This window comes from Myotis yumanensis, unplaced genomic scaffold (genome assembly GCF_028538775.1).
Source record: "Myotis yumanensis isolate MYYU_CA2020_CCGP unplaced genomic scaffold, mMyoYum1.0.hap1 SCAF_3, whole genome shotgun sequence".
NCBI lineage: Eukaryota > Metazoa > Chordata > Mammalia > Chiroptera > Vespertilionidae > Myotis > Myotis yumanensis.
In genome coordinates, this window is record NW_027223754.1 from 76,361,645 (window position 1) to 76,505,823 (window position 144,179).

A 144,179-nucleotide genomic window follows, 5' to 3' on the forward strand; every position below is an offset into this window, starting at 1 on the left:
TTGTCATGGCAACATAAGGTCAATTTCTATTTTAATGTAATGTATATCACCTAGGCACAAACTATAAGTACTCTGAGGGTAAAATGCAATTGGTGTAGTTCTTTGTACCTCAGGGTCCCTGTGAAGCACTTGATACCTAAGTGATGCTCAATGAAAAAGAAACAGAGAGGTCGACAAATAAAATGAGCAAAAGACTGAGTAGATAAGCCATGGAGTCTATCCCAATAACTGTAAAACTTAAACATCTTCTTCGGTATGAAAAAGCAATGCAGTTTTCTTGATATAAGTTATGCCCTCACAAGAAAATTAAAATTAAAAGAAAATCTAAATGGGCAGACTATTATGTTGATTTGTAATTTAGGAGATGCCCCTCACTGAGAGTCAGATTGTGGAGTAACTGAGGAAAATGCAAACAATTAAATCCAATTTATAAACAGTCATGTGTATTAGAACTTACCTATTTGTTTCTCTCACCAGGTTGTGACCCAAGCATCAATCCTTGTTTACTGTTTACTCCTAGAGCATAACAGCCCACGGCAAACACACAACAGAAATTCAGTAGACGTTTGTTGAGTGAGTAGAAAGAGAAGCTTATTATTTTAAGTTGCTAAGATGAACATGTATTTACTTTAAAATGTCATTTATAAATATGTACTCTCTTCAATGATGTAAGATTATGAGAGGGCTTATTTCTAAAATCCTGGAGTAGTAGGATCTTATACCAAATTACCCTCAAACCAGTTTTAAATATTAAAAACCACAAGTTTCCTTATAGTATGAATCCCTGGAAATTGACTAGTCAACTTATCTAAACAATCTGGATGACTGTTAACCCATTTCTGAGAGAACTTAGTGACATTATTGTTACATAAAATTTTTTAAAATCTTATTTTACTGGCAAACAAATAACTAGCATAAACAATTGTGCTGCCACAGTTGCTTTCCAAATTAATTATGACCAGGGTCCCTGGGGCATGCGGTGTGTAACACATCACTTGTGTGTTAATGAATCCAAGGGAATGCAATGCCACTATTAGTAATAGCTTTTTATTTGGAGTCCTCATTTTCCAGATAGGTCACATAAACACAGCCATTAAATAATAGCATTGAGATAAATCCATAAAATGTATGCTGCTTTTGTTGTTGTCTTTGTTCACCAATCACTTGGTGCAGCTAAGAACCTTATGGTGTGATGGAGTTGATATATGGAAATAGCCAACCTGCAAAACACTGGGGCCAGGAAAGTCAGCCTTTAATCAGGTCTCATTCAATTATATTTCAAAACACATCTTTATAGCCAAAACTCTCATTTGAATTAATGCTCTAATAAATGCTGTCTGTTGTCAAAATAATATAATATAATTAGACAATGATGAGTGGGCATGTATTATGCCAGACCTCAGTTTCCCAGTTGACCTCAGCAACTTCTACTCCATTAGGCAATGAACAGTTTTTAACCTGGTTCTAATAAAGCATACTGTTCTCTTACTACATGACCATATTTTTATGGTGTCATTTTTTAAATCGAGCAGTGCCTAGATCTTTTACAGGGAAGTCATATTTTACAAGATCTCTGCTAATTTAGGAAAACAAAACAAGTCAATTTCCAAATCAGGAATTCAATTAATTAATAGAGCAGTGAGCCAATCTTTGTATATTGCCTGCAATTGGATGTCAGGTTAAGAAATAATATGAAAGCATTGTTTGAAATTGTGTGAAATGTCTCTTTAATGTTTACTTTGGTATAGATATAACTAACACTGATTCTTACTTCTTTTAACTTTGATGAAAAGATCTTTCATCATTAGCATGTTATGGAAAGGTTTTGTTACTGATTTTTTTAGTTCATCAGTAAACAATTTTTAAAACTTTGACTTTCTTATGAAAATTCATATAAATTACTATTCTGTGCTTGACATCAGTTATTTAAGAACCTAAAAGAAAAAGTATCATCAAAGTATTCATTTTGAATGTGTGGAGTTTTTCTGAGGGTTAGTAAATGGAGATGTGAATTAATTTTATATATTCTGAATGATGCTGAAACCCCTTGAAACAGCGATGTTGGATTGTCTATCACCTCTTAGAGCAAGTTGCTCCCCAAAAGGGTGATTTTGGCATCTCGTAGACTTCCTTGGAAGTCAAGCACCAGAGGTCTGTGATAAAGGTAGTTGCCAGCATGAAGAAGAGCAAGATTCCCTCAATTCAGTTAAAAAGCTTAGAGTCCTGACTGCTGAATTACCACCAACTTGCAAATAAATAACCACTACTAAATGCAGATAACGTGTTAAACAGCTAACACTAGTAAATCACTGGTGACAGAGAGCCGAAAGCGAAACCCCTCACTCATTGGCACACCAATTCTTAAAGTCTTATAGCATTGTAATGTCTTCAGACACATATACTAAATTGAACAACTGGTTACTCAAAGTTAAGAATGTTTTAAAAATAAACCCTAATCTCTTTTTTATGTCAGTTACATACTGCCTTAGATTTTACTAAGTGGCTATCTGTCTAGTAAGAGAGAAGCAACACTTGGTCAGACTAAATGGAAATCCATCAAATGTCTGCTATCAAACTAAATCAACCCGTGGTCTCCCGGCAAAAAGTAACATCATATAACAGAGACAACACATTTCAGATACATAAATTGTCCAAAATATAGACAGTCAATTCGGTTTCACATGTACAAGATCCCTTCTTTTCTAATTTAAACATTTACAAATGATAAGAACCAATAATAGAGCTTTGGAAAGGCTGTTACTAGGAACCAAATACAGTTCTCCAGAGAATAAGGCTGACGGGAGTTGCTCCCTCTTCCTTTCAAAGCAATTTGCAAAGGAGGTACAGTCTAAAATCTTGACAGCATTTGAGGGAAATATTTTCAGTTGAATTCGTTGAGGTTTAAAATTACAAAACTTACTTCAGTTCAGTGTTTGTTTTCACTCTTGTTTTTGTTAATCTAGGAATTTTATGACATTTATGCTGTTTCTACACTGGCTTGGTGGCCAGAAAAGAAGGCACAGAATTCTCCACCAGTTTGCAAATAATGCATTTTTCTGCTCCAGTGCACAAACAGCCGTTATTTAACTCAGCACCACATTTTCTAAGGTATGGGCTGGAAGCTGTTTGTCATGAAGCCGTAAAATGCCAAAAAATTTTAACACTGAAGGAAAATGTCAATCAAGGCATTTTCCCATCTGCTGCTACTTCTGCAAGTGCTAATTTTATTTTTCCCAATTCCTGAAATTTGAGGTTTCCTAGCCTCACATGGAAGTAAGTTTGAAACTTGCTAAATGACACAAGAAAAAAAGTGCAAGCAAATGAAGGAATAGGAGGTGTATTTTTCTCAAAGGACACCAATAAAAAGAGGCAGAAGCACATTGAGAAAAATGGAAAACATTCTGTTAAGACCCAGGCCTCTTGAAAAACACTACACAATGCAATTAACCAGGGCTGGTATCACACATGCATTAAAGCATTTTTCATGGTTTTGAAATCAATGGGTACACACATCTTGAACCACATAAGATACTTTTAAAACCAATCAACAGTATGATATCTACAGAGGCAGAAACTGTATGTTATTGAGAAAACATGAAGAAATTTCAGGTATTGGTACAAATGCCATTCTTGTGATTTAGCATGACTTTAATAAAAGCTTCTACAAGGACTTGCACATAACCATGACTGACAGATGTATTTTTTGACCTTTCAGATAGCTCCATCGGCTCACTCAAACACATTTTGAACAGATTATGTACTGTAGTACTTGGTAGACTATACATTAAACAAGAGACTTTGCTCTGAGGCACTGCTTCCCACACCCCATGGGGAAAAGGAAGCAGGAAAAAACAAAACTCATAGAGTTCGACAGCTACTGAGGCAACACTTGCCATTTACAATATAAGCCCAAATATTTTTGCAACACAACTATATATTAATTTAATAAAATACACAATATAGCTCTTATACACTCAACAATTTGGCTCATATGCACTGAATCTGCAATAAATCAATAAAAATATGTCATTTGATGTAAACACATTGAATCTTCTTACATTTGCACATATAAATGATCATGTGATTTGTGTATGTCTAAGACATTTTCCCTTTCCTAAGCTATTTTAGTGTCCACAAATAAGTAAAACACATTAATCATGTTAATTTTCTCTGAATAGTATTACTCAATGGTAACTATTTTTTTCAGAATCTTTCTAGGTCAAATTAAAAATAGATCTATCATTATTTATATATTTGTTGGACACTAAAATGCTAAAGAGAAATTTCAAAACGTCAAATTTTCTCCTCTTTTAATGAAGTGAATTAGTCTGTGTGTGTGCAGGACAAAATGGACTATATCTTTTTACACTTAACTTTTATACGACATGAGGTGTCTTACAAATGACCAAGTATTTTTAAATTTTTTTTTCAACTAATGATATGGAATGTTCTTTGTGTTGATATGTGTGGCAGGTAACTTTATACAGAAATGCTTACCACAAATATGTATTCATGTTTGGTGTAGCTTGGACTACTGCAAGGTCTTTGCGGGACTTTCAGTAGAAGCCTGTGATGACTGCTAAAAATCCACCACAGAGCACACATTATGACCCTGCTTTGTATGGGGTTTATAAGTAAACAGTGGAGTCAGCATAAGTCACGGAGGACAGTCTTACAGTGATCAAGAACACTTCACTTCTCCCAGGCATACCTCCTAACAGATGGTCAAAAGGTATCTTGCCTCCTCATCCTCCTTTTTCTTCTCTGTTTTTCTTTCCTCTTTGAGCATCATCAATTCTGTCCTAATATAAGTTTGGTCAAAACACAACCATTGTTATCTCTGAAAAAAAAAAATAGCAGTGAAAAGGACATACTTGTGGGCACTTCAGATGTTCACGGAAAGCCTTAAAGCAGCATTGGTCTCTTCATCGCCCTAAACCAGGTTGTCACCAGGAGGGATCATTTTTACATCAACAGAAGAGATCAGAAAATGCCAATGCTTTTTTGTTGTTGTTTTCCTCCTCTCACTTTCTCACAGCCACAGGGTCATTTCCCCGACAGTCCTGCAAAAGCTTATCAATTTCTCTCACGACTTCCTCCGCATCCACCGACTCTCTGCCCAGATCCCTGTTGGGGTGGTCAAGTTGCTCGAGAACGGCCCCCATCTCGCTGGAATCCCGGCTGGCTCTGGAGTGGACATCGGCGAAGACCCTTGCCATCTGATCGGAAGCCATGAAGGGAGGGTCTCTTGGTTGCTTACTGGGCGACAGATACTGACTGTCAGTGGGCAAATACTGGCTGCTTGCTTCGGCCAGGGCTCCCGGTTTCGCTTCGCAACCATCCTGGGAGCCTTTCGTTGAGGTGCAAGGCTCCATGCATGCCTTGGTGGGGCTGCTTGATGCTGAGGGGACCTCTTGGAGGAGAGGGCTCAGGGCACGTTTGGCTTTTAAATAAGGTTTAACATTGGCAATGAGAATAGTGTGCTCTCGCTTGTCTTTTCCAAATGTACAAAAGGTCTTTTTCCCAGTGGGATTCACAGTTTCGTAAGTCTCAGTCTCAACATTAGCTTCAACTGTGGGTACAAAGAGATTTGTGCGGTAATCTGCGTTTTCAGCCTGATTGGCTGCAGGGAACTGTGGCATCCAACACCTGTCAGAATGACCAAGCACTCGGCATTCATCTGTGCAATTAATGCACTCTTCTGGTTCTGCAAGACAAAAAACAGCAAGTCCCATCGTTAGAGTGGCCTTTACATTTCTACCAAGGCTCCGCTCAGCTCTCAGTGGGCCTGCTTGACCTCTGGTCTCTTAATTAAAAAGGAAAAGAAAACAATAATTAAAACATTTCAGGATGGTTGCATAAACCTGCTGGTTGAGACAATGGTTTTATTTAAGTCTAGTCTCTAGATATTAATGAATTCCCATAGCCTGGGAAGAAGAAACAGTGGCCATTGGAGAATCATTCTCAGTAGAATAGAACAACACTGAAAACTAATGTCCTTGGGATATCAGTTAGTCTTTGTTCTGTATAACCCATCCTGGAAACAGTGAGCTTCAAAGAGGATTACTCGGATTAATTTTTCAAACCAGATAACAGGGCAAAAACTGGATTGCAGACTTCCATAACAAGTCCTAAGCTTATTTTTAAATGTTTTATCCCTATTTTGCTTGTAATTGTTATTTTGGTGACAGCATAAAATAAAAGGTTTCCTTTAAAAGCCTATTTTTCCTGCTGAGAGTAGAAAATGAAATTTTTATCAGAATGTGTTATGAATAAGCTTGTCAAAAAGTGCACATTTCAATTTTATTAGATATGGGTATGGATCATATAATCAGTTTTTTTCACTTTAGATTTTTGTTTTTGGTGTAAATAGGTGAAAATGGATTTAGTCAACAGATATAGTTCAGAGTGAATGACAAATCATGATTTCCTATTTTGAATGATAGTGCTTTCTGTGAGAATTTTTGCTTCTCTCTTTTGCCCATAGAAATATAGGTAATCTAAATAAAGCTTTTTTAATGACCTTTATTTCAAAGATGTTGAACAAGAAAACACGAAAGAAAATTTCTTCATTATGAGAACAGCTGCATACTTCCATGACCCCAATATTTTAAACTATAACTTTGAACTTCGTCTTCCTAGTTGTCCTTTTCATCTAAAATAGCTATTCCCCTTAATGTTTAATGATCCTTTAAATCAGAAACTTTTTTTAGGAGAGGATATTTACAATTTACCTCTGTGTGATGGGAATAGAATTCCCTACACATTTAAGAACCCTTGGGATTGTCACTAAATTGACGCGTGAGGATTTCGACAAATTTATAGTGTCATGTGCAAGGAGAAAAATATTCACATGAAAGATATTTAAAATAGGGAGAAGCAAATTTAATAGCATTGATAAATTTATACAGTTACTTTTCAAAGCCATAAATAAAATCTGAGTTCATATTTAAAACATATAAGTAATTCCCTCTCCAAAAAAGAAAAAATATATATACAATATAACTTGATTTATCTCAGAAGATTTTAAGATGAAATAATTTCCTATGACATTAACATTTTTTAAATTTATCTAAATACTATCATGACAGAACAAAATACTGTGGCATTATTTAGCATGTATCATTAACATGTGAAACATTTTAAACATATTTAGGTATGTCGTGTTTTGTCATGTTTTTTTTAAAATATATTTACCTGTGAGCAAATAAAATATGTTGAGTTTAGTATGTAATGCAGGTAAGTATGTTGAAATGCAGTTTCCAACTGATCTTTCACCCAGAGACTCAAATGTTATCTGACATGAAATTGTTGGACAGATGAACACAAAGAGAAGCAGAAGGATCCAGAAACAACATTTTCTAAAATGCCTTCCTGTATAGATTTAAAGTACAATAGAAATTTTATAGAAAAAAATATCCTGAAAAGTTTAATATCTGGTATCTATTTTCTTTACCTATTCTGAATGGGAATCATAAATAATACTTCCATATATGTGCCAGTAAGTATTAGGAAAAAAAGCTATTATTTCATTCAACCAATTTTGTCCTCCAAAAATACAGTAGAACACTTTACTACCTATTTCACTTGGTGATACTTTTGAATCTTTTAGAGTCAAATTTTTTTAAAAATTCATTTGCAATCCATACACTCTCTTTAAAACATAATAACATAGTTTTATATTCCAATTGTGACTGGCCTTCAATTTCAGCTATTTGGATAGCCTAACACTGAATAAATTCAATATGAATTTAAAAAGAGAGTGAAAGTGATAGAATAATGCAGATATATGAAAGTGAAAATCGACCTTGATTTTCAACATAAAATGATTGTTTGCACTTTACTGCTGAAAATCTGCAGCTTTTTACTTGACTCCTTCATGTCACATCCTAGGGAGCAAATTTTGAGTGTTGATTGTGATACATTATAAGCTGTTCACCTTGTGATTAGGCTGCAATTTTGATGGCAGCAGTTCACAGACAGTGAAGAAAATAGAACGGACACTTTTGCACTAGCAGCAGAAACTATGAGCATAAAGTAAACAATAACTGCAGGGGTCAAATAAGAATTTATGATAGTAAAATTATTTTTGAAGTAACATCAATAAAAAGATAAATAGGTTGGTACAGAAAAGAGACACATAATGTATGATTAGCTAGACCAAAAAGAAAAAAAAAACGAAAGAAAGAGGGAAGAAGAGAAGCTAGGTGAAGGGTGAGAGGCAGAGGAGGGAAGTAGAGAAGGAAGAAGAGGGGGAAACATTTTAAAGAAAGGGAGTTGCATTAGGAGGATTTCTGCCATGTGTATCTTCTGTTATATATTTGCAAAATCCCCTCAATAACCTGTGTATAATAAAGAATAATACTGTTGAGTGTTTTCTCAAGCCTTAGAACTATAAATGTAGGTAAACTTCTGCATCTTAGAGAAAATGGATCCCAGAATAGATATATTGAATTAGAAGCTACAGGATTTTTTTAAAGCAAATTATAAAAGACTGCCCCTATTTGCATAAATGAGTGTAACCAAAAACAAATATTTGTATCAGAAAACAATTTTAGAGACACTGGACAGAAGAAATCAAAGCAAAAATAATTGATCCAAGATTTACTTTTGTCTTCTGGAGCAATCTGAGATTATAAGGGAATTATTTACCTTTATTTTAATACTTTACTCAATATAACATGATTTCTCTTCAACGGAATTCACTCTCTACCAGAAAAATGGACTAATCCAAATGGTATGCAGATGAGAAAAATTGAGAAATAAGCATGTTTATATTGCAAAGACAAAGCAATTCTGAAGTCCAACAGCTAAAAATCTGGACAGTTCTGCCTATAGAAAAAGTTTCCAATTTCTAATTTTTTAAATGTATGATTGTCTGAAGAATCATGTGACCATCAGATAAATTAGAATACTTGTTTAGCATTAAATTTAGCATTAGGAATCATTTTCTGTAGTCATATTGCCTCATTTGACTATTGCACAAGCTCCCTTAGGGAGGGATCTAAATACTGTCATCCTAAATAGTTTAATTTTGCATCTTAATTTATAAGATATTTTTTCAAATGATATAAAGTCAATCAAATGACTACAGTATTGCAGTTCATTCTGTACCATAAATCACACACACACACATCTTTATTTGTATGTGTGTGTGAGAAAATTGAGCTTTTCCCAGGATATATAGTCCAGGTAAAATTTGAAAACTCAAATACATAACCAATGCATTTCTGAAAATTAATTATCAATAATTCCATAAGCAACGTACAGGTGAATTATTACAACATACAAAAATGTTTTATATTCATAATATGAGTGATAACATAAATATAGGGTTTCCCAAAAAATGTATATACACTTTAACAGCTGATAGCTCAATTTTGAAAATGAAATACATGTTAATAAACACTGCCCTTATAACTATTCAAAGTGTGTGTTTACATTTTTTGGATACTCTCTCTATATAAAATATAAATATTTATATATAAAGCGTCACATATATAATGAATGAATATATATGTATAACTCTTTTTATCTAAAATCTATCATTGGCCCAACAACTTGACTACCTCTGATTTTAGAATTTTATACAATGCAAATTGATTTAGACATAAAGATGTCTGAAATATGCATATTCACATTGGCTGACATATCTGAAAGCTCTCTTTTTTAAAAGTATGTTTTTATTGATTTTTTTTAGAGATAAAGAAAGGGAGAGGGCTAGAGAGATAGAAAAATCAATGAGAGAGAAACATCAACTGGCTGCCTCCTGAACACCTTCTACTGGGGATCGAGACTGCAACCCTGGCATGTGCCCTGACTAGGATCCGAACCAGTGACCTCTTGGCCCATGGGTCAATGCTCAGCCACTGAGCCACACCAGGAGGGCTGAAAGCACTCTCTTTTCAATGTAGATTAAGCAGTTTAATAACTTAATCTTAGAGATGGTAGGTAAGGAATCATGTTGTGCCAAATATATCTTCAAAATAACTGTCATTGAGGAAGTTATGTGTATGTAATGAAAAATATTTAGGCAATACATCAGATGATCTGCTCTTGAATTATTGGATTTTAGCAATCTTCCATAAAGGAAACCATGTTTAATGCTTATAGTGTGATTTTAACATTGTAAAATCACCGTATCTTTAGGAATGCATGGCCATTTTGACAACGGGTAATACTCCTTGCATGTTATGACTCAGTGGTGTTCATTGCAAAGGAGACATGTCCAGAAACCAGTCCATGAAATTTCTTACTTCAGAGTAAATCTACATCTTTATTCTAATCTGTCTCATTCTCAAGCGAGAATTTATCATAAATCAGAAGTTAAGTTTATTTTCCCAGTCTCGGAAACACTAAACCACACCACCCAAAGAGAGATACTTGGCAACTAATTTGTTACCACTTAGGGAAATATTAGAAAACATAAAAAGGATTTCCTCTGCTTAGTTTCAAATTCGCTTTCTGCCTCAGGAGCCCACACATTTGTACATCTGAAAACACACATATAGTTTCTATCATTAGAACTTCAGATATGCGTCTGATCTAATTTTTATAATGAGGAAATAATTGTGTCTTAGAAATGTGAAAACCAAAACCTATAAGTCAGGGCATGAATGAGCAAGTTCTAAAGTGCTGTGGCCAGGGGCAAAGGACATCTGAGAGTTTTCTCTGCTTAATTACTGATAACAAAATGGCTTTATTTCTGCTTTACATGGGAATTATGCTTCTCTATTAGTGTTGTTGTGGTTGTTAATGTTTCTAGCAGCATCATAAAATTACCATTGTTTCCAAGTAGACAACTCTATAAATGGAAGTCCGTTTTTTTATTTGTTCTCATTTTTCTTTTTTATTTCAAGTTTACCCTTTTTTCACTAACATAAGCTTTCATAACACCTAAGTAGCTGTCTAGAAAAGCAGGGAGCAGAAAACATCTCCACTTATGGCTGAAACAAGTGTTCTGGAGATTAACTCTACAGAATGTAAACGAGGCACCCATCGCAGATTATCTACCCACAGACAGATGAGCCCAGAACGCAGACCGGCAGTTCATTTATACTACTTTTCCTACTAAAAGGTTCTAATGGTGTAACAGCAGTTTGTTTTTACTGCCTTTTTCTTCTTCAGCGCACACACACACACACCACACACAACGTCACACATGCACACACACACTTCCCTATAAACACAACAAATTGTGATTTACCCAAATATATCCTAACATATCAGAGAGAAAACATCAATACTAAAATAGAGATCCCATCAGAATACAGTCCAACAAAGCTCTAATGAATGTCTCAGTAAGTTGATATAATTTGCAACATCCTGTGAACTGACACTTTTGCAACCAACAGTTCTTCCCTTTTCTGGTGATGCTGTTTATTATTTACTTACTACCCTTTACCTTCCTATGAGCCCCTCACCCTTGCTATAATAGGGCGAGTCATTCCATTAAAATAGCACCTTTCTAATCTAGACTCATTCAAATCGTTTCCATTTGTGACTTCTATGTCCCATTTACTAGCATATTAGTTAAAAATAAACCTGACTTCACTCCATTTGACTCAAAGAGGGGTAAAAATTTCACTTTCAATATCATTTCCAGAGACAGTGTCAGAAAGTTTCTCAAAACTTTTTCCCACTGTATCAGAAAAAAAGAAGTGAGTACCCCAAATTACAATTTTATCACACACCTTTTTTCCTGCTAGTGTTCACATGCCTGCCAGCCTTAATATTAGCACAATTTTAATAAGCTTGGTGTAGTACCTTATGAAGGGAAGGAATCATAAGGAAAAAAGTCACATCTGAGGACCAATCATGTTTTTTAGCTAAGTAGTATTTCATCTACTGCATTGTATTTCCTGTGTTTCTTACTTGTGCTCAGGGATCTATGTTGTTTTATTAATCAAGTAACTGGTACACAAATACACAGATGGGGGACGTCTTTTTGCTTCCTTTATTTCCTAATGTGAGGGGAATCGTGCATTTGTTGCAATATGCTCACTTGTCATTGTATGAGGATGCCTGTTCCCACCAGCAGTGATATAATGATGAAACACTAGGCATAGGTCTGCAGAAATATAATTTTCCCAATAACTGCCCATAAAAAATCAGAATTTAGACACAGAGTACACAACAAAAATGCTGTGAGACAAACATGTATTTTCAGGTGAATGCACTATAAATCTGGCTTCCGGATTTTACCTCGGTCGTGAAATGCCATTCTATCTGTTTTTGAAAGGTAGAGAGCCCATGTTGAAGAGGAAGTTATTATAACACTATCAATAGGCAAACAGCTCAGCTCTGAAGTGCTAATCCTCTAGCGTGCACCTGCATCGCACAATGCTTCTGAATGTATTGCCAGGGCTGCATTCAGACACCGGAAACCACTGGCCTGTGACATCTTCAACCGAATCCCACTGCAGCTGCCTATTTGGGGGATTGGCATGTTCGCACTCCCTATGCAGCCCAGCTGTACACCTTCAGGCGTGGTTTTCAGTGTTTGGAACTCTTTGGACGTAACAACATGTCTACCCGAGTGAACTTTTTGGCATTTGTATTGATATCATGAAGATAATACTCTGAGATAGAGAAAACTTAAGTTAAATGGAAACTTATGTTAAGGAATAAAAGCAAAATGATAAAAAGAAATTTGATGTGACAGCAACAGAAATATATATATATATATATATATATATATATACACACACACACACATATATATATATATACAAACTTTCTATATCTGTATATCTATATATAGATAGATATACAGATATGGATATAGATATAGATATAGATATAGATATAGATAGGCATTTATGAACAGGGAGAGAGAGAGAGAGAGAGAGAGAGAGAGAGAGAGAGAATGTAAACCATGCATAGGGAATCTATGGCACAAACTTAGTAAGTATGTCCCATAGCACACAGCTCTGAGATTAGCGTTCAAAACTCAGCTGCCTGCCTCCCCCATCTCATACTGTAGTTGCCGCCATCACCTGGGGCAGCAGCAGATGCTTGGAAGTCCAGGCCCAGATAAATGGGGCCATCTCTTTCTTAACAGGTACCCCGAGGAGAACTGGCTCTGAAGCTCAATATTATCCTCATGGAGCAAGTTTTTGTTTTTGTTTTGTTTTTGAGAAAAAAAGAAACTCTGAAAGAGCCTCTCCGGGGGGAAAAATACAGCTCAAATGCCTGCACAGAGTAAAGACAGCTCAAATTCAGTGGGGACATTAGATGTGTGTAGTTCAGCAGTTAGTTTAAAGAAGTTGTACTCAATCATCCATAATGCAGTTTTCAAGGAAAGGCATCGTGAACAGAATATAGTAGAATAGGTGTTATGTCAAATAAAGTTTTGCGGTAAATGAACCTAAGTCTATCCACCTCTAAAATCCTCCAGTCTTGCCCAGCCGGTATCGCTCAGTGGTTGAGTGTTAACCTATGAACCAGGAGGTATCAGTTTGATTTCGGTTGGGGCACCAGGTTGCAGGCTTGATCCCAGTGGGGGGCATGCAGGAGGCAGCCAATAAATGATTCCCTCTCATCATTGCTGTTGCTCTCTCTCTCTCTCCTTTTTTTTCTCTCTCTGAAATCAATATATATATATATATATATATATATATATATATATATATATAATAAAATCCTCCAGTCTCTGATTATATCTCTTCACCAAGAAGTTTACACTTTGATTGGAAACTAGAAAAAAAAGCTTTAAAACCATCATAGGGGAAATAACTCATGATAAATTACAATTGATCACAACAAAAACACAGATAAAAGTTACCTGTAATATTATGAAAGGCTTTGTACAAGAAGTGGTGTTTGATTGTAATTCAAAGAATGATCAGAGTTTCAACAGACAGTGGAGAGCAGGCAGAGGGTGATCCAGGTAAAAGGATTAGAAAGTGAAACACTTGCCACACAGAAGTATGCATCTCTCAGGGTAATAAGAAACCAGCTTTATAAGCCAAAGGACATACGTTGCAATGCCAAAAAATAAAATAGTAACATAGGGTAAACTGGCTAGCATTTACAAGAGAATGGAAAAACTCTAACTAAATGAACAAATTTAATGTAGCAGACAATGGAACACTAATATAGGTATTTGAGCAGTTTATTACATGCCTCAGAAAATTCTTGAAACATCTTGGTACTTGATTGCAAAGGTACTGGACATTTATGAACATACAAACCTGGGATGAGCCAAGGGCGAGTAGTATTCAAATCTGCATTATTTCTAAATAGAGATATCTAGAGTTTTGGTGCCAAACAAGGATATCCCCAACAGAGCACAGTAGGCCCTGGCATGATTCACTGGCTTAGTCATTCTTACCCCAATGCCACCCCATGCTGCTCGCATCTCATCAACTTTTCTTAAACTACAGAAAGCTTTAATGTATGTTCATTCAACTGGCATTTTATAGTAACAGTAAAAATGTTGCATTTTATAATTCTGTATTGGAAAAAAGATATCTTCTTCCTACATCTAATGTAGCCTTCCTGCCTCTTCCTCCAGTTTATTATTGTTAAACAAGCATAAGAATGATTATGATCACATGTCTTAAATATTAAAGAATTTCTTCAGAAACCCAGAAGAGGGAAAATCTGAGAAAGAAAATCCTTTTAGGTGTCTAGGAGAGAGAGATAATAAATACCCTTAAAAGGCCCAGAGAATGACCACAAATAATGTAAATGTTGAATCTGTGAAACTCTTCAAAGTTGATTCTGGATAATTTTCCCATTGAGTTATATATTTTTGCATTCCTCCCTAACTCTTAGTATTTTTTAGTCTCTTTGCCCCTCACTGAGATCTTTATAACTCTTGAGGTTTAGACACTGACACCATGTATGCTATTTCATGTTCAATCCCTTGAGTACACAGAATGAAAAATTCACTTTTCTGAATTTGAACAAAGTACTGAAATTGATATAATAAAACACATTAATTTAAAAAGGTATAAAATATTATTGGTAATCTATAATAGAAGTGACTACCCTATGCAAGTGACTCATTTCAAATCCATTCATATGAGGTTGTAATGTCAGTTACAATTGACACATACAATTGACACATCAGATCTGTCTGTTAAATATCATGTTTATATAAAAATCCAAAATTCTTTATTTATTATTGAGGGTACCATTTTAAATACAATCAATCCTGCCTGTCATATATCCCCCTAAAACATGGAGGTCAGAGTATTTTCCCCTTAGGAAATTTCTTAAACCAATGACACTATTATTAAAATTAAAGCTAACATTTTAAAAATCACCTCTTTAAATTATGGAAACCAGTGAGTATTTTGAAAAACTACCTCAGCAGCTATAGGTGTGTTTCTTCTCTCCTAGATTTTTCTTTTTATCCTATTTTGATTCTACTGCATTGTCATGTCAAATTTGTCATTTTATCTCTTGTTTTAGTTAGCTGCCTTCGTATCTTATACTTTATCTGGCAGCTATCATCAACATATGAATTAATTTAAAAATCTTGTAATTTTAAAGTCTTGAAAGGGTTAATGCAGCTTCCAAAAGAACCTGATTTAGATGCAGTGAGAAACCTATGCTCTGGCATGAAATAGTTAGTAAAAGCTGTTTGGTTTACAAGGACAAATTTAAAATTCTAGCAACTTCACACTGTGAATTTCAGATCCAAGACTATTTAAGTATGCCACTATTCTTCATCTTCAGAGAGGACATTTTCCTTATGCTTTTATTGTCTGTGAAAGCTAACCCTATCTCTGATAATGACACCATTTTTGATGACATGGATGAATATATCTAAAATTCAAGTTATCATCCTAGCAAAGTGGTAATCCTGTAAGGAAGGTCAATGAAAACATGCCTATTAAGCCAAAGTCTGTGTAAGAAGCAAGGAAGGTAGTCCTAGTGATTTTCTCTCAAACCTGCTTTCTGATTTCTACTAGAATGTACATCTGTTTACCAGGTTAAATCCCCTTGTTCATCTTGTTTCTAGCACTTGTTTGTTTTCAATTGCTAGAGACAAGTAAACAGAATCAGGTATCATTTTTGGTATTCTCAGAAAAAAGTTCATTCAGATGCAACTAATCCTTCCCTGCTTATTATTTAGTAACCAATAGGATTTGGGAATCCCAGAAAATAGATTTTTTTTAAAAGATTCTAACATTTTTATAGTTTAATGACATTCTGATCTCTAAAAGTTATTCATTAAATTTATATAACTCCACTCTAGAAACAGACTTATAGTTTCAATGAAGTTATCTTATGGACATGGTTCCAAATTAACAGATGGGTGTGTTTTTTCAGATCAATTATATACACATATATAACATATTTAAAGAGAGAAATAATACAGAATACATTTTATTTTAAGAGTTAAAGAAGTGGGAAACATATATGAAACTATGCCTCTCCATAAATGATTCCTATAAAAATTACTTATATTACAATAAAAAATAAACTGAAGTTAAATGTCCTGAATGTGAATGCATACACACACACTGATGGGTAATATGTATTTTCACAAAAAAATGCCTCTTGTGAAATGAACTTTTTTCCTATAGAACTATTAAAATCGATAGTGTCCCAAAAATAACTTTAGGATAAAATACAGGCAATTCGGCCCTGATTTTACTAAAACAACTCCTACCACTAAGCTGCTAATACTGCCACTATTATTGCTATTATTATTATTATAGATAATTTTAAAATATATAAAGAGTAGGAAAGATAACTGACATTTTAAATAAGCCTGCTCTGGAAATTACTTCTCTAAAACCATTATGGCATTACCTTTAGTGTGCTGTAAGTTTATTGAAAGCTGTTTTTTATCCTGTATGATTGGGTCATCCCAATAATGAAAATTTGAGCAAAATCAATACACTCAATATCCATGTTCTAGAGTAAATACACAGAAGTGTTTCTTGTAATGGGTTTTACTGGCAATGGCGAACCGTTTTTCTAGTAACAGCTTTAATAATTTGTAATCATTAAAACACACAGAAGCAATGAAGAAATGGGGAAAAGAGGTCAGGAAACACATATAGAAAAATAGGAGATTGGCCCTCTGGATCACCCTGGTCTGTAATCAAACCAAGGGTTGCAAAGCAATTGGACAAGGCCACCCTTAAAGCAGAGCAAATATAAAAATGTGTTTTTAAAGGATATGAAAGCCCACCCATACATAATGCAGCATGAAGATCAAAGGGTGTCTACAGTGGTGCTTTGAATACTTTCTAACTTTAGAGTGTACTTTCGTGACTGAATTGATCATCAACCACTCCCAGAAAATGAGCAGACAATACAAGTGAAATGTATTGCTCATGAGTAATAACAGGGGGGAAATATAAGCATAGAAGAACTAATTTTATTTTCTCACTGATAATCTAAATCTAATCTGGAGGAAATTCATATTGACACGCCAGGGAGAATTCATTGAGACAGCCTTTTTAAACTCTGGCATGGTATAGTTGAGTACTTCCATTTAAAAATTTGCATGCTCAGTCTCAGAAAGAAGTGATGCTCTGTGCTGCCAAACTTATTTTTGAGTAGCTGCTTAACAATTTCCTTTGCCATTGCTGAAAAGGGTTATAATCTGAACTGCTCAGTTTGGTGTACGAAGCCCTCCATAATCTGGTCCAAATAAATTCTTCAGGCAATTCTACCATATAAGAAAAATAAATAAATTTAAATTCTAACAAGTCAAATTTGTACACTTTCCTTTACAGCAAATCTCTTTGTAATCTTTAGGAAAATGGCAGTGCTTTTCTGACTGAACTCTCTCATGCCTTTAGAATATTGAAGGATTTAAGTCAATTGGAGAATGTGTAACCTTTTACATAGTTGGAATCACAGTGTCTGCACAAAGGGGAAAACAATTTAAATTTGAGCAAGTCTCACTCTAACCTTCAATTATAAGTGATTTATTTTAATTTTTCAGGTTCACATGAGTGTATGCCTTGATCTAAAATTATCTACTATTAAAACCAGGGTCTACCTAGAAATAGAATAAAAATTTACTATGTGATTTGACAAATTAAAATATATACACATATTTTGCCCTAGCTGGTTTTACTCAGCGGATAGAGCATCAGCCCGCGGACTAAAGGATACCGAGTTCGAGTGTTGTCAAGGGCACATGCCTTGGTTGCAGGCTCTATCCCCTGCCCTAGTCATGCAGGAGGCAACCAATCAATGTGTCTCTCTCTCTTATTCTCTCCCCTTCCCTTCCACTCTCTCTAAAAATTAATGGGAAAATATCCTCAGGTGACGATTAACAAATGTATTTACTTGTTAATGTTTATTTGCTTAATGTTTTTTTCACTGAATAAATAAAAAAGTACATAATCACAACAGAAAATTATCTAACTAATTATTATTGTAAACATGGTCATTTTGGTAAGCATTATTACAAAATGGAAGAATCATTAATATAGAACTACTTAGAAAATAGAAACTTCCAATATATTGGGTATAGTTGTTTTATTATTAAAAACACATATATCTGCACATCATTTTGTATAAAAAATTACAATTATAAATTATGTGTTATAAGATTGGTTATTTATTTTAAAAGTATACTATTTAACATATTTAACTCATTGACCTACATATTATCCATAAGCATAGGATTGTATCCATATGAACCATATGTTTGGGAGATAGTAGTGATTTAAACAAAAAGATATAGTTATTTTGATTAGTTTATAACATACATATAAAATTATTATATTACATATAATAATTCTAGTATAATAATCAAATACATATACATACAAAAATTACATTGAGAAAGCTCTGATAATTGAGTTCTAAATTCAAGAGTTTCATCATAGCATATAAGTTAATGAAAAATATTCACAAGATTCACTATCTTGATACTTTGAAAATAAATATAACTTCTAATATGTTAGTTAACTATCAACAAAGACATGCAACTAAAAACAAAGGATGCATATCCTTATGTCCATAACCTCTATACACATGACGAAATACATCCCTATACTAGATGGAAATGAGTGGAAAGAGCTTTGCCTAAAAACAAAATTATTCTAGAACCATTTCGTAGATATAAAAATAAAGGCCTACACCTCTAACAATCGCTTCTAGTTTCCTGAGTTTCAGTTACAACTCTCAGCTAGCTTTGTGTTTTAGGTTGGTAGGTGGTCATGGGAAAGCAGAGGTGTGCACATGCACAGACATATACATGCACCAGGGAGTATACACATGTACATGATAAGAAAATGGATGTCAGAGAGAAAGATTTTCAGAAGCACATAAAATATTGAAAAGAAATGTTGCTCTAAAATGCTTTGTTGTTATCCCTGAATTAAATTTCTACAAAATTAGAAAATAACTCCTTTTCCCAACTGATTATAATTTAATGAAGGTGAACTCACAACTATTTAAGTCAGGTAGCAGGAATATTTTATGTCGTTGCATGTGTGTGTGTGTGTGTGCGCGCGCGCATACATGTTAAACTTTCCATATCACCTCCCAAAATATTAACAAGTATAACTGTTCTAACTCTAATATTATTTAAGAATTTTGCTTATATGTTCTCCTCAATTTTCATTCAGTTCCATACAGAAAATAAGGAGAGCTTTTCTCTTTATTCTGGCATGAGTAAAGCCACACAAATAATTATAACACTGATTGTCAGATTGCTATAACATACATGTATATATTTCAAGCACAGCAACAACCAGATATACTGGTTTTCTCAACAGTCTTGTTTCTCTGATGTAGGGATTAAACTACTGAGGAACCAAACGAATCTCTCTAAAGCATTCAAATGACCCCAAAGACTTGGACTATAGAGTCTCCAGATACAGAAAATCATGTGGTGAGCTAAAATTTCACCTGAGATAGATACTCCGTCCTCCCTTTCACTTAATCCATGCAGTTATTTCAAATTTCAATGTGTTTTCTCAGAGTGTCTGTCACATCCAGAGCATACTTAGAGATTAAAATATATTGGCAAAATGTATTGAGCTCGGGAATTTTTAATATTGAGCTTCATTAACTATTACAACTCATATGACTTTCGTTCTGCCCTGCCCTTAGGAATCTATATTAAGGTGGAGTGTAAGGACTTCACAAAGTAATGTGCAAAAAAGCCTTTAATATATTTCCACAAAACAACCCTTGTCTAATATGGAGTGGAATTGCCTATTCAAAAGAAAAGAAGAATTTGGGGACCCAGTTTGTCAGGTGAAACACAGTTCTTCAGGTTGTAACAGTGAAGCAGGCTGCTCTATACCCACAACTAACACCCCTCCGCCCCCCAAAAATCAAAACCCTTTCCTGTACCAGCCAACTTTTCATTCCATCAATTTTTCTTTAGCATTTCCTGCACTGTTTCCAAAGTGAAACTGCTATGAGTGAAAGATTTTTCATATTGAATAATTGAGAATTGAACCACTTAAAACTCCTTTAAGAGTAATAAACTTGAAAAGCCTCTATGTAAATGTTTAGATTCTCTTTTCAACTCCTAACACTACACAGCTCTTCCTGAAATATTAATAGTACCAAAACAGGTATAGTAGAATAAATTTCTTAATGATATTTTCCTTTAAAAAATAAAGTCTACGAGTTCTGCATGGCTATATAGAGAGAAAGCCATTTTTTGTGTGCACATACTCTTATGAGTGCCATCATCTAACAAGTAAAATTCAGATCACAGAGAAGAAAGCTAACAGATGAAGAAATTGCTCACCTGTAGGAAGCAGATCAACAGACTGAAGTCTACTTGTGATGGTGTGTAGGGTGAGGATAGCAAAGGAAAGCAAAGTCGGGAATGCTTGAAAAATAAAATATTTTTAGTTAACAAATAGAAAAACCAAGTGGGAAAAAAGGGCCAATTGAATCATGAATATTTTATTGATTTCCAATTATCTTTTAAAATTCTTTAGATTGACTAATTCCTAAAAAAAATAAGGTCATTTGGCATTTCCCCAAATAGATGACTTATTCTTATTGGAAGAAAATTACTGTTTTGGATAATTTCAGTTTAGATGAGATAGAAACAGTACAAAGTAACATTAATGCATAGGTTGATGGGAGATATACTTTAGTGATGATGATGGATGCATTTATCCCAAATAAAATAAAAACTTTTCAGCAATAATGGGTAGATGTAAACAAGCAGGCCAGCAATATTAAAGTTGTAAACTGCCTATTTTTTAATTTCCCTAGAAAGCAAGGCTTTAATAAAAACATTTACTACATCTTAATTTACTTACAAAATGTATATTGTCTGGAACTTGAAACAACAGACTATTTATACTTTAATTCTTTAGTCAATCACATTGAAACCTTCAATTTTTAAAAATGTATTGACTTTAGTAATGAGAAAATATGTATTTTGTAACAATTTCTACTCTATCTTTAAAAACAAAAACATTTATACAATATAAAAGTAAGGAAATATTACATTTTTTGTTTTGCTTTTTATGACCATGTAACTTAGGTCATTATAGATATGTATAATTGATCAATTCCTTAGACTTAGAAAAAGAGAACGTTTTGTTTGCATTAATCTTATTTATATGTGTAGCGAATATATGAAATTGATTACCGTCTAAAAGGCTTCCAAAAAATGTCTGTCAGTGAGCAAAAGTAGCTCTTTATTTTAAATATTCTCACTTTCTTATTTTCAACCTTATTCAACATCTGTTGTTTGCCCCTCCCCTGAAATGTAATTATGCAGGATTCCAATGTAAAACAGGTTGAATAGTTAATAACAGGAGCTCAAACATTTTTTCCACATTGTTGGCCTACAGATGTTTCTTTCATTATTTTTCTGTTATCCCCTGGCTTCTTGTTTAATTTGTGTACGTTTATCGCCTGTTCTTAAAGTATATTCCCACAACAGATGGAAACACCTGAAAATAAGTCTGCCTCATGCACATGTTTAAATGATGCCTGTTGTGATATTTAACATTGTAAAGGGAGTAGAGGATATCCAGAATATTTGTTTAGGGGAAAAGAAATAACTAATATGTAAATTACCTTGTTACTATGCTTAATTCAAAATTCAGTGGAGATAATTTAGTTCTTGCCAAAGACATATGAGGAATACTTTATAGTCTACAACCTGCTTTTTTTTTTTACCAGACTCACTTGTCTTTTTTTGCAGTTGACACAATACTCTTAAATTTTCAGTCCTACCAGAAATTGAATATTTTCTATCCACTGACCATTTTACAATGCAAAGGCACTTTACATTCTCTTGATAATAATCCAAATCTAGAAATCAATATCTAAAATATTTTAGATATATTCAAAATATGCCATATATATGTACACACACACACACACACACATACACACACACACACACACACATATTAGGTAATATAACCAGAGTCACATAAGGCATAGAACCACTTTATTCAGAAAAAATATATCCCATCCAAGTTATAGAATAAATAGAAAAACGGTGTAGGCTGAACACTGGGTTGTATATTATTTCCCCCAGTAGTCACATCCCCTGTAACAAAAGAATATGATCTTATTTGAAAAGAGGGTCCTTGCAGATGTAATTACTTAAGATGATGTCATATTGGATTAGAATGGGTCCTGATCCAAAAGCTGGTGTCATTACAAAAAAAGTAAACTGGGAGAAAGAGTTCCACCGGGAGCATGCCACATGGTGATAAAAGTAGAGATTGGAGCCTTTGTCTAGACTTGCTGGCTGGGGACAAGGGAGAATTCTCCCCTGGAGCCATCAGAGACCATGGCCCTGCTGATACCTTGATCTTGTATTTCTGGTCTTCAGAACTGGGAGAGAATAAATTTCTATTCCTTTAAGCCACCATCCCAGTATATGGTTTGCTTTTGTTGTTGTTTTTTTACTCTGGCAGTCCTAGGAAACCAATACTGATTTTGGTACCTGGAAGGGAAGTGAGGTTCTATGACAACAAACACCTAAGACTATGGCAGTGACTTTTGAATTGGCTAATGGGAATAAGCTGGAAGAGTTTTGAAATGCATGATTTTTAAAAGCCTTGATTGCCTTGAGTAGACTATTAAAAATATGGACATTCAAGGTGATTCGGCTGGTATTTCAGAAAGAATAATAGCTGTAGAGAAAAGTGTCTATAGTCTTAGAGAATAAATTTATGGCTGTATTATCATGAACAGAAAGTAGATAGAAATGTGAATGTTAAAGGTGATTCTCCTGAGGTCACAGACGGAAATGCTAATGGACACTGAAAGGCAATCCTTGTTATAAAGTGGCAGGAAACCTGGCCAAATGAATTGTTGGACAGGAAGTTGAACTTATCAGGAATGAACTTGACTATTTAGCTGAAGAAATTTCCAAGAAAAGAATGATATTTGCTGCTGGGTTTCTCTTTGTTGGTTACAGTAAAATGTGAGATAAAAGAGATTAATTGAGGAATGAACTGTTAAGCAAAAAGAAAACAGTACTTAGTTGGGAAATTTTTCTGTCTATTCAGGAATCATGCTCTGGAAACAAGGACAAAGATGTGGCTGGACAGTCATTTGCTATAATGATTAGACATGCGACTTAGGGCCCAATCACCAGCTCAGGAAAAGTCAGGATTACAAATGGGGTTATTGAGGAAAAATCTGGGGAGGATACTCTTGACTAATGGTGTGGATTCCCTGAATGTCCACAGAAGACAAAGTTACTAAGAATTTTACACTAACAGAAACACTGCTAACATGGACTGAGAGGGATAGAGATGGGACAAAATGAAAGAAAATGACTCCAAGAATACTGATGTAGAAACCAGGAAAGGCAGGTTACTGCCCCAGAGTGTCAAAAGATAGAGAAAGGTAAAACATAAAGAATTACTCTCAGGTCCTGGTCAGTGTTGCTCAGTGGGTTGGGCATAGTCCCCAGCACAGAGGGGTTGCCATTTTGATTGCCAGTCTGGTAATATGCCTGAATTGTGGGCTCAATCTCAGGTGGGGGCGATCAGTGTGTCACTCTCACATCAATGCTTCTCTCTACCTCTCTCTCTCTCTCTCTCTCTCTCTCTCTCTCCAAAAATCAACAAAAATATATATTTTAAATATTAGCATTACTCTCAGGCCTTGAAGTCTCATGAAATTTGCCCAGCTGCATTGCCACCTTCCTTTGGACTAGTAACCCCTGGATTCTTTCCATTTTCTCCCTTTCAAAAAGAGAATTATCTATCCTATACCTGTTGCACTATTGTATTTTGGAAACAGGTAACTTGCTTTGTAGTTTGATAGGTCTAGGGAAGGAGCAGAATGTTGTCCCAGGAGGGACCCATACCATACCTGATTTAGGTGGTGAAATTTGGGACTTTTTAAGTTAATATTTAGATGAAATTTTGGACTTAAGATTTCATGCTGCAAAGGGTTAAGATATTTGGACGATGTTGGGAGGGGGTGAGTGGATTTTGTAAGTGGGATGGACATAAGTTTGGGGGTCCAGAGGGTAGACTGGGTTGAATAGTACTCCCTCACAATTTATGTCCAACCTAGAAGATAAGACTGTGATCTTATTTGAAAATAGGTTCTTTACACATATAATTACTTAAGGTAAAGTTATTTAAATTAATAGTTGGGTGTATCCTAATCCAATGAAGCTGTCCTTAAAAGAGGGTAAACAAGAAACACAGAGACAGCCCCGCAAGAACACAGAGTTTGATGCGGAGCAGCCACCAGAAGCTAGGAAGGGCCATGAAGGATCCATTCCTGGAGCTGTGAGAGGTCATGGCCCTGCTGATACCTTGAATTTGGATTTTAGTTTCCATAACTGTGAGGGAATAAATTTCTGTTATTTTAAGCCCACACACTTAGTAGTATTTTGTGACATCAGCCCTAGGAATCTAATACAGACTGTCAAAAAAGAAACTTCAAAACAGAAAATATCCAGAGAGCAAAGCATGACTGTCATGAGTGAAAATGGGACAAATGAAAAAGTAAGTTCTAGGAAAGTAAAGCGAGATTAATGTGACTAAATTAAAATGTTGTCTTCTATATTCTGACTCATAAATAAACTAAATTTGGCATAAGAGATAAGTACACATGCCAGTAAAATTGATGCTTCTGCCACTGAGCGTAAAACTCAACTGATCTCTTTGTGTGTGTGTGTGTGTGTGTGTGTGTGTGTGTGTGTGTGTGTGTGTGGTGCCTTCAAGGCTGTAGGCCAAGCATGTCAAACTTGTGGCCGGCAGGTCACATGCCTTGAGTTTGACATGCTGGCTGTAGGCTGCTTCAGGATGAAGCTGAACATCTCTTTCCCAACCACTGGTTGCCAGAAACTCATTGGAATGGACGATGAATGCAACCTTTGTAACTTTGTTTGAGAAGCATATGGCCGTAGAAGTTGCTGCTGACATTCTGGGAGAATAGAAAAGTTATGTGGTTCTAATCAGTGGTGGGAAGAACAAACACGGTTTCCCCATAAAGCAGGATGCCTTGACCCATGCCATGTCTGTCTGCTGTTGAATAAGGGGCAGTTCTGTTATGGATCACAGAGGACTGGAGAGAGAAAGTGCAAATCTATTCAGGCTTGCATTGTGGATGTCAATCTCAGTGTTCTCAACTTGGTCATTGTAAAAAATGGGGGAGAAAGATATTCCTGGTCTCACTGATACTACTGTGCTTCGTCCCCTGGGGCCCAAAAATGCTAGCAGAATCCATAAACTTTTTAATCATTCTAAAGAAGATGATGTCTGCCTCTAAACAAAGAAGATAAGAGACAAAGAACCAAAGCATCCAAGATACAGCGTCTCATTACTTGCTCCACATGTCCTGCAACACAAATGTTGGTATATTGCTCTGAAGAAACAATGGACTGATAAAATTAAGGCCCTAACTTGTTTGGCTTAGTGGATAGAGCATCTACCTTCGGACTGAGGGGTCCCGGGTTCAATTCCGGTCAAGGGCATATTCCTAGGTTGCAGGCTCAATCTTTGCAGGCTCAATCCCCCGCTAGGTAACCAATTGATGCGTCTCTCTCATATTAACCTCTCTCTCTCTCTCTCTCTCTCTCTCTCTCTCTCTCTCTCCCTATTCCTCTCTCTCTCTGTTCATTCTCTCTAAAAATCAATGGAAAAATACCCCCAGGTGAGGATTCACCAAAAAAAGAAATAAAGAAAAGAAAAATAAGGAAGAGGCAACAGAATATTCTAAACTTGTGGCTAAGAGTATGAAGAAGGCCAAAGAAAAATTGCAGAAACACATTGCCCAGAGATGTAGGCCGAAGTCTCTCAGAGCTTCTACTTCTATGGTATGTCTGAGTCTAGTAAAAAATGTGATTTTCTAAATTTAACAAATAAATCAGAACAAACAAACAAAAAACTAAAATCACCTACAAAAATTGTGTTTATAAGATTGTTCCAAATCTTACCAAATACTTAGAGACTGTTTTCTTAAAATACCTACAAATTAGTTGCTCTTTGTGCTTATTTTATGATAGTTGACTTCTCTTTTCAGTTTGTATTACATTTTATTTTATGTATATTAATCACATTTTAGTGCTATCTGCATAGCAACCTTACCTAAAATTTTCATGTATAGCCTGGCTGGGTGGCTAAATTGGTTGGAGTGTCATCCCATACAGCAAAAGGTTGCAGGTTTGATTCCCAGTCAGGACACATACCTAGGTTGTGGGTTCAATCCCAGATTGGGGCAACTGATCAATGTTTCTCTCTCTCTCTCTCTCTCTCTCTCTCTCTCTCTCTCTCTTTCTCTCACTCTCCCTATTGCTCTTTCTCTCAAATCAATAAAAATATATTCTCAGGTAAGGATTAAGAGAAAAATTTCATATATACTAGTGGGCTATTAAAGAAAATGTGTGTCTGTAGATATGTGTACATACGTGCATGAGTAATTGGATTAACAATAAAATAGTATCTTATAAAGAGAAAACATATCTCCATTTTTGTAAATATGACTTCATATTACATGCATGTTTTTAGCCAGAAACTTACTATGGATAAAATGGAGAGATGATTCAAATGCTCAGAAATTCAACGTTATCGAAAGGCATATATTAATGCATTTTTCCATTGTTGAGGGGAATAAATGCACAAACATTAAAATACTCATTTCTTTATACATTTAGTAGGAGACATTTGGCTACATTTTTAATTTACATAAAAAATAAGGCAAAATATATTTCCCTTAAGAAGTATGATAATAAATTTCACTAAAATATATTGCACATCAGCAATAGTTATATGCACAATTACCAAAGGCATTTTCTTTTTACATTAATTTAGTACATACACACATACACGAATACACTGTGTTTGTTTTGGCCTTTATAGTAATATTAAATCATCTTTTTCTGTGAGACACTTGTCTTGCTCCACTGGGCTGCTATAACAAACTACCATAGATTGGGTGCTTCTAAACAACGGAACTTTATTTCTCACCATTCTGAAGGCTGAGAACATGTCCAAGGTCAAGGCCCTACAGATTCTGTGTCTGGAAAGGACCCATTTCCTGGTTCACAAAGGCTGTCCTTTCCCTGTATCTTCACATGGTGAAAGGGAGCCACTTTTATAAGGGCACTAATCCTGTTCATGAGGCTCCACTTCCATGATATACAATAATCACCTCCCTCAGGCCCCACCTCCTAACACTGTCAAAATGGGGATTACCTTTGAACATATGAATTTCAGAGAGGTACAAGCATTCAGTTAATAAAAACACTCTACTTAATAAAAGAAAATAAATGCCATGGGAAGGGAGAAGATTAAATGTCAAGTAGTTCTAAGAAGAAATAGAGTCAAATTCACAACTGGCCTGTTATGTAACTGCCTAAGAATAAAATAAATAAATAAATACCCCCCCCCCCCCCCAAATCGGATATCCTATATAATAAAAGGCTAATATGCAAATTGTTCTCCCTCGGGAGTTTGTGAGACTGGGAGTTCAATTGCTTGCTATGATGTGCACTGACCACCAGGGGGTGGTGTGGAACATGGTGGGGACTAGCTGTGGCAGTGGGCAGCTGAGGGAGTGAAGGGAAGGAGGAGTCAGGGAGGCGGGGAGGCAGGGAACCTGATCGGCCCTAATCTCCTGCCAGGCCTAGGAACCCTACCTGTGCACGAATTTCATGCACCGGGCTTCTAGTATATTATATATGCATGCATCTGTGTCTGTGTGGATATACATGTACACATTTACATGTTATTTATTGAGTATTCATGTGTCCTTTGCAAGTGTAAAATCTAAGAATCAATCCCTCTAATTTACACACTAAATTTGTATGTAAAATCTGACAGGATCTTATACACAAATGCAAGAAAATATTTCTTATTGTTTTGTTACACTGTTCACAGTAGACTCTGTCAAGTAATTTCAGTTTCTTTAAATGAAAAAAAAAATCAATTCAAGCTTTATTGTAGCATAGCAAATTACCCCCTGTCACTTTGTTTCAAATAATATCTTCAAAGTGCCATGTCTACATCTTGGGTTTCAGTGGGTTCTTGGTAGGGATTTGAGTCACTGAGCCAGGCTTTACAATAGGAAACAGCTATTAAATTATTTTTTCTTGATATTTAGCTCTCAGTCATTATGCTGACCCAGAAAAATAATGCAAAGTTAGATTCTAAAAACTGACTTATATTATCACAACTATAATCAAAGTGGAAATCGCTCAATACACTTTGGGTTTTATACAAAAGTTTCTGCCGACTACTAGACTGCTTTAGTGAGCAGATTTTGTAATCTGTAATGCTTACCAAAAAGGCAGAGAGACATAATAAGCCATATCATCATCATTATCCTTGACAATGGCTACAGAGAAGAGGGAAATCATTTAATCCACATTACTTTGATGTCAAAACAAAATGGCAAACTGACAGGTACAGGCTGGGTTTTTATTAAATTTCTAGAGATTACAAACCTATATAGCTGAATTCTCCTTCATTTTAGTCTTGAAGTCAGAAGATAGGTACCTAAGAATATTAAAACAAACTAATTCAGAAATAATTTTTTCTGAAAAATTTTCTGTGAATGCCCTAACTCAGCACAGTAACAATAACAGTAAAAGAGAAAGCTAAGTCAGTATTCTTTTGACAGACAGCAAACATCACTAGTGGTCTATGCAATCAAAAGCACCAAACTTATATATTCCACAATAAACAATGAGTTACGTCCTGTAAGTATATTCATTATTCTGACTGAAAATTCAAAATGTATCTTATTACTTTTAAAGTCATAGTGCCCTGGCTGCTGTGGCTCAGTTAGTTGGAGTATTGTACCGTGTACTGGAAGGTCATGGGTTAAATTCCCGGCTGGGGCACATACCTAGATTTCTGGTTCAATCCCCAGTCAAGGTACTTGCAGGAGGCAATGGATTGATGTATCTCTCTCACAGCTCGGTCTCTCTCTCTCTCTCTCTCTCTCTCTCCCTCCCTCCCTCCCTAAAAAATCAATTTAAAAAATCATAGTAAAATAGATTCTTAGTTTAATTTAGATAAACCTGCTAAACTCATAGGGTGTCTGAATATAGTACTAAGAATACTAACGCTGGCTTTAATTTGAAGTCCTACTAACAGGGAACAATAAAACAGTGGAAGTGCTCCCTCCTTCCTGGACACAGAGGGATTCTATGGATATATGAAATAAGAGTTTGTTTGACTACATCTCCTTTGCTCTCCCTTCCTTATATTTCCTGCACTTAACACTCTCCTGTCCCTGCATAGTTCATTATGCTCCCAAATCACCTTAGGACTTTTCCTCCCTCAAGAAAACAAGCAGATCTTATCAGGTGTGTGTTATGCATATCGCATGGATGCAAAATGATGAAATCATATCCACATTCATGTAACTTAATAAACCCCAAATTTTCTCAAAATTCAGAGAAAAATAAGGCATCTTTTATGGAATCTTTAATGAATTTCTTGGCCAAAGAGTTCACATCTTTATAAAATGGAGACATTTACAAAATGAGTTGACTGCTTCATTTGTGACATTTTAATAAAAGTAACCTGTTAATGGGAAAACACAATTAAGGCAGGACACACACATGCACATATGCACCTGCGCGCGCGCGCACACACACACACACACACACACTTCTGTGAAGAAAAAGAAAGGCCAGTGTCACGTGGAAGCTTGCCAGCACCCACCGCTGTGCCTGCTTCTACTAGCTCTTTCCTTTTCCCACGTTTTGAGGGCACGGTGAGCAGCAGGGGTTCAGAATGCGTCAGACAATGAGGAAGGGACAGTGTTCTTCTGTGTATGTGGGTCATTTATAAGTCAGACACTGCCTGTTTTGCTACATGCAGCTGCGTATTGTACTGCCAGGGAGCACATTGGAGGCAAAGAGGGGGCAGTCATAACATTTTGTTTTTACTCTAATTATCTGTTCTGTTTGGTGAGCTTAAAATTTCAATATATAAAGCTGGATTCCTACAAATATCAAAAATGTTGGGCAGTTAGAGTATTGCGGTAGCACAGAAACTGAATTTAGCAAACTCCATAGTTGGATCCAAAATATATATCACAAATGTGTTCTGGGTCAAATTGCTTAACTTCTATATATTTCACTTCTTTATCTTAAAAATGGGGATATCCTCATAGGGCTGTTGTGAGAACTAAATGAGCACAGACATGTAAATTAGCACTTAGAACAGTTTGTGAAAACCACTGAGTGAATGTTACCGTTAAGTTATGCTAGGACAGAAATGGCAAGTCAAGGAAGTACAATGCAGTTTGAACACCAACTCAGTTTGAATACAGAGCCCCTTGCAAGTGAAAGCCATTCATTTTGGAACTCTATGTTTTAGCATCAGAGAGCAAAACACAGTTATTGCCATTGCCCTTTTTAATATGCTCAATGTAATATTTCTCACCCCACATGTAAGCATATAGTGAGTACCATAATTTTGAGGGGTTGTATTGATTTATATTTTAGGTTAAAATGTCATAAATATAAATATACTATTCTTTCCACGTGGGGCATTTTTGTAGCAAATTGAATCAAAATTCCAGAGCTGTTGATGATGTATCTCTATGTCTCTCTTTCAGGAAAGTGTTAAAGATACACAAAACAAAGAGAAGACAAGACACATTTTCCTGAAGAAGAACATTTCTAAATGGAAAATAATTGAAATCATTCATTACCTGTTAAATCAAATACTACAGAATGGGTATTTTTAGCAGTTGTTAGAAGACTCATAAGTACCCATTTACTATTCTCTGTGTTCAGAGATCCCATCGGTGAAAATCTGAGCAATACCAGAAAGGCAAGGGAATCTGACTTGGCCCCCACACAAATCAGACATAGATTAGGGCCCTGGCCAGTGTGGCTCAGTTGGTTGGAGCATCCTCCCAGACACTGAAAGGTCGCGGGTTCCATTCCCGATCAGGGCACATACACAGGTTAGGGTTTAATCCGTGATCAGGGTGCGTATGGGAGGCAATTGATCATTGTTTCTCCCTCACATTCGATGTCTCTCTCTATCTCCCTGTCCCTGTCTCTAAAATCACTTTTTAAAAATAAAAAAGGAATGAAGTAGGATTAGAACACATTCCCATGTCTAACATACAAGTTCTTTTGCCACCCTCCAATTCCACAAATTATGTAACAAAAATCTCAGAGGCAAAGAATAAAGCAATATGGTGACAAGGTAATTTGATAAACTGAAAAGTGATGCAAGGTTTTGTCTTTATTTGATTTTTTAATAAACTAAATTCAATTTTTAAAATTTTTCCATCAGATCTTAATACTGGAAGAGAAGAATGATAAAGTTTATTTTTAGATTGGCCTTCTAAGTGTAATTTTCATATGGTTTACTCATATTCAAAGAAATGGTGGCACAAAAAAGTGCATCTGATTTAACTCTTAATTGATCACTGTAGAGAAAACCCTATTTTCAGAATTGTTTGGCCTGAAGTTTTCTTAAAGGTTCAGGTTTTCATACGTATGACTCACTGTTCACATAGAGAATAATAGTTTCATTAATTATCTTGTACTTTCTAAGAGTATTTTGACAATAGCAACATAACTCCAAACAGAAGAAAGCAAATATTCATTCAGATATCCAGGTCATCTCTTAAATCAAGTATATCCATCTAATCATCTTTACTTGCAAGTCTTGTTTATATGCATGCACAACCTTTCTGTAGTTTGAATCTCAAAAGAGATGCAACTATGTGTGACACTTTATATTTTGGGGATGAGAGAAAGTTTAAAGATCATGCAATACAAAGTCTATTTTTTAGGTAAGAAAATTGAGGTTCAGAATAGTGGCAAAAACAAAAATGATTCTCTTTATCCCAAGTATATCTATTTTCCCACACTGCATGTGTCTATATATTTCTCTTTTTATGTTGTTTTGTTGTATTCACCCATATCAGGATGACCATATAATGTATTGTCCAAACAAGGGTATTTTTTTTTAAAAATGATAGGGGCTACCTTTAATAATCATGCCTGGACAACAGGTAAGCAGAGAGTAGAAAACAACACATAAATATAAAAGAAGAATAAAAGACATTATATTCAGAATGAATATACAAGTATGCAAAGAGACAGTGTGAATTAATCATACAAAACAGAAAGGGGAACTACAATGCGTAAATTTAATAAAGGGATTCTGGTGGTGCTCACTTGAGTAATCAAAGAATGACAGATCAATAATTAAAATTAGATAGATAGCTGAGAGAATAGTTTGTTTAAAATTAGGAAACAGAAACGAACTTTCACCCTCTTTTTAATTTGGGGAAGAAAAAAACAGAGATATGAAATATTTCCCTCTCTCACACACACATATTTAAAAACACAAATCAATGAACTGTAACTAAATATAGACCTCCAAATACCTACTTTGACACAACATCAATGCCTACGAGGGAATGCACACATTATAATAACACTAGCAGAAACCACCCAGATTTACCATGGCTAGTAATTACCTAGGACACTGAAAGATACTGGCAAAAGTCAATCTAATAAATCTGCCATTATCTCTAATACTTCAAATCTGTGCCTTGAGCTAAGCAGTTGTCAAAATGGAGTTCTGTTTACATAGAATTGAATCTGAGTTGGGGGAGGGGGTAATATGTCAAAGCTTTCCTATTTTTTTCCTTTCAGTTGTTCACATAAAATGATTAGCTGGTATTTCCTGGTTTTCCACAAGGAGCCAAAGATTACTTCTTTTTTTCTCATAAATATTCACTACCTAACGTGAATGTAAAGGTGACTGTTTATTTGAGTTCTCTGGCTCTGAAAGCGGGCTCTGGCAGCGGGCAAGGCCATCCTGGAAAGCAATGCTTCTGAATATGATGTTTCTATCTCCTGAATAAAAGCTGAATAAGCTTCAGAATAAAAGACAATATTTTGGAATGTCTTTGGAGGGTTCACCTAATTCAATGATTTTTGTAAAGTAAGTAAATTCATTTTGCTAGATAATAATCACATTAGTAATTGAAATGGTGACACACAGTGTGCTGCTATTTGGCACTTTCGGTCACATGAACAGAAAAAATTGGCCGGATTCTATTATTGGCCTGTGTTTCTCAGGAAGATTAGAAGAAAAGCAGTGAGATCTTCATAATCTACTGAAGACCAGTATGTGAGCCCTGATTTCCCTCCAGAACTGGACACTATACAAGTATGCCTCAGTTTCTCCATCATGTCAACAAGTGAAGCTTCTTCCAATGAGTATCTCCCAGTAACAGTAATTAAAATGAACATACAAATAAAGAATCTTATGTTATTAAAATAGAAACCAAAGAAAATAAAAAACCTTCTCTTTTTATATACTTCTCTCTATACATTTTCCATATTCATATATACAATACAATCAATTCAATGAATGCAAAATATTTTATAGGCCTATGAAACTGCAAAATACACCACCTCGAGGTAAAATCTTAATTGATGAAATCTCTCTGTACACTCTTACAACAAAATATAATTTTATTACTCTATCGAGATTATGGGTTGTGACTCTCATTGAATTCAGACTCTCCATAGCTATGACTTAGCTACACATGGAAGACACTGAGGAGTATCTGGGATGCTGAAGTATATTTTAATATGTTAGGAAGAACAGTGGAAATCCTACATAGAATTTGATCTATTTGATTTCATATAATAAAGGTAATATAAATTTATTTAATATAAAGCATATCACACTTGGAGTTTTGGTTTTGTTTTGTTTCTGATCTCCTTTCAAACTCTCTTTGTGGCCTTAAAAAGAAATCACACTTTTTTTGAGCTGTACGATGAGGATGCTAAACATATAGACTCGGTGTTTTGTGTCATTGTTACTATTCTATAATCTTAAAAAAAAAGTTCTAGAATGTTTGACTTTGGATGCTATATACGAAGCATGTAGAGACAGGCATTCTTATCCAAGCAGAACGATTTGGTAGCAATAGGTGGTTCATAGTTCACTTTTGGTAGAAATGTGGCATCATAAAACCTAAATGGCAGAGCTATTCATGTTGGATACGAGAAACGGTTGACTTCTTAACATCATTTTCCCTATTTTGCTTATTTGGCAAGATCTTTGCATTCTTTTATTTTCAATGAGTTCTGTATAGTTAAACATATTAAATAAATTTAAAAAGATAGTTTAGAAAACTAGTACCTCTTCAAGAATAAAGATAGTCATAGACTTCTAGCACAAAACACTCAAGCAGAAATTTGCTAAGTCATTGTTATGCAACATGGCTAATAATCATTTTATTTTATGAATAAATAAGAACCATTCTGCATAGCCATGAAGGGCTAAAAAGAGTAAAAAGCCAGCCTGAATTCATGGGGTTTCCACTCAATGAAAACAAGAGCAAGCAGCTCAATGAAGAGAATGGCATCTGAAAATTTAAGCAGATTCCAAAATGAATGAAAGATTGTTTCCTTAAAAGCAGGACTCTTTACCATAAAAAAGCAAGTGGTGCCTCTGAAAAAGTAAACTTTCAATAATAAATAAATAAATAGATAAATAAATAAATAAATAAATGGTAAAAGACAAAAAAAAAAAAGAAAACCCAACAGATGATTCCACTTGATTCAAGTATTTACTAATAATTTCCTCAAATCTACTTTAAAAATCCCCAAATTTAACAATTATTTAAAGCAAATCAAGTGGGCAATTATCAGTTTGCTGAGAGTGTCAATCAACAGTAGATGTGGGAGGAATTTAAATAGAGGGAAGCTCTTCCAACCTTTACATTTGACTTCTTCTACTGACACTGATAAAACTTCAGCAGTTTCACTGCCATTTAGAAGCAAAAATGATTTATTCCTCATTGTGAATTTTAATTTATAATTATTTTTAAATTTCTATTTTTATTACTCAAACGGTGTGAAATTTCATACGTTGCTTGAAAAAACCACTAACTTCCTCTATTCAGTGTAAATGATAAAAATAAATTTTAATCTCACTATTATTTCTTTGAAATATGTAATATTTTGATGGATATAGGTTAAGATAGAGTACAAAGAATTAATTCTAAGGCATTTAAAAACAATTCATTATTTTCTTCAGTTTTTGTTTGCAAAAATTGTATATGTTTGTAGTTTTCTTCATTAAATTAATTTATTTGATGTAACTGATATTTTCTAGTGGTAACATATTTTAATAACTTTCTCTATTAATCTAATGTGTGTTTTTTCTTAACATGTTTGGGCTAAATACTGTTAGTTTATATGAAATTGTAAATCCACTTTTTGAAGATTTATAAAATAAGAAAAATTTGGCTGTCTAAAACTAATTTAAATAATTTTATATCATCTATAATTTTCTTTTTGTATTTTAGCCTCATAATATTGTCATAAAATATTGTCTGTTGAAAGTTAAAAGTAACTGGCTTTAACAATCAAAGTAATAGTTTAAAATGAATATAAAAATCACCCATCTATTCCTATTTCTTGTTCAGTACAACTGCTATAATAATATCATATACATTTAGACTTATGAAGTTTACACATTTTGCTCACATGTATCAATACACTTGAACTTTATTTCTAAAGAAGATGGAATTTACATGTAAATTGTTATCAGTTTTGGATTGTAAGAGTATACTAAAATACAGAGTTAAAGGGACAAGTGGCAAAAATAAACCAGAATCCCAGTTTTCTGCCTCATTGTCTACTTCTACATGAAACAAAATACATTGACTGGCTTAAAATACAAGAATAAATGCTGAGCAATAATTTAGCTTTTAGGAATGATTTTCTTTTAAGACACTGATGACAGCTGTAAAGAGTGGACACAAAGTTGGGACATGGTAAATGGCAGGTTGGTATTCCACCATACCAGTCCATGATCAAATGTGGCCCAATTTTCCTATCCGCAAAGAACTTACTTCAGAAAAGCTTAGATTTGGGAGGGAAATATGTCAATCATAAAACTCTAATTTAAAAATGAGCTTGTTTCCATTGAAATAAATGAATAAATACAATTTCTCCCGATGACATAATTTACCTTTAGAAACCATGTTCCTCTTCCTTCCCCTGCCTCCCTCCTTCCCACTTCCAGCTTTCCTAATTTGTAATGGCAATTTTATATTGTATGTTTTTATATGAAAGCCTTATTTCTGGCAGCACCTCAAAACCAAGGCTATTGCTAAATAAGCAGCAGTCATTTACAAGCAAACTAAATGTGATCATGTCCCTCCTTTTTGAAAAATACTTGATTTTTTTAAACATTTAAATTATCAATATACTTGGAGCCATTATTTTATGCCAGATACTCTACAACAGAGAAAATGCAACTCAACTTTCTCTTCTTCTCCATAGACCTCATTTTAATTTATTTGAAAAGGAAAAACATAGTTGATTTCATTTCTTGAGGCTGTGGGAAACTTTTCTCAAAATTATATTAAATTGGACAATGAGACTTTCACTTTCTGGAACAAAAGTGTGTCCTACTTATCAGATACACTGAGCAGCAATCAAGTAGTTAATAAAATACAAAACACTAAAATCTATATAGCACAAAAGGCCAATATCTTTCTATTCTTCATAAGGGAATTGTAGAAACATCCTGACCCAGCTCCTTGGACACACAGGAGTTGCCATCCTGATTCGGATCCTTGATTAATATACTCTAGAATGATACATCTGGCAATGGCCTACATAGGATCTCTCTGAGGACTGGGGAAAAAAATAGACACTGTGAAAATGGAACAATTATACACCTTATACTGCAACTGTATTTTTGGTTTTCAGCAAAACAAAACAAAACAAAACAAAACTTACAAATTTTAAAATAAATCAAATGCTGATCTCAAGGGAAGAGACTTCACTTTAGGATAGTGTTAAATAAGGACATTTTATCTTTTCATAGTTTATTTTAGAGACTGAAACTAGTATCAAATGTGTTTATCAATAATAAATGAACTCACACAGATTTCATTTTGAAGGTTAAAATGAAACTTCTGAATTAGCTAATGATTAATAACATTTTTCCTAATACTGTATGCACGCTTTTCACAGGCAAATCCCTGCATGTAAGATGAAGACTCAATACAGGACAGTCTTTCATTCTCACCAAAATCTTTCCCTATTTATTACTTATTGGATTTTAATAATTGCTTTCCATGATAAGAATGCAAGGTGTTGCTGACAAAATTTTACAGAAAAGATGGTAGCTATTATAATGTATCAACTTCATTGTGCCCCCAAAACTACTGCAGAGATGCCCCTCTTCACCTGCATTTTTAACGACAAACACCTCTGGCTGAGAAAACAGCATAAAATCTCATACAGGGGCTGGTTTAGTTCCTTCTAGCTTTCACATCTTAATAACTAAGTCAAGATCCAACTTTTGCTATATCAAGGTAGGATTGATTTAATTTTGCCTCTAACTTTATCCAGAAAGAAAATATAAAACGTGGCAATAAAATATCTGAGCTGTGTTGCTATCAATTATCTGGACCTCCCTATTATTCCATTTTTATGTAGATTGCCTTGAAAAATACTTCACTGAATGCTGCAATATGGCCTCTAAAATTTATATATCTACAGTTAATAAATTGGAAGTGGTCTTACAAATTACTTTGACTTTAATTGGTCTCTGAAGACATGGCTTGAATTGTTATAAATGTATATAGGATATAAAAAATCTGTAAAAACATAATCATTTGTTAGATATTCCTCTTAAATTGGCAATTTATAAAACTGTATTAGATTTTTTTCTGACAATATGTACACCCTCCAAAGACAATAGGAGATCATAAAATGTGAGAAAAAAACAGAAAAAGTTTTATATAATTAAGAATACTATTAGACTGATGAGCTGTACTGTGCAATAATTTAAGCCTTCATATAAAAGATATTTCTGTGTAACTGAACATTAAAAATTAAAGCCATGTTGAATTACTGTGTCCTGCACCACAATACATGATTTTAAGTAATTTGACTTCATTTACCATTTTCAAATAAAATATATAGGATCCACTTCCATTCTGACCTACCTGCAATTCCTCTAATGGTATTGCTGAAATTTAACATAATAAAATATTAAGGAATAATAAAAATATTAGTAGATATGAATCTCAAAACTTGAGCATTATTTCCAAAAATGTATTTTGTGTCCTAACCCCCTAATATGACTATGCAAGTACATAAACACATCAGGTTCCTTTTGTTCTTATGTTTCGTTTTTTTTAACTTCAAATTATATTTCAATTCACAATGAACTATAACACTGAAATAAAAAAAAATGTTGATCTGACTTCAACTGTTCACCTTCACTACTTCAAGAGCACTAGCTTCCCTGGTACTTGAAAATGTGTAAATAACTTAAAGAAAAAGTAGTGACAACAGGCACATCCCTTGAGAAGAGGAGTCAGGAATTACAACCTCCAGTCCAAGCTGTGTCATGGATTTCTTTACATTGAAAGAAAAGCTGAAAAATTCCAATGTCTTTATTTCTTTATTTGAAAAAAAAACTTAAATCTCTTAAAATTTTATTTATGAGAGAAATGGACATTTTAAAATTTGATTATAAAAGAAGTTCAAATGAATATAAAACCAAATGTTGTATCATACAGATATTACTGCCAAATAAGTTTAATATGTTTGCTTTTTAACTGATACGGTAAATTTGAAAATGAGATTTACTTTGATAAGCTGAGCTGGAAAAATTAAATAAGCAGTTTTCCCCCTCACCTTTGAAAGAGGCAACATGAAAAGAAAACTAAAAGAAAAGTGGAAAAAAGAAAACAATTTAGAGTAAGTGGATGTTAAATACAATTTGTGGTCTTCCCTTCTGTTCTAGATTATATTAGTACATCTAGCATTGTTTTATTTCACTGTAACTAAGATTGTCAAATATCAGCCTACTTAACCTCTGAATGTATTACAATATTAAAAAAGTAAAAATGTAAAGTAAATTAATTCAGATATAATTAACTGTTGATAGCTAAGAGAGCAACTAGCTAAAGTAACATTTATTTGATGTAGAAAAAATGAAACTGCCAGTATGCTTTCTGGGCACAGATGAGAAATGGAGAATCTCTCACTTATTTATCCATAAAATTTCAGATAACTTAGAAAAAAGTATAAAACTATTATTCATAACAAGAAAATGCTAAATATCAATGTCTGGATTCCAGAAAATAGAGAATAAAACAAAAAGTAATAGGAAAAAATTTTATCAGTCTGCACCATAAAACATTATCAAATTTAAATTATCTCCCTAAATTTTGTAAGCGTTTTAACTTTCTGTACTCACTGGCATTTATTAAACCACTAGAGGCCCGGTGCATGGATTCGTGCACTGGTGGAGTCCCTCGGCATGGCCTGCGGGGATTGGACTGAAACTGACTCTCTGACATCCCCTGAGGGGACCCAGATTGAAAGAGGGCAGTTCTCTGGTGATGCACCTCTGAATCGGGCTCCCTCCTTTCTGATTCCAGGTGTGTCAGCCAAGAACTACCGCTGCCAAGTGACTGCAGCTCAGCAGCTCCTGCATTGAGCATCTGCTTCCTGGTGGTCAGTGCACGTCATAGCTACTGGCCAGTAAGCCAGTCACTTAGGCTTTTATATATATAGATAAGTCACCTTAATTGGTTTACTTGTATTAAATTTGTATAAGCTCTAGCATACATTCAAAACAGAAACAGTCTGATATGTATTCAAAAATAGATTTTCTATTAATTCAAAAATAAATCACCTTTATTAATTGACATAATATTGCTAGGTTTATTGATTTAGACAAAGGCAAATATATAAAGACGTTATGCGGCAATCAAAATTATTCTAGATAGGCCGTTTTATCTGTGAATTAAATTAAATTTAAAAAAATTTTCTTTCTAAAGAATTCCATTTCAAGCAACCCATTTCAACTTCTAAATATACAAGGGAGATGTGTAAAGCTATCTGTAAAGCCATTAAACTTTGATTGTACACATACTCTATCTGTAACAAAAATAGCTTGCATTTTTTTAATTAAATTGTTTTAGACATTGTAATAATAAAGGATAATGGCAGAGGCACGCAAAAAAAATTAATTTTATTTTTCACTTTTTATCCCTCTATTGTACTTATATTTTGATTTTCTTGAAAAGTCACTGATGATTCCATTATTTTTAAAAACCCTATATCAGGTTGACCATAGGTTTAGATTTACCCTGAAAAATCTGACTCAGGGAAAGTATTACAAGTGTTTCACCCTAAAAACAAGCAACTTTGGTTAATAAATAATATATTCAACCCACTAAATTATGTCATTAAGTGCTGTTAAAATGGTTACCAGTTAAAGAAATTCATTTCAAATGACATAAAGTTTGTTTCATATTCTTTCTATAGATATATTTTCATTTAATAAAATATTAGCTGAAATCATTAAATGTTTTCCATCATTTCTTTATGTTCAACTTTGGAACACACTTTTGATTAATTAATTGGTAGTCCCCAAATAATTATTAATTTATTATACTTCCAATAGCAAGAGCAGATAAAAAAAAAAAGGATATTAGAGATATTTTTCAGAAAATGTAATTTTTAACTCAAATGCTTGTAGTAACTTAGATGCCTGCAAAATGATTCCACCAAAATGTTGATGCTGCATTTAAAAATCACAAAGGGCACTATTTTCAAAGGTTATATACTAGTAGTTATACTGTTCAATGAAGAGCATACAATATAGTTAATGTAATTAGCAAATACGCTGTGATTAGATTATTTTGAAAATTGTACCTGGCACAGATTCAGACTACACAGTTTACATATTATGCAACATCACATAAATGATACTATCAAGGATTGTATTATGGCTCATTCATTGAATCTTTTATTTTCTACCTATGAGAATTTTGGGTTTTATTCAGAAAGCATATGCTCTGATTATAGCTATATACTAAATAAACTATTTCACCTACTAAAAATTCATGATTTTGCTCATTTTCACTTTTTTTATTCAGTTTCAGTTGCATAATTTGATAAAACAAGGTATATTGCCTCATTAATATTATGGTCATAATTTTAGATTTTTTAACCTGCTGAATCTAAAACTTAACTCCCCTACATCTTGAAATGATCTTTTTACATTCTGACTTGATAAAGAATTTTAAACACAATTTCCTAAGCTCTATTACATTAAGTTTATATTATAGCATTCCCTAAAACTAATTTGTGAAAACAATTTTGCCTAAATAATGCCAACAATGTAATAAAAACCCAGCATGAATATGGTTAGGGTGCTGCTATAAAAATTAAAATAATTATTTTTATACATGATTTCTGAAAGCTAATTAAATATAAAATATAAAAAATATAATTTAATTTGCTTAAGAATATTTTCTTTATACATACTTGGCTGGTTTTGCATGTCAAAATTCTGAGGAATCTATAGCTTGTTAATTTTATTTTAAATTACTAAGAGGTTTTAGAGTCTCTCAAGAACCTTAAAAAACATTTGTACTCTTTGAAACTATCATTTTACTCCTACAATCACTTCCTAAAGAAATAATAAGACATTATTATAAATGCCATCTTTAACAGTTCATTATCTGTGAGAGTAATTAGAATAGCCAATTGTTTAGAAAAATAATTATAAAACGTGTATATGTGTATTATATGTAATTTTTCTAAAATAGAAGCATGCTTCAATAAAGAATTTCTCAATACTGAGTTTGAATATTGAGTTAAATAAGACTAATGCTTATGGAGATATTTAGAGATTAGGAACATGCTCAGCATTAAGGGAAATGTACAAATTACATATTTGGATTGAATCCAATTGTGGAATATATCCATTCACATACAAATACATTCAAGACAACTATTGATTAATCATGCAAAAGTGTTTACAAAGGTTATCTCTAAGCAAGTTTGATTACAATCTATAATTCCCACAAAGTTTGGTGTTTTACTCTAAGAAAATAGATGATTTTTTCAGTAAATAAATCAGAAAAAATCTTCAGTAAGATAATTAAGCAGGAATGGTGTCCTTTCCATTTTCTCTGACTATATGGTCCTATACTATTTATCTACTGCTTTCCCCCTTTCCTACATGACACTTTCTTCTCTCTCAAATTCACCTCTCTACTCCAGCCATGCTACACTTTGTGCTTTTTATTTAATACTAGAGGCCCAGTGCACAAAATTCGTGAACTCGGGGAGGGGGGTGTCCCTCAGCCTGGATTGTGACACCAGGGACCTCACCAGTGCACAATTGGGGCTGGGAAGGGAGACAGGAGGTTGGTCAGCCAGGGAGGGACCACAGGAGGGCTCTAGGGTGTGTCTGGCCCATCTCGCACTCCCGATTGGCCAGACTCCAGCAGCAACCTAACCTACCAGTTGGAGCATCTGCCCCCTGGTGGTCAGTGCACATCATAATGACTGGTCAATTGGTCAACTGTCTGCACCCTTGTGTTAAGTGCACATGATAGCAACTGGTCGATTGGTCAACTGTCTACCTCCTGGTGGTCAGTGCACGTCATAGTAAGCAGTTGAGCGACCTTACCATATCATTAGCATATTATACTTTGATTGGTTGAATGACCAACTGGCCGGTAGGACACTTAGCATATTAGGCTTTTATTATATAGGATGCCAGGCAAGCAGGGACTGCACTGGGAGAAAGAATCTACTTGGGACTCTCTCCACAGAAAGCTATCTGGTTGTACTTCCTCACTATTTTCATGGCTGTCCCTCTTCATTACTTTCATACATTAACTAGAATGCCATATTGTCCACGAGGAGTCCTGTCTACAATATATCTGGCTTGAAGTGAATGAACCTTACTGCTCAGAAATTGTTTCAATTATTAACATATCACATTCATCATCATCAACAGTAACAGCAGGATGGCTGAAAATTTGAAATAATACAAATAAATTCCCTCTCTAACAAATTCTTAGTTGTGGGTTTTACCTATGTAGAATGAATCATTTTCTATATTGAAAAAATAATTCATAGAATTTGAGTCGAGGTTGAAAATTAGTCTTACAATGGGAAAACTTTTCAATTTCCATATATCTGTGTATATATACAGCATGGTAAGGTGGTAAGACATTTTAGAGATAATGTAGTTGTGTCCTTTTGTTTATAGATAAGGCATTGAAGACTTAGAATGTTAAGGTCATAGCCAAAGACGTAGATATGTAGCTGGTATTAGTATTGGGCCAAAATTAGAACCATGTCTACTAATTCCTGATCTAACATTCATTACAGTGACATGGAAAGTATCAAGTCTCCTGTGTATATGACAATGTATTAAAGCAACTTTACATAACAGGTAGCATTTCTGAAAAGACTCATGCAACTGTAGTTCATACTTAAATTTCAGGAGGTACTTGTAAAAAAATGAAAAACAAATTTTGAATTAAAGGGAAAAAATCAATCTCAGATATAATAGTCTCTAAACTTGTTCTTTTCTGACCAAAACAAAAAATAAAAAGCATTAGTATGTGTTGATTAACATAAAAATTGAAATTTTATTATACTTGCTATATACAATCACAACTTTTACTAAATAATTTTTGAATATACTAAATGTCTAACTATACCAAGAGAAAAAGCGCATGATCATTAAAGATTTCAGGAAAAAAGTTGGGTGGGAGTAGTAGGATGGTTGGATTAATCTTTTTCAGCAGGGGACATAACTTTCAAAGATGTTTATATTTCACTGCACTATGACTGGTCTAGGTAAACAGTCCCTCTCTAACAGGTTATCCCAACCAAATACTCTTACAGGATCCCAACACCTGAAAATATTTTCCCTTGATGGGTGAACACAATCTGTCATGTTCCAGGACTTTGCTCCCCTCTGAGAGCTTCTCCACAGCTTCCGCCTCAGACTACACTGGTAGTGAGGCAGGAGAAAACTGTTCTTCACCCAGGAATATACTGTACACACTCTTGTGTGGACAAGAATTCCATTATTATTTTTAGGTATTCATGGTCAAATTTGTGGTCAAGTGTATATATCTTCTATCCATTTAAATCATAAAATTATGTCATGTGCTATTGAATCAAAATAAAAGCACTGTACACATGGGTTCCCCTACCCTACCCAGTGAACTACTTCATAGATATTCTTTTGATGATGCAATGTTAGATTTTTTTTTATGAAGAGCTAGTGTCTTTTTAAAAATGACCCCAAAGGGCCAGTCAAGTCTATAAAATGCAAACTTACATCCAGTTGAAATTGTGTTTAATTTAATAGTTATTTTTCATTTGAACTCTTCAAATCACCTACAACAACATTCTAGGGACCTCCATTGACATCAAGAGGACTGTTCTACACAATAAGAATCCTTTTCAGATCTCTCTCGCTCAAGTCATTACTGGTGTGTTGTGGATCACTTTCAAATTCGATAATTCCAGCCATTTACCCTTCTTTAAAAGTTTCAAAAGAAATTGACTTTTCACTTGTAAAATATGAGACATGAAGTTATTTTTAATAATCAAAAGTAGAAATGTAAATGATAACAAAATAGAAGTTAACTACCTAAATCGCATCTTATCAAATGAATGTGGGATTGTAGCAATGTGCAATTTTCAGACTTTTTTAACACCATTGATTATTATTGTGAACAAATATAAGAGATTACTGATTAAGTGATAGTCTGGAAGCTGGAAATTTTCTTACTTTACTCTTGTTTATGCTTTTAGAGGATGTGGCTTCAGTGTGCTTACGAAAAATGTTAAGGTTTCAAATAACACAATAACCATAACAAAATGATTGTGAAAGAGACTACAATGACATTTGAGGCTCAAATTCCCAAACATTCCTTATTTACTGGTCAAAAGGTTTCAAATTATTTAACCATGTGACATTCCTGGAGGATATGATTAAAATTTCATTTAGCCTTGGAAACTCAAAAATATCTTATTTACCTTGTCTATTTTCATCACCTGCAAGTCCAGTTTCTAAATCTAAAATTATATTATTTCCCCATTCTATATCCAGTTTATCATGTTGTAAATCTCTTTTCTAAACCACCCAGACTTTGTATCTCCAACAGACTAAACACTACATGAATCTCATCTTTCTCATTTTATGTGGAAGTTTATTAAATCATATTGCTCTCCTTGATGCCACCTTTCCCTTTTTACAATTTATCTGTGCAGTCATAGAAAAAGTTTCCTGAAATGGCTGCATTAATTATGTTATGCTCCTGCCCACACATTTTAAATGGCGTCTTCCTGATCATTAGAAATGCTCATATTTTTAAGTTAACATCCAAGATCCTGCACAATTTGGTCCGCTCAATTTTTTTTTCTGCTAAACTTTGTAATTTTAAAATAAACTTTAATATTTAAGTAGTTATAGATTCACACAAAAATTCAGAAGATACTACAGAGAAGTCCATGTACATTGCACCGAATTAGCTTATTGTTAGCATCTTATGTTCATACAGTATATTTGTCACAATTAATAAAACAACATTAATACATTGTTATTAACTAAAGTCAAATTTCCTTAGCTTTTTCTGTTCAGGGATTCCATGTAGAATATCATTCATTCTTTAATATTTATATCTAAATGGAGAAAAAAATCCATCCATAGCTAGAGATAAGGTAAATTTTACCCCAACCAATTTTTAAAGTTCACTCACATATTCATTCATTTTCATATGATAGATTTAAAGTGTGTGTTTTCAGACTGGTGGGTTTCACTGACAGAAAGTCAAATTAAATTTTTGTAATTTTGTATGGTAATGAATGGTAAGTAGACTTTGTTGTAGCATTTATTTTGCAATGTGCACAAATATCAAATTATGTATATGCTTGAAACTAATACAATGTTATATGTCAATCATAATTCAATTTAAAAAGTCAAAGTAGATGTTGATCTAAGAGCTTTGAATAACACAAGCCTCTACTGGAGTATAGTTACAAGAGATCAGGACTTTGGTTTGTTTTGTGCATAATTTCATTTCTTAGCACCTTATACAGTCAGTGTCTGGCACAAAGAAATGTTGAATCATTTAATACAAACTATACTTGTATACCACTTTGAAACATCAATAGTGTTTATACATCAGTATAATTATTACTGAGTAGATATTTTACCTTGTCCAATATTTAATAGACATTTCTCATTAAGAGCATGAACATAATTATAAAAGGATGTTTATAGTACTAGTAGAACAAACTACTTTTAGTCTTCCTCAAATCAATTAGAAACAAATTATAGATAACATACTAATTGCTATCTAACATATCTATTCATCTTTGAAGATTTTAATAAGAATTTATATGGCAACATACTATTGACTCTATTAGGATTTCATACATCTTTGAATCAAAGCAGAGATCTGACTATTTTTAAGTAATTCATAATGCAGATGGAATTAATGACTGTGTTATATATTAAAGTGAATTTGAGTCCTGCACTGATAACAGAGAAAAACTGTTTACATCTGAAGAAAATAGTAACAGATAAGTCAAACTGATGGTATTAACAAAGTACCCAGAGTGTTCAAATAAACTGATAATATGGAAGCAATAAATGTACTAATGTGAATGCACATATTTATATTTATAACACCACTAGAGGCTCGGTACACAAAATTCGTGCATGGGGGGGGTGGGGAGAGAGGGTCCCCTCAGCCCAGCCTGCACCCTCTCCAATCTGGGACATCCCTCTCACAATCCTAGACCGCTGCCTGCCTGCCTGGTTGTCCCTCACTAACCCCCTGCTGGCCTGGTCACCACACGCAGCCTGCTTGTTCAGTTATTTGGTCGTCTCTCACTAACCTCCCTGTCAGCCTGGTCATAGGCAGTCATCTTGTGAGGGCATGAGGGTTAATTTGCATATTATCTCTTTTTATATAGGATAGTTCCAAAAACTAATTAGGCTAAATATGAAACCTTTATCAATACATACATAACATTCATAACCTAGAAAAAATAAATAACTTACCTTATGGCTTTTTAAAAAGAAGTTTTATTGTCTTTGCCACCAAAAAAAAAAACACAAACTTTAGCCCTGGCAGGTTTCTCAGTAGTTAGAGCATCCTCCATGGACCAAAGGGTCACAGGTTCAATTCCCAGTCAAGGGCATATGCAGGCGGCAACCAACTGTGTCTCTCTCATGTTGATGTTTCTCTTTCATATGGATGTTTCTCTTCCTCCCCTCATCCCCTTCTCTCCCTTCCACTGTCTGAAAATCAATGGAAAAATATGCTAGGGTGAGGATTTTTTTAAAAAAGCTTTAAAAAGCTTTTTTTTTTTCATTCTTTTCAACATTCAAAAAAATTTTAATAATGGTTAATAAAATATTGTCATGTGAACACAGAAATAATTTGGTTGCTAATGGGATTTGAATAGTCTTGTGTGAATAAATATATATGTAAAATGCATTATTATATATTGTTTATACATTCTGTAATTTTAAGGACAAGTCTCTAGTAACCTGTTATAATTTCCAGGCATAATTACAGTTGAGAAGTTATTGATGTCCTGGTACATATAAGCTAAGTGTAACTTAAAAATAAAAAGGGCTTTTGCTGTTCAAATAGTGAAGGTAAATATATGTGTATACATAAACTCACATATGTTTTCATACATATATGTGTGGGTATATAGCAGAAAATAAGCTTAGTAATCAAAATATAGAAAGTCAGCTATAGCTCATAAAAATCAGTCTCATAGATGTGTTTTCTACCCTCTATAGTGTTACAAACCCTAGTTTTGTCTGGTGGTTTGTTTTATTAATCTCAATATTTTATAGAAGAAAAGAGGAACCAGAAACATGGCAATGCCATCCTCAGTAAAATGCAAGAAAGAAATCTGGGAAACTGCCTTCTAGAAAATTGTTTTTTTAATCTTTATTATTTTAAACGAGAGGCCTGGTGCATGAAATTTGTGCACTGGAGGGGGCTGTCCCTCAGCCCAGTCTGCACCCTCTCCAATCTGGGACCCCTCGGGGGATGTCCAATTAATTGCCTAAACCAGCATTCGAACATCCCTCTCACAATCCAGGACTGCTACCTCCCAACTGCTCGCCTGCCTGCCTGCCTGATCACCCCCTAACCACTCCCCTGCCAGCCTTATCGACACCTAACTGCTCCCCTGCCGGTCCAATTGCCCCCAACTGCCTTCTTCTGCTGGCCCAATCGCACCCAACTACCCTCCTCTGCAGGCCTGGTCCCCCCCAACTGCCCTCCCTCCCCTGCAGGCTCAGTCGCCCCCAACTGCCCTCCCCTGCTGGCCTGCTTGCCCTCAACTGCCCTCCTCTGCCAGCTTGGTCACCCTTAACTGCTCTCCCCTGCAGGCATGGTCCCCCCCAACTGCCCTCCCTCTCCTGCTTGCCTGATCATTCACAACTTCCCTCCCCTGCCAGCCATCTTGTGGTAGCCATCTTGTGCCAACATGGAGGCAGCCATCTTATGTAAGGGCATGACAGTCAATTTGCATATTGCCTCTTTATTATATAGGATACGTTTTCTTCTTAAAGTATCAACTCAAGGGGATCTCACATCATGCCCTGAAGAGGTACACTTACCCTTCTTTTTAGAAACTATTTAATATATGAGTACTTTCCTTCTAGTCATATCTATACTAATATATATATATATATTGATTTCAGAGAGCAAGGGAGAGAGAGAGAGAGATGGAAGCATCAATGATGAGAGAGAATCATTGATTGGCTGCTTCCTGCACACCCCACATTGCCTAAAACTGGGACATGTGCCCTGACATGGAATTGAACTGTGACCCCCTGGTTCATAGGCTTATGCTCAACCACTGAGCCAAGCCAGCCAGGCCTTTCCTTCTATTCTTGTACTTAATGTTGTCTATTGTCCATTTTGACAAAACTTTAATTTTCACTACACCTCTTTCACTTTAGATGAACTTATCTAAATTGATGATATTTAAAACGAGTACATATATATGGCAAACTGTATAAATAAACACTAATGTTTGGATATTCAAATCTAATTATTTTATTGTAAGCATGGATTCTGGGTCCAGTAATACGAAAGACCACTCCTGAGCCTATGTGGAATCTTCACCTGCCTTATCTAAGGTTCTTCATTGCATTTAATCGTAATATGGTTTCATTTTATTGAGTTGTCTTGTGTGTTTCACACTAGCAATGCTTTACTCTTTTCCTGAATGTGTCAGTTTATCTACTTGCTCTAAATTTTGTATATACTTTATATAACCCAAATTTATCAATTTTCCCTCATTATTACAATATATTCTGAGTGGGTGCAGTCACATATTTCAAGTGCAGCTGTCACATATTTCAAATAGACTGCACTCACGTTTGCTTTGTCCCCGTCTCTTCACCCTTCCCCATTACACCACATGCTTACTCTGCACTTCACTTTAACCAGCCAATACCATTCAATACCCCAACAATATTGGTAAGGCTTGAGAGAAGTTTTTAATATTAAAAAACTTTCTCTCTTAATATTAAAACTCTTTCTCTTTATCAAAATGTTAAGGTCTTTAATGCTCTAAATATAGTCATCCCAATGACTTTGCTAGAACTTTGTTATTTTTCATGTAACTATTGCCACTAAGAAACAATGGAAAGACCCATAAAATTAGACTCAGAAATTAGACTTAGATACCCCAGGTTAAAAGTTTGGATCAGCCACATAGAATATCAATGAACTTAGATTGCTCATTTTCTCTATTCAAAATGAAAATGTCAATGTCTATCTTATAAAATTATTCAAAATTGTACTTTAAGTGAGATAATCTAAGTAAATGTGCATAATTCAGCTCTTTGAAATTATTAAATGTTTGTTGGACCTGTTTCTAACTGCAACAGAACTGGTTTCCCTATAGATTAATATAATATGTTCTTTACCTGATCAAGATCCTTTAACATTTACCAGTGACTTCAAGTTCTCTAATATCTTCTTAATCTGTGCTTTTCATCCTTAATAACCCCCTTTTTAACTAAACATCAGGAATACACTAGAGAATAAGAGAAGCACAAGAGAAGCATCTCCTTTGCACATGCAGTGTGCAGACTACTGAGGGAGACAAGTTCGTGCAAAAGTGATCTCAACACTAGACACTCTGACTTGAAAAAGAAAAGAAGAAGCTGAAGGGAGACTTCCACAGCAGGAGCACAGTGAAACAAGAGCAGGGGGTATAGGGCAAGGTTAAAGGTTCAGATATTTTCCAAGTACTCTGTGGTTTTAATTGGAGGAAAATTATTGAATTTCCAATACAAACATGGCAACAAGAGAAGCAGGTGACTACCTACTTGGAAGGGTGTTGTGATGAAAAAAAGAGATAGCATGTAGGGTGGGTAACTATACTGGAGATAAGTGAACTGAAGAAATGTCAAGTAGAATTGTGGTGTTAACAACATGGTCTAATGACATATGCTGGGATAAGGAGGAAAATGGGAAAGAGGAGTCCTTTTGTTTTTAACTGGGGTGACCAGGTAGACAATGGTACCATTTACTGAGATTAGAAGGGAGCTGCTGTGGAGGGCTTGGGAAAGTGGAGAGAAAATGTTGAAAAGTTTGGGATGGAGAAATAAAATGAGATAAGTAAAATTTACTCAAATATTTTCACCATTTTTATTGTGCAAAACTTTGGTCAAACATATGTTGAACTGCGAAATATATGTGGACCGTAGTGTCTTGCAAATAAAATTAAATTTGTATATCAAAATTAGATATCTCTGAGTAGTCTGTCATAGTTCTAAAAGTAATACTAATGCTTAATATATGAATTATTTAAAAACAAAATTAATTTTATTTATTGCTTAAAAGTAACAGAAATACCATTTGTTATACTTAAGAGGCAATGATTGGGGAATAGAATATACAACTAGAACTCTTATATCCTACTTTTACCCATGATTACATATTAATAAGCTAAACAGGAATGACTTTTGGGTATATGGAAACTAAATTATTCTTTCAAATAGTATCAATGTATTAATATTGGAAGTTTTGTACTTTATGTCCATTTTTTAAAAGACAAGTTAGGGTTAACTGAAGAAGCTGTAGCAATGAAGTAAAGGTTATTCTGCTTAAAAGCAGCTAATCTACACGAATATGAAAAAAATAGTCTCTGTACTAAATGCTTCTGCACAGCAAGTCAAAATAATAATAAAATAAATGGCAATTAATTAGGTGACTACATGTACTGAAAAACCCTTCATAACCCTATACACTTAGGCATAAAAAATCAGATTCAACTCTACTTTCAAAAGTAAGATACCTATTTTCCACTTAGGAATGCTAGTTTATCTGCCTTGCAAACTCTCTGTTGAAGACTGTAAATAAGCAAAAGTGACTAGAGTGGAAAGAACACAGGCATGGCATCAGGCAGAAAATTGCTAAAGGCATCAACTGTGGGCAAGTTACTTCAGTTCTCTGATGTTCAGGTTTCTCATCTAATAAAAGAGATAACAGTCATCTCAGCAGCTTACCATGAGGACAAATTTGTTTAAAAGTGCTTGTTGCAGTGACTGACTTAAAATAGATGTTTAATAAATGCTATCTTCTTTTTAATTCCATATTACTACTAGCTGATCTTTTGTTATCTGATGGAATAACTTCACACAGTTTGTCATATATTTATAATCTTTCAAGGATTTCATTGGGATTTATACTTAAGGTAGGGTTGCTGGCTCTGCTTTAAAATAAAAATGAAAGGAAAAATCAACTGTGATCATTATCGACAAATATAAATAGATGGTGCTTTGAAGCATATGTGAACTTTCTTTTGAGTTATGTTTATTACTCATAATAATTTCAGTTGAAACTATGGGGCACAGCAATTAAATTACATGACATTATGATAGACAAAAAATAGAAAATATTAAACATACCTCTGCCCTTTTGAAACTGAATGAATGATCCAAATGACCATTGGGCTTCTCTAGTCCATTTAATTGATCATTCTAACAAACTCTGATCAGGTAACTCCAATCAAAATAAAGTTTTTAATTGCCTGTAGAATTATATTCAAACTTCTTAGTACGGCATTCAAGGTCTTTCATAATCTGACCCTAACCCATTTATTTGGTCCAATTTCTCTCCATTATAAATCTACACCTGATAGTCCAATAAGATTATTTCTATTATTTGCCATTCCTGGATTATATAATGATTGCCACATCTCTAAGTCTTTTTTGATCATGGCATTATCCCAGCTTCAAATAGTCAATTTACCCTGCATCTTGTAGTCAGGTTCTGCTTTCAAGGCCTTATTAAAAAGCACATTTCATTTGTGAAGCAATGCTTTATTTATTTCTATAGCTGAATTAATTGTACTTACGGTATACATATATCATAGTATTTAACTAACTGAATGAATTACAGCTAGATGGACAGAGGAGTGACACCCTCAAAGATAAATACCTTGAAGGCAGAGTGTTATCTACATGAGTGCTGAAACAATAGTTACTTAATTAATTTATTCATGTATTAATTAATGGTAATGATATCTGTCCCATGAGTTAAAAAATTATCAGATACTAGTATGTTTACTTAAGATTCATTCTATTGTCTATTGGTTTCCTGCAGTGTAGAGTAATTCTTGTAAACATCATAGTCATTCTGCACGTATTAAAATTTTCTAGAGTTTTATTACCATCTTTCCTTAAATACCTTAAAAATGTTAGTTTGTAGGGATCAAAGTCATATATCTATGTAAATCATCCTATATAATCAAAGCATGATGTGCAAGTTGTCCCCTCTACTGGGAGTTGTCTGGGAGTTTGACCAAGGGGTGGGGCCGGCCGGGGGAAGAGAGGGAGGTCCTGGCCAGCAGCCAGAGGCAGCTTGGGACCCTACCAGTGCACAAAGTTCGTTCACTAGGCCTCTAGTATTATATAACAAACAGTAATTAAAATTAAGCAGGAAATGATTTGAGACAAAAAAATAAATAAAAAACAATTTCATTCTTCAATATGAATTCTCAAAGCCTCAAAGAAAATAAAATCTAGGGCAGACAAATCAATCTTATGAAATATGTATTTTGTTTCAAAAATATACCCTGTATAAATTCAGGGGTACATTTGTTATCAGTCTGCAAATCTTAAAAATACTACTCAAAATGATCTTATGAACTGTTTAAACATTTAAATGTTCCCAGATTACTCTGGCTTCCCAAAGTAAATATTTATAATATTACAACTATTACAGAGCTAATGGACTATTTTTTCTGTATTTGGTCTGAGGCAAAAGACCAACTGCACATTTCTGATCTGATTTAATAGGAAACTGTATAAAATCACTTCTCTTGGTGGTACACAATTTTTTCATTATGTTGCTCTTTGAAACAGCATCAGTATAATGCATTGTCAAAGTTTTAAGGGACAATAAACCACAACATGCAAATTAAGTACAAGTCTACAATTCCTTGTCTATACTTTGAAACTCCCAAAATATTCAGATCTGGCAGTTATTTTGTTACTCATTTGATAGTAAAAACTGACTTGAATTGATACGGGCTGTTTAAATTATTCTTTATTCCATTTAGTATGAATATTCAGCTTTTCACTACTAAATATTGTGTTTGATTGTGAGTACTGCCACAGATCCCAATAGCAATATTACATACTAGATGGCACATGAATTATATCACTTTTGTAAAGTCTGAAAAATTATTAACTCTGGAAAACTTCTGGTTCTAATAATTATAGACCTGCATGTCAAAACATTAGCTTTCAAACGTTTATGTTAGTTATGGAATTGAAACATACAAGAGGAGTTAATTTGAATATGTTAAATGTTTGGTTTGATATATTATAAGTTCCTATATCTTGTGTCTTAATTATGAATGAAATGATGGTTAACTCTTTGTGACAGACATGCATCTTCTGCCTCCTGACTTCTCTGACTGCCAAACTGTAATAACCAGCTGCCCCTTCTGATACTCATTTAAATGTCTTCCTGAATGTTTCCCTTTGGTGACCTCACCCTGTCTTCACCACATCACAAAGCTGAACTCAGTTAGCCCAGTCATAATTCTAAGATTCATTATCACACAAGTTTAAACTACCTCACTGTGTTCTCAAAGTTCTCTCAAAGATCCGGTTAACTGAAGTGATTTTGTTTCTGTTTTCTCCTGGTGTCTTTGAATGGTAAATTTTCCTTAGTAGGATAAAACCAGTCTACAAATAAGCATTAGTCATTTAGAGAAAATGAAAATTTTCAAACATGTACGTGTTAATTGAATATGTGGTATATATGTACTACATAAAAACTTAAAGGCATTAAATAATTCAAGTGTTAGTCCATTTATTTGGATATAAAATGGCTTTTTCCTTTAGAAACCTTTATCTCAAAATCAATTTTAAATGAATACCAATCAAATCATTATCATTATAAAAGCAATGGCATATAGTAAAACAAGTTTTAATCTTTCACTTGGTTCTATTCTTATTACCTCTTTACTACATTGGGCCTTATTTTGTCTTGCCCTGAATTACTTCTCCAGCTTCCTAGTTGTATCCCTGTCTACCCAGGCATTGGCCTAAAAATTCATCTCTCTAAAATGAAACTTCGAACTATTACTTCCTGAACCTCCAATGGCTCCCTATCAGTCAATCCCTCACTGGGCTTCTCATACTCTCGCCAGTCCTATACCCACCAATCCTCGTCTCACCCATCACTATTTATCTGCACCTAATAGCAACTTGCCACTTTGCTTCCTTACATCTCTGCTTCTGAGAGTGCACTGTCCTCTTTCTCCCAACTTTATTCTGCCAAGTGAGCTAAACGTTTTTTGAAAGATGAGCTCAAATGCCTCCTCCTCCAGGAATTTTATTTGATTCCCCCAAATTGGGTCTGGGTGTTCATTCTCATGACATCATTAGTACTTGGGGCATACCTCCCACTGTGCAAACCTCATAGCTTATATGTCAAATTCTTTTAATACAGTCTGAGCTCCTTGAAGACCCAGTCTGTACCTTAGCTTATGTTTTTATATATGGCATTTCCTAATTGGAATATTTTAGCAAAAGTTATTGCTGTGCTTACTAAAAGCAAGAGAATCTCAAAATCACATCGAGTCTATAGTAAATCATGCAACACTTGTTAGGAAGGTTTTATGATGAGCAACAAATGTGAGGGTGATAAAATCTCTATTTTCATGATACCAGCTGCTGGCTTCTAGAAGCAGATGTTTGCACAGGAGAAAAAAAGATATCATTGAACCTTTTAAAGTTAGGTGAACTATGGGACAGTTGCAATGTTTGGTAAGCAAAAATAAACAGTGTGTGGACCATTTTATCCAGAAAAATTGAAAATTAGATGAATTCTAAAAGTACTAAAGACAGCACAGGAAGGAAGGAAAATGGATATTAAGATGCTCTTAGATAAGTGCAGTCCAATAAAAACTTACAGGGCTTGAAAATAATAGGAATTATTGGCAAATAACACAATTTCTTAAATGCCATGTATGTGAGTCTTAATGCATCCGTGCCTTTAAAAATTCATAAATGATTTCTTTCTGAAATTATGTATGCAACAGTTCCTTTCCCCTCCCATATATGGAAGTAATTTTCCACTTCCTTCCTAAGATATATTTACAATTAATAAATTTATAACAACATTTCCTTTAAAATTATTTTCAGCCATTGCTGGTGTTGCTTAATGATTAGAGCACTAATCCATTTACCAAAGGGTGTCGGGTTCAAGTCCCTGTCTAGGGCAAATACCTGGGTTGCAGGTTTGATCCATGGCGCCCAGATAAGGGAATGTGCAGAAGGCAATCAATCAATGTGTCTCCCTCACATCTCTCTCTCGCTCTCGCTCTCGCTCTCCCTCTCTCCTCTCCCTCCTCCCTTCTTTTCTTCCACCCTTTCTGAAAATCAATGGAAAAAATATCCTAGGGTGAGGCTTAGCTATATATATATATATATATATATGGAGAGAGAGGGAGGGAGAGAGAGAGAGAGAGAGATTGGCAGATGGCTGTTGAGAGGATAGATATAGTCATTACCTTCATGTTCTGGTTTATGTAGAGGTGGATTTGCTGCTGCTTGTTATGGGAAGGTCTGGGAAAAGACAGTGCTTGACTGAAAGGGTCAGAACTGCAGTAATCATAATGAAGAATGAAAAACAGATAAAAAAAAAACCTGAGAATAAAAAGGCCACTATCCTTGTAATTTTCTATTCAGTGTCAGTTCTAGGGGAAATGGCAAAGTAGGTCAAGTTTGTGTTCAGTGCCCCAACCCTCTGTCGCAATGACTTCCTCCCCAATCCGGAATGTGTGGCTCTCCTCTCGCTGAACAGGAACCTCAGGGGGATTTAAAGGAGTGGGGCTCAGAAACTTGTCAGACTCTGAAATCATATAACAAATCCTGCAGTCATTTAACCGATATAATCATCTGTTGAAAATGAAGCACACAAACAAAATTCAAGCCCTGACATAAAGAAAAAAACAAAACAAAACAAAAAAAACACAATCCATTAGCTTTAGTTCTCATAATTTTCTAAAATGTCCTCTGGGAAGACAAAAGGCAACCTTTAAGAATGTAATTTAGTTTTAAAATTGAAATTCATTGGAGCAAACCTGGCTCATTTGGAATTTCTATTCTTTCTCAACTTTCTATTGATTTATTTTTATTAGATTTTAATTAGGGATTCCATTGTGAAATGTTTTGAACCAGAATGTAATTTAAGGAGTCAGATTTTTCTAGCAGTAAAGAGAGAACAGTGGAAGCACAGAATTAAATGAGGAAAAAAAGGAAATTATTTGTCAATTAAATGAAATGAGAAAAAGAAAAAGAAAGAAAGAACATGAACAGAACAACACCTGAGATTCAGTAAAGTCCTGGAATCCAGAGGAGGGACTGACAGCTGGCAATGCAACACAGGAGTTAGATTCATGACCGTGACTCTTTCACTGCAATCCCTGGCATGAGTTGTCAGCAGTCATAATGTACAATGATATTCCACTGACTTCTGGCTTCAAGAATCCGGTTTCAGTCAATTACAAAGATATCAAGAAAACTGATTATCCCAGACTCATAGGGAATAGGTGGAAAGCTCTGGAGAGGGAGTGTTGGGGGGACGAGAAGGTAGTAGAAGGATGAACAAAAAAGAAAAAGAAAAAAGAAGTGATGGACGCGAACAACAGTATGGTGATTGTGGGAGATTGGTGGAGGGTACAGGGGAGATAAATGTGGTGGAAAATTAAATGAAGAAAAAAAAATGTTTTAAAAAAGGAAAACTGAGAGCAATCACTTGGTATTAATAAGAAGCCCAGATAAATCATCCATCAGCATTTATGAAAACTGCATAATTATTATTTTTGGAATCAACAGAAACTACTGAATTTTAGGGCAAGCTTATTAATTTTTTAAAAGAAGAAATGTTTATTGCTAGTAGTGAAAATAGTTTACAAGGTCAAGGGGAGAAATAAAAGGAGACATATATAATCTCTTTATAATACTTTAAGCAATAAAACAATTAAAAACATAGTTTACAGTGTTTTAGTAAATAGAAATTCAAAGGAGCAATATTTTCTTAAAGAAGTCAAAGATTTAATATTTTGAGGCATAAGAAGTAAATTAACTTAAAAATGTTTTGAGTTTTATTACTTATAATACTGTATGTGACTTATTTAAATAGATAACATTATATGTATTTTATTTTTAGTTCTTGCTATAAATTGGTTTTTCTTACTTGAAAAAAAAATTCAGCAAAATAATATCAAATGTTTTTTGTCAATTTTTTGTGTAAATTTCTAATACACAATGCTTATTAGATAGAAATATAAACATTTGCATCTCTAAGTAATGTCCTACTATGTACCACACAAATTCTAAAATATTTGGATCCTTTTATCTATCTTCCACCTACCTATAATACTTGGTGAAGTGAGTATAGAGAAAATCTAATTGGAAAAAAAAACACAAAAATGCAATTAAATAGAAAAATATAAATACTTTTTGAGAGTTTTTTTAATCACACTAAGAGAAACTAAAATAACCTCTTTCTATTAAATAGTTTATTAACATAAAATCCTTAAAGCTATCTTTAGCTGTTGTGTAATACAGTATACTTTCAATTAACTACTGATTCCTTTCAAATATTTTTACTAAAATAATGAACAACATATACTCCTGCTATATATTTGAGATGATTATACTGATGGTAGAAAAGATAAACAAATATCAGGAACAAAACAAATGGAAAAAATCTAACTGCACAAAAGAGGAGAAAAAGTAATATTTGAGCTAATAAATCAAAAGCTCAAAAAGGCTTAATCATAGGCAAAGGAAAACAATTATTAGCACAAAAGATTCCACTAAAAATGTGGAGATTATTTTTAATGTATTTGAATTTCTAAGTTAAAGAAATATTTCAATTTAGAAATAGAACACTATTTTTCTTATTTGAGATCATTTAAATAGTGATGGAAGCCAAAAAATATAAAATGTAATATGTACTGCTTTCTAATTGAAATCTGTTAAAGCACTACTACAAAATTTTAGTAAGAGAAAAAAAACCTGATAAACAGGTTTCTTTTGTATAGCTTTTAATTTCTTGCTCCTAAAAGGAAATATATTTTTGTTCCTTTTATATTAAAAATTTTAATAGATATTAATTAAATGAGTGCATTAGTGAATGCAATCATTCAATGAAAGATTATTTAAGCTAAACTTTCAAGTTCATGTTTCAAAGTAGAAGTCCATATCCTATATAATTCATTGATTACCTAAGTATAGTTTTCAGATTTATAATAATTTCCCCATATTTATTAATAAGGAGATCTGGAAACTATTTGTGTTACAGGAGATATTTCTACTGGCATTCTCACCCTTAGAGTAGCAATATTTGTGTATCATATTAATTAAAATATATGCCAAATATATTTTCTTTTAAGAACAGTAGTCACCTTTCTAAAACATTGTTTTTGATATCAATTTTTTAAAATCATGTTTTTACTATAATTTAAACCTTCAAACATACATAACTTTCTTTTTCTATAGAGGTCTTTTTCATGCTCATCAAATACACTGTTCAGTTAGTTCATGAAAAGGAATTAAAGTATTAATGTGAGCAGCAGTGTACTTGTTTATATTTTTGATTAAGAAAGGAAAATTGGAATCTCATGAAGATAGACAATAACTGCAAACTCTTTACTTACCATATGCAACTGTACAAATAGTAGTCAAAAAATCATCTGCTTAATTACTTTATTATACACATAAATGGGTCTGTCTTATGCTATTCATTCACGTATCAAGATTCAACAACCCATTATTTAAAATGTATCTAAAAGATTTACATAATATCGCATAGTCACAACCCATAAAGACATTTAAGTCACTTTCAAGTAAACATTCAAATTTGCAGGAACTGTGAATATTAAATAAGTATTTAAGTAGCTTTTGTTAGCCTTAGATGGTTTGACTCAGTTGATAGAGCTTTGGCCTGCGGACTGAAGGGTCCTGGGTTCTATTCCGGTCAAGGGCACATGTCCAGGTAGTGGGCTTGATCCCCAGTAGGGGCTGTGCAGGAGGCAGCTGATAAATAATTCTCTCTCATCATTGATGTTTCTATCTCCCTCTCCCTTTTTCTCTGAAATCAATATATATATGGCTTTTGTTAAAAAAATTTTAAAAAACAAGATTTCTGTTAACACAGAAAACTGTGATGGTAAAAGTTCAGAAGAAAGTTATCTATCTAGCACTTATTACTTAGAAAAGAAGGCCTTGGGGAGGTCAACCTTAAAATAAATCCAGCATAATAATATTCAGTGCAGAAATATTTATATCTATGTTTACTTATTTTGTATTAAATAGATGTTTATGTATGTATATTTGTATTAAAATTTGAATATTATTAGAAAAGTTAGTAAACATTATATCCGCTAAGCTATATGTGCTAGGACAGAATACACTACAGGCAAAAAATTACTTTCTATGAATCGTCAATTAATAAATGACTTAGCAGCTGTGTTTATATGTATAAATCAAGTTTCTCATTAAAAACTGAAATGATAAATATTAAATATTTAAATATCATGACTATTTTGAAAACTAATATTATATTAACTAATGTAAAATACATCTGAAATTCTGAAATACAATTTATAAAACAATTAATTTTTCATTTGTTATAACTGGACATTAGAAAAAAGCCTATGGTCTCTAGTTCTTACATATGAAAGTAGTTTAATTCTCTTTGGGTAAATCATCAGCAAATATTCCATTATGCTTGAAACAATGAAAACATAAAATTAATAAAAAGGCATATCAAATGAATAAATTAAAGGTGGACTTTTAGAATGTATGTATTTATTAAGAAATATATTTTCATCTCTGAGTAAACAAGTTCATTCTTATTTGATATCTATAAAGACTTCAATGTAAATCAAAACAAAAGGAGCAAAACTCTGACTTAGCTATTATTTGACTCTTTAAAAACTAAAATTCACTCTAAAAATACAACAACATGCTAGACCTATACAATTCCAATCAAGTTTTCATTTTACCTAAATGTGTTGAATTTACTATTTTAATCTTAAAAATGAGTATATTAAACTGTGCATATTTAGGTAATATATGCCATATTTTGCTTGTAAATAAAATGCAAAATAAGAAAAGTTAGGAAGCATTCATGAAGATAAGAACAAATCTAGTTGACTTAATCAAGTTCTCATTTTAAGAAGATTATAGACCACTCTCTATGGCCTTTCTTTCTCTCTTGTTTCTGAGGTATTTGAATAGTTGCTCTTTGTCTGGGACAAAGTTGGGATTTGCTGTTTCTTTTGATCCATTAATGGTCCATTCCACCATAATAAACAGCAACTCTAGTGCTAATTGGTTCATAATGATTGCTTAAGCTTTACACTTGGTAAGCATTGGAAGGCTTCACTCACCTTGTTCAAGTGGTTGGCTTTTAGTTGAAGTAGTTTTCATCTTGAGTGCCTCCCTAACAGACATGTCACAGCAGGAGCCTTTGTTAGTGTCTTGGTCACTGTCAGCCTGATCACTGTCCCCGTGCCCACTGTCTCTCAGGCTGGCTCTTTCTGGGTCCTTAAACGTGGAGCTACTGAAATACATATAAAGACAAAGAAGAGAAAGTGGTGTCTCTACGAGTTTGAGTCTGGTGTGGTTACTTGCAAAGCAATTTTGACACGAATGCAAATGGGGAAGCTGAGAAAGTTATTTAATAGGCCTTACCTTTGAACAAACTGCTGCCTGCTGCCCATGTAATTGGGCTCTGCGGGAAAATTGTCTGTCTGTGAAAGAGAAGGAAAAAAATACGTATAGTTGTACACTGGACAAATCTCCTGCAGAGCAACAAGATTTCCTAGTGGAAAAATGATTAATAATTCAAAAATTCCCTTAATCTTCAGATTTGTACATTTTAATTAAATTGGAAATTGCTGACATGTAATTATGTACTCAGAACAATTAAATGATTCCGGTCCACAAATTACCTGTTAAAGTAAACAATGAGCCTGTCATAACTGGCATTCTCTCTTAGCACCAGGATGGATAACACTGTGTTGTTTCATTATTTAGATATTAAGATTGAATATTTGTGGGAGGAGTAGAAAAATGACCTAATTTCTCCATAATAAAAGTGTGAATTATTTAATAATACTCATTTTTAACATAATTACATAATCTTCTGGGATTCTATGCCTTCTTTGATGTAATATCATTTTAAAGTCATCCACTCCTCAATTAAGAGATACTGATCCTTTCCTTCAAATTGCCAGAGTAAGGAGGGTGGGAGGAGGTAGGAGAAGGTAAAAAGGAGATAAATGGTGATGAAAGGAGACTCGAGTTAGGTGTAAACATAGAATGCAGTATACAGATGATGTACTATAGAATTGTACACCTGAAACATATAATTTTATTAATCACTGTTACCCCAATAAATTCAGTAAAAAATAAAATAAATAGATAAGCCGGGCCCATATAATTCATTCTCATCTACATCTCTACTATAAAAATTGTACTCACACCAGACAATGGAAAGATGTATTATTTCCTGGTTATTAAAAACAAAGTAAAAGAAAAATAAGAAATAAAATGTTACTTAAAACACCGAGAGTAAAGACAGTGAGAAACCAGGCTTGTTTTCTGTGGTTGTTGTTACTGCCTCCAAACTGACCTGGAGATCTGCCAAGAAGAACTGAATTCTCCTTGTATCATGGAACAGAGTCTTTTGGGAGAAAGAGACTAGATCTTTCATAGATCTCCCTATACTGTACATTCATACACGTTACTTCTTGCAGCTGACTCCAGGACAAAGGTTCTCCTGTTTTCTGCATCACTTCATATCACGTCATTAAGCAGCTATGGATTCCTACAAGATCATCCAGCATGCGAGTATCAGTGGCACAGGAGCATGCAATTCATGAAGCAGAGGGCCCAAGGTAAGGCTTAATGTAGTGCAATATGTGTTTTCCTTATAAATAAGCCTAATTTATGTTAACAGTACTCTTTTTCTCCCCGTGTAATAATTTAAGTTATTTGGCTTTTCAAAATATTCCTGGGGGGAAGGGAGGCATGCTAAGAGTAACACCTTAAAGCATTAAGTTGCAATGTCTGTTAGAAGTTTGGGGACAGAAGAAACTCCTTACAAATATCTTAGTTTGTAATCTTTTGTTGTTCAAATAAATTTTATTCCAAAAAAAAGTAAAAATGTGGGTAAACAAGGACGATTCATTTCTCACACCTAATCTGTTTAGCTAGTAGTTGATGGCATACATTTTTCATTGACATGTTTTATTTTTCCACAGGCTCTGTAAAGCACCCATTTTGTTTCAAAATAACAAACTATCAATTTTTAAGAATAACTTAAAGATCTAATAAAGATAATGGAAACCAGCATGAGGGGCAAAAATGTTTGCAAAAGCATTTTTCCAATTTTTGAAACTATAATTAGTTGAAATTCCACATTTTAATGTAATAAAATCTAGTTCATCTTTTTAAAATATATATTTTAATTTATTTTAGAGAAAGAGGGAGAGAAACATGGATGTAAGAGAGGAACGTTGATCAGCTGCCTCCTGCAAGCTCCCTACTGGACATTAAGCCTTCAACCTGGGCACATGCCCTGACCAGGAATCAAACTCATGACCTTTCGGTGCATGGAATGACACTCAACCAACTGAGCCACACTAGCCAGGGCTAGTTCACCTTTTGAATTGGTCAGAATATGTATACATATGCTTTCAGTTCAAAGTTCAGGATAAATGTCTTAGAACATTTCAGAAAATGAGAATCCTGGGTATTAAGGAGAGAGTAAAATGTAATCTGAAAAGCCAAAACTCTAATGAGAAAATAGAAGTGCTATTAAAAGTAATCTTGTGTTTTCGATGGCTTTAATTAAATGGAGTCTTATAAGAAATTGACACAGGAGACACATTGGGGAAACTTTTCTTCATCTGTTCTAATCAGGATAGTATTTAAAAATGTTTGCAAATTATTAAAGTTTTAAGGAGTTTAAGTAAAATAAGAGACAAGCAAAAATAAACATATTCTCATTGAGTGAAAAGCTGTTTTTAAATATGATTATGCAAAAGCATGTGTGTGTTTGTATGTTTTATGTTTGTATCAGTATCAGATGAACTGCTACCAAATACAGTTTTGGGGAAAACAGAAAAATAAGAGGAAGTTAGAAAAAAAGGGGGAATTTTGAGAAAAGAGAGGGAAGAAAAATAACAGAAGTGAGAAAAGCAAGAAAAAATAAAGAAAAATAATTAAAAGTAAAAATATATATATAAAGGAAGAAAAATGAGGGAGTTAAAAATACAGAAAATGTTAAAAGTAATTGGTTTACTATTGTAGAATTTCACAAAGAACATTTTTTCAAACATAAAATTTAATCAGTAGCACAATAACAGAAGTTACTAGTAATGACTGCATTCACCCATTAAAATGGGTAGGAATTTGAGAGATTTGTGTGTATTCATAATTATCATAATGAAACAGCCATTTTATCTTAACAAATATATAATAATTCACTATAAGAAAACCACACTGGCTTTATTATAGAAAATAACATTTTCATTATACAGACTCCAAGGATGTCAGAAAACTCATTTAAAATAACCTGAATATAAAATAACAGTATTTGCATAGAAAAATGAAAAATAGAGAAAAATAGCCATATTTATCACATCATTTAATTTAGAAGTAAAAGGGCTTTCAGATATTTTTCAATATTGTACTTAAAAATTGACTTCTACCAAAGGACTTGTATGCATGCATATGAGCATAACCAATGGACACAGACAGTAGGGGGGGAGGTGTGAGGGCATGTGCTGGGGGCGGGGGTGGCCAGGGAGAGGTCAATGGGGGAAAAGGGAGACTTATATAATACTTTAAACAAGAAGGAATTTTTTTAAAATTTACTTCTACCTGGTAAATTTATAAATTATCTTTTAAGTTTAGAAAGAAAGTAAAATTTGAGGTCACATACTTATAGTTTTCTAAGTCCCAGCAGAGTAATTAAGTGTGAATATTTATAACTCTAAAACCTTTATATTTTTCCACACAAACTATTCACTAGATTTTTCCCCTTCAAATTGAACACAGTTTAACTATTATTTTAAAAACACATAATATAGCATTGAAATATGTGTACCCTGAATTGGTGGGTAATTACAGAAAAGTTCTAAAGTTTTAGATACCTTTTTAATCTATTTCAAAGTCAGGAATTAAAAGACAGAAGTTTGTTTTTGTGATTATTTGCTCATAGCATAAAAGACCTGAACTTACTTATAAAACTGAATATGCTCTCTTATTTTGATTTTTTCTTTCTTGTTATTTTCTTTGATGAAGATTATAAAAAATTAGATATTCTTTGCTTTTGTTTGTACAGAAAGCAAAGAAATAAACAAGTTATCAAACAAACCCACAAAGTGGATATGAATGATTTCTTTAATTATTTGCCTCTATGCTTTTCTCTAGTAGTATTCAGCAAATTCTACTAAATTTATATTATATTCAAAATTTAAAAAATTATCAGCAGTAGTTAATATTAAAATATCTTCTAAAATTTGCTCATCCTTTTAGAACTATAAAGATCTCATCATAATTTGAAAAATTAGTTTCTTCGAGAAAGTGGAAGGAAGCACTTACTAAAACTGAACCAAGTTGGCTAAAATTGGGAAAGCTCTTCTTTTATGGAAGTTGATGAATTTGATACAGCTACTTACATGTGCTAAAGAAGTTGAACTGAAAATGGATAGTAAAAGGAATCAAAATAGTTTTTCTATACTAGTAAACTAGTAAAAATAGAAATATTAAAGACATATCAAGCATTTGACAAATTCAACATCTATTAATGATAAATTTCTCATCAAATAAGAATAAAAAACTTTCTCAATTATATTGAGGGCATCTATGAAAAAACAAAGGGTATAACTAATATAGTACTGGTGAAACACTGAAAAAATTTACCACTTCTATTAATCATTGCACTGAAAGTCCTAATTGTTCAATAAGGCAAGAAAAATAAAGGACGCACAGATTAGAAAGAAATGGGGAAAATATACAGACAATATCATTGTGTTCTTAGATAATATTATGTAGTTAGAAAGTAGGAAGGAATTAAAACAAAGAAAACTTCTTAGAACTAATAAGTAAGTTAAGCAATGTTGCCACATTCAAGGTCCCACAGAAAAATTAATTATATTTCTATATTCTAGAAATACACTATTGGAGATCAAAATTGCAAAAGCAATGCATTTCTCACACTCCCTAAAAATCAAATACTTAGCAAATTATGCTTTAAAAAACAAGTATAGAATCTGTATACTGAACTTTACAAAAACTGATTACATAAATCAAAAAAGCTTATGTAATGAAGACATTAATATGTTTATTATTAGAAGATACAACATGGTAAAGATGTCAATGCTTCTCAAATAATCCATACATGTAACATAATTCCACTCAAATTCCCAGCACGATTTCCTATAGATATAGACAAGAGGATTCTAAAACGTAGCAAGGAAACTGTAATAGCCAAAACACATTTTTTTTAAAAAGAACAAATTTGAAGGAGATACACTACCCTATTTTAAGACTTATTATGAAATGACCCTATCAAGATAATGCAGCATTGTTGATGAAAAAGACATATAGATCAATGAAACAGAAGAGACTTTCCAGAAATAGTTCACACAAATATGGTCAATTGATTTCTAACAAAGTTGCAAAAGGCAATTCAATAGGTAATTCAAAAGAAATGAATCTCAACCTTACACTTTACACTTTATATTAAAAAAAGAATAAAACAAAACATCCTCAAAATAGATCATAGTTCTGAATTTAAAATGTCAAACTAAAACTTTATAAGAAAACCTAGCAAAAAATATTTGTGACTTCGTGTTAGGCAGGATTCTCAGACGTGATACCAAAATCATCATCTATAGGAGGGAAAATAAGCCAAATTAAGCCAGTAATTTTGCATTTACCTTAGAGAAATGCAAACTATGCTCACATAAGAATTTGCCTATGAATATTTACAGAAACTCTCTTTCCCAAAATTGGAATCAGCCCAGATATCTTCTAACAAGTGAATAGATAGACTGTGGTACATACATACAATGGAAAACTATCCTATATTATAAAAGCATACTATGCAAATTGAGGTGCGGAATGACCGGTTGCTATGATGCGCACTGATCACCAGGGAGCAGACGCTCAATGCAGGAACTGCCCCCTGGTGGTCAATATGCTCCCACAGGGAGAGTGTCACTCAGCCAGAAACCGGCCCACGGCTGGCGAGCACAGCAGCAGTGGCAGGAGCCTCTCCCACCTCTGTGGCAGTGCTAAGGATGTCTGTCAGTCAGACATCCTCTAAGGGCTCCTGGACTGTGAGAGGGTGCAGGCCCAGCTGAGCCCTCTCCTCCCCGAGTGCATGAATTTTGTGCACTGGGCCTCTAGTTTAGCAATAAAACATAAACTATTGAAGAAACAACTTAGACTAATTTTAAAAGCATTATATTGAGTGAAAAAGAGCCAGTCTCCAAAAATTGCATACTATATGATTCTACTTATAAGACTTCTCAAATAAATAAAAAATAAAAGGCTATTATGAAAAAGAACAGATTAATGGTTGCCAGGGGTGAAAGTTGACTACAGAGATACAGCCTGAAGAAGCTTTTAGGGTAATAGAACTGTTTAGTAATCTGACTGGGATGCTGGTTTCATTTTGCCATATATGAATAAAAATACATAGAACTCCACACTCGATAAAAGATACATTACACTGATTGCTGATAAAAGATATTTCCAAAAATATATGTAAGATCATCATCTGCATCTCATATATGCTGAGGATCCATCTGCTTCCTAGAGAATTATAAAACTACTAGGTGCCCAAATTCGTGCACAGGTGGGTCCAGCTGGCCCGCCCCAATCAGGGCTGCTGGGCAGTTAGCTGGCCAGCCCCATGCCCGATGGGGGTGGGGACAGCCAGGAGGAGGAGCTGTAGGCAGTTCGCCAGCTGGCCCTGCCCCTTGGTAGAACTCCTGGTTGAACTCTGGGTCAAACTCCCAGTTGAGGGGATAATTTGCATATTAGCCTTTTATTATATAGGATAAGTTATTTTATTAAATAGTCTCAGTAAAGAGTGTTTCTGGACTTTTTCCTTTAAATTATACTGAGTCAACTTTTAAAACCCATGTAAAAATCCCATTTTCATTTGGACAGACTACAAATGGATTCAAGATATAAAGACCTACTTAGCCACACTAGCAAACACAAGCAACAGCTCTATAATACAGGCACCTTAAATATGAATTATTTAGCCCAATTTTCATTTTTTTCAAAGATTTTTTGTGTGTGTGCAGTTCCCATTTACCCAGCCAGAGTAAATACTTTAAATAAAGATTCCAGACTGCCTTTATTGCAAAGGCAATAACTTTTCCTTTCAGTGCAGGAAACAAACCTGGCTAGATCATGAAGCACTGAGAGCCATCCTGGGAAATGGCAAGTTTTTAAATTTAGAAATACTTTGTAAAATTGATTATACATTTGAAAGTAAGTGAATAGCATATCTTTGTAAAGCCTTTAAAACCTTTTAATATGAAATGATTAGCATTTAAGATGTAGCAAAGTATATGCAAAATATTGTCAAAATAATTTTACAACTTTGAGATAAAATTAGGATAATATTATCTAAAAATCTGTGGGTTGCCCTAATCAGTTTGGCTCAGTGGATAGAACGTTGGCCTGGGAACTGAAGGGTCCCAGCTTTGATACTGGTCCAGGGCATGTACCTTGGTTGTGGGCACATCCCCAGTAAAGGGTGTGCAGGAAGCAGCTGATCGATGTGTCTCTCTCATCGATATTTCTAGCTCTCTATCCCTCCCCCTTCCTCTCTATAAAAAAATCAATAAAATATAATACAAAATAAAAATGTGTGGGTTTATACATCATATGAGCTAATACAGGAAAATTTCTTAGTTAAATAATGTAACTAGAGGCCCAGTGCATGAAAATTCATGCACTGGAGGAGGGATCCTTCAGCCTGGCCTGCCCCCTCTCACAGTTCAGGAGTCCTCAGGGGCGGAAGGCGACCTGGAGATCAGGGGAAGGTGACGCCCCCATTACACTTCTGCTGCTGCCACTGCCGGCAGAGCAAGCCTCGGCTGGCCCTGAGTGGCTGGGGGGCTGAGAGGACTAGGGGACTACAGAGGCAGGTGCACAGACAGCCGGGCCCGCCTGGGGGTGGGCCTGGCCTTGCTGCACGCCTGCCACCCCGGTGGGGCTGAGAGGACTGGGCGCCACCATCTTTGAGGGCAGGGCAGTCAATTAGCATATTCTCTCCTTATTGACTGCAGGTGCTGCCATCTTTGCTACGGTCAAATAGCATATTCCCTCTTTATTAGATAGGATTTATGTTATTAGTTTTTAATTTTTTAAGCTCTATATGCAGCATAGTAATGATTGTGAAATCACAATAACTGAATCAAAGTCTAGTAAATTTTGAAACAGTATTTGGATTTCTAGAAAACGAGAAATTTGGGATGAGAAAAATAAAGATGTCATCATTTTGAATATTGTTTCAAATGAATTTCGATGTAAAAATATCAGAATACTAGTCTCAAAATGTGTACCTGCAAAAGAGAGAATAATGTAAACATTAGGAAACTGGGTTATTTTTCACTATCATAAATACTATTTAAGTAAGTGTTGCTAGGGTTCAAATGTTAATCAGTGCAATCCCTATGTGGTTAATATATACACACCACCTTGGTGCTATCTAGCCAGTATTATCTTATATTTCCCGGTTTAGAGTCATGGAACAGTCAGGGAATTTCATATGGAGAGATCAATTTTTGTGTTACCAGAATCATGGTTGCACAAACTAGGAGGCTGTAGTTTATAAAGTGCTAGCTTTTTTGACATCCTTTTGACTTTCTATGTCAGTTTCTTTACCTAAGAAGACACCTTGAGAATAAAAGCCTCCTTAAATTTTGAACCCTAAGTACCTCCCTTGTGTCATCCTATCTCAAGCCTAAAGGAGAGAAGTAGAAGATATAAAAAAGAGACAAATGGAACTTCTGAAGATGAAAACTACAATATTTCTAATTTAAAAAACAATGAATGGACTTGACAGTAGACTGGGACCTGAGGAAGAAAAGATACAGCATTTGGCAGCAAGTTTTAGAAACATTTGCCTCAATATTTTATATAATATTAAAGCTAGTTTTATGTGTTTATCTATATAAGCTTTATATAATACTAGAGGCCTAATGCATGGAATTTGTGCAAGAGTAGGCCTTCCTTCCCCCAGCTGCCAGCACCGACTTCCCTCTGGCACCCAGGACCCGAGCTTCCCTAGCAGCCCTGGCTTCATCCAGAAGGTCGTCCAGAAGGATGTCTGGAAGGATGTCCGTTCTAATTAGCATATTACACTTTTATTATTATAGATTTATCTCAACATTGTCTTCATGAATTTTCAATATATTAGAGAGTAAAGACAGGTATGTCAAACACAAAAGAATATCCCAAAGGTTATAATACAAATATGAAGAAAGTTTAAAATCTAGCAATAATGATCTAGAATAATAAATATTAAGAAAAAATAAAAGTATGTATTTGAATCTGAAGTCATCATTAAGAGAGCAACTTACTTCCCACAACTAATTTGGGGTTGGATGTGTTGTTATGGTTTTAAGTCATATCATTTTAGCTTCTATTATAATTACGTGATCAGTGTTTTCCTAATCTAGGTGCATAGGGGAATGGAATTTTGAAAATTCCTTTGAATTAGGGACACCAGGTTGGAGCCATTGGGTTGTAAAGGAAATAAAATATATTAAACTTTCCCTTATTTCAAAGGCACTGCTTTCCACATTGATAACAAGAACTCTTTGCAGCAGACTACAGTAAACACAAGGGAGGATTAAGAGGTGAATAATTCACTGTAAGCCTTTTCATACTGACACTGCTTCTCATAGCTTTTCTTTCAACAGAATATATGGTGTGGTTCTTTCTGTCTACATTGCTGAAGTAGGCAACAGTATTTTAAGCCACCACTTATAAAGTTATCTGACAGCGGTATGCTTCGGCATTTTTAAAGTGTGTGAGGTATGGCAATAACTGTATTTATCAGTGATTTTCCAAATAATACATTTTATACCAATTCAGTGTGGTTGACATTTGTGCTTTGTTACTAAAGGCATAATAAAAGCATGAGAAATCTGTACCACATTTAGCAAAAACTAGCATTATTTTAAATTTAAAATGGGAGAACAACAAGTCCACGTCTTTAAGCAATAATTTTAAATCTACTGCTCAGTTAGGATGACTTAGTTGATTTTTCTTGTTTTCCATTTTATTTTTTATTGAACTTATTAAGGTGAAATTAATAAAATTATACAGATTTCAAGTGTACAACTCAATAAAACATCATCTGCATATTACATTGTGCACTCACCACCCAAAGTCAAGTGTTTCCATCACCATTTATCCCCGCTTTGTCCTCTTCTACCTCTGCGCACACCCCTTTCTCTCTCGCAATCCCCATACTACTGGCAGTCTCTGTTTTTTTATTTATTTTGTACTTTTGCTTAATCCCTTCACCTTCTTCACCCAGCCCTCCCACTCTCTCCCCTCTGACAGCTGTCAGTTTGCTCTCTGTATCTATGCGTTGGTTTCTATTTTATTTGTTTCTATATTGTTTAATTTTGTTCATTATATTCCAAATATAAGTGAAATCGTATGGTATTTGCTTTTCTTTGCCTAACATATTTCACTTAGCATAATACTCTCCAGGCCCATTCAGAATGTCGCGAAAGGTTTGCTTCTTTTTTACTGCCGAATAGTATTCAATTGTGTAAATATACCACAGCATTTTTATCCACTCATCTACTGATGAGCACCTGGGCTGCTTCCAGATCTTGATTATTGTAAATAATGCTGCAATGAACATAAGGGTGCATATATTCTTTTGAATTAGTGTTTCAGGTTTCTTTAGATATATTCCCAGAAGTGGAATTTCTGCGTCATAAGGCAGTTCTATTTTTAATTTTTTGAGGTACCTCCAGTTTTCCTCAAGGGCTATACCAATCTACATTCCCAGCAACAGTGCACAAGGGTTCCCTTTTCTCCACATCCTCACAGACACTTGTTGTTTGTTGATTTATTAATGATAGCCATTCTGACAGGCATGGGGTGGTATCTCATTATGGTTTTAATTTGCATTTCCCTCTGATTACTGATGTTGAGCCTCTTTTCATATGTCTATTGGCCATCTGTAAGATCTGGCTGCCTATTAAACTCTCTTACAAATGTTAGTTAACCTTCTTATAAATGACACTGATGACTTAATAATTTCTGTGCCAGAATATAATTGTGCAATTTATAAATCTTACAGAAAATCATCTTTGACAAGAAGAAAATGAGATAAAATGTAAGGTGAGTGCTATTTGTTATCTATAAAAACGCACGAAATAGATAATGCTGCACATTTTCTTTATTTCTGCTGAGGCTCGGAGTGCAAAAGCCACTGAGTTGCCACTAAATGCTACATGTGCTTTCTCATTGGCAATGGCAGAGTGTTATGCCATAGTTGATGTCTTCTGCTATATATCCAAACTTGCTTCCTGGTTGCTAATTTCCACCTCCCTGATCAATCCATTCTCTTCAGTGAGGTCAGCCTCTCCATTCCAACCCTGTCCAATAAACCAGTCTCCTCCTTACCTTCCAGGGTGTAACAGTGTTTGTGTGTGGCGGGGGGAGCTCAGCGCCCTTTTCTCTGCTGATTTTTTTTCTATCTCACAGCTAGACATTTCGTCTTAGGGAAGTATCCTCTTATTGTGCTATTTGCCATCTCTATTAAGAACACTAAAGACTTTTTCCAATGGAGGAATATCTAAAACTAGATTCTCTGCAATTGGACCTCCAAGACTAAAAAACTCAAAGTTTTATGTAGCCAATGAAAAACTGTTACAAGTCTGAACTTCTTCTAGAATTCTAGGTATGAAAAGAAAGAGAGAGAAAAAATGAAGGGAAACAAACTGGTGACCAATTATTTTTCTGATTATCACTACAAATGCCGAGTCTTCTGTGATACAGTATTTAAATATTTTATTAATTTTAAGGAACTTGCTAGTTAGAAAAGAAAATTTTTACAAATTAAATATTTAAATTCAAACCAGTTTTTACATTAATTTATTTAACAAATATAGACATGCTTTGAACCTATACTGCACTGAATCTAAATGTATGTAAATAATGTCATTGCATCATTCTGTGCTGGGCAATTTGAAGGATGCTGTCCTATATTAGGATCTACAAAAAAGTATTATTGATATTTATTATTCATTCTTCTCATTGCACTAGGAGACAGAGTAGTGTTACTGTCCACATTTTTGTAAAACAGACAAACTACAGATAATAGACTTCCATAAAGTTGCCCATCATATGCCTGATTCATTGGCAAACAATAACACTTACCATAGAGTGCCAGACAGTCAGTTGCTATACTGGCTCTCTAAGAAAGAGAGAAAAATAATGCTCTATCTCCATATTTTCAGAAATAATTTAATAAGAAATTGATGTAGCTTATCTTGAAATGCTTTTAAAAATAATTATCACATACTAAGCAAAAACAGTACTACTATCACCCTAATAGTAGATGGTTCTTTAAAACAGTCTGCACTTTTGCCTTTCTAAACTTTAATGTTAAATTATTTTAATAGGCTGAATATTTTATATGTATATATAACTCCAATAATTAGATATTTCCTTTGGTCAATAACATAAAAAGGTAATAATGGCATTTATTATTAAATATTCTAATGCATGCAGTATTACTAAACCATCATTCTAGTCATATAAATTGTCAAAATAGCAACTTCTCAAAAAAACACTTATCTTTTGAAGTGCAAAAGAAATTTAAGGTATTATATTTAGTAAATAATATATATATATGTAATATGCAAATGAAGTTGAGACTCCATGACTCCATCATGGTCACAACCATCTCAGGAGGAGGGGCCGGGCTCCGCCCAAGCCTGAGAGACCAACATAGAGGGGCACCTGCTCAGAGCCTCTGTGGTGCTGCTGGGAGCAGGCCCCCAGCGGACACACACACACACACACACACACACAGGGAGCCTGCTCCAAGCCTCCATGGCCAGACTGCCTCCTGGATTAGAAAGACTAAGCTGTCAGTAGGACATTCCCTAAGGGCTCCCGACTGTGAGAGGGGGCAGGCTGGGCTGAGGGACCCCCACCCCCCAGTGCACGAATTTCATGCACTGGGCCTCTAGTTATATAATATTCCCAAATAACTAACTTAAAATGTGAACCAATCTGTATGTCTGTTATCCATTTCATCAATTTACTTTTTTCACAATACACTAAAACTAAAACTTTATGAATGGAATGATTTAATAAACACAATTCACCAGTCTTACTCCTCAAAATATTAAATTGTTAATCAGAAGATATAAGTCAATTATTTACATAATGAGTTACATTTCAAGAATTAAATAAAAAGTTATCAATAAGATCAGTTTCCTGTCTGATTTTGCATCAGCCTATATAGCAGGTGTATTCTAATTTTTAATAGGAGGGAAAAAATAGAAGGAATTTAAGATGAATTGAACGGTGCAACACTTTTTTAATTTTTCTTCTCTACCTCTTGATAGGCACAGAGAATGTTTCACTCTTTATAATTATAAGCAACATTTTAGCCAACCAGCTAAGCAAACGATAAATTTTATAATAATTAGTAAATATTTTGCGGGAATTTTTAAGTCTCCAATCTTTTGCATGGGTTTCAAAGAAAATTTACTAACCCTTTCCAAAAATCAAAGCAAAACAAAACAAAAATAATGTAAAAATTTAAAATTCTGAGATAATTTACTTATTGGATTTGAATTTCTGGTTTGAAAATGAACTAGAAATTGAAAATACAATTATAAAAAGTTAGGAGATAATATGCAAAGCATTTGGAAGACTTGTCCTCCAAAATGACTAGTACAAAGGAAAGGGTGTTCCTAAATTTGAGGGAAATATTAATTATTAATCAAAACAGATCCAGAGACAGAGAAACATTGATCAGATGCTCAAACCTCAGAGAGAAGGTAAGGGAGGATGGGGGTAAAGGGGAGAGATCAAAGGACTTGTATGCATGCGTGTAAGCATAACCAATGGACACAGACACTAGGGGGGGTAAGGCTATGAGCAAGGGGGGGCAGAATGGGGAGATAAAGGCACATATGTAATACCTTAATCAATAAAGAAAAAAATCTATAAGTATTAGATTACCAGAATATTTATCATTTCCATCCTAAAATACAAGAATAAGTTTTACATTTTAAATGTATGATTCAATGAAAATAGTCTATTTTAGGTTGGCATTCAGACCTGAAATTAAAATAAAGCTAAGTGTCTTTACTAACGTTAATATATTTTTAATTAAACATTAGCACCAAATGAAATGAAATATCTTTCGACTCTTTATCACACTGTCACTTAATACCTAAATCAAGCATCTCCAGCTTTTTCTTTGCTTGAAAAGTTTAATTAGAAGAATTTTTCTCTTCTTGCTAACATAAGAGAAGCAATCCCTTCATGAGATAATAGGCCTGTATTCTTCAATCCCTAGTGTTGACATAGCAATCACTTTGATTTTATTGGAAACTGTTTATAATCTACATGATGCAGTTTTTTACAATAACATAAATGGAAAAAATAGAGATATTGTTAATATTAAGTAATGCATGACAAAAGTGGTTGGAGAACTCTGGCTGGTGACCCACTATCTGTTTTTGGAAATAAAGTTTTATTGGAACCCAGCCATGTGCATTATTTATACGTTATCTATGGCTGCTTTCATGCTTCAATGGTAGAGTAGTTGAGACAGAGACCGTGTGGGCCATAAACCATAATATATTTACTATCTGTCCCTTACTAGAAAAAGTACAGGCTCCTGGATTAGGAAGACTAAGTCTCAGTTCTTAACTTTATAATTAAAAATTTTGCTCTACTCACTCCTGTAGATAAAATACTAATGAAGCATTTTAATATATACACCATGCTTAATTAGGTTATCATTTAGAAAAAACACAAGTCTTTTTCAGCCTCTGTAGAAAACAGACTTCCTTCATAGTGGATGCATTTGAAGTGTTCCTGATTAAAAATCTATTTATATATTGTTAAATGGATTTCTGTTTTAGGTGATTTTTAGTATGTTTATATTCAATTCCAAACTACTTAAAACCATGGAAATAGTACTATCATGGGAACACCTGAAAACAAAAATGCACTTTGATATATGAAGCTTCCTGAAGTACATTACAAATTTCTTCAAAGTGTGCTTAAAACAAAAGTAATTTGTGTTTGTTCCCTCCCTGGGGAAAGTAATTTTCATTTCTTGGTCTTTTGTCTCCTGATCTTCCTTATATATTTTACAGGGTAACCTTGTCGCTATATTTTAACTCTTCCAAACATATTATTTCCTTTCAACCTTAGCAGCTGGGACTATCATAATTATTTCTATATCATGGATGGAAAAATTGAGGCCTGTGGAACTCATGAAAAGCCAGCCGGAGGTCCAGATATGAGTAAGTAATAGGAAAAAGTTCCTCTTGACTAAAAATTTCACACTCTTTCAAATAAAAAATCTGCAAGTATTATGTGATTCATCTCGCTTTTGTGTGTATAGTTATTTGCTTTCTAGCCTATTCAACTTATCATTCTCTGGTTTATTTTACAGATTTATTATGTTCATTCTAATTGTTAATCAGAGTTTCCTATAGAGTTCTAATACCAGGATACACTCTCTTGCATGGCTTTTTTCCTATAACTCTCCAGTTCTCAATTAGTTTAAACACAAACAAAAACAATGAGTTCTACTGGACAATTTTGGTTAGAATGAAAGAACCCATCTAATTCTATGATCAAATCTGAGAATCCTGGGCTCCTCTGGATTCTCCAAAATTTGGCTTTATTTCTCTTTACTGGAACAACCCATATATCCTCTTAAAACTATTTCTGGTTTCTCTATTGCAAGACCCTGTGACAATGTGTTGCACATGGGTCCCAGCAGAGTTTTTGATGCTTACTATGTGGAGGCCTTAAAGAATTCTCTTCCAAATGGACCTATAGTCTAGGAATGATATCGCAATACATACTTTATACCAACAATTATGCACGCTATAGGATGTTCTCATACTCCATGGATACCACAATAGAAATGCATGCCAAACGTGATATCCCAACTGGTGAAGGAGCAAAATACCTAAACTTTGGGTCAGATGACATTAGTTCTCTATTCCTAGCTAGCTGTAAATACCTGGATAACATTTCTTTGCTGCAATTTTATCACATGAAAATAAGTGTAAATGAAATAAGTCACTGTCCTGTGTTTCTAACTTTCTGGTATTCATTGCCTTACAACAGTTCTTTTGTAGAAATGTTTCAAGGTCTCCTTGCTTTAAAAAGTATAGTTCTTATGGAAGACTTCATAACATCTTTCTACTTGAGAGCTGACTTTGTTAATTTAAGAAGTTTAAGGTAACTGAAAACCAATGTTTGCAAGACAGTCTATCAAAAGTTAGTCCCTTTTTAACATGTCTATTTACCATAAAACACAAGTCACCAATACTGGTTTAGAGAGGTCAAAATAAAATTTGCAATAAGCTAAATCATAATTCTAGTAAAATTACTGTTTTGTAATCATAAGTACTCTGGAATAGAATTGTACTCTTATATAATTACTAACATTATGCTAACTGAAATAATTGTTTTCACAGAGATTATGTCTGCATAGCTGTACCTAAAATTTAACTGCACCAGAATATTTTATGCAAATTGCTGCTAACAACAATAATGATATGTGTAATATTTATTAAGCATAGAGTATCCTTCATATTCTTTATATGCATAATCATATTTCATCTTTAATTCTTATGACAATCCTATGAACAGCAAATATTATTACACCTGATTTAAAAAAAACATAAAAAATATGAGTTAGCAACTTGCTCTGGACTGAATAGCTAGTTTATTTTAAAAACCAAAAACTGTGGGAATAGAATCTCACTGTAAATAATTTGTCAATCAGAGAGTAACTGATTAAAAAAATTATAACATATCTATTAATTGGCCCAGAATCCCACCATTGTTAAGAGAAGAAAGAAAAAAGATAATATGGAACTACATCACTGACATGAGAAAATATTTGTATTTATATAACTTTAAGCAAAAAAAAAAAAACAGCTTAATACATTATGTTAGCATATACCACCTGTTGTAAAAACAGTCTAGTTTGTGTGATAGAAAGATATATGGATTCACAATTCTTTATTCAAAACCCTTGCATCCAGACATGTTTTGTATAACTCTTTCATATTTGAGAATGACATTTTGTTGTATATTCATGCATTACCCATCTCAGCAGGGACTGGGTGGAACAATACCACATATTAAACATGTGACTATTTCTTCAGGAAAATAAATGTTAATATTAACACTAAGTGGAATATGTCAAGATTTAAAATAACCTTAAATCAGTTTTGTCTGAATTCTTTGGAATTTTTACTAAAGAAGGGTTGCAGATCTGAAAACAAAAGGTTTACAATAGCTACCTCTGACTATTAAATTATCAGCAATTACAATTTTTTAAATGCAACTTTTTCTATTTTAAGTTTACAAGTATGTAATAATTTCATACTACATACCAGGTGTTGTTTTAGGTATGGTTTTTTTAGTATAATTTTTGCATTACATACGAATTTCTCTCTAAATTAGGGGGAGATATAATCATTTAATTTTTTAAAAAATAAGAAGGTGGGAGTTGGAGGTACAGGAAGAGATTAACCAATAACATATATGCATATATGCATACCCCATGGACACATACAATAGTATGCTGAAGGCATGGAGTTGGGTTGGGGCTGGGTGAAGGGGGAGAAGGGGATGGGGGACATCTGTAATACTGTCAACAATAAAAGAAAAGGAATTAAAAAAGAAAGAAACTTAGAGACACATATAATGAAAAAAAACTTGAAATTCTTTTAATGCAGAAACTTGGATTTTTGCGTATTGGGGTTTTATTGTTTTTCCCAAGAGTAAAGTCTCTACTAGGGAACCTTTCGACTTGCTAAAAATCAAACAGAAAAGAGTACCTGGCCCTGCAGTAAAATGTAGCCAATTCATCCCTGGAGGCTGACTACAAATTCCCCAGTTCAATGCTAGAGTGGTTGAAATCCAAAAGACACTAGACTAGCAGTGCCTGAATCTCAACTACCTGGGTCTCTAGGCACAGTCTCAGGGGAATAACTTCTTCTTTTGGAATATTTGTCATGGAACACACACACACACACACACACACACACACACACACACCAAGGGTTTAAAAATCTCATTATTACAGCTCACTTGTTCTTGAAGAACTCTTCTTTATAGGCCATCTATCTATATTTTTATTAAAAATATTATGTCTTCTTAATGTAGAACTAGATACCTTTTGTATTAATATTAAATGCAAAGTAGAAAATAATCTTCCAAAAGAAAGGAAAAGCAGAAGAATTGTTCTCTTAGCTGATAGCCTGCTTTCTCCTTCCTTCTTTTCAAAACAGGGAATCGGGCTGTCATACATAGTTGGAAAAATAGGTTTTTCCTCTCTGTGAAGGAGCATGAGTTTATTCAAGCTGAGTCAGGTAGTTTCTAAAAGCTACACATTTAACATAAAAATGACAAAGTATTAAACCCTTCCGTAAGTCTAATTTGATTTAAGGATCCTGATACCCTTTTCCTTGAGAGGACAGAACATCACAAATATGAAAATGGTGCACCTGGTAGCACAGCATATAAATAGATCATCTGAAAGCATAACAATAAGCTCTCCATCTATTATTGCAGAACCAATAAATAAGCAAAATGAAAATCATGACACATTATTACATTATTCTGTATTGCCTCTATTCATTAAAAAAAGAGATGAGTGAATTTAAAATAATTTTACATGTCAAATGACAGTAAGCCTTGCAATTGAGATGATACTGAAAGGAATATATGTAAAGGGCAGATACATGGTCTTACGTGGCTTATATCAAGATTATGATAGAAGTATGAGGAATCTGAGAAATAATTACTTCATAGCAAAATGGCAATAGCATAACATCCAAACATGTACATCATTCACCTGTGCTTCATATTTTTTATATTATAAATTCAATAAAAACACATTTAAAAGCTTCAAAAAATTCCTTGTCATTTAGGCCTAGATGGATTCTATTTTTTTTCAGTTTCCCTGTTGATTTTATATACTAGATTAGATTAACAACACTGGCTTATAAATAAGGAAGCTCTGAATCCTATTAATAAAGATATGCTGCCAAAATAATCAGCTTCATACTTAACAAGTTTCCAAGTATTTGGAAAATCTGTGAAATAGGACTGTAAGGTTAAGCTGTGTACATCTGGCTCATCACTACATAAATATTTCAGAAATTTGATCTCATAGATGAAGAAACACCTGTCTAATCATGACTCATTTCCAAGTTACATGAACTTCAGTGAGCAGAGCAATACACAAATGCTGACAAGAAATCATGTCAATTTACATAATGTACTTCTTGTGTTAGATGTATAATTTTATCATACATCATCTTTCTGAATGAAGATACAAAAATCATTTTAGGAAGGTTCTGTGGTATCCTACTGAAGGGTGCCAAAATTCTTGAAACTCAAGATAACCTCCTGAAATATCAAATATTGCTTTATTTACGTCATGGTATGTAATTTTGTGTAATTGGATGCTGTAAGTATAAATGTAGTGTAATACAGACCCAGATAATAATGAATGTGAAGCAGGAGTTGTGCATAAAATCACAGTAAAAAGTTCAGCAGGCCTTCTAGTTAGTAGAAATCTTAATGAAGTTGAACATTAGTTACTTTAACCAGATCTAGGATTAAATAACTATGCTGACTCTTTGTCAAATATACACCAGCCCATTAAACCTGATTTATTTTTATTTCATTCAAAAGGTAATTGTGTTGAAAGTGTACTGAATGTGACTCTTATCAGATTAACTTCAAACATCCAACTTGAAAACATAGTTTGAAATCGTGGTCCAAACTGGCAGCTAAAGGTCAATGAATCAAATTTCCAATTATATTTCCTGGGAGCAGATGGGTACAATGAAATCTAATGATTGAATTTTAAATGCTTTCATTTCTCCTTTTATGTTTTCCAACATGTTGATTCTACCTTAATGCTCTAACAAGATAATAGGTTTATTACAATTAACCAACTGAAATGGTATTTCCATTTTCCAATTATTTATATCATGTTACCTGGGGATATTGAATCAGAGCTCCTGTCCTTCTTCCACCCCCAGCGCCTTTCCATCACCATAGCACATATCCACCAAAAAAAAAAGAAACCCTAAATTGTAATATCATTAAATAACAGATGTGTCCTTGGAGATTTCATTTCTTCGCTAAAATAATGAGAAAAAATAAAGCTCAAGTTGACTGAGGCTCAATGGGAAATTTCAAATGAAAATAATTTCAAGAAATTTGTTGGCTGAGTTTATAAATTTCCTTTCCTTGTGCTATAAATTGATATGTTAGTTTATTTCTCTGGCCTGCATAGGCATAAATATATAAAGCAGGTTTATCAAGAGATAAAAATAAAATTAAACAGTCTAAGGAGTGGCAGATGGGGGACTTAATATCTACTATATCTCAATAGTGCACACTCTTGCCTGAAGAATAAAAAGACAGCATCATCTGCAGAGGTTCATTTTAATGCTTTTATATAAAAGAAAATAAGCATTTTACCTATTAAAATATGTACTGAAGCTTAGATGAAAGGAAATCCAAGAAGTCTTTATTTTAACTAATAAAAATGTTTCTTGTTGCATTTAAATAATGCTAAACATAATATTATTCAAACCAACCAATCTCAAATCTAATCCAATCCTTAATTGCTCCACTGTGTCATATCAATATATGATTATCAGATCCAAATGTACATCTAGTTAAATATTAATTTGGTGGTAAACACCACCATGGTCTCATCAACATAGTTATCTAATTTTTTAAATATATTTAAGTTAGATATAAATATACAAGGTTCTTAAGGTATCTCTGTAAAAATATATATTTTCTGAATGGATATCACAGAAGAGACGAGATGGTAAGGATAAGAAGGAAGAATTAGAACAAGTCAGTATATGACAAATAATGCTTCGTTTTTGCCTCACTCAAATTATGTGTTTTATGATGCTTTTTAAATATTTGAACAATTTTTTGAAGTTTTAAAAAATGATACATGTTTTAGGTTATATGATGTTGTGGGAAGACTAAAATAAATGCATAAAAAACTGGTATATTTACCACATGTTTGAAAATCACATTTCCAGTAAATTTCTAAGCTGTATTTAAAACAGTGATTTTCAACTGGTGTGCCACAAGCATTTTTAAAAATTGCAATACCTGACTATTTAGTCAGGAGCACAGTTTCCCTTTCCTTTAGATTGTCAGATAAAATGACAAAAGCCAACACAACAATAGCTGTTGGGTATTCATGCCCTATCTTGAACCAGAAATATATAGGTCAGACAATAGAATTGCATGTTAGTGGTCATGTGAAATAATAGGTTAATTCTTGGTACCGAAAATCCTTATATACAAGTTATAAGCACATGAATCTTTTAAAAGTCAAAAAGGGTAGGTAACTACTAATATTATTTTTGAAAACAATCAAAATTATATATATTTTTTGTCAGATTCAGCAAAAGAGATATCTTTTGTCGGGCTGCGAAATTTTAGTAATTACTTTATATGTGCCATGAGATGAAAAGGGTTTAAAATTGCTGTTCTAAAAGAAAGAATTTATGATCGTTCAAGAAAAAGCGCATTCAGACAAATGAGTAAATTTCAGACAGGTTTTGGAATGCTACAGGCTGTCTGAGAGAATACCTGTCCCCAGGTAAGACTTTTGTAGTGGCATGAAACCAAGACTTGGCCTGGTAGCCCACCCAGAGATGGCACCCCCTGCAAATGTGCCTTCTTACCCCAGATGATAAACATTCCAGGGTGAGTTTACAGATGGACGTGAACTATAATGTTTACATAATTGTGGGTGTAAATGTCCCCATTGAGAACTCACTATTTGTCAGCTAATCATATAAAATATTGTGGGGGAGGGGAGGGAGACTTATGTAATACTTTAAACAATAAAGAATTTAAGTTAAAAAATCATATAAAATATTTAACACTATTTGTTTAATCTTTCAGAACGTCTTTCTCTTATTTTTGAATGTTTTGACAATGAACCATAAATTGGTTAAATTTAAATTTCTATGCTCCTTTCTATTATATTGTCTTTCGTTTTATATCCCAGATACTCTGGCATGTAAAATAATTAAATCTTAATACAGTTTAAAAGCTCATTCTACTTGAAGCCTTTATTCTATCAGCCCCCCCTTATTGTTTGATATAGATTTTGCAATTAAAATTTTAAATTCAGATATATAGTGATTAAGTCCTAGAATAGCTTAATAGTAGTAAATTATTTTAATTAAGGGCTTTTAATATTATTTCATTTTTAGTAGTTGAATCAATGATTATGGATTGAACAACTCTGCAGGTGGTAGATTTGTTTTAAATAACAACACTAAAATGGGCAATATATTGTTGGTAAGAGTGCTTAGTGCAAGTTTTCTCAATAGGTGCCTGACAGTTTCCTACCACCTATACAACATAGATCCAGAAAATTTGAAAAGAATTTTGTAAGTTGCGTTATTATTATACACGTGATGATTACCCATGATGATTTTCTTTTCCCATTATCAGATGGCAAATCTAATAATCACTTGGTACCAAAGTGAATATCATAAAATCACATGTCAATACATATAAATAAATGTAATCCCCAAATAACTATTTATGGCTTATATAATTTTATTTCTTTAAAAGTCATTTAAAAATAAGCATTAATATTATGTCTTCAAAAGAATAAGAATCTTAAACTTAAATATATAAAAAGGATCACATTGATTATGTATATATAAAACACAAGTTATGTGAAAGTTGATGCTTATAATTATGAACTTTGATCAAGTTTTATTCATGAACTTTTAATATGACCAATAGAATTCTATAGGAATTTTTATTGTAGTTATTTGAAAGGTAAAAACTATAACTAATAATTATCAAAATAAGTCATCTTCAAATAAATTATTTTTCAGCATGTAATTATTTCATCATTTTAATGTAGATAATATTTCAGACTTTGGCCTTAGTAATTTTTAAGTTTGAATTTTAAGCTCTGGGTCATATTTTATTACTGGTCATAAGAAATTATAAAGAATTCTAATTTTTAAGTGCCTACCATGAGAAACCATGGTAAGTTCTCTCAAGTACAAAAGCAAACAAGAGAATGTGGCCCTTGTCCTCAAGTGCTCTGCTATCTAAACTGCTTTGTGACAAATTATCTTCACCACTGGTTATAACACTGATTCGGAGGTTTAAAACTCTTCAGCCTGAATTACACATATTATTTGTGTGTAGGTCAATTAGATCTTTATTAAGAACAGAGATTATACACCACAACCCAAAGAAGGAATAAATGGAAATTGGTAGCATGTTAAATCACCTATTACCCAGTCTCAATATATTCATTAGGGCTTTTTAAAATTCTTATGCCTTAAATAGCTTTAGATTCAAGCATAGAATGAAAATAGTTTCATTGATTTCTGCTGATTAAATCTTACTTCATATTTCAAAGAACTGCACCTTTCTTTTTACCTACTAGTCTAAATCCTTCTTTCTCAACACTGCTAAACAGTCTTACTACCATTTACTTCAAACTTAACCAGGCAACAGAGGAACATAATGGAAAATATTATCTAATTCTTTGCTAAGACTTTACGTTGTCAACTTTTCACCCAAGGCAAATTTTAATAGCTGACATGTGGATCTTTATTTCTAGAGATATACTATAGAAACACTGACATAATTTTTAACCACAGCAAACAGAGCCACTCTAATAAGCAGTTGACACCAAATCCAAAAATGCATGAGGAACAGAAAGATCCTGGCAGGAATTAAACTACCATTTTCACACATCTGCCCAAGGGAGGCATTGTAATTGCAAAAATTTACTCTAAGACTGCTGAGACTCATAGTAATTATGTTTCTTTTTTTTTTGTAATAGAAATAGCCACAGGTAGTAACAAATTGGGTTTTGAGATGGGGAATTGGGCATACATTCTAACCTAAATTACTGTGTAATTGTCTTGATTATGAAAAAATCATGGAACATCTATTGCTCAACAACAAAAAAGTTTCCTTAAATGCATTCCTTGTCTTTTATTTTCTCTCCAATTAGGCATACTGTTTCATTCGTTGGTATTGGCATATCTTATATTAGGGCCTCACTGTAAAATAGGCTTTTGCCAATAACCCTTACAAATTCCTGTGAGTATGATTTGTTTAACAGGGTAGTTCACTTATTTTCTGCCTTATTATCATCTAGGGATAAATAGTAGCTTTCCTAGAAGGTCAGGACCAGGAAGTTTAGCTGATAATTACTACTATCCAGGCATCTACCAATACTAAACCTGCAAGGTTACAGACTTCCTTTTTTCAATTTGTGTGCTGCATTAAAATGTTTGCTATTTTACATATATATACATATGCTCTCAATAACCCTCTATCTTATTACAATTAGGCTCATGCATTAACAACATATTTTCATTGATTTTGTACAATTATAAACCATGCCAAGGAAGAATTAATATATATCACCATTTTTTAATCAGAAAATTCTGATTTCATCAACCAAGTTTAAGATCAGAGATTAGACATTGGTTTAAAACAAACAAACAAAAAACATTTTATTAATGTAACACAAAGTGATGTAAAGATTAAAATAATAATAAAGCAATCAAGTTTTATGCCTTGATATGAAGGCATAAAAGTAGTATATCATTAAAGTTTTATCCTAGTGATAATGACAATAATGATAGATCATTGATTCACATTATTTTGCATGACATACAACTCCTCTTATTCACATTCTTAATGCAATAAGTTGATTTGAAATAAATTATTTAAAAATAGATGCAAAATTGAAAAAGCAAAATAGGAAGCAAGATATTTATGCCCCAAGAAGAGACTGATTAGAATTCACCAATATTTAGACAATATTCATTTTGGATTGTTTTTTTGTGAGCTTTTTGTTAGTTTGTTTGCTTGCTTGTTTGTTTGTTTGATTTTTTTTTTGCTGACAAACCTATAAAATAAAAATAAATTATTTTAAGATTGCTCAGAAAGTTATGACACTATATAAAGATGTGTCATTAAGCAATTATCAATTTTAGGCTTGAAAATAATCCCTTTTGAAGTTAATTCCTTTTTCTACAAAATATTAAATAATATTTTTCTTAGTAAATTTTACTGAGATTTTAAGCATATTATTTCTCAAAAATTCTAATATCTTACTGTCATCTCATCTACTGAAATGAGGACATTGGTAAAAGCATATAGCAGCCACTTTACACTGTACTTAAATAAGCCTTCAGGAAAATCATAGGTGAATTATTTTTACAAGTATCTATTCTGCATGTGCAATTGCTATGGTGAAATTTTAAAAAGAAATTATCAAATATTCAGTCATACAGTAATAACAGTATATTCTGATATAATATGCTTGTGCAAAATAAACAGCTTAACAAAATAAAATGAACAGCTTTCAGCAAAGGTATTAATATTGGGGTCTGAATTGAAAAAAAATGTTATAGCTATAGTTTTAGGACTCAAAACTGATGTATGTGTACATAGTGCAAATAAATAAAAATTTAAGACTTGATCTAAGTCATTTCTAGTCTAAGCCTGGATTATAAAAATAAGAAAAGATATTTGGACCCCTACCATTTCTACCTACAATAAAATACCTGTTGCATTTCTGCTTTATAAAATTAAACTTTTAGGATTCGGGATATATAGCTGTATTTCCATTTGAGTTTTATTGAATTAGAGGACACAAAAAATATAGGTAAAAGTATAATTAGTCATTAGGTAGTGGAGTCAGATATAAATACTATAAAGAAGTATGCTAAATGGTGACTTACTGGTATGCTTAAATCACATTTTTAAAAATGCATCACTAAAGAAGCTTAAGAAAATATATCTAAAGCACCAAGTTGTTGAAAAGAAATTACTTAGTCACATTGTAAATTAAATCTGTTATTTAAAAACATATATGTGCCCTGGCCAGGTGGCTCAGTTAGTTGTAGTGCTATCCTGTACACCAAAAGGCTGTGTGTTCCATGCCGTCAGGGCACATACCTAGTTTGTGGGTTCAATCCCTGGTCAGGGTATGTGTGGGAGGCAACCGATGGCTGTTTCTCTCTCTATCTTCCTCTCTCTCTAAAAATCAATAAACATATCCTTGGGTAAGGATTGAGGAAATATATGTATATGGTGTATGTATGTGTACATGTACGTGTACATGTATATATGCTATTAGAAGAATATTAGAACCTTTCTGCATGTAAAGTCATTATCTATATTATGTGTTAATATAATTTTAAAACATGTACCCAGTGTCTCTTAAAAGTAGTATATATTTATTAAACAATTATGAATGTGTAGCTTTGAAAGCTTGAAATAGAGTTTTAGTGCTCTCAGTTTCAAATTCCACAAAGGCTGCTGTTAGCTGATAAAGAGAGTAAACAAGAAATTGTCCTTTAAATGGTCCCTTTAATGTGTTCCACCAATTAAAAGTCATTCAAAAACATTACAAGTTTAAAAAATAATGAATATTGCTCAGACAGGGTATATTCCAGAACCAAGCTTACAGGGTTACATTTATCTTTACCTTGCTTGTTTTTCATCCAATGTAAATATGGTCCATGACTATATTATTAAATAGAAACATAAATAAAATAACACAGATCTTGAAATATTTCAAAATGATTGCTATAAAATGCATTTCTAATACTATTAGATTATTTTAATATATTCCATTTCTTTAATCAGACCAAAGTCTATTTATGTAGATTAGTTACATCTAAAGTCTCATTTATCCAACCTGTATTTATCCTTTGATCACAAAGCTTGTTAACTTAAATTGTCCTTTATTATTATGATTCACTTTCCCATAATTATGCTGTTTGACTACCTTATTTTTTGAATAAATATATGCAAATGTGCCAATCATGTTCAGCACAGTTATGCTAGATGCTCAATGAACTGTATGAGCCATTTCACTACAATAAAACTGCCTGGAATAGATCCAGGGCAAGGCCTACAAATATCAGTAATCAGAATGTTAGTAGGACCAGGACATACAAATGGAAGTGTGTCACATGTATATCAATAGATTCTCTCAAACACTGTCTGAAACCAATTTACAATCTATCATTGGGAGACCCTGGTGCATACAAGTGGTAGATGCCACTTACACAGCCACAATTTGCATCTGTATTTTGTTGTCTTTTTTTCCTTTACCTTACAAATATGGAACTTAGACTTCTGCAGTGGCAAGAAAGCTCTAGCAAGCTTCTGCTTAGTCACAGCAGGAAAGTTTGATGTCATTAAGGACTTCTTTATTATGGATAATTTATTTCAGAAGACCAAAGGATAGTAATATGTCACTGTCAAAGCTAGTGTTGAAAGCTATGACTAACTGTAAAATACTGTGTGGCCATAGAAAGAAAAAGCTTGTCAATGTTTCTTTTACTAAACTAGGCTGACAATAGATTAGTGTAGGTCTGATGAACTTTAAAAGTATTTTGTAGGTAGGTGGTAAAAGTCACACTATCTTAAAATTGATAAGCGAAATGGACTTTATGCTATTCTCTAACAAATACTAGTATATAGTCACTGGTTGAAGGAATTCAATACAAAAAAAAATAAATCCTTCCCTAATGGCTTGACTAAAATATGACTTTAAGATAATGCCCTGTGGGATTTATTAAACAGAAAGTATCACTGAGGGGAATACATTCTGGAGCAATGCGTAATACCATAATTAGCAGGTGCATTTGTAAGAATTTACCCACTATTGAGTGTATTGCAAGACTACTCAGCATAGGGAGTTAAGTTTTACTTCCGAACTGGCGTGAGCCCAGTTCTAGTAGTTTCATCTTCCTCCTCTTATTTCATCATCAGACTCACAGCACACCTTCTCACAGTGCTTCCACCCATCCTACCATCCTCCAGAAGAATCAGAAACTTGCAAGGTGTTGTTTTTTTCTCTTAATTTGCACAAGGTCCACTGAATGCTAGTTGTTCCTTAACTTCTCTTCTCTAGAATGACTGGCTCTATTCTAAGGAACTTCAAACTGTTTGAAGATTTAAAACAGTAAAATCAACAACTTTTAACATATTTTCAAAGGAAAATAATGGTTTGCGTTCCTCATTAAAAAGAGAACTGACTTTGAACGAATAAAGTATTAAAATGGGCTAATGTCTGTGCTTATGTATTTGCATACATTATACTGAAAATATAAAGCCATGTTTATATGTATTTATATTTGAATTTTGCCAAGAAGTTTTATCTTGTTCACATTTCCCTAATTATAGGCAGAGCCAACCTTCGCTGTAGTAAATGCATGTAAGCCTTCATTAATCTTCAAAACACAAATAGTTTCTTAATTTGCACCTTTTATTTTATAGATATATTCCTATTGCATAATATTGCATAAGCAGAACTAACAATAAAAAAAAATTGAAACCTGACAATGGCAATGAAACATGATAAACTATAAATATTGTATTTTTAACTTGAATTTAATATTTATCTGGAGATTTTTAAGACTGTTTCTCTTAAAATATGTATATTTCTTAATAATCTAATAGACATGATATTTGGAATTATTTTAATAATTAATTTATTTTAATATCCTATATAAGCCTATGTCTATGCATTCTAAAAAAAAGAAATAATGTATATTATAACATAAACTTTATAGAGAAAAGTTTCTGGAAAATATGGCATTGGAGGTTTTTTGGTGTGGTTTGGACAATATAGTCACAGGCAATAGAAAAATGTTTAAAACATATAAATTTTCTTCTTAACTAAATATGTTGAAGCAGCTGAGAGAGGAATTGTATGGCATACTTTTCCATGACCTGATATTTTTCATGATTGCACACAGCCTTAAATAACATAAAGATACCAAAATCCTCTAAGTAGACTTACATATAATACTAGTATTTAGTGCAATTATAAAACTCACTCACAGACCTCAAGGAAAATTATAGAATTCACTCATAGAATCCAACTAAAATGTAAAATTATCTTACTTTTACATTTATAGAAGACTGATGGATTATCATCTCAGTGTAAGAACAAGAATTGCCTAACTAGTATTTTGAAAATTTTATTGCAAACTAAAAGCTAGTGGATGAAGACGTTATTAACTTATGAGTAGTTATATCAACTAATATTAAAAATAAGATTCTCAGGTTTCTAGTTCATATTGTGCATTTATTTATGGTAAAATTGAGAAATGCACACAGATTTATATTGGAGCTTGGATTTTTATGGGCACACACAAAACTAAGAGTAAAAGTAACACTATATTAAGAATGACCATAATATTTTACATTTTAAATTCTTCTGTAAAGAAAGTCAAAACACCTTAATGGCTGATTATCTTTTTAATTAAGTTTATTTGCACTTTATACTACTTTTAATACACAATAAAACAGAAAAAGTTTTGTGATTATGTACTCATGTTAATTTAAAGTAGGAATTAATCCTACCTTTAAAAAAATTAAAGACAAGTGCACAAGGCACTCCTGGAGGCATGTAATAAGAAAGAAACATTCCCTTTTTACTCAACCAACGATTACCCCTAGAAATAAAGAGGTATATGAAGTTTATGGAAATTATTGCATGTAACTAATCAAACTGTGCTGAATTAGAATAACATTGCAGGAAAATATCTTCAAAATTATAAGTGAAGAAAAAAATATTCACACACTTTATGTTTGTTACTGAAATTGCTAACACACTAGAGTGTAATTTTGAAGACCATGATCTAGGGAAATCACCTGGGTTCCTATTGTCAATAAAGAAGAAAATAAAGAAGTGGGAGTAGAAGTATATAATGAATAATGTTCCTAGTAAAGATACAATTTTTCTTTCACCTTTTCATTCTAAAACACTGAATTTATTGTCCATACTATGATACTTGAGTCATCTATGTCTCAATTTCATTTTTATAGACTTATCATGTGTTTAATTCCCTTTTATTGAAAATGTCAGGTATGGATAGCAAAAGGATTTTCTCTTCTAACATAAAAAATCTAAAATCAACCCTAATGTGAATCTTTTTAAAACTGAACTGTAAAAAAACTGTGTAAGAATATATTTCTTTCAAAATTTTATTTTAGTAGGTATTATTCTGCTGGCTCTATACATTTTCTTCTCTGAAAGCATACTAAGATGACTTATAGTAGTGCTACCAAAAAATATGAAAACACAGATGTTCAAACAAATACTGGAAATATACCCACTAGTAAGAACTCCCCAGTCTTCTCCCTCTTCTCAGCGAAGTCTTCTTTGAAAACACCTGTTGAGAAGTTTCTCTGAGACTTAAATAATTTTATAAGCCACAATAAGCAGTTACTTGTGACAATTAGTGATGATCTCTGCTTGATTTTAGATTCTCATGTTAATATATAAAATAATTCATATGGAAATTGTTTCTGTGAAAAGTGCTTTTATAAATTTGTATAACAATCTATTTGCCTTACCTACCACAAATCTATGTTCCTATTTTTCAAAATAAACTTTATAGCTTTAAAATGAATAAAACATTTCATTATAACAATCTTTTATTATGAGTCACGCTACTGAGGATATTTTAATCACTAGTCTATTGGTTAAACACTTCAGAGATGACTTCACTTCAGCTGAGATACTTGAAATAAAATCTCTTAAAAACCTGAAATAAAATCTCTTCTCGCAAAGTCCTCTTTCTTCATTAGCTTACATAATTGTACTACATCCATATTCAATAAAAATACCCTTATGCCCAAGAACCTACAAATCTCAACCTTAAAATTTTAAGCCCTACAACTCACATAAAATCTTTTGATACTAAAATAAATCTTAATTTGAGCTGTAACATGAGTCTTATAAATCCTGAAGTTTCTAAGTTTTATGTCACCAGTCTCTATCAATGCATCTCAGACAATTTTGAAACTCTTTTCATTCTATCAATACAAATACACCATACACCTTCTACATGCTGGAAAATAAGATATACCAGGTCTAGTAGCTGCTAGTCCAAGTGTCCTCTGATGGAGTAAAATTCATCCTTAGAAATACACATGAGATTAATAGTGTGCTTCCTCAGCAGACTGAGTTAAATACACCCACTAATAAATGCACTTGAAACAGGATTATGGGATACCTGAACACTTTAATTTAAACATATCACTTCAGCCCAGAGTATTTGTAGCACGCTAGTTTAAAAAATGAAGGAAAAAAGTAAGGTAACTGAAGTCAATTTACGCTGTTTTCCAAAGTAGATGTTGAGAAAAACCTGATACCTTTAAAAGGAAATTAACTTAGTAGGAATTTACAGAGCATCTCTTAAAGGATTGCAAAAATTCAACAGAAAAAAAGCCTGTTTTAACAATTTATATTGAGGATATTTCCAGATTTCCAGGGGAAGAGCAATATGGGAAATTGAGACACTGGGGGGCAGCGGGGAAGGAAGGGGAATTCAAGAATTTAAAACATTTTTTCTGGGTCTTTATGGTGTGGATTAAGATTCAAGAAAAAAAGGAATGGCAAGGAAGTTCGTCCTTCTGTTTTCTGTTTAAACTATCTCTCTCCTTCTCTTCCTGGGTGTGTGTGATTTGCTTTTCCTCCAGTTTTACTGCTAATGAGGAGAATCATCATCATCATCGTCACCACCACCACCATCCAGCCACACATCAAGCAATGACCAGCTTCAAGAACACTATGATATAAATACAATGTGGCCACCCCAACCCCCAAAACCTCCTGGATACTTCCATCCAAGATTGTTCCTCACTAATAGACCAACTTCATTTTTACGTGGAGCCTAAATAAGAATTCGACTGATAGAGCTTAAAGTAGAAGATCCAGCATTAAGCCTCTGTGATACCATTGTAATGTCAATGGTAAAAATATAAGAAGAGTGTATAACATGTGTATTTGTGAAATGACTGTAAAAGATTTATAAATATATATTTAACATCTCTCTTTAAAAAGATTATCATAAATACCAGTTTTCTACAGTCACAGAAAGACTTTCATGGAAACCATGATTTTTTTTAAGGGAGAAATTTCTTGTTCAGTTTTATTAAACCTCAAAAAGCCATGATTACTGGTATCAGTAAACACTAAAAAGTGAAATTTAATATTAGTACAATTAATACTTTGGTATATTCAGTGGCATCAAGTACAAGAGTCTCTTTTACAAGGGCATTATACTATTATAAGAAAATAAGTTTTGCTAAGTTTTAGCATTTGTTACATTTGTCTCAGAAAATATAAGGTTATGAAATTTTAAAACCCTATTTGAATAATAAAAACATTACTTAAGTGTCATTTAAAGGTGTTTGCTTTTGAAAGCATAAAGTAATGAACAAATTATTTTCATTTGCCCCAAACTAATCTTCCTCCCAAAGTGTCACTCATAGTTAAACTCAGTTTTGAATTTCCAGTACTGCTCATCCAGAGTAATTTGTAGTAACTCACATGCATAATAGAGGAGAATTAAGTTTTCCTGTGACACAACTCAATAGTGGATAAAAGTAACTAGGCAATGACTACACACAATACAGTCACCTGCTGCTGTTAAAATCTATGTCCATGCTGGGTCATTTTTTTCATATATCAAAACCTTCGAACAATACTATCTAATACATAATAAACATCACTTAGATATACAGAAAACACACAGTATGCAAACTAAATGCATCCTGGAATTCTTTATGGCAAGTGCCTTTAGTGCAACTTTGCTTCCTGTTTTCAAGAGCCCCAAAGCAGTCCATGACCTTCTTGTGAACTTTCTACATTCATCAATGACAGCAAAACACAGATCAGGAAAACCACAGGACAGAATAAATTGAAACTTTTCATAGATAGTTACTCATCATTATCCAGAGTCTACATTTATACAAACTTTTGAAAGATCCTAAGAGTATATGTCACATTTCCAAAGCTTAAGCAACTTAATGCATTATGCTGCAGTTTTAGTTAAAGAGTAGATAAAATTCATGTCCTTGAAAATACTTTTAAAATATCAAGCTGACTTTGGAGGTGGCAGTGAAAACGGGCTCAAATTGATTCAGACTCTGGAATTCTGGCAGGTTTCTGTATTTCACTTTAGGTAGTTAACTCCTTAACATCTGGGTACACATTTCTCTGACTTGGCATTATGTATTTTAATGGACTCAAATGCACTTTTAAAGTGAATTAGGCAAAACATTTTTTTTCTACTCTGGAAATCCTTTCTTACAGGAAAAAATGTAGAGCACCAAACAAAAATAAAGTAAAATAAACTATGAATAAACTTAACCTTGCTAACATTTTTAAAACTACAAAAATAAACTTTAAAAATGCAACAAAAGTAAGACATTTACATCTTGTAGATTTTAGACTATTTACATGGGAGAGAATATGTATAGATAATGTTGTACACAGGCAGTGGCAAAAGTGTAAACCATTTTCATTAAAAAAAAAAACACACAAAAAAAAACAAACCCTCTCACTGCTGCTGCCAGTGGCTTGTCCTGTAAGAAAGGTTTCAGGACAGCTCCCAAACCAGCAATAAAGTGAAGTCCCAGTGATGCTAAAAGTCTCCTACCTGAATTATGGACATCCGAGTGGCTGGGGTCTCGCTCGCATTAGTCCCTTGTCCGGTGAAGCTGGTGTGGCAGCCCGCGTGCCCCTGAGGGACAGTCAGGTTGTTGGAGGCCGGTTTGAGATACATCACCTCCGACCGGGGCGAGCTGAGGGGCAGGCGGGTCTGGTAGTCGAAGTACATGGGGGAGGTGGCCAGGGAGGGGCTGCTCACCACGTTCATGACGTTCATGGCGTTCCTCTCCTCCACCTCGCTCTGCACCAGCATGATATCGTTTTTGTTGATCTTCTTCTTCTTGCCCTTGCCCCCGCCCAGCTGCGGGTGGCTGTACTCCGCGATGCGGCAGTTGTAAGTGCGGATCTCCTTATTCTCTCGCTTGCACTTGACAGCGATGGTGATCATGGCCGCGAGGAGGATGATAGAGATAGTGCTCAGAGTCACGATGAGCGGCAGCGACATGTCCCAGTGATGCTGCTCCCCGTTCACGCGGGGCACCCCCTCGGGCAAGGAGCCGCTCACCGAGCGGATGATGAGCTTGGCCACCGCGGACAGGGTGGGCTTGCCGTGGTCAGTCACCTTCACGACGAGCTCCACCACGGGAGTCACGTCCTCCCAGAAGGGGTGCAGCGTGCGGATCTCGCCGCTGGACGGATCTATTTCAAACAGGTGGTCATCGTTACCGTCCACGATCTCGTAGGTGAGGCGCCCGCTCTCGCCGAAGTCGCTGTCCAGGGCGCGCACGGTGCTCACCAGGTAGCCCAGGCCGGCGTTGCGCGGCACCTGCAGCTCGGCGGTGTCGTTCTGCAACGTGGGCAGCACGATCACCGGCGCGTTGTCATTCACGTCCAGCACTGTCACCCTCACGGTGGCATTGCTCTCCAGGTGCGCGGGCGCCCCGGAGTCCTTAGCCAGCACCTTGAACTCAAAAGCCTTGGTCTGCTCGTAGTTAAAGGAGCGCAGGGCGTAGATGGCCCCGTTGGTGGGGTTCACGGACACATAGGTGTAGATGGACACGTCGCCGATGTGCGAGGGCAGGATGGAGTAGGACACCGTGCCGTTTTGGCCCAGGTCGGGGTCCTGGGCGAGCACGGAGCCCAGGTACTCTCCTGGGATGTTGTTCTCATGCACCTGCAGCACGTAGAGTCCCTTGGTGAAACGAGGTGGGTTGTCATTCTCATCCAGAATCTTGATGGCGAACGACTTGGTGGAATTGAGGGGAGGGGAGCCCCCGTCCCGCGCCACGATGGTCACGTTGTACTCGTCCTGTGTCTCCCGGTCCAGCGGGCGGTCAGTCACGACCGTATAGAAGTTATCGTAGTTCTCCTCCAGCTTGAAGGGCACGGATCCTCCCGACCCGCCCAGGACGCCGGCCGCCCCGCCTCCGCCCAGGACCCGGCACTGCAGCTGCCCGTTCTTGCCCGAGTCGCGGTCAGTGACCCGCACGAGGGCGATGACGGTGCCTGGCGGGGCGGCCTCACTCAGCGCCCCCTGGCGCACGGAGACGAAACCGATGGACGGCGCGTTGTCGTTGCGGTCGATGAGCTTGACAGTGACCTTGCAGTGGGCCGGGATGGGGTTGGGACCCAGGTCCCGAGCCTGCACGTCGATCTCCAGCATGCCGTTCTCCTCATAGTCCAGGTTGCCTTTGACACGGATCAGGCCGGTCTTGGGGTCGATGGAGAAGAGCTCCCGCACGCGGTCGGGCACGTAGCTGCTGAAGGAGTAGAGCACTTCGCCATTGGGGCCTTCGTCGGCGTCGGTGGCATTCAGATCGATGACCACGGTGCCCATCGGGGAGTTCTCGGGCAGTTCCACCAGGTAGGAGGGCGCCTCGAAGACGGGGCTGTTGTCGTTGGAGTCGATCACCTTCACGTTGATCTGCACAGTGGCGGAGCGCGGCGGCTCCCCGCCATCCAGGGCGGTCAGCACGAGCGTGTGGTGGTTCTGCTGCTCGCGGTCCAGCGCCTTCTGGATGACCAGCTCTGGGAACTTGGTGCCGTCGCCACGGGACTTGACGTCCAGCGCGAAGAGGCCGTGGTCGTCGCGGGTGAGCAGATAGGTGCGGAGCCCGTTCTCGCCCGCGTCGGGGTCGTGCGCGCTGGTGAGGGGGAACCGGGTGCCGGGGGCCGCGTTCTCCGAGATGTCCATCTCGATCTGGTCGGAAGGGAAGGAGGGCGCATTGTCGTTGATGTCCTGGATCTCCACCTTGATCATGCAGATCTCCTTGTCGTTGGCGAACACCTCGAGGGACAGCTGGCACTTGGCGTTGTGGCGGCACAGGGACTCGCGGTCGATGCGCTGCTTAGTATAGAGCAGCCCGCTGTCCGCGTCCACGTCCAGCAGGTGCGGCGCCGAGTTCTCCAGCACCCGGTAGCTGCCGGACTTGCTGCGCCCGCCGCCGCCGCCGCGCTCCGCGGGCGGAATCCCCGGCTGCAGCCGCGCATCTTTGCCGATGTTGCCGATCACCGTGCCGGCCCCCTGCTCCTCCGGCACGGAGTAGTTCAGGTTTTTGAGCGTCAGGGCAGGGGCCCAGAGCAGAAAACAGCAACAGATGGAAAGGTACATCCCAGACCGGTGGGGTGGAGGCAGTGACAACCGGACCGGAGGGGAGAGCGAATGGGTGCGGGTCAGCCTGGAGCCCCCGCGCAGCATGCGCGCCGAGCCAGCCACAAGTCTGTGGGTCCTTCCTTCCCCCAGCTCCCGGGCTGCGGGACCCGGCGAGCCCTCCTGATTCCGCTCAAGTTCCCGAACCTGTTGATCTACAGCATCCGCACTGGGCGAGAAGCAGAGGCGCGGCGATGCTGCAGGAGCGCGGAGCCAGGCGGCGGCTCCCCGCGGCTGGGGCAAGCCCGCGGCTTTGTCTCTGCCGCCCGAACTTGCGGCGACTCAAACTTAGCGACGGTGCCGGGGATACAGTGTAAATCGAGTCTGGGGTGGGGGAGAGATGATGAGCCTAGAATGCGTAGGTTTTCCTGGCTCCCGCTGGGACGCTGCAAATCCACTCCGGCCGGGAGCCTCCGGAATACTCTTCCAATTGGTGGGGGAGGGAGCGGGGAGGTGTGTCTCCAGGCAGATGGGAAAGTGAAATCCTTACTTGTTTCTGGTCGCCTCCGGTGATGAAATGAATGGGGCTGGGGAGCAGTGAAGAGCGAGTCAGATATATTCTGAAGCTTTCCCCGGGCGCTGTGAAATGTCTGCTTGCTTCTCCGGCGGGTCTGTTTTCCGGCCGTGTTTTTACTGCATTTAGAGATCTAATCTTGCATTTCTGGCTGAGGCGGCGGCGGCGGACTGCATCTCCCAGCCAAGCGTATTTTTTTTCTCTCTCTCTCCTTTCCGAGCAGCCAAAGGGAGGGGAGGAAATGCAGTGCAAAGAACTAGTGTCCCGATTTGTAGTTTCCTCCCTCCGCCAAGCTCCTCCCTCTCTTCCTCCGAAAAGGCTCTCCCCCAAAGTCCGGAAAGCCACAGCCTGATCCGCGTTTGCGGTGTTAAGTCTACGGGGAGGGTGGGGGGGGAGGGAGGGGTGTATCGAGGTATCTCCGCCTCCGTTCGGACGACACACACTCTGATTTCTCTGCGAGAAGCCGGGAGCCGCAGCTACCATCCCATTCTCTCCCGGCGAGCAGGGACTTCTCTCGCTGCAGTTTAATTCCAGTTTGCGTGGCTTCTCGGGCGAAAGGAAATCAACAGGCAACTCATGGTTGGATGTGCAGCTTCAGGGGGGGAGGGGGAGGAGGCGGAATGGAAAGGAAGGGGGAGCCACCTCCCAGCCCTCGCACACACACTCTCCCTGTCTCTCGCTAGAAGGGAAACAGTCTCTGCATTCACAAGGCTGGACCGTCAAGTGCCTCTCTTTTCTTCCTATTCAGCATCTCCTTCCAATGGCCCTGCCTCCCGGTCCTCGTCATCTAGAAAGGAAAGGCTTGGCGAGGCATAAAAGTGGGGAACATTTGAAGCGAATAAAGTGCGGGTCTTTCCTCCCCCCTTCCAAAAAAATATTTTTAATAGTAGGAACGAGCTGGATGGAAGAAACACATCAAGGGTTGGCGCGATGCAGTCTGCAGTCTGGCTCTCAGTCTCTGGGCGGCTCGGGGAGGGCAGAGGGCGAGGGGCTGCGGCCGCGCCGGTCCAGCCAGGGGCGCCCACCTCCGAGGGGATGTTAGACACGGGTCTGTCCACGCATCATTTCAGGTCCTCGAGGCGCCTGGACACACGGGGATGACACATCCAGAAATGCAGGTGCTCCGATCTGCCGGGTGAGTCAGAGGCAGCGGAACGAATCGTATTCACTCTCGCCTCCTGGTCTTCCCTGCACAGACATTAGTTGCGGCTTCCTCCTGAGGCTTTCTCTGACTCACTCCACGGGAAGGAAAGCCAGATTCATGTTTTGGAGAAAGAGGAAAAAGCGAGAGCAAAGGGAGGGAGGGAGGGAGGAGGGAGGGTGAAGCTGAATCCAGCGGCACTTTTACTCTACCTCTCTCTGCCGGAGTCCAAGGCTCGCAAAAACAAGGCGTCTGTTTTGCAAGGTGTATTTATTTGTTTATTTAGAAAGAAAAAAAAAAGCCTTTCCTTTTGCTTAGGCGTGAGGAACCACCAAATCTTTCAGAGTCTTTTTGGGGAAATCAGGATTCCAGTGAGTGTTCACAGCTTAGCCCCGCATCACAGTTCAGGATTTTCCTCCCAATGTTCTCTATTCACCAAGTCCAGCCCCGGTGTGCAGAGTTAATTGTGCAGTCCGTTGTGGAGGGGTTTTTTTTTTCCTCCTTCTCTGTCACGGGTGGTCTCTTTCAATCTGGTGTCTGTCAGGATCAGCTCGCAGCCTGCAAAAGGCGTGCGGATTTCAAAGCAAATAAAGCCATCTCCGCAAGCCACGCATCGAAGGAGAAGAGAGACGGGAATTCAACAGTTGGAGTAACGTCTCCCCAGCCGCCCTCCGCCGCAGCCGCAGCCACCGGCTCGCAGTCCCAGCTCTCTCCCCAGCGCCTCTTGCTGACTGACTATTCACCTCACGCCGCCGCTTAAACATTGATACTGATTCCCTGCCAGCCAATCCGCGCGAGGGGCAAAGCCCCGCCTCCTCGGCCCGCGCCCAATGGGAGGCAGAGAGGAGACTGGCGGGGGCGGAGCCAGGAACCCCAGCGCCTCGGAGTCATTGATTAGATCAGTTAGAAGGGAGACCGGCGGGGCTAGCCCAGCCCTGCGCTCCGCAGTCGCGGCGGTGCCCCAGCCTCGCCGCCGGGTCTCCGAGTATGGGACTATGGGGAAGGTCCTTCACCGCCTTCCTCTGGAAAGGAGAGAAGGCACAGAGGAAAAATAAAAAAAGTTAGGCAGCGGGATGTATGCAGGAACCCGGATCGCAGCTTGCTTGCAAAATAAGGTAGCTGCGGTCTTCCTGGTGGGTTTCTGCACACACACACACACACACACACACACACACACCACATACACACACTGGCACCACGGACACACACTGGCACCACGGACACACCCATAGCAAGGGAGGCGTGGATCTCTGGCTGCGTGTGGACCCGTCTGAATGAGGTGCAGAGGGGTGTGTGTGTGTGTGTGTGTGTGTGTTTCCGGGGGTGGGGGTGGGGGTATGATGTGTATTTCAGTGAGTGTGTGTGAATGTGAGGGCGCTCGCGCGCCCGCTTCTGCCAGCGCTGGTGCAAACACACCAGGAGCAACAGCAATCAATACGTAACTTTATCCTCTGAGAAAAATCAGCTGTCCCCAGGCACCCATGCAAGGGAAGTCCCTCGATTATGAAAGTGTTTCAGAAGACTAGTAGAAGCCCAGTGAAAGGGAGGTCGCCTCTCCCTTGAGAAAACAAACAAAAAAACTGTCTCTCCTTTAAGGAGAAAGGCTCGCTGTCAATTCAAGCTTTGTAGCTTGTTAAAACCCAAATCTGGCTAAATAATATTTAGGGCTCTATCCTTTTCAGTCACCCCCTCTCAGCCCAGATTCAAGGTAAAGCTGACACGCGCCCACCAACAGGCAGTAGGTTGGATGTTTTATTAGCCTCAGGCTTGCTGTTAAAGTTCCATAAGGCAATTTGAATTTTATCTCCTTTAGACCAAATTTCAGTGTTAATAACCACATTTGCCAAAACTCTTATGCACAGAAGCTGAGTCATAAACATGAAGGCAGATCAATGGGAGATCTGCTAAGACTCCTGTTTTGTAAATAATACCACCATCACCAGGATCATACATGCACAGGCACACACAGAAGGTTTAGGGGGAGGGGCTGGAAAGAGAAAGAAAGAGAGAGGGAAAGAGGCTCCTGATTCATTTACTTCTCCAACTTCAATACCTAGTCTCACAGATTCTTTCTTCCCAGACTATTATCGCAAACATGCACTAGTAGGGCTGGTTTGCTAGTGACCCAGCAGTTCTTGGAAAGAGTTAAGAAGAAGAAAGAAATTGAAGTATTGAAATAGAAAAGGTGAGTGTTTTGATTGCTATAGTATTGATCACAATTCATAAATACTAAAGTTAAGTTGCCATTTATAAATTGTGAATGACTAAAGTACAAGTCTGCAACATGAATCATTCAAGATTCAAAGAAAATCAAAACCAGACTTACAAGAAAGTTCTGATGATTATTGTTGGGGTAATTGCTTGAACATTCAGGTTTTTTTTTTTTTAAAGTTATTTATTTCCCAGTGAATTCAATGATATAAACCTACAGTCTGAATTTGCAGTCAGATCTGGATCCAAAATTCACCATTCTCTTAAGAGACTATTTTTAACCATTGAAAATTTTAAGGAGGAGCTTTTAACAGCCAGACCTCCAAATCCTAAAATGGCTTTGTATTTTCTCTAATAAGTAGTTTGCCATGCCTCTACCTTTGCTAACCAAGGGAGCTAAAGCTTTGTAGAAATCTGGATTGTGTTGTGCTCAGTGGGTGTTTAACCATGCTGCCCTGTGAAACCTGATCTTAACATCTCTTTGATGTTGGTGCCTCTGTCCCAACTTATATACCTTGAAAGGTGAGGCTTTGAAACTTTAAAAGTTGCAGCTAACTTAAGTAAAGAGTAGTGATTATACACTCACTTATTAATCATTACTTTTTTAACACAACAAACCTATGGCTTTTTGGCATTGCATACTAATTCAAGGAAAGTCATAAAATATGCTTACATGAGGTTTATGAGAAAGCAAGAACAAGAGAACGAAAAAAAATTCCAAGGAAAGGGTAGTGTGGCTTATTGATTAGCCTTGATTATAAACCTTGTCTCTCTTGTGCAAATAAGGTGAGAGACAAGGTTTCTGAGACCAGTGATAGGAAACATCCTCCTAGACATGAATCTACCCACACCCTTCCAGAGTAATTATGTCACACCTCCCTCTACTGTATAGAAAGAGAACTACCACGCTTATGTTGCATACCACAGGGCTTCTGCCAAAGGAGTAAAATAGAACTGTAGCAGATAACTGACTTATATTTTATGTAATTTGTAGTATTGAGTTCTGTTGTTAGACTAACATATACCCAAAATAATTCATTTTTATCATTATGTCTCATACTTACTTTATTTTTAAAGGAAATGGAATCAACTAGTACTTCTAATTCTTTGGCTTCCCTTTAACCAGACACAATTTTTAAAATTATAATCAGTACTAATTTCTAGCCATCTCATAAGTTCTACCTCTTTTCACCAAATATATATTTTTCTGTTTACAACATAGTTATTGGGATGTTTCTTTTAGACTATGCATAAAGTATTGAGGTCATTTTTTCAAAACAGAAATGATGGAAATATGGTCAAACAGTTCAAAAATCCTATTGGTTTTTGTACTGTAGTAAATAGGCTATGGACATATAAGATCCAGTTAAGGAATATAGAAGAATGTAGTGCTTTTCATAGCTAATGATACCTACAAACTCACAGTTCTCAAGAAGAAACTGGTTCATAATCATGATTTATTATCATAAATGATAATCTTAACATAAAATCACAATATGATATTCCTTTTTACACATATATTGACTAGCTAAAGATCTTGTATGATTTAATAAATATATTTAAGTATGCATACTCATTGAGAAAATTTACTTGGAAAGACTTCTATGAACCTAAAATTTTTAATTAATAAAATATGCTAAGTGAGTTTTAAAATAAATTGGTATATTGAAATTGTTTCAAACAGAAGTATTGATGTCCATGTTTTTAGGCTGATAAAGACTGATTAATATTGCTACATTGAATTAATAATTGAATTAATATTATTAAGGAGTAATCTTAAAGATGCCTTTTAAATGGAATCTTATGTTATTGAAGTTATTTAGCTTACTCTCTGAGAGATTATGTAAAATTCATATTCACTAGCTGCAGTTATGTTTCAGAGAGTTTATGCTTAGAGCTATAATGGCAGCAGTTATAATATTCTTCTAAAACTTGTCCTGCTTGCTATGTTCTTGAGTTCAATCAAATGCAGTTCTTAAGAGATTTTTGATGCTATTTAAACACAGCCACTGTTTCTATGAATGGAAAATTCTTCATTCTTTCCTTCCCCATCATTTTTACCATTATTTTACTACATGGTTTCATATTTTTAACAGAGAATTTTTAAAGATAAATTTATGAACTAAACTGTTTTAAATATAATAAGTACCAACAGTTTCCATATTATATTTAAATCCTCAAGTGTATGATAGGATTTCATTCACAGCTAGTTCTTCTAGTTTTCATTGTCTTTTACAGGTTTCAGTGGCTCACCTCTAACACACCGCTACTGGCTACTTGCTGACGTGAAATCAAAAATGTCCTTTATAACAAATAACAAATTCACACTTCTAATTGGATAATTACTAAAACATATATTTCGTCTTTATGATAAAAATGAATTTAATAAAGCAACACAAATTAATTAACATGTTAAGTTCCAGGGGAAATGTTTATAAATTTAAAGGTTTTTAAGAACTCCTACATTACAACAAAATAGAAAAAGTGTAAAATATCTCCAAAAATAATCACTATTTTAATAGAATATTATTTTACTAATCGTATTTAAATTATTAAATCTTGCTATTAGAAAATATTTGTCAAGAAATAATACATTTTAATTTTTCTATATTTATGTATATGTTATGTTACAATTTGATAACATATACATATGTATGTGCTCTCCTTCCATGCATAGGGCGTGTGTTCCCAATGAACAGTCAAAAATAAAGTTATAGGATTAACCCTACAAAAACAGGCAACTTTTATTAATCTGCAACTCACACAATAAATGAACTAAATTTCTAAGTGGAACAGTGACCTATTTCAAGACAATTATTTTAAAGTATTGAGACATATTTAAAAGTTAATTTAAGATTTGCATATCTCGGTTTTGACAACTGAAGGATACTTGGTGTGGTTTAAATAAATTGTGTGTTTGTATACTTGTGTGCAAACTCTTACTTCAGAGAGAGAGAACTTATAAAAACAGAAATTGTCAAAGCAAAAGTGAATCTGTCACATTATATCTAATGATAAATATATTAGCATATGTTAAAGAGGAGTTGGATTGCTGTGCAAAATGAGAAACGTATCTTAAGCTTTATAAATTTCAAGTGACATATTTATGCCTTTTCCTGAGTTAGCTAGAGATAAAAGGGTTCAATTAATTATGAAACCTCAACTCTCCTGCCCCATAAGAAGTTACATGCTAGCTCCTCCTTGTGGTCACTTTCATAATAAATAAAAGCATTCATTTTAGAAATTTCCTTCATAAGACAATTAAGTTTGTTTAACTTGCATACTACTTTTTAAAACAAATGAAAAGTTTGTGAGGGAAATAGTTAATTTATAGGTATGACTACTATATCGTTAAAATAAAGTGGCTGAAGTTGGAAACAGAAATAAGTATTTCGTGCATGGTGCAGCAATCCCATAGCTTCTTATAGTACACATGTTAGGACAATTCTAAAACTGAGAGACTAGCCATTGGAGAGATCCCAGGAAATTTGCTTCAGTAGGTGGCACTCTTTCCTCAGAGTCAGTTTTGCAATGTTGACCTGAAATGATATTTCAAAAAGCTGTGTCACTGGAGGTCCTATCTTTCAGGTGAGGAAAAACTCGAAAGCTTATAATCACTTATGGTTACAACAGATCACACATTTCTTCCCATTATTCTGAGGCATTTAAAACTTCCTGTTATGTAGCTTGTGCACAGAGACCAATGAAAAGGATATACAGGAAGTACACTGAGCAATTCAGAAAGAAATCAGTGCTCTACAAATTCTCTGCATTTTAATTATCATCATAATCATTACCCAGCCCAAGCCTCAGCCACAAGGTCTTACTTGGATAATTATGTTCTACTTATGTAAATCCCTCTTTTCAGTCAGCGAGGCATATTATTTCCTCTTATCTTTAAAAATCCGGAGCAGTTCAGTTGAAAACCAAGCACTGTTACACAGTACTGTCTGTCACCCTGGATAGAGCACACGTTGGCTTTAGGTAAAGCAACATTGTTTAGTTCACCTCTCCCCCACCCCCTTACATACCTAAACAAGTACACATCCAATAATATTATTTCTCTTTTTACTCAAGTGATGTTTTTGAAATCAAGCAAAATGTTAAATAAAAGGACTCACTGGAATGGATCATTTTTACAATTACCATAGCCAGAATGATCTGTGGAGCTACTGAAACCTGCTTTCTAACCTCAGATGCTTAGCGTGTCCACAGCTTTCTGAGTCAGTGTCACCTGTTCCAGGAAAGATGAGAGCAGAATGTGCAGAAAAAAGGCCACAGTCATTTACAAATTGCAAATTCTAAAATAGGGATAGATGATTTATAACATTTTAATTAAACATGGAAGAATTTTAAAGAAATAGTTCTCTAGTAGTAAATGATCATATTTGTTTCTCACCAAAATTATTGTAGTTTTTTTGATATATGACAACCATAAGTATAATATTACACAAAATAATCTATGAGCTTGAGTACTTATTTCAATATTGGCCAACTCATCTTAGAAAATCAGATCTTAAATTCTGAAACATATTGGCTATGATAATTAGATGAGTTGGGATGATCTATTTTTCCCTTCTAAATGGTTTGTTTGGGGCATAGGAATGAGAGAAAAGCATAGGAAATAATTTAATATGTATTGCACTGTTTACCCATTTATACAAATATAAATTAACAATGTTCTGAAGGTATATCAATAAGGAACTGAGTTAATTAAGCTCTTGTGACAAGGATCTTTTCAAGAATCTGCTGAATGCTACAGAAACCCTTTCCAATAAATTTGATGGTAATCTACAACTTCCATTTGTACAAATATTTTCATGAACACTTGTAGGAATTGTACATACTTGATTAGCATACTCATTGTGTACAAATATTGAAGTAACTCTGTTTGGAAAATTATCTAAAATCAGCTTTGCTCTGGTAGTATTAAATTTTAAGAGATCTGAGGTGAATTTGTGTGGTGCACTGCAATATATGAGCTATATTTTATAGCATTGAAAAATACATTTTTTAGAAAGAAAAAACTTCTGTGTTTAGAGCAGAAGCTTGATTTGCAGTGGGAAGTTTAATTGGTTGTAACTATTGTGATACAAGTGAGTCTCAGAAGCAGCCGGGAAGTAAAAGATTGCCGGAGGAGCAGCCTTTTCACTTTACTATTCAGGTGTAGCAGCAATAAGTCCATTGAGATATAGAGATCTTTCTCACTCTGACTGGTGAAGGATGGACATATAATTCTGTCTAGTTAGAGGTAAAGGGCACTGCTGATGTGAACAGGCAAGAATAGTCAGCAAAGGGCATAAAAATGGTGAGGGTTTGAAAGTTTATTTTATGGTTCAGCCATTTCAAGAAGTATAAATTAAACAACATTCTAAAAAAGGTAGACTTATGAGCCGTGGACACTGCCCATATCTACTGAATGTTTTGAAACTTATTTCTAATACATTTGCTTATGAGAGTGTAAATTTAAAAGATTACATTATCTTAAGGAAGCATTTAAGAAGAAACAACTCATAGTGTTACTGGTGCCTCATGAACTCCAGATTACAAGAATCTTGAGCATTTTGGGCAGCATAGTGTAACACTCCAACATGTTCAGGTTAAGAATAAAAACTTTTAAGAAAGGGAAACCAAAGTACTTGGTTTTAAATGCATGCAAACATTCAAAGAAGAAAAAGTGTTTACAGTTAATCACTCTAACATGTTGTCCTAGTTTCCTAGTGAATTGTTGACATGTGCAGATATCACTTATTCCTCCCTCCCTTGCCTCAAACTTTACTATATTGTTATTAACAATATCACTAGAAAAACAAATGCAAATAGTGTGCAAATGGCAATGATGACATATTTGAATAACTAATGGTGTTTTTTAGATTTGGTTGACATGGAACCTTTCAAATCTTAACTCCCCAGAGCCACTTCCCTGTAAATAAAAGTAAGAAACCTGGAGAAATATCATGTACCCTAGTGAGGTCAAAAGAGTGGGATTGTGGGGAGAGAGGGGTTGCATATTTTGTTTTATCAGTTGTTTTTGGAATTGCACCAAGTGACAGAGCCTTTACTTTAATCTGAATCTGACCAAAACCTGCACAATCTCTCAGAGAAACTGTCTTTACCTTCAATGACCACCCCCTGTGAAGATGAACAAGGTACAGGGATCATTCTGAAAAATAGGTACTGCAGTGAGAGTCTGAGGACCACATTGAGAAATCAAAACATATATTCTCTTGTGATGTGGAATTAATGCAGAAACAGAAGAAAGTCTTTCCAAAATTCCAGTTCGTATGCTAAAAAATATTTTTGGAGGGAGTGAATCCAAGAAACTTGAAGAGGTGGCCCCCAATGGGAAATCATGTAAAATTTTAAAAGTCATGATTGTGGAATGTGAAACAACAGTAGGTGCAGAAAGAATATTGCAGAAAACTTAGTGAAATATATAGAAATAGTTCAACTATTTTTCTATAACTCAGAGAATAGGGGGCAATGAAGAGATAAATAAAATCAAAGAAAAACAAATACAATGACAGGTACAGAATGTCTGTTAAGAGAACACAATAATAAATAGTAAACAAATTATAACAAAGAGGGCAAAATAAATGGGGGAAAATGAGGAAAGCCGATGACCATAAAAATATAGGAAAAAAAGGTTTTGAGGGTTAAAAAAGGCCCTGGTTTATTAATTAAAGTGGCTTCATTGACTACCAGGCAAAATGTAAAAACCAACACAGAAATAGTTCCTTGATTTTTGAATTTCAAGGATCGTGCAACAATTATTGTTGTTTTATTTCCCAATTATGCTCCTCAGTGCTGCTTTGGGTGGGCTGCACCTGTGGGCAGAGAGAGCAAGATAAACTGCAACCTGCTACATTTACCCAAGTCTCAAACCCACTGGTCAACCAAAGAGTGGGCATCTACCATTTCTAGGATAAGTGACATGTTTAAGGAGCAAGCTGATGAGAAGAGCAAGACAGCATGAAAAGTTAATTCCTTGACTTGTAGGCAAACCATGGAAGAAGCCCGGGTTCTATAGTACCTCAGCTGCTCTTTAACATTTGGACTCAATTTAAGGGTTTTATCACGTAATATACATTTCTCTCTTTGTGACTTTATTTATTGAACAAAATCATTTTACACTCCTTCCTGGAATGAGGGGTGGTGCTTCAGTCTTTAATACAACCTTGATCCCATGTACTCAAAGTCCTTCTGTATTCTTTGTTTTGTCCACCCCTGCACCAGAATACATGGGCAATTTCTATAGTCTGCCTCTGTTTTCTTCCTATTTTGCTTCTTTTTTCTATAAGATTCTCTAAACAATATAATATTTTTCTGATTTTACTGAATTAATTTTTTATTTCTAGTAACTCACATTGGTGCATTTCCATTCTCCTATCAAACAGATTTCTCTTCTAAATTTCTCATCCAAACAACATTATATATCTTCTCAAACTGAATCTCTCTTATTTCCTTCTGCTGCATCTCTTTTACCTCCAGCTGGATAAAATTCTCTGCTTTTAAGGGTTTATGTTATTAGACGGGGTCCAATCAGACAATCTCCCTAAATTAAATTATTTAACCTTATTTACAAGGAGAATTGACTTTTTCAATGAACTGTTACATATTTGTAGATTCCAGGGATTAGGATATGGACATTCTTTCAGGGAGCATTTGGCCTGCCACAAAGGATTGGGTTGTAGAACAGCTAGCTATATGTTAGCATTCTATTCAAATGTTAATTTAAGAAAAATTAACAAAATGGAACAATGCTTAAAATTTACATTAAACAGCATTTAACAAAAGCAGAGTATACAATATTAGAACTTTTTATAAACTTGTGTATACAAATTTATACATAAAAATTGAGTGGCCAAATAAACATCAAGCATTTAAAAGGATATATCGTAAACACTTGTGAATGAATGATAGATGACTTTGAATATCTTCGATTTTATAAATTTTCATTTATGAGCACATAATAATTTATGTTAAAGAAAACATAAATAACCTAAGAACACCATTTCCCCTCACCAATAACTTAATTTCAATCACTTCACTATTTCTCATATATGCATATTAATTTTTCTTCTGTGCTACTTCCCCATAAATAAGTCTTTTATTTTCTTAGAGAAATTACTCAGTTTTCCAAAACTCTAGAGTTCCATAAGAAAGAATTGGTTACTTATAACTGCTTTCTCTTTTTTTACAGTGTTACATTCATTGTACATACTTTATCCTTTAAATAGAATAGCAGCATCCTTGCTGTAGGTCCATGACTAACATTCTCTTTTTTTTTTCCTTTCTATTGCATTGTTGGAAAACCACTCAATGCTTAAGACAGGAAATGCTCTCTATACCCACTATATAGGTAAATGAAATAAGAATCCATTGATTTGGTATGCCATAATGTGACATTTCAAAGGAAAAAGATTTCTTGGTACTTCCCACTTTTATTTATGTGACTTTCCTCTTTAAATAAGGCATATTACATTTCTGTTTCAATATCGTTGACTATGTAAAGTCCAATACCTGAAAGGTTTCCTTAGTGAATCAATTAGATTAGGGCCATATTAGTAAAATACTGTTTTTCTTATAAAAGTATAGATTGACTAATTGAAACTCACAGTTGTCTACATTTCTATACAATTGAATACACTTATTATTCATTCCAATGGGTTTTAAATATCTATGAATTAAACAAACCTAATTGGTTTCTATGGACTTAGTGAGCATTATTAACAAAAGCAACAATAAATGTATTCAACAAAGCTTATATTTATACTCAATAAATATAAGCACAGTATATAATAAAATACATGGGATCACTGACAGTCTTAATTGTGCCTAAAAGTTTCTGACAGTCCTGCTGTGGGGTAGTGGTGGTCTGTTCAGGATAGGATAACCATTAATGATGTGAAAATGTTATTGGAAGACCTTGGTTTCATCTGGTCCAGGAGGCAAGTTAGTTGACTTTCTAGTAACTAAATTTTATCATCTCAGAAATGCTAATAAAATATCTGGTGATCCTTCCTCTAAAATTTGTAAGGACCAGATGACATATGAGGTGGATTTTGTTAACTCTAAAAAAACAATTGTTATCACTATTTTTATAGTATCAGTCCATTTGTTGCTAAATTATGACAAAAATGAACATAGTGAGAATTATAAATTTGTCTTAAAATGTAATAATTTTATTTATTTATAATTACTATCTCTTGACCACCCTACATGGCATTTAATTTCTAATCAAATGCCCAAATGTTTAGAAATGTACAATTTTGAAATTTTATTTCATTAATCTATTATTTTACATAGCTGAAATTAACTTGCTTTTGATTTATATGTTTATGTGTAAATAGCTAACAAGGTCAAGTTTTGGGTTTGTTTACTTTTCCATTTGTTTGCTCCTGAATGTGTGGCAGCATAAACACAACTGTAAAGAGCACAGATAAGCTCTCAAAATGTTACATGGCATTTTACCAAAACATCTGTCAAGTAAAAGGTTAGAATTTTCACTTCTAGAAGAAAAACATACCAATTAGCAGCAATATTCTGCTGCCTCTGGCATGATTTTGGAGGGAAACTGACATGCTTGTTGAATATATAGAGGGCATTTCTACATGGGGATTTTTCTGCTGAGTACCTACAAGCCGATTCAAAAAATAATGTCTGCACATTATTTAGATACTTATCTGATACATATACATTTGGCTTCAATATGTAATTTGACTATATGCTAAACATATTACCAAAAATTATCAGTTAAATTAGTTACTAATAATTGTACATATTCCAAAACACTGTGGATGCATGCAGCTTTTCTGAATTTGTAAAGAGAATTTGCTATTAGAAATCTTACATTGAATAAACTACTTGAGGCTATTTTTTAATAGGAAAGGTTTTAAGTATTTAGATTATTATTAAATATAATTTTAAAAAAATTCTAAATTTGTGTTTGTTATGAAATAATATTTAGTACAAAATAATATTAATATAAAATTTTCACAATGTGGTCCCGTAATAGATGTACCAATACTCTTATCACATTGGTAGGTATTCCATTATAGGTAAAGTATGAATGTATGTGATTAGAGTTCTAATCACACTTAATATAATTTTTCTCTCAGTATTGATAAATTTAGCACATTTTTCCATACTAGAGCATTATCTTTTGAACAAATATGTAAGACTTTATGGTGTAGACAAATAATCACATATATAATGAATTCACTTTTAATAGGTATATTGATCTGTTCTGATGTTTTATTTTTAAAGTGTTGAAACTGACACAGTTATTAACATACTTTTATATATGTGTGGACTTTTTTCACATAAAATTAATTTATGAGAAATTAACTAGCTATGTCAAAAAAATGAATATTTTAATAACAATTAGCTATATTCTACTGAAAGTTAGAGAAACTATATTCTTTATAAATGCCCATGTCATAAAAGACAAAGACAGACTTTGGAAATACTTCAGATTAAAAGACAATTACATAACAATTAATAGTAATACCTGATCCTGGACAGAATTCTGTACTGACTTTTAAAAATGCTGTAAAAGTACATAATTGGATAAAGTGAAAACATTAAAATACACATAGTTATTAGAGAAGAAGTATCAATGTTACATTTTTTATGTCAGTAACTGTGCTAGAGTAATGTAAGGCAGATGTTCTTTATGAGAAATATACAGTAAACTATTTAGGAGTAAATAGCCATCCTATATAATAAAAAGCTAATATGCAAATCAACCAAACAGTGTAACAACCGAACAACTGGTCGCTATGATGTGCACTGATTACCAGGGGGCATGCATAGAACATGGCAGGTGTGGGCAGCAGGCAGCAGAGCATGGAACATGGCGGGCATGGGCCATGGCAGGATGGTGGAGTAGGTGAATGGGGGTGCCAGACCATGGCGGGGCAGCGGTTGCTGTCATCGGAGTGAGCCTCTGGTGGTTACTGAAAATTCTTTGCTCCCACCTGGCACTCGCACCCGTTGCTGGTGCTGGAGCTGCTGCTTGCACCTGCTGATGGCGCTGGCCCCGCTCGCACCCATTGCTGGTGCCCATCCCAATTGCTCCTTGCCATCAGCAGCTGCGAGCAGGGCCAGTGCCATCAGCATGTGGGAGCAGCAGCGGTGGGAGAGGGGCTGCTGGCAAACAGAAGACTGGGGCCCACGGTGGTAGGGGCCAGTGGGGGCACGGAGGATGGGCTGAGACCCACCCCTGTGCCCACCACAGCCTTGTGGCCCACAATTCCTTTCAAGGTGCACGAATTTGTGCACTGGGCCCCTAGTCCTATATAATAAAAGGCTAATCGACTGAACAGCAGAATAACCAGTCACTATGATGTGCACTGACCACCAGGGGCAGACACTCAATGCAGGAGCTGCTTCCTGGTGGTCAGTGCACTTCCACAGGGGGAGTGCTGCTCAGCCAGAAGCCAGACTCACAGCTGGCAAGCTCAGCAGTGGTGGCGGTAGCCTCTCTTGCCTCTGCAACAGTGCTAAGGATGTCTGACTGCCGGCTTAGGCCCAACCAGCAGTCAGACATCCCCCAAGGGCTCCCGGACTGTGAGAGGACACAGGCCGGCCTGCGGGACCCCCCCCCCCCCCCCACAGTGCATGAGTTTCGTGAACCGGGCCTCTAGTGGTATATAAAATTTACTTTCAAATTATTTAGAAAAATAACTGTTTCAGCATATGAATGGTTTCATATGTATATGTATACATATATGCTTTTATGGATCATGTGAATGTACACAAGTGCCATAAAGAGAAATGAAAGAGAGAGAAATAGAAAGCAAATATGAACAAGTGTTTACAAGAGTTAAATCTTGTAAAGAATTTATAGGTGTTCTTTGTACCACTTTTATTGTTGCAACTGCTCTGTATGTTTGAAGTTATTTCTAAGTAAAAGTTATAAAAATTAATAGACATTTACAAATCTCTCTCACAAACGCAGACTAACTGTTCCCATTCCTCTTCCCCCATCTTTCTCTTTTCTTTAAACATAACTTATCATTTCCCTCCCTTTATCTCCCATTTCCTTCTTTCCTTCCTTGCTTCTATTGTCAAAAATTCGTTAGGCAACTCAAATGAGGTAGGCAGCATTGGGCTAAGCAGAATCAAGTCCATGCTGCCTTGTGAGTCCGGCAGCGATGGGAGGATTGGCTACACTCAAGAAGATTGAGATGACAAGAGTACTGTTTCGTACTACACCAAGGAAGGAAAGGGACCACAGGCCAAGGAATGAGAGTGGCTTCTAGCTCAAAAAGGAAAGGAAACAGATTCTCTCTTAGAGTCTCCAGAAAAACTACAGTCTGGTTGGCACCTTGATTTTAATGCAGTGAGACCCATTTGGTTCTGACCTCCAGAATTGTAAGACACTAAATTCGTGTTGCTTTCAGCCACTTAGTTCGTGGTAATTTGTTACAGCAGCAATAAGAAATGATATAAGGGCATTCTAAAAAAAATGTATATTCAAACATGCTAAATTGTAGGAAGTCAAGGAAAAACGGAAGGGCTCTTCCAAATTAAATGACTGCAACAAAGAACTGGGTGCAATGGTGATTCTGAGTTGAAACTTTTATGACAAAAGACTTTACTGAGAAACCTAGGTTTGCTGAATAAAAGACACATGGTAATTTCTTCACTATTCTTGAAATTACTTTTTATATCTGAAACTGTCAAAATATAATTTATAGAAATAAAACAGGACCAGGTTAGAATCTCACAACAGTGTATTCACTGTCTATTTCTCTATATTGTTCCATTAGGGATATTATAAAATATTTTTCTTCATTGCCAAAGTAACAAATGAAAGCTTATAATTTGATTATTAGCAATTTACATTTTTATTTATAAAGGGAAGCATTTCTAAAAGTCAATTTTATGCTTGATTTTTAGAAAGTTTGTTTTTTGTTTATTGAAATGTTAGTCTATGTAAGATTGAACATCTTGATAAAGTAGAAAAACACATTCTAAATAATATGTTTGCTTATATACCAGTAAATTTATTAAATTAAATAATAATATATTAAGTTTAAAAATATAATATAAATGTAGCAAAACTGTAAAGGGTTCAAAAACAGGTTGTTTAATTTAACTTAAATATATTTAAGTGCACGTATTAACTTTTTATAGGCAAAATTAAGCATTTCTCCTCCAAAAGAAAATGGGGGGTTCAGTTGCAATTTTTTGGATCTAGTGATCTAAGTTTTTTAGATACTTAAATAGAACTTGTATGCCATCTTTCAATTTATAAAACACTCTGTACTTATTTTAATTATGCAATAAAAACCCTTCTAAAATACGTATGTCAGAAATTATTCTCCTGTTTCAAATAAAAAACTAAGCATCACAGAGATCAAATAACTTTCCCAGGGTCACAGAGCTATTAGATATTATCTATAGATGGCAGAGATAGGGCTCACTATATTCAGAAAGTAAGATTCAGTTAGTGTAACCAAAGCGTTCATGGTCTTTTTAATCTATTTTATTTTTCTTTAATATGTATTAATAATGAAAAACTGGGCATACTTGACAAGGCAGCTGAACTTTGCATTTCAGAGTGAAGTTACAAAGCTAGATTTCCTCAGTTCAAACCCTGCTTCCACAATTGCTTGCTGTGTTACTGCAGGCTATTTTCTTTGTCTGTGTGCTCTTTATGTAGTTACTGGCCTAAAAGATGCAAAAGCCGTGATCCAAATCTTCACAAGTAATGAATACCAAATAAATATTTCATGTGTATTTTTATGATTTAAAATAAAAGTAAATGGCATTGATCTAATGAAATATCTTAAATCAACATCATTATAGAAAATAGCTTATGATGATATTTCAATGTTAAATCAGCTATTGAATGTAAATCACCTATCCCGGGATGTGTAATAACAGTTCAGGTTTCATCATCATCATCATCATCTTATTTTCATCATTATCTATTTTCATCTTATAAAGAAAAGTTATATGACATGGCCTAAAGCAACATGTAAAATTAATACAAAGGAAAAATCTACATGCAAATTGAAATCTCTTCTATCCTTTTCATAGTCTATGCTAAGTCCATCATTTGAATGATGCTTTTACAATTAAGCCCAGAATTGCATTTGATTCTTGTATTACCTGGGTTTGTATTACTAGCGCATGTAAATGCTGGATGTTTGGGAACTTGGGCAAGATACTTAAACATTTCTATACATCTATCTCCTCAAGTATAAATTGGACATGATAGGAAAGATCTACTTTTGGGCGGTGTTATGAAGATTAAAAGTGTCTATGACAAGTCATTATAACACATGCGCCAGTTCAGTGCTTGTGGCATATTTTTAAAATCCTGCTGTTTAAGATGCATTAATAATGAAGAGGGACTCATTGGAATTCAAAATCAGCAGTAGAAAAGTTAACAAACGGTTGTTCATATCATGACACACCGCTTCACAAAATGTTCATTTTAAGTAAAATGCGAAACTTCATCCGACCAAGGTGGCCTTAACATTCCCCTCAGCTTGACTAATGTTCAGAAAGGCTTCTTGCTGACTCTAGGCCCCTAGCCTCTGTTTTCTTAGAGAATTTACTTTAGGAAACTTGCAATTGTAAATTCTTTTTCTGCCCCTTAGAGATGTAATCTTCTCCACCAAGGAACATCTTCCTCCAGGACCTGGGAGTCATCTCTTTGAAATGTAATCACCTAGAAAGAGAGGGCCCATCTCCCAGTCCCTGAGGGAGGTCAGAGCCTATCTTGCATAAGTGACAATTAGCAAATACAGATTCCATATTGAACAAATCTCCTCACTAATGCCCTCCAGTAATTGTGTACTAGCACACCCCAGGGTTTAAAAAGTCTCCTGCCTTTTGTTAAGTGGAATTCAGGTTAATCTTTCTCCCCATTGCAACAGTCCTTAATAAAGTCCTCCTTGCTGTTCAACTGATCTAGAGGAATTTTTCTTTTATACATCTTATCACAGAAATTGTCTCCAGAATTAGAGAATTTATCATATTATTGTATATAAAAGAATTAAAGTAGTCTGTTAAGTTTTCAAAGAGAGTTATCAAAATTCAATAAGAATTTATATTTATACTTTCATTTAGGTAGAAAATTATCAATTTTGACACTGTATGTTAAATACTTGACAGGATTAATTTTGGAATCACTTTATGATATATTTTTAACTTGCTTTATTGTTCTAATTATCCATATGAAATTAATTCCATATTTTACTCAAGTGTCAGATCCACAAATTTTAGCAAAGTGCTTCACTCATATGACATATATAAACGACTTGATACTATAGTTTAAGATGTATTATGATAATTAATCAAGGACTTAATTCTACTTTAAGATGAAGCCTCCAAGAAAACACTTTTATTCCTTTAGTCATTAGCTTGATTTTAGGATTAAAAACAATTTATGAGATACCAAATTGTCATCAGCACAACAGCTTGCTATTAAAGTTTTAGTTAATTTCATATGGTTTTAATATAATGAAAAAAAAGATTTATGTATTATTCTACTTTTACACACAGTCCAATTGCTAAATATATGACATGCTTTTTCTAAATTTAAAGTATAAATGGTAGCCGAAACCGGTTGGGCTCAGTGGATAGAGCGTCGGCCTGCGGACTGAAGGGTCCCATGTTCGATTCCGGTCGGGGGCATGTACCTGGGTTGCGGGCACATCCCCAGTGGGAGATGTGCGGGAGGCAGCTGATCGATGTTTCTCTCCCATCGATGTTTCTAACTATCTATCTCTCTCCCTTCCTCTCTGTAAAAAATCAATAAAATATATTTTAAAAAAAAATTAAAGTATAAATGGTGAATGATTTGGTTGGTAGGTTAAATGAAATGCTATACATTAAATGCCATACATAGGGCAGTAGTAGGCATAGAGCGAATAGCTTTGCTCGCCATTGCCTTAGCTTTTCTTAATTTATTCATTCATCTGGAAAAATAGAAATAGAATGACACAAGTTAGGTTAGAATGGTACATAATATTGGCATAAAGTAGGTTGGATATAGATAAACACAATGACAATGTGAATTGAATAGTAACAATAAAACACTCACTGTATTACAGATGAATTTGTGAACTTATCATAAATCTTAAATGAACACATTATTGGATTGAATATGGTTTTGTTTCTTGTCATTAAAATTGATAAAAAAAATGACAATAATTACCTCCCAGAATAAGCCAATAATTTTTGTCTTTCAGTCCATTTAGTATTATAATTATTTTAATAACCTAATTAAAATAATACTTTATCTATGTCCATACTTAGAAAAACCATAAATAAATATAAACTATAATCACAAAGTAAGTGCAATAGAAAAAATATACAGAAGAAAACTGAATTAACAATTAGTGATTTCAATATGCAATAATAGACAATATGCCTTAGAACATGAAAAATATAAAAAAATGTAGAAATGTTTTAATCACTAGAATTTGAAATATTTCTAAATATTAGCAAAAAATTGTCATAATGATTTGACCAAACACTGCATTGTTCTCACAGCTTTTCTATTGGTTTTATAAGAATAAGATTAATCTCTTTAATTTCAACTTCAAAAATATAGTTGTTCCAAAATATCCTTATTAACAGATTTTTAATAATCGTAGGTAAATTTATTGGACGCTTTCTATTTTTAGTGACTATATTATTTAATGAAAAACAAGGCTTTTAATTATAGTGAAAAAATATAGAAAACCATCAATATAAAAATATGACTTAAGAATGATTTTTAACTTTTAAGCAGACCATAATCATTTTATATAATTTGAAGATGCTGCTTTAGAGAGACAATAAACTATGTACCCAATTACATTCTTTTTTCAGACAACAGTTTGCAATCAGGAGAATGTGTGATGAGGTTTAATCAAAGATTAGAACCTTTTAATTAAATAGGGCCTTTTGTGACTAGTCATTTGACATTAATTACTGTTTTAGTCGAATTCCTTTTGATTTGTAAAGGGCCATGAGTACTGCAAAAATTATATCACATCACAGAAATTGTTGATAATTAAAGGAAAAGCTTGTCTTCATCAGCCCATCACACTCCTTAAAAGGAACATCATTTTAAATGTTAAATGGCTGTCTTAGACAGACTAGAAGCTTTTAAAGGAAAAAATAACAGATGGCATGTCAAGCCAGTTGCTTTGGATGGACAGTTTGAACAATGTTAATTATAAGCTATTTTAAAATGTTTAGCCACACTTTTAGGTAATGGTAAGAGGTATATGTGCAGTTCAAAGGCTCAACACCCCTATGAGAATCATAAACCTAACTCACACCACTGCTATGAAAAAGAGGTCTTCAATGACACAATGGTAAAACAGAAACTGACCTAAAAGTTTAAATAATATTTTGTTTGTGGACCCATGGAGAATAAAATGTAAATTGAAACTATTTTTGCAAGATTGTAACTCGCAATCCAGATAGAATACTCATAAAAAGGACCACCAATTTGTCTGTGATTCAGATATACATTCAAGGGTTAAAAAACAATAAAAGGATTTAAAACTCAAACTAATTTGTTTCAAAAGAATCTTAGAAAAAAAGTAAGAACGTATACAGGTAAAGGTAATTGAAAAAAATAATAATGTGCTGTGTTTATGTAAGAATATAGCGACTTGACTTCTACAGACTTAAACCCCAAATTTTTTTTCCAATTGTGATAAAAACATTACATTTTCTCTGTGCTAGCTGCTTTGTAATGGAGGGTATTCAATTTTAGTACAATTTGCCTTAGGTTAGGGTTATGGTCTGTGGACGGAGTAAAACTAATTGGCCTGAAAAACAGATATCACTCGGCTTCATTAGCAGCATGCGCCAACCAACTGAGTTAAATGGACTCGGTAGTACTAAAACAGAACTTTAAAAATGGTTGTGTGAACAAAGGATGAACAGTACTGAGAACAGAACATGTGATTAATTTTGACTTTATTACACGGTGCATAAAAGCTAGTCAGCTAAAATGTGTTCAGCAAACTGTACTTAAGTATCTTAAAGATAATAAACTCTCCCAACAGCAAAAACAACTTAAATGATATTGATAAAGCCACTTTAATCTCTATTAAAATAAAAATTGTAAATATACATTTATGAGAGGAGATCATCTAGGTTGATTTATTTAGACCTTTTAGTAGCTAATATTTCAAGTTTATGGTTTAGGCTATTTTCATGTCCAGTGGAGACTTAATATGAAAACACTCAAAAGTGGGAATTAATTGCTCATTATGGTGAATAGCTTGAGGGCGTTGAGAAGACATTATTGACCTCGCTCCTCTCTTCTCCGACCCTGGGATAAAATAAAGTGGCTCCACAACGAAGGACCACAACGGGGCCAATTTTCCAAGATAACTAGTGAAATAGGCTATATCAAGTTAATAAGCTCAAAATATCACTAAAACCGATCTTATATCTTAGGTTTCCTAGCAAGCTGCAGAAGTAAAAAAAAAAAAAATGCAAAAACCAAAAGACCAGACAGAACTTTACCATTAATAATAATCATCATCATTTATGTCTTGCTGGCTAATTACCAATTTACATGCATCATGTCATTTAATCCTCTCAACAACATTTTAATGTATGATTATCCCCATTTTACAAATGAGAAATTCAGAGAGGTTAAAAGTTTCCAAGATGATCCAGTTAGTTAGTAATAGCCTAGTTAATATTTACATCATGGCTATATTTGGAAAACAAATGTAAAATGAAAGTAAGATTAGAAAAATATTAGTTTTACATGCTCCATTTGTTATTTTAATAAATGGAGCCCATTTATGTTAAATGTTGCAGTATCACAGACGATATAGAAAACTAGATAGAAAAATGTGGTGGAGAAGAGGAATGTGGCTTAAAACAGGTATTGAAATTCCACAAGTACAGACTGGGGATTTCTCTCCTGAGGACTTATCTGTATATTTAATCATAGTCTGTCCAGCCCAACCTTTGCCGCCCCCCAGTACTTTCTGACCACCCTTAGCGCTGGGGTTTTGGGGTTGCTATCAAAATCAAGTATGTACTCTTTCAAATCTCTCTCCTACTCATATGAACAAAAATTCATTTGGAAAAAAAATCAAGCCTCCAATTCTTTCACCTTTAAAAAAGAATCCCACAACTCCATTTGGTTATAAATATAGACCCCATATAAAAGGAATTCTATGTTCTTGGGCCCTTCTTTCCATCCTGAGGTCTAGACTCCTCCTCCAGGTATTACACGTTCCCTTTGTGGTTGCTTATGCAAGTTCCTCTTTGTTGAAACAAAACCACAGCTTTTACATTAATGTCCCTTAAGGTCATGCTCCCTTCAATAATTATTTTCTGGAGCTTGGTGCTCTTCCTCTGGGCTAGAAACAGTTTGTGGGCCTCCTTATGGGCTTTTTGGCCTCTAGATTAAGAAACTAGGTGACAAGAGAAATAAACTCTCAACAAAAATGTCCATGCAATAAACCAGTTCTTTGACTCCTGTTGTCTATTGATAATCCATAGTTTGGTATTTAGTCTTGGGGTGCAACTATGCTCATTTCTGTTTAAGTAAAGGGAATAATGTCAGGGCTTCACCATGACAGGAGCAACCTTTGGCATGGCATTCATCAGACCAAGCTTGGTTGGAACATAAGAAAAACAATTCTCATCATGGTATCATACTTTACTATTACTATTTTTCTTCTTTTCTAATCAAACCAGGAGAGCGATGTTGACCTCAAACTTTTTCTTACATCACTGCTCAACAAATGGAGAAATGCTGGAAGTTAAGAACAATAGAAGTTTTGGGGTTTTTTTTAAATCTAATTTCATATGACTGAGAAGACCTTGATGTTTTAAGTTATAATTAAAGTTAATTCTATTCTTTACATCCAAGAAACAGTCTCAAACCTAATGCAAGCATGAGATTTACCACATCAAACATAAAGGAGTTAAACTTAGAACTCACAGGCTGCACTGTATATAAAAAAAAAGGTGCTAATGTTTTTCATTTAATGTTTTTTTAACTCAGAAATATATCTCATTAAGGACAAATAAATATAATATCAGTAGTATCATAAGAAGCTTGTTTACAGTTGAAATAATTAAATTATTTTCCCCTGAGAAAGTTTTTTGGGAGACTTTAAAATTAAAACTATATTTGGAATTCTTTGCATTCCTTATTTTCCCCCAGAAAACCTATCAGTTAAAATGATAAATTTAACCTTTTCCATTTCTCACAGAGAGCATTTAATTCATATTCTTCAGGCTTTTTGAAACTGTCTCCCCATACTGATGAAGAATTTATTATTTTTACAATGTTTACTAATGCTCAGTTCCAGAACCTTCCTCAAGGACATTTAATTTGCTTTTAATGTGTAAATCTCTTAGAATCATTTTTTGGGAAAAAGGCAGGCCAAACATATTCATTTATACATCGAATTGTATGATTAAGTGAATTCAAATTAAGTCATAGTATATTAAATACAATGCATGTGGTGCATAAAAAATAAAAAGGTCATGTCATCCAAGAATAGTAGGATCAAGAACAGAAATACTAATGGATCAAAAATCCACTGTGTAAATATATTTTGACTCTGAGTCCCATTTTTTTATATTGACTTAACACTACTCAAAAAAGTCAGTAATTTGATTTCTTTTTTAGTGTTCTGTGGCTTCAAGAATGGAAAAAATAATGTTATACATTAAAATGTGCCATTTCCAGAAATAGCATTTTCATAATGTTGTGAACATTAATTATCTGAAAATATGTACAATAGCAATAATTTAAGAAAAACAACTTTTTAGCTGTCTTTACAATGATAGACATGAAACACCTTGTACAGAGACATTGACCCATCTGATGGAAAGAACCACTACTTAAATGCCTGCCTCTGAATAGTTACCTTAAAAAGGTGTATGTGGAACCGTGGTAGCTGGAGTTGATCCACTTGCCTTTTTCTAGCTTCTACCAACCTAAGGCAGTTATAACTGAGAACTAAGGAAATAAATGTTATCTTCAAAATCTTTGCCCTATGATCCTTCTGTTGTATGATTTGATAATTTATAATATGTATTTTAGTGTTACAGACCCATGCTACATATATTAAATTTTTTCTTCAAAATCACTTTCATAACCTTGCTATGGTAATAACAGACTTTAATAGGTGTTTGCTGATCTGTTTATAAACACAGTATGGCAAATTTAATCCTGGAAGTGAGTTTAGAAATGTTAAATATTCCATCCTATTGTCTACCATGATGATGCTCTTTCCCAGTTTCCCTTGCAGATTTCTCCCCTTGCCATAGGGGTATGCACGTGGATTCTGGAGATACTGCCTCAGTCCAAATATGTGTCTGCAACTTGCTAGCTATGTGATCTTCGGGAAGTTATTTAACCTCTAATCCTGACTTGGATTCCTCATCTACAAAGTGTGGGTATTAACATTAACATTACTGAAAACGGCAATTCTTGCTACCCACTTGATAAAAAAGAAAGCCAACTTATACAGTTGATATAATTTAACTGAAATGAAATAACTAGTGTGAACTGATAAATGTCTGGTCAATAACTAGTAAATAGCAAAGCCAGGATTTGAATACAGAATGAAAACTTTTCTCTCTTCAAGGGTTATTAGTGAAATGTGGTTATTAATTTTACAAATGGGTATAAAGTCTTCAATAGAACTATTCTCCCTAAAGTAATATAAACATTAGCTTAGCAATAAATTAGTTTATATTTGTAACATTTAATTTTTATTCAAACATATTTGTCTCAGATCTTTCAAAGAAAGCCACTCAAACCAAGACCAATTTCAGAACCCAGTGGTCTTTAGGAAGTGAGTAGTGGGCAAATGCACGTGGAATGGTGGTAGTTATAGCAAATTAGGTTCTGTCCCTTCACCCCCATCTGTTGCCATTGTCCATCCTGGATTTGACTGCATACAGAAGCAAGTACAGGGGCAAATTGAAACTTCTTTGATGTAACCAATTTTTTGGAGCCTATAGAAGTAACAGAGCCTCAAGACTTGAACACCTTAATGATCTCTAAATAGTCCTACAATTAATGTTGGCCACTACTTAATCAGGAATAAGAATAATAGTAGAGTTCTAAGTCTCTTCCCTTAATTACCAGAAAAATTCCTCTCCTAGGCAGTGGTGATAGAGTGGTACAGGCAAAGATGCGCCCTTCAGTAATGTCCCTCACACATTCAATCCAGCAGATACCCATGGAGGTTTCTAGAAAGCAGTTGGAAAATACATTTATATAATTTATTGTTTGTGGGTTTGTTTGTGGGTTTTTTTTTGGAGAATTTGTGAGAAGAGTTGATAAACTGCTGTATCACATTACCATTTTAACATGGAAACTTTATCAGAAAAGTATATATTCATTTAGGATTGACGTAAGAGAGGCTTTTACACACACACACACACACACACACACACACACACACACACACCCTACAGGATTGTTGTCATACAACTGAGAAAGGACTATGTACTTGGCCTATCTTCCCCAGGTTTTGCTTCTCAGATGGAATTTTGTTCCTGTAAAAGCAATAGTGATAATCAGATACATGTTGAAATCAGATACAGTTATATATTTCTGACTCTACACTAGCTGTCATTCTTTAGATATGCCTTATGTTTTCCTAAATCTATGGCAATTTATTTGTAATTTCTTATGACACAATTTTATTTTTTCTGTATTATCACTTCTATTTAATTGTTTTATCACTCTTCTTCATCTGAAAATTATAAAGACCGAGGGGATAAGCATGAGTTTCCCATCCCTGTGTACCCCAGTGTCTAGCACAATGTTTGCAATGGCTTTCCCTCAATGAGCATTGACGTAATCATCAAGCTCTTTCTTGATAGTGCCTGTAACAGTGTTATGGTCCTTCTCACAGAACATTTAGTTGACCATCTGAATAAGCAGAAACATGGCTCTAGTTAGCTTAACATACAGTAAATGCAAGAGGGAAGCTATGTAATTACTGACTCTCAATTCACTTTAGCTAGTCCAGACACCAGCTCTAAATAACACTAGTATAGCTGAGTTAACAGTGGACTGATGAAAACCTATTTAATAGTGTTATGTAAGTTTTAAGCCTATAAATTAAGAAAGGAAAAAGTATGCAAATCATTATTTATAAATCATCATACATAAGTGGCATCAAATGAATACAACTGAGTACATCAAATATATAAACTGTATGTTTACATATACATAAAATTATAAAATACATAAACAAATGATATGTACAGTTATCATTGAGAACCATTTCTGAAATCATGGCTCACACAACCTTTCTTTTGCAAATAGGATGTCCTAGATATTACTTTATTGTCCTAAAATTATTGCTTAATTGTAAGGGACTTCATTTAAGCTTCTTAAAATATGACGTGGAAATCATTAGCACAATTTGCATGAATAACAAATAACAATGATACTGCAGTTCTTTTAATGAAACGATTTGTTATTTAAGCTGTCTAAATATTATGCATGACAGCTACCCTATCAACAGAGAAGTTAATTCAATGCACATGGAAGAACACTTTAAATATTAAGCAATCAATCAATCATTCTTTCATCCTAGTTAATGAATAAGACTATTACTTCAGTTGTTTCTTCCTAACTGAAAGGAAGAACATAATAATCAAATTGGAATTTTATAGAAAATGAAGCAAATTAACATATTCCATATTCATATGTGCTTATCATAGGCTAGAATTACTTAGAAGTAACATTAAATAGATCAATGGAGATTGAGACTTACAAATATTATTTTAGCTTTAGTCATCATTGGTAATAGTTACTGAAGCTATTAACATGAACAAAGTGTCTAGTTTAAATCATTTGCATGTATTTTATTAACATGGTAGGTTTCTTTCAGGGCTCATAGAGTTGACATACTGATTTTCATAAATAATCAAGTATCAGATAAATTTTACTGTTTTACACCATGAAATAACAATCTTTGTTACCACTTGACTATGGGCCTATGCTATAGAAAGACTGTGTATGGAACAAATATATAACAAATCCATTTGTGTAAAAGTAGGTTATAAAAATAAAGTAGCCAAATTGAGATCCTTATGGCACTCTTCAAACATCCTGCAATACAATATAAATTAAATGCATACTTTTAGCAATCAAAACTAAAACTGAAGAAAGATGGAGAATTTAATGGAAGCAAAGGAGGTGATAGTACAGAACTACACCTGCTGGAGTCAAGTTGAAAATAATAAAACATTCCAGTTCTAAAATAGTAAAGCACTGATAAAAAAAAAAATGTTGTGTCTTAACAAGATTTATTTATTTATTTTTAAGTTAATCTCCCAAACCATGGCTTGTCCATTCTCCATGTAACATTTTGAGTTTTGCTTTAAGTGGATTTATTTTGAGTGACTTTTTAAAATATTCTGTAACTGATTTTATAATAAGTTCTTATATTTAAAAAAAGAAAAAGGTTTCAATTATAACATGCTAAAAAAAGTATATAGCAGTTGATTAGAAAGTTCCTTAAATATATAAAATAAAATTGGATTTGGATTTAGGAAGATAAAACAGGGAAGCAACCAGCACCTGCAAACACCAGAGATAAACCTTCCTTCCCAAGCCCCTCAGACAAGCTTTATGTTCATGGCCAATAAATCCAAAGAACAAAAGATGAGAAGAAGAAATTGCCTGAGTAATTTATTACAGAAATTTAATTAAAATTTCTGAGCAAGCCTGAACTTCCCTTCTCCCATCCCTTTGCCCTACTTACAAAGTACAGGGAGCAAGTGTGGCCAGATTTAAAACCAAGACCAACTCTTTAAATTAAGTGACAGACATGCCACAGGGAGCTCCAAATCTGGGAGTCAAGGCCCACAGAGGAAGGAAGCAGAGCTGCTGAGGGGAAATTTTTAAAAAGCCCACAAGACCACCTTTGCCTAGAAATAAAATGTAAGAAAATATCGTAAACAGTAAAATCCTTCTTCCTTTGACAGCTGTGCTATGTTCAGGCATTCTGCAGGGAAGCATCCTGCCCCATGGCACCCTCTTTATGGAGCCCCTCACCAGCCCTCCTGTGGAAACAGACCCAGAGAACTGAAAAGAAACCTACATCAACTCCTTATGTCAAACAACATGGTTTATTTTCATAAAAAAAAAAACAACAAGAAACAAAGATAAAGATTACCACACGTACATAGAATAACAAAGATTATATATATATATAATCTTGAAACCAAATAATTCAGGAAGAAACATTTAAAAAACAATCATAACGCTATCTTTAAAAGAATAACACTGCCTTTTAATACATTTTTATGGATAGACTTGATAGGCTGAAATATAATTAAAAAACAGACCTAGCTGTAACAAAGAGCAAAAACAAACAAATATTGCTTAATTTTTGAAATAGGAAAAATCAGTGAATTAACTGAATTAACAGGGCTAAAAGACAATTTCTTGTTCAAATAAATGATGTTATTTAGCTATTATATGAGTTAGATATTGTTCTTGATATTTTCTTAACAAAGGCTATAAATTTGATGCTGTTGTCATTTACAATTCCCAGATGAGAAACCTGAGGCAGAAAGAGACTAACTAGCCTAAGATTATACAACTGGGTTGGCAAACTCATTAGTCAACAGAGCCAAATATCAACAGTACAATGATTAAAATTTCTTTTGGGAGCCAAATTTTTTAAACTTAAACTATATAGGTAGGTACATTGTTATTAACTTAATTAGCACACTCCTAAGGCTTAGGAAGAGCCACACTCAAGGGGCCAAAGAGCCGCATGTGGCTCGTGAGCCGCAGTTTGCCGACCATGGGACAACTTTCAATTTAGGTGGTCCTGTGACAAAACCTCAGGCCTACCAAATAGGCTTCAGTGATCTTAAAAACTAATTTAAGGGAAAATAAAATGTTACTATAAGGAGTTTGAAAGAACTCTTTAAAATGTTCAACTATTTATAATTATAAAATTAGAAAGAATTTGAAAATACAAGAGAAAGGAAGTATGGAATTTAAAAGTACAAAAAATGTGGACCAAGATGGTCTATTATTAATTCAATCAGAACAACAATACAAAAACATTCCTGAATGGAAATAATATATGGCTTTATATCAAAAGGTTTCATTGAATAAAAGCAGCAGAAAAGTTTTGAAGACTCACTCTTAAGTATACTCCAGACAAATTCTAGAACACTAAAGAAATTAAAAAATTCTAAAAGTATCCAGAGACAAAAGTCAAGTTAAATTACAATACAATAAAAATAAGACTGACATCAAATTCTGCATGAGAAAAATTGTGTCTGAGAGCAAAATAAAATCTCTTTGAACACGAGAACATTTATAATATTTATTGATAGGGTTAGCAACAAACACAAAAAATATTTGATACTTGTATTATAAAAACATCTGTAAAAAAGGTCAGAAGTTACTAAGTATGTCAAGATTTGGCAATCCTCAGAAATAAAACTGTTAAAATAGCTGTGTTCAAACACATTTTCTAACTTCATATTAGACACATATTACATAACAAGTAACTATTATTTGTTTATTATTCTGTGTATGACTGTAACATTCCTACATTTTACAGAATATCGCTATTAAATAATTTTGATGGACAGGTACTAGAAAGAGCTCAATTGGTAGTCAGGTTAACTCTGGTGCATTTTAATTCTATCATAATTTCTTTCTCTATAAATGAGTAACATGTTCTCATTCTGTTCTCTCTTTTACTCCCATTCTAATTCTTCACCCCATCCTCCACCATAAATTAGTTTGCAGTGAGGCAATGAATGCCATGCATATGAACAAATTGGTAGAGAATACTATTGGTTTATGTGTTTATTTATCACTACGGGCCCAGTGCATGAATTCGTACACCTTGAAATGAACTGTGGGCCGTGAGGCTGCTGTGGGCACAAAGACAGGTCTCTGCCCATCCTCTATGCCCCAGCCCAGCCCCTCCTGCCTTGGCCCCTGGTTCCCTGTCTGCCAGCAGCCTCACTCCCACTGCCACAGCTCCCAAGCACTTTTGGCACCGGCCCTGCTTGCATCCGCTGATGGTGCAGAGCTATTGGGGCCGGTGCCAGCAGCAAGTGTGAGCAGGGCCATCACCGGCAGTGGGTGTGAGAGGTGGCTGCTGGCCCTGATCACCCCTTAGGAGCAGGGAGAAGCCCTGAGAGGTGATCGGGGCTGGAAGCCACCACTTGCACCAGCTGATGGTGCCAGGCGCTAACCGCAGGTACAAGCAGCAGCTCTGGCACAGCAGCGGGTGTGAGAGAGGCTGGCACTGGCAACAGGTGCCATAAATTGTTTCAAGAAATCTAAAAAAGGTTAAATGATAGAAGGAAAAGTAATCACTTTTATGCTTAGTCACCTCACATTAGACCAAATACAAGGCTGTTGTACCAAAAGATAATGTGAGAACTGCACCATCTTTTGGTTGTCTTTTATTTTCAGTTCCATTTTTAAATACGTATAAGATTTGTCTAACTGCCAACAAAATAATAATCTACACTAATAAAAGAGAAACATGGTAATTAGCGTACGACCGCTACCCTTTTCATTGGCTAATCAGTGAGTATATGCAAATTAACTGTCAGCCAAGATGGCAGCCGGCAACCAGGTAGCTGGAAGTGAACATGAGGCTTGCTTGCTGCAGTGAAGGAGGACTCCAACGTTCCCCGCCTCACCTGCCGGCCTTTGAGCTACAGCTCTAAGCAACTATGTACTATGTTGCAAATAAGAAGATAAACAAAACCCCAGAAACTGGCTTTCATTCAGCCGGGCTTTAGCAACATTGTATTGATGTTTTCAGCAGCGAGGCCTCAGAGCTAAAGCTGGCCCAGAATAAAAAAAAAAAAAAAGAAAAAGAAAACAAGGAGCGGTTGGAAGCTTCAGTCACTCGCTTCTGGAAAACAGCCCTCAACCCCTCACCCAGACTGGCCAGGCACCCCAGTGGTTACCCCCACCCTGATCCAGGACACCCTTCAGGGCAAACCAGCCAGCTCCCACCCATGCACCAGGCCTCTATTCTATATAGTAAAAGGGTAATATGCCTCCCGGCACTGGGATCAGCGGAGCAGTGAGGCTCCTGGCACCGGGATCAGCGTGACAGGGGGCAGAGCCCAAACCCCCTGATTGCCCTGCGGCTCTGTGTGTTACAGGGGGCGGGGCCACAACCTCCCTATCTTCCCTGCTCTGTGCCTGATAGGGGGGAGCTCCCCAATCCCCTGATTGCCCTGCGGCTCTGTGTTTGACAGGGTGCAGCGCACCAACCCCCTGATCGGCCCTGCTCTGTGTGTGACAGGGTGCAGCACCCCAACCCGCCCCTCCCCCCCCCACGGGCCCTGCTCTGTGTGTGACAGGGTAGAGCCATAACCTCTCCATTGGCCCTGCCCCCTGATCCGCCCTGCTCTGTGTGTGACAGGGGGCGGTGCCCCAACTCCCCTATCGGCCCTACTCTGTGAGTGACAGTGGGGAGATCCTCAACCCCCTGATCGGCCCTGCTCTGTGCGTGACAGGGTACGGAGCCCCAACACCCCGATGGGCCCTGCTCTATGCATGATAGGGGGCAGCACCCCAACCCCCTGATCGGCCCTGCTCTGTGTGTGACAGGGGGTGGCGCCGCAACCTCCCCATTGACCCTGCCTTGAGTGTGACAGGGGGTGGTGCCCCAACCCCCCAATCGGCCCTACCCTGAGCATGACTGAGGGTGGCATCGCAACCTCCCGATCCGCCCTGCTCTGTGCATGATGGGGCGGCGCCCCAACTCCCCAATCGGCCCTGCTCTGAGCCTGACCAGGGGCTGTGCCTAGGGATTGGGCCTGCCCTCTGCCACCCGGGAGCAGGCCTAAGCCAGCAGGTCGTTATCTCCCGAGGGGTCCCAGACTGCGAGAGGGCACAGGCCAGGCTGAGGGACCCCCCCCCCCCCCCGAGTGCACAAATTTTTGTGCACTGGGCCTCTAGTAATAAATAAATAAATAAATAAATAAATAAATAAATAAATAAATAAATAATTGCCATTGTGTCTCATGACTCTAAAACCCTAGGACATAAGTAGGATTCGGTCAGGTGAAGTAGATGTAGGAATAAACAACAGAATCCATGACTTCTTAGCAGCTACAGACTGTGACATTAAGCATTCCAGCACATCCATCTACTCAGTCAATGATGATGCAGTGGAGTTTAACATACCAAAACCCTTCAACTGCCAGAGGCATTGGAATTGCTCTACTGAAAATACTTTCAGAATCCTCAGGGGGTCTAATCTGAGGTGGGCTCCCGGTGGTTGATTAATAATCTGTCTCCTGAAATACTGGCAGGCTTACATGTGTTTATACCTCTCTTTCCACATATAACAAGGTAGAATCGGCAAAGAAGTTTTGCTTTGGATTGCTATATCTACTTGATAATGGTTGTCCTGACATGGCTTTTTAAAATTTCAGCAACCAACAATCTACCCTGGGGCACTATTCCATTCACAAGTAAATGAGATTAATGTTGTGTTCCAGGCCACAGGCAGCATTTGTTTTTGTTTTTGCTGTTGTTTCCTTGGCGGAGGTTGGAGTCACTCTGGGAGAAGCTTTTGTGAGAACCACTAACTAGAGGATAAACATCTGTACTGCCAATTGTACGTATAACCATTTATATTGAGAATTATAATTCCCCTGTTGTGGTGTGAACACAACTGTAATTGCAATATTGCTGTAACAGAGTTTTCAACTATATCTCGTTCCAAAACTGAAATTTAATAAATACAATTCTAAAGTGCTATGTGTGTTTGGTACTTTATCTTTCAATATAATGTAGAGCAAATCTTAAGTAGGCATCTTATTGTTCTTTTATCTAAAAAATCATGTTAAAATTTTGCGAATATACTTTCCTGTCAAGAAGAAAAATTAAACTTATTTTAGGCAAGGAGATTCACATATACTATAATAACATAATAAATTCCTCATTAGGTGTACCACATCAATATGAAAAGCAAAACTTTGCTTTAGTTTGCTTTTTCATTTAATTTTAATACATTTGTTCTGAGGAAAGGAAAGCTTGTGTGCAGCCTGAAAAGGATTGGAAGCATTCGCTAAAGATTTGAAATTTCTGTAATGGCATTACTGTTCATTGCAACACCACTCTCTTGTTAAATCATGTCATTCTCTTAACTTCCTAGCTGCAAATGGAGGTCATGGTTTTTACAAGAGTAAATCCATGCACCTTCACAGCAGCTGATCAGTTGAATAGATCATAAAAATATTATATGTGGATTATTTAGGGTAAATAAAAAATGTAGTGATTGCTATTATTTTTATTGTAGGAAGAGAATTCTCCCTAAATTAAAAGTGTAGGATCCCTGGCTGGTATTGCTCGGTGGTTAGAGCATTGTCCCGAACCCAGACCAAATGGTTGCGGGTTCGATTCCTGGTCAAGGGAACCTACTTGGGTTGCCCGATTGGGCACATTGGGAGGCAACCATTTGGGAGGCAACCAGTTGATGTGTCTCTCTCACATGTATGTTTCTCTCTCTTTCTCTCCCTCTCCTCCCATTCTTCCACTCTCTCTCTAAAGATCAATAGAAAAAATATCCTTGAATGAGGATTAAGAAATAAAAAGTGCGGGAGATACAGAATTTGGTGATACAGATACTTAGAAGTTTATAGGAAAACATGTACAAAAACAACTAACAATAGTAATAAATGTCATTTATTTAGCACCATCTATGCTCTAAACACTTTGCTTACCTTTTCCTTTATACTGAATTCATTCAAATAGAGATAAAAGAACAAAACCAAAATTTACCATCTCAGTATGGTCTAATGCAGCTATAGCTATGCAAACAATTGATTTTAACTGTTAAAGTGATTACAAATTTAAAAAGTACAGTTGGAGTTGAATCATGATTTGAACCCAAATCTTCTCATACTAAGTTCAACTTTAAAAACTGTGTCATGTTGATACTCCATAATACATAAAGGATAACATTGTAGCTGTTATAACATATCATTGAATTTTGGTTTCCTTGTAAGTATTCCTAAATTAAAGTGTTCCTATTCTTTATCAAGAGTGCTATTTTAAGAGACCCACCTCTGCAGGTGGTAAATAAACCTCTTCCAGTTTCATAAGAAACCGCTGATTAAAAACTATCTTTAATTCAAAGATTCTTTGAAGTAATTTAAATTTGGCTAAATAATGCAGCTGGTTTATATTAATTTTACTGAAGTTTATAGGGGTTTTGATACAATTCTTGTTCTTTCTTACAGATCCTTAAAAACAAAACAAATAAAAAACTTGATTTCTTGTCTGTGTTTGCAGATAAGCCTTTTAGTGCACTATTCTTTTTACAAGCAAATAAGATTAACTCAAGGAAAACTCCAAAAAATCTTTTTCTCACTTTTGGTTTCTTAGAATATTCTTTTCTACAGTATCTACACTAATAAAAGAGAAACATGGTAATTGGCGTACGACCGCTACCCTTCTGATTGGCTAATCAGCGTATCCTTATGCAAATTAACTGTCAGCCAAGATGGCGGCCGGCAGCCATGCACTGAAGCGAGCAGGGAGGCTTGCTTGCTCCAGTGACTGCAGACTGCAACGTTCCCCGCCTGACTTTCAGGCCTCTGAGCTGGCAGTTTGAAACATTCTAACAAATATAGCCGGCTGGGATCTCAGAGCTGAAGTTATACATTGTTTCGATTATAGAACGGCAAACAAACCAGCAGCGGAAGCCTCAGAGCTAGAGCCAGAGCTAAAGCTGGCCCAGAAGAAAAAAGAAAAAGAAAAAAAGGAGCGGTTGGGAGCTTCAGTCAAAACCGCCAGCCTGAAAGCAGCCCTCAGCCCCTCACCCAGACTGGCCAGGCACCCCAGTGGGGACCCCCACCCTGATCCAGGACACCCTTCAGGGCAAACCAGCCAGCCCCCAGGCCTCTATCCTATATAGTAAAAGGGTAATATGCCTCCCAGCACCAGGATCAGCGGAGCAGTGAGGCCTCCTGGCACCAGATCAGCATGACAGGGGGCAGCGCCCAAACCCCCTGATCGCCCTGCAGCTCTGTGTGTGACAGGGGGTGGAGCCCCAACCTCCTGATCGGCCCTGCTCTGTGTGTGACAGGGTGCGGCGCCCAACCCCCCCCCCCCCCCACGGGCCCTGCTCTGTGTGTGACAGGGTAGAGCCATAACCTCCCCATCGGCCCTGCCCTGAGTGTGACAGTAGTGGCGCCCAAACCCCCTGATCCGCCCTGCTCTGTGTGTGACAGGGGGCGGTGCCCCAACTCCCCTATTGGCCCTACTCTGTGCGTGACAGGGAGGAGCTCCCCAACCCCCTGATGGGCCCTGCTCTGTGCGTGACAGGGGGGGCGGGGGGGGCAGTGCCCCAACCCCCTGATTGGCCCTGCTCTGTGAGTGACAGGGGGCAGCGCCCCAACCTCCTGATTGGCCCTGCTCTGTGCATGACAGGGGGTGGCACCACAACCTCCCCATCGACCCTGCCTTAAGTGTGACAGGGGGCGGTGCCCCAACCCCCCAATCAGCCCTACCCTGAGCGTGACTGAGGGTGGCATCACAACCTCCCAATCCGCCCTGCTCTGTGCATGACGGGGCGGTGCCCCAACTCCCCAATCAGCCCTGCTCTGAGCCTGACCAGGGGCTGCACCTAGGGATTGGGCCTGCCCTCTGCCACCCGGGAGCAGGCCTAAGCCAGCAGGTCGTTATCTCCCGAGGGGTCCCAGACTTCGAGAGGGCACAGGCCGGGCTGAGGGACCCCCCCTTCCCCCCCGAGTGCACAAATTTTTGTGCACCGGGCCTCTAGTTATCTATAATAATAAAAGTGTAATATGCTAATTAGATCAGAAGTCCTTCTGGAGGAAGCCTGGGCTGCAGGGAAAGCCAGGGTCCCGGGTGCCAGAGGGAAGCCAGTGCCTGCAGCTTGGGGAAGGAAGGCCTACTCTGGCATGAATTTCAGGCATCAGGCCTCTAGTTAACTAATAATGTAAATGTAATAATTATAACATGATGGTTTCTAAGTGTCACCTACATCACCAATGCCTTCCTGCCACATAAGTACTGTCCGTAATCAGTCTTTTTTCCTATGTCCTACAGCAACTATTCCACATTTTTACTCTGCACATTCTCCTTATTCAACGTGGTCCAGGGCAAATACATAGAGCAAATATAGTGCTCGAACCTTTAACTTTCCTCAGAGCCCTGAGATCAAACTTATCTATAACTGAATTACAACTGAATCCTTTACATTCCTTTTGCCTCAACCTTATCTATTTTTTCTCCTGTCTCTTCACTTCCTGACTTTTGAAAATAACAAAAACAACAAAAAACTAAAAACGTTCCAATTCTTTAAATCTATTCACATCAGAAGCACAGTCTTTGACTTTCACTCCAAAAATACGATGTTGCTGAAGTCATCCATGCAAAGGCCCATCTTAAGTGTTTATTTAATCTGACCTGCTGTTAGCTGACATTGCTACTCACTTACGGTGTTTGTGAACCTCTCCTCTCTCTTGCATCTCATGAGTTTACTCTTCCATGTTCTTCTATCATGAATATGACTACTCCTCTTAGGATTCTTAACACATCTCCCTACTTCTGCACACTTAATAAATTTTCATGCTCTCTGTCATTCATTGGCCAACCTCTGGCTCCAATCCTTTTCCTGACTGGCATCACCTTCACAATCATCTATTCTTATGATTTCCAGTCTATGGATAATTGCCATATCCATACTCTCCCTCTGTTCTGAGATACATTACCATCTGTGTATGTCATAGACAGCTTAAAATTGATATGACTCAATCAAAATTAATTAGCTTTGACTTCTAAGTCCTACTCCTCCTAAACTCACTGTCTTGCTTAATATCATCATTTACTTAATTTTACAAATAAGATATAGAAGACTCGACCTCAGCTGCTTTTTACTCCTCAATCTCCACTACCTGTCTTACAATCAATCCATCAAAGTGTCATACCGTTTTATCAAGTAAATAGATTTTGGGATATAGCTTAAAATTGTCATCTAGACATTGTGTAGATATTGATTTCAATTCAGATTGTGGAACATGTAGTCAAGAAAAAAACAAAATGAGAATTATAATCTTTGAGGAAAATGTCATGATACATTTGTATTTGTCTTTTAAAAACTGAACATGAGATTAGATAAAAATATTTCATTAATTATAGTACCCTATTTTATGATCCTTTACTAAATCATAAAGCCATATTATTAAAAATAATAAATATAATAGAATTCATTTTAATCCATGTCTTTTTCATTATTTATACTGGATTTTTTTTAGTAGAGTTTGTCATCATAATGTACCAAAGCTCCTAATTTTTCTCCTTGCCCTAGAAATCTTCCCTCTTTGTCTCTTCTCCCTGCTTTTTGTTTTCATTTCATCTAAGTTTTGCTTTCTAAAACTCAGAATTGCATAATAGATTACTATACCGAAACTATTCACATGGGCATAAAAAATTGAGCTTTTTTTACTTGATCTATAACTGATTCAATTTGATCTATAACTGATTCAATTTGATCTATAAACCCTTCTAAATATGTATGTAATAAAAACAATTTTTAATTCAGTTTTGAAAATTTAAATATGTAATAATTCAAGTAGGCTATTTTACATGTTCATTCTTTGGCGGGGGGGTGGGGGGGATTATTGGTCTCTTAAATACTTTAGCTGACACACATTATAGATTTCTCAAGGTCTCTTCCATGTCCTTCTGAATCCTCAACTCTTCTGATTGCTATGCAATCTTGAGTAAAAATTTTTGGGTAAAAATTCCCTTCGAAACAGCAGGCTCCAGGAAGGCTATCTAGCCTTGTCCACAAGTTCCTCCTAGGTCTCCTCTATGGAGCCCCAGGAGGCTCTGCAGGCTATCCTCTGCATCTGGGCACTGAGGCAATCAGGAACATCATAACTGGATTCCAGCTAACCACGATGTATGTACAGCTGTACTCTAATGGGACCATCCTCTGCATTAGGGAACAGCTTAGAAAGTGATCGCCTGCTAAAGTCTCACACATGCCCTTATCTCACTGTTCCTCATGGAATCCTAGAGCCTGAAGCATTGTATAGGTTTTTGGTTTTTATGTGTTTTATTTACTTATTCCTGAAAGTGTTTTGAGCACCTTGCTCTTCTGCTTCTCTCTCCTTTATTTTTAACACAACCCCCCAAACTGGAAGGCTAGCTGTTCTAGTTTCTACTTTCTCCTGATCAGGTCTTCTTTACCTAAAAGTTTCTCATCGAGTTTGCCAGTTCAAATCATTATGTGATAAAAAAAAATGCTAATGAAATTTAGCTTAGTCATTTTTTGTTACACAGATAATCACCTTCTCTTCCTTGAGGTAATACATTTCATGGTTTGGTGGAGAGGAAAGCCAGCAAAAGAATGTTATTTAAGAGTTGTAGTGAAGCCCCAGCAGTTGATTTTTCATTTTTGTAATGCAAATGCACAACTTAAGCTCTGGTTGTCCAGGCTTTTACCTCCAAAATAGCTATCCCTAATAAACAAGTTGCCAGGCACTTGAATGGACTCTTTATCCCCAGTGTTCCTTTGTTTTAGAAATCTTGGTTGATGTCAATTACTGACCATTTGAGCCCTGTGTTCTCTCTTCCTGTGTTATAAATTCACACTCTTACTTTTTAAATTCACTGATAAAGAGTGAGCCCCTCAAACCTAGACCCCCACACTTGACCCCAACGAAAGCAGAAACCTAGGCTTGTGCTTTTTCTATCTCTACCTGTGACCTCATTGTGTGGCCCCCAGTGACGCCAAAATTTCTGTTCGGGTCCAAGTTCATTGTCTCACAAAATTGAATAATGAATTCATGGACAAAGATGGTAAGTGGAAGCAAAGTTTATTGAGAGAGAGACGGATTCCCTATAGCAGGGAGCAGCAGGAAGGGGGCTTAAAGCAGGTTACCGGTGAAGCTTCTTTGTCTCAGGTTCCAAAATCCCCTGCCCCTTAAGCCAGTCTTGGAAAAGGTGCAGCTGGGGTTCCAGGAGAGCAAAAAGCAGGCCAATGTCCAGAGCGTCCATTCCATGTTGCAGCCGGTATGGCGCAGCATCGAAGCTAATTAAAGTCCATTAGTCCATGTGTGGAGTCCCATATAGCCATTAGCCATGTGGGCACCACAAGAGAGCCAGGAACCCAGTGTGCCAGAGAGAGAAGAGAGTGTGCTCATTTGTCTAGCAGTAGATATATGCTTTGCTAGCTCCTGATTGGTTCTTTTAAAGAATTCTCCCTTAGCAACATCCACACATTTTAAAACTCACATCTCCCATATGGGCCCTTCTTTCCCTGCCCAGCTGGATTGCCTTAGTAACTCCTGCTTAGCTGGTTCCAGTTTTAGGTCATTTCATCTGGCTCTGTAGTTTTTCTCAGAACAGGGAGAGGTCAGCAAGCTGCATTCTGCCTGTGTCTGCAATGCTCCACTCCCTCCCATCCCCTACCCCATGGTCCCATCCCTGACTGCCTAGCCCTCTTCTATCTACTTACAGGTGTGTTTTCTACCCTCCAGAACCTGTAATAAAACTTTGTTGTTGTTGATATTTTCAAAATTTCATGATGGTTATTGCTGAGAGTGTCTTGCAAGCATGAGAAATACAAGGGTAGATCCAATAACAACAGTGATTATCTATAGGCTGAGACCAGCACAAAACAAGGTAAGTAAAAGATCAAGTAAATGAAGTTAATGTTTTTCAATTATTTTCTCCATAACACTTTCTTAATAAAATGTGATGATTTTTTTAATTTTTTTTTAACCCAGATGTTAGATCAGGGCTTAAGAAACTACAACCCAATTCCCATTTTTGTAAATAAAGTTGTATTAGAACAGAACCACATCCATACATTTGCGTATAGCTGGTCCTTGAATATTATCATTTTGTCATAATGTTAATGAGAAAAACAAAATTAATTACCAGCCAGGACAACTGTCTAAATTTGTACATTCTCCTCACATGTTCATGGATTTCCTCCTGGTTCTCTGGATTCCTCCCACATCTCAAACATGTGCACATTAGGTGAATGGGCAGGTATACAGAGTCCCATCTCAGTGTGTATGAGCACTCCCTGTGATCAAAGGGTGCCCTGTCTGGGTCTGGGTCCTACCTTGTGCTGTCAGGATAAGATCCAGCTGAGATGCTGAGACACAAGTCTGAGCTGTTAGGTTCATTGTCTGGAGAAGTCTAGGAAGGTAATTCACTGACAAGGGAGAGGTACGCAAAGGGAAGGGAAGTCTGTTACAGCGAAAGTAACAAAGCTCTTGGCACACTAGAGGGGTCCCCAAGAGGGTTTCTGCAGAAGCTGACTAGTCTAGGGGTTTATATTTTCCTGCTCTTGCCCTCTATTGGCTCTTTCAAAAAAACACCAGCAAATCTCCTTTTGTCCTAATCTCCCTGCTTTTAGTTCCCGATCTTGGGTTCAGGAGGAAGGGCAACTCTACTATTGACTGATAGATCCCACCTATCTTGCTCACATCCTGACCATCTGGGTTATTTCCTCCTTATGTACGATCTTTCCTCCCTGTGACCCCTACCCTAAACTGCCTGACCCCATCTAACTCCTCTCAGCCACCCGTGAACCTGAATTGTAATCAGGAGATTGGGAAATCATTATCTTCCTTGTTTTTGTTAATCTTTGTTAAATGTATGTATAGCTAACATTTATTCCAATGTTTAATATTATACGTGTTTTGAGACTTTTTAAGTTTGGTGATATTTTTCTGACCAGAGATATGCCATGGGAACTTTCTCTTGTTTACCTCAATTGGCCTATTATAAAACCGGTTTCCTTATATGTTGTTTTACTTAAAGTCGCAGTGTCCAAGAAACTATCAACAGCGTTAAGTAAGCACTTAACTTTATTGTATTGGCTGCCTCACACTACAATAGTAAAATTGAGTAGTTAAAATATTTATTATTCACCTTTTACAAAGGCTAACATTCGAAGTTTTTTGTAGCCTGGCTCTAGATCAGTGGTTGTCAACCTTCCTAATGCGCGACCCTTTAATACAGCTCCTCATGTTGTGGTGACCCCCAATTTCATTGTTACAAATTGAACATAATTAAAGCATAGTGATTAATCACAAAACAATATGTAATTATATATGTGTTTTCCGATGGCCTTAGGTGACCCCTGTGAAAGGGTCGTTGGACCCCCAAAGGGGTCGCGACCCACAGGTTGAGAACCGCTGCTCTAGATGATCAATCTAGAACCATTTCTTACAACCCTAATAATCTTCATGGGGAACTCAAGAAGTTAAAATTTTTTGCTTAAGTTATAGGATAGTTAATAGGCTTGGTAGTCAATACATGTAGAAAGCTACTGTTCCAGGGACTGAACTGTCTGACTGGACCTGCCCTGACTTTAGGAGACCCACAAGCAACTTGACCTTGTGCCCAAGAAGGACTGCAAGCGGCCAAGATGGTATCTGAGCCACTGTGCTCCAGGGAGAGACTGCCCACCACCCAGGATGCAGATAAAGAATCGCCCCCCAGGGACCCAGGCCGCCACTGCCGCACCTCCACCCTCCTCTGGGGGAACACGGAGCTCGGCGCTGAATCCTGCAGGCACACCTGTAGGGTGGACCTGGATTAGTGCGAATCCGACTGCACCAGCGAATTCGCAATGAAGAGAATCTTGCCTGATGTGGACGTGGCCGGCCCAGGGATCCAGCTGGTGACTGCTGGTGGACCAGGTGGGGCTGTACAAGATGAGATGCCTGTACATCACTCCGGATGGCTTTTTCTTCTGAGGCCACATGTTAGCCCTAGATTCCTCCAGTGCAATAAGACATGTCCAAAATCTAAACCTGGCAGCAGATAATATGGGCCACATCGACCTTAAGAGATGGCAGCTCCCCACAGCTCTGCTCCAGGTCCTAAGAAGGGCCTCCTACTGCATGTGGCTGCTATGTTAAAAGGTTTAACGGAAAAAGGGATGTGCAAGTTCAAGGTGCAGTTCACACCCAATGCATTTGAATTTACCATCCCAGCGTTTCTGGATCATAGAGACTTGGGATTGATCAACAGGACAGGAAAGGTCTATCTTCATGTAATGGAACCTTCCTTTAGAATAGGGCACATGGTTCCTTTATATGAACTAGTTGCATAGTTCCAGCTCTAATCCTGAAGTTGTCACCTTCTTATTTACAAGATGCATCTTCAATGGTATGCTTCTGAGCTTGGTGACAAAGTTATTCTAGTGCCAGTTATGCACAGAGCTACTGACCTGTTCCATAACAGTTCAATGCTTCATACAGTTTCTTTTTAATTTAAATACAGTCTTAGTAGAAATAATTCACACCAAAACATTTTTTATCTTATATGCAACTTTGAATAGTTTATGTCATGTATCAAACCAAAGTTTATACATACACATCACATTTTAAGTTCTGTACATAACAGTAAGTGCTCTAGTCAAAGACATGTATGATGTCACATAGATCATAGTTGGGTCAGAGCCTAAGACAAGTTATAAACTTTATGCTTAAAGAGTACTAAATAACTTAATTCAAGCAAACTATTCAAATAAGTGTTTCTGATGTACCAAATTGTAAGATAGCTTATTTCCATGCCCCCCTGCACCTAAAAAATGTATGTTTTATACTGAACTGGCAGCTATCCCAATGCTAAACATATTCAGGGTATATCTGATGTCATTTCTATATTAAGACAAAGTATCATGTTTGTGTTTGTAAAGCAGTAAATCTTGCCTAGAAATCAGAAAAAAAAAAAAAAAAAGTCACCACTCAGCCCGGCTAGTGTGGTTCAGTGGTTGAGTGTCAATGGTTCAATTCCTGGTCAGGGCACATGGCCTGATTGTGAGCTCTATCCCCAGTAGGGGGAGTGCAAGAGGCAGCCCAATCAATGAGTTTCTCTCATCATTGATGTTTCTATCTCTTGCTCCCTCTTCCTTCCTCTCTGAAATCAATTAAATATATATATTTAAATCACTGGTCAGCAGATGAAGGGATACTCAGAAAATCACCAGAATGCAGATAATGCAGATTTTATCTGATTAACCTTTCTCCCTGAAATCTAAACCCCTTACCTATTTCTTCTCCTTATAAAAAGAAACAGTTTGAGATGAGATGTAAGACAACCTAATAGGGTACATAACCTGCCATATTCTCAGACCGCTGGCCATCTGAATAAAGCGCCAATAAAAATTCAATCCTGCCCTGGTGGGTGTTGCTCAGTGGTTAGAGTGTCAGCCAGCACACTGAGGGGTCATGGGTTTGATTTCTGGTCAATAGCCTAGTGTACAGGCTCCATACCTGGCCCTCGACAGGGGTTGTGGGGGTGGCAACTAATTGATGTGTCTCTCTCACATTGATCTTTCTCTCTTTCTCTCTTCCACTCCCTCCTTTCTATTCTGTCTAAAAAGTAGTGGGAAAAAAGTCCTTGCATGAGGTTTTAAAATTAAAATTTAATCCTTTCTCAACTATTGGTTCTGGTATTGACAAGTAGCACGAACACCAACTTTTCTGGTTTCAATCCCTCATATACAAGGGATTTATAGTTTGTTTGTTTGTTTTCTTTTGTTTTGGTTATTTTTTTCTGAATACACCATATTCCTTTTTACCAGCATAATAGCTTTTTTAAAAATATATTTTATTGATTTTTTTACAGAGAGGAAGGGAGAGGGATAGAGAGTTAGAAACATCGATGAGAGAGAAACATCGATCAGCTGCCTCCTACACACCTCCTACTGGGAATATGCCTGCAATCAAGGTACATGCCCCTGATCGGAATCGAACCTGGGACCCTTGAGTCTGCAGACCGACGCTCTATCCAGTGAGCCAAACTGGCTAGGGCCAGCATAATAGTTTTTTAATAGCACCCTTTGCCTAAAATATCCCTCACCCTCCTCCATGCTTATACTCCCATGTTTATACTTTGAAGTATAATCATCCATCAGTGTCTTCTATGAAGTTTTCTCTGAGACTCCCAGATGTTGCCAGTGGAAATAGGATTCTTCCATGGAGTCAGGAGCAATGCATTTTGGGGATTCTTGCATAGGAGGACCTGAGGGGTAGTGGTAAGATTTATTGGAGCAAAATCAAAGGCCTGCCCCCAGGGGCCTTATGTCTCACCCACGATCAGGTGGCTCAGCTCTGCTTGCTGCAGCAGAAGTCATGAACCTGATGAGCACAAGTGCCCACCAGGAGGCTCAGCAGAATTATACTGCCACCACCCTCGGCACTGATAGTCCAGCATAGTCTCTGTTCCTGACTGCCCTCCAGCCCAGTGGGTGCCAGGCTTCAGCCCATAATTTGGCTGGCATTTGGGTCCCCCTGCAGCTGCCAGATTCTCACAGCTGCTACCTGGAGAGACAGCATGAATCAAAGAGCCCTCCTGAGCCTTTGTTAAGCTTTGATTACTAGTAGATCTCCTTGGGTTTGGAAAGGGGTAAGCTTTCTTTCAAACTAAGCAATCTTCTTCCTAATTCTTCTGGTCTTGTGCTAGGCCTTCCCCCTACCAATCCCTTTCCAACATCTTCTGTCCCCTTATCCTATCCGGTCTTTTTCCAATTTTCCTAGGCTAGCCTCCTCCCCTTTATAGTTGCCATTTTAGCTTCTACTGGGCATGCCTCACCAGAGGAATGTTGGTATAGTGGTAAGAAGAACTCACCAAAGCCAGTTCTTCCTGCCCCCTTGGGGATTAACACCAGTTAGCAGAGGATGCAGCTGCCCCCTGGGGAGTCTGGGAATGCCACAGCTCCCAGTTAATCAGGCTGACTGTCTAATTCAGCGGTTCTCAACCTGTGGGTCGAGACCCCTTGGGGGATCCAATGACCCTTTCACAGGGGTCGCCTAAGACCATCGGAAAACACATATATAATTACATATTGTTTTTGTGATTAATCACTATGCTTTAATTATGTTCAATTTGTAACAATGAAAATACATCCTGCATATCAGATATTTACATTATGATTCATAACAGTAGCAAAATTACAGTTATGAAGTAGCAACGAAAATAATTTTATGGTTGGGGGTCACCACAACATGAGGAACTGTATTAAAGGGTCGGGGAATTAGGAAGGTTGAGAACCACTGGTCTAATTCCATTTGCTCCCTTTGTTTATTAATAAGGAACTAGATGCACTAGCACAGGTATAGTTAGTTGCCTATGCTTATTTTCACATCAGGGAAATTAAGATTATTCACAATATTTCATCATTCCAAACATAATTATCCCCCTCTATATGATGACATCCTGGTAAATAGTGACTGAGTCCAATTTATATTACTAATTCTTGGTAGGTCCTTGACAGTGAAGCACAAAATAAACTTCTATTTAATTAATTAATCATTTAATAATAATAATGACCTATAATACTAATGATTATGATGATGAACTATAATTCAGTTTAATTAAATTGTTTATTTGCTTAAAATTGTTTCAATAAATGAATCCATTTAATGAATGTGTATTCAACGTTTATAATATGTCAGGCATTATAATAAGTGCTAGGGATCTAATTAAAAATGAGGTTCTTGCCCTAACCGATTTGGCTCAGTGGGTAGAGCGTCGGCCTGTGGACTCAAGGGTCCCAGGTTCGATTCTGGTCAAGGGCATGTACCTTTGTTGCGGGCACATACCCAGTAGGAAGTGTGCAGGAGGCAGCTGATCGATGTTTCTCTCTCATCGATGTTTCTAACTCTCTATCCCTCTCCCTTCCTCTCTGTAAAAAATCAATAAAATATATTTTTTTAAAAATGAGGTTTCTTGAGAAAATGCAGACCTTAACCCTTAATAAGCATCAATTCTATTATTTTTGTATTCTAATTTTTGCTTACACCAGATCATTTCTACAGCTTGACTCCTTGTTCAATTATATAATTTAATTTTCAAATCTCAACCATCTAGGCAGAACATATGACCACTCATCCAAATAAATGCAGATTAAATTATATGTTAAAATGAATGTTTCCATTGTAAATTACTTAATTTAACTGATACATGGATATTCTTACATGTTCTAGGTATTTAATACAATAGAATATGCACCAATATCATCTTCTTACTGGAATTACTTTACAGTTTAAGAAAAATCTGCCGAAACCGGTTTGGCTCA

General features: G+C 35.6%; 1 protein-coding gene and 1 pseudogene across 3 annotated transcripts; one reads left to right on the plus strand and one right to left on the minus strand.

The window, feature by feature from the left end:
- Window positions 1-4,734: 4,734 nt before the first annotated feature.
- On the minus strand, window positions 4,735-99,595 carry PCDH17 (protocadherin 17). Of its 3 annotated transcripts, none has more exons than XM_070408980.1 (5): window positions 94,631-99,595; window positions 61,497-61,555; window positions 61,193-61,362; window positions 20,699-20,782; window positions 4,735-5,707 (listed from the first exon to the last, which is right to left on the minus strand). In XM_070408980.1, the coding sequence occupies exons 1-5, from the start codon at window positions 97,277-97,279 to the stop codon at window positions 5,025-5,027; spliced, it is 3,645 nt and encodes a 1,214-aa protein (XP_070265081.1). In that variant the 5' UTR covers window positions 97,280-99,595; the 3' UTR covers window positions 4,735-5,024. The 3 variants fall into 3 exon arrangements, with proteins under 3 accessions (XP_070265081.1, XP_070265080.1, XP_070265082.1); XM_070408979.1 differs by having other exon boundaries at window positions 61,193-61,365; XM_070408981.1 differs by lacking the exon at window positions 20,699-20,782 and having other exon boundaries at window positions 61,193-61,365.
- A 40,211-nt stretch (window positions 99,596-139,806) lies between these two features.
- Window positions 139,807-140,074, plus strand: LOC139005036 (UPF0450 protein C17orf58-like; annotated as a pseudogene).
- Window positions 140,075-144,179: the final 4,105 nt, after the last annotated feature.

Coding starts and splice junctions, on each gene's coding strand:
- PCDH17 (XM_070408979.1), bottom strand. CDS start 97,279: ATGCTGCGCGGGGGCTCCAGGCTGACCCGCACCCATTCGCTCTCCCCT. Junction 61,556..94,630: donor CTCGGATGTCCATAATTCAG/GTAGGAGACTTT, acceptor TCTCTTTCACAG/ACAGACAATTTTCCCGCAGA. Junction 61,366..61,496: donor AGGCAGCAGTTTGTTCAAAG/GTAAGGCCTATT, acceptor TATGTATTTCAG/TAGCTCCACGTTTAAGGACC.